This window comes from Scyliorhinus torazame, chromosome 2 (genome assembly GCF_047496885.1).
Source record: "Scyliorhinus torazame isolate Kashiwa2021f chromosome 2, sScyTor2.1, whole genome shotgun sequence".
Lineage (NCBI taxonomy): Eukaryota > Metazoa > Chordata > Chondrichthyes > Carcharhiniformes > Scyliorhinidae > Scyliorhinus > Scyliorhinus torazame.
In genome coordinates this window covers 7,469,127-7,608,047 of record NC_092708.1, presented here as the reverse complement: position 1 = coordinate 7,608,047, position 138,921 = coordinate 7,469,127, and the positions used below count along the sequence as shown (strand labels likewise).

Sequence of the window (138,921 nt, the reverse complement as noted above, 5' to 3'; positions counted from 1 at the left end):
AGATTTAAAAAGAGCGGGAGCTGAGAGTCTGAGCAGAGATTTAAAAAGAGCGGGAGCTGAGAGTCGGAGCGGAGATTTAAAAAGAGCGGGAGCTGAGTGTCAGAGCGGAGATTTAAAAAGAGCAGGAGCTGCGAGCCGGAGCGGAGATTTAAAAAGAGCAGGAGCTGAGAGTCAGAGCGGAGATTTAAAAAGAGCCGGAGCTGGGAGTCGGAGCAGAGATTTAAAAAGAGCCGGAGCTGCGTGTCGTAGCGGAGATTTAAAAAGAGTGGGAGCTTTGAGTTGGAGCAGAGATTTAAAAAGAGCGGGAGGTGGGAGTCGGAGCAGAGATTTAAAAAGAGCGGGAGCTGGGAGTCGGAGCTGAGATTAAAAAAGAGCGGGAGCTGCGAGTCGGAGCAAGATTTAAAAAGCGCGGCAGCTGTGAACCGGAGCGGAGATTTAAAATGCACGCGAGCTGAGAGTCGCGGAGATTTAAAATGCACGCGAGCTGAGAGTCGCGGAGATTTAAAAAGAGCGGGAGCTGAGAGTCAGAGCGGAGATTTAAAAAGAGCAGGAGCTGAGTGTCGGAGCGGAGATTTAAAAAGAGCGGGAGCTGAGTGTCAGAGTGGAGATTTAAAAAGAGCAGGAGCTGCGAGCCGGAGCGGAGATTAAAAAAGAGTAGGAGCTGAGAGTCAGAGCGGAGATATAAAAAGAGCCGGAACTGGGAGTCGGAGCAGAGATTTAAAAAGAGCCGGAGCTGCGAGTCGGAGAGGAGATTTAAAAAGAGCAGGAGCTGAGAGTCAAGGCAGAGATTTAAAAAGAGCGGGAGCTGAGAGTCACAGCGGAGATTTAAAAAGAGCGGGAGCTGAGAGTCAGAGCGGGGATTTAAAAAGAGCAGGAGCTGAGAGACGGAGCGGAGATTTAAAAACAGCAGGAGCTGCGTGTCGGAGCGGGAGATTTAAAAAGAGTGGGAGCTGAGAGTCAGAGCGGGAGATTTAAAAAGAGTGGGAGCTGAGATTCAGAGCGGAGATTTAAAAAGAGCGGGAGCTGAGAGTCAGAGCGGAGATTGAAAAAGAGCGGGAGATGAGAGTCGGAGCGGAGATTTAAAAAGAGCGGGAGCTGAGAGTCAGAGCGGAGATTTAAAAAGAGCGGGAGCTGAGAGACGGAGCGGAGATTTAAAAACAGCAGGAGCTGCGTGTCGGAGCGGGAGATTTAAAAAGAGTGGGAGCTGAGAGTCAGAGCGGGACATTGAAAAAAAGAGTGGGAGCTGAGATTCAGAGCGGAGATTTTAAAAGAGCGGGAGCTTAGAGTCAGAGTGGAGATTTAAAAAGAGCCGGAGCTGGGAGTCGGAGCAGAGATTTAAAAAGCGCGGGAGCTGCGAATCGAAGCGGAGATTTAATAAGAGCAGGAGCTGCGAGCCGGAGCGGAGATTTAAAAAGAGCAGGAGCTGAGAGTCAGAGCGGAGATTTAAAAAGAGCCGGAGCTGGGAGTCGGAGCAGAGATTTAAAAAGAGCCGGAGCTGCGTGTCGTAGCGGAGATTTAAAAAGAGTGGGAGCTTTTTGTCGGAGCAGAGATTTAAAAAGAGCGGGAGGTGGGAGTCCGAGCAGAGATTTAAAAAGAGCGGGAGCTGGGAGCCGGAGCAGAGATTTAAAAAGAGCGGGAGCTGAGAGTCGGAGCAGAGATTTAAAAAGTGAGGGAGCTGCGAGTCGGAGCGGAGATTTAAAAAGAGCGGGAGCTGAGAGTCAGAGCGGAGATTTAATAAGGGCAGGAGCTGAGTGTCAGAGCGGAGATTTAAAAAGAGCAGGAGCTGAGTGTCAGAGTGGCGATTTAAAAAGAGCAGGAGCTGCGAGCCGGAGCGGAGATTTAAAAAGAGCAGGAGCTGAGAGTCGGTGCGGAGATTTAAAAAGAGCGGGAGCTGAGTGTCAGAGCGGAGATTTAAAAAGAGCAGGAGCTGCGAGCCGGAGCGGAGATTTAAAAAGAGCAGGAGCTGAGAGTCCGAGCGGAGATTTAAAAAGAGCCGGAGCTGGGAGTCGGAGCAGAGATTTAAAAAGAGCCAGAGCTGCGTGTCGTAGCGGAGATTTAAAAAGAGTGGGAGCTTTGTGTCGGAGCAGAGATTTAAAAAGAGCGGGAGTTGGGAGTCGGAGCAGAGATTTAAAAAGAGCGGGAGCTGGGAGCCGGAGCAGAGATTTAAAAAGAGCGGGAGCTGAGAGTCGGAGCAGAGATTTAAAAAGCGAGGGAGCTGCGAGTCGGAGCGGAGATTTAAAAAGAGCGGGAGCTGAGAGTCAGAGCGGAGATTTAATAAGGGCAGGAGCTGAGTGTCAGAGCGGAGATTTAAAAAGAGCAGGAGCTGAGTGTCAGAGTGGCGATTTAAAAAGAGCAGGAGCTGCGAGCCGGAGCGGAGATTTAAAAAGAGCAGGAGCTGAGAGTCTGAGCGGAGATTTAAAAAGAGCGGGAGCTGAGTGTCAGAGCGGAGATTTAAAAAGAGCAGGAGCTGCGAGCCGGAGCGGAGATTTAAAAAGAACAGGAGCTGAGAGTCAGAGCGGAGATTTAAAAAGAGCTGGAGCTGGGAGTCGGAGCAGAGATTTAAAAAGAGCCGGAGCTGCGTGTCGTAGCGGAGATTTAAAAAGAGTGGGAGCTGCGAATCGGAGCGGAGATTTAAAAAGAGTGGGAGCTGTGAGTCGGAGCAGAGAATTAAAAAGAGCGGGAGCTGCGAGTCGGAGCGGAGATTTAAAAAGCGCGGGAGATGGGAGTCTGACCAGAGATTTAAAAAGAGCGGGAGCTGAGAGTCGGAGCAGAGATTTAAAAAGAGCGGGAGCTGGGAGTCGGAGCAGAGATTTAAAAAGATCGGGACCTGGGAGTCGGAGCAGAGATTTAAAAAGAGCGGGAGCTGAGAGTCGGATCTGAGATTTAAAAAGATCGGGAGCTGGGAGTCAGAGCAGAGATTTAAAAAGAGCGGGAGCTGGGAGTTGGAGCAGAGATTTAAAAAGAGCAGGAGCTGGGAGTCGGAGCAGAGATTTAAAAAGAGCGGGAGCTGGGAATCGGAGCAGAGATTTAAAAAGCGCGGGAGCTGCGAATCGGAGCGGAGATTAAAATGCGCGTGAGCTGAGAGTCACGGAGATATAAAAAGAGCGGGAGCTGAGAGTCGGAGCGGAGATTTAAAAAGATCGGGAGCTGGGAGTCGGAGCAGAGGTTTACGAAGAGCGGGAGCGGCGAGTCGGAGCGGAGATTTAAAAAGAGCGTGAGCTGAGAGACAGAGCGGAGATTTAAAAAGAGCGGGAGCTGCGAGTCGGAGCGGTGATTTAAAAAGAGCGGGAGCTGAGAGTCAGAGCGGAGATTTAAAAAGAGCAGGAGCTGAGTGTCAGAGCGGAGATTTAAAAAGAGCGGGAGCTGAGTGTCAGAGCGGAGATTTAAAAAGAGCAGGAGCTGCGAGATGGAGCGGAGGTTTAAAAAGAGCAGGAGCTGAGAGTCAGAGCAGAGATTTAAAAAGAGCGGGAGCTGGGAGTCGGAGCAGAGATTTAAAAAGAGCCGGAGCTGGGAGTCGGAGCAGAGGTTTACAAAGAGCGGGAGCGGCGAGTCGGAGCGGAGATTTAAAAAGAGCGGAAGCTGAGAGACAGAGCGGAGATTTGAAAAGAGCGGGAGCTGCGAGTCGGAGCGGTGATTTAAAAACAGCGGGAGCTGAGAGTCAGAGCGGAGATTTAAAAAGAGCAGGAGCTGAGTGTCAGAGCGGAGATTTAAAAAGAGCGGGAGCTGAGTGTCAGAGCGGAGATTTAAAAAGAGCAGGAGGTGCGAGACGGAGCGGAGGTTTAAAAAGAGCAGGAGCTGAGAGTCAGAGCAGAGATTTAAAAAGAGCGGGAGCTGGGAGTCGGAGCAGAGATTTAAAAAGAGCCGGAGCTGCGTGTCGTGGCGGAGATTTAAAAAGAGCGGAACTGTGAGTCGGAGCAGAGATTTTAAAAAAGCGGGAGCTGGGAGTCGGAGCAGAGATTTAAAAAGAGCAGGAGCTGGGAGTCGGAGCAGAGATTTAAAAAGAGCGGGAGCTGGGAGTCGGAGCAGAGATTTAAAATGCGTGGAAGCTGCGAATCGGAGCGGAGGTTTAAAATGCGCGCGAGCTGAGAGTCGCGGAGATTTAAAAAGAGCCGGAGCTGCGAGTCGGAGAGGAGATTTAAAAAGAGCAGGAGCTGGGAGTCAGAGCGGAGATTTAAAAAGAGCGGGACCTGAGAGACAGAGCGGAGATTTAAAAAGAGCGGGAGCTGAGAGTCAGAGCGGAGATTTAAAAAGAGCGGGAGATGAGAGTCGGAGCGGAGATTTAAAAAGAGCGGGAGCTGAGAGTCAGAGCGGAGATTTAAAAAGAGCGGGAGCTGAGAGTCAGAGCAGAGATTTTAAAATAGCGGGAGCTGAGAGTCAGGGCGGAGATTTAAAAAGAGCGGGAGATGGGATCGCAGCAGAGATTTAAAAATAGTGGGAGCTGAGAGTCAGAGCAGAGATATAAAAAGAGCAGGAGCTGAGAGTCAAGGCGGAGATTTAAAAAGAGCGGGAGCTGAGAGTCACAGCGGAGATTTAAAAAGAGCGGGAGCTGAGAGTCAGAGCGTGGCTTTAAAAAGAGCGGGAGCTGAGAGTCGGAGCGGGGATTTAAAAAGAGCGGGAGCTGAGAGTCAGAGCAGAGATTTTAAAATAGCGGGAGCTGAGAGTCAGGGCGGAGATTTAAAAAGAGCGGGAGATGGGAGTCGCAGCAGAGATTTAAAAATAGTGGGAGCTGAGAGTCAGAGCAGAGATATAAAAAGAGCAGGAGCTGAGAGTCAAGGCGGAGATTTAAAAAGAGCGGGAGCTGAGAGTCACAGCGGAGATTTAAAAAGAGCGGGAGCTGAGAGTCAGAGCGGGGATTTAAAAAGAGCGGGAGCTGAGAGTCGGAGCGGAGATTTAAAAACAGCTGGAGCTGCGTGTCGGAGCGTGTGATTTAAAAAGAGTGGGAGCTGAGAGTCAGAGCGGGAGATTTAAAAAGAGTGGGAGCTGAGATTCAGAGCGGAGATTTTAAAAGAGCGGGAGCTTAGAGTCAGAGCGGAGATTTAAAAAGAGCCGGAGATGAGTCGGAGCAGAGATTTAAAAAGCGCGGGAGCTGCGAATCGGAGCGGAGATTTAAAAAGAGTGGGAGCTGTGAGTCGGAGCAGAGAATTAAAAAGAGCGGGAGCTGCGAGTCGGAGCGGAGATTTAAAAAGCGCGGGAGCTGGGAGTCTGAGCAGAGATTTAAAAAGAGCGGGAGCTGAGAGTCGGAGCAGAGATTTAAAAAGAGCGGGAGCTGGGAGTCGGAGCAGAGATTTAAATAGAGCAGGAGCTGGGAGTCGGAGCAGTGGTTTAAAAAGAGCGGGAGCTGGGAATCGAAGCAGAGATTTAAAAAGCGCGGGAGCTGCGAATCGGAGCGGAGATTTAAAATGCGCGTGAGCTGAGAGTCACGGAGATATAAAAAGAGCGGGAGCTGGGAGTCGGAGCAGATATTTAAAAAGAGCGGGAGCTGAGAGTCGGAGCGGAGATTTAAAAAGAGTGGGAGCTGAGAGACAGAGCGGAGATTTAAAAAGAGTGGGAGCTGCGAGTCGGAGCGGTGATTTAAAAAGAGCGGGAGCTGAGAGTAAGAGCGGAGATTTAAAAAGAGCAGGAGCTGAGTGTCAGAGCGGAGATTTAAAAAGAGCGGGAGCTGAGAGTCAGAGCGGAGATTTATTAAGAGCGAGAGCTGCGATTCGAAGCGGAGATTTAAAAAGAGCAGGAGCTGAGAGTCAGAGCGGAGATTTATAAAGAGCGGGAGCGGCGAGTCGGAGCGGAGATTTAAAAAGAGCGGGAGCTGAGAGACAGAGCGGAAATTTAAAAAGAGCGGGAGCTGGGAGTCGGAGCAGAGATTTAAAAAGCGAGGGAGCTGCGAATGGGAGCGGAGATTTAAAATGCACGCGAGCTGAGAGTCGCGGAGATTTAAAAAGAGCGGGAGCTGAGAGTCAGAGCGGAGATTTATAAAGAGCGGGAGCGGCGAGTCGGAGCGGAGGTTTAAAAAGAGCAGGAGCTGAGAGTCAGAGCCTAGATTTAAAAAGAGCGGGAGCTGGGAGTCGGAGCAGAGATTTAAAAAGAGCCGGAGCTGGGAGTCGGAGCAGAGGTTTACAAAGAGCGGGAGCGGCGAGTCGGAGCGGAGATTTAAAAAGAGCGGGAGCTGAGAGACAGAGCGGAGATTTAAAAAGAGCAGGAGCTGAGAGTCAGAGCGGACATTTAAAAAGAGCAGGAGCTGAGTGTCAGAGCGGAGATTTAAAAAGAGCGGGAGCTGAGTGTCAGAGCGGAGATTTAAAAAGAGCAGGAGCTGCGAGACGGAGCGGAGGTTTAAAAAGAGCAGGAGCTGAGAGTCAGAGCAGAGATTTAAAAAGAGCGGGAGCTGGGAGTCGGAGCAGAGATTTAAAAAGAGCCGGAGCTGCGTGTCGTAGCGGAGATTTAAAAAGAGTGGGAACTGTGAGTCGGAGCAGAGATTTAAAAAAAGCGGGAGCTGGGAGTCGGAGCAGAGATTTAAAAAGAGCAGGAGCTGGGAGTCGGAGCAGAGATTTAAAAAGAGCGGGAGCTGGGAGTCGGAGCAGAGATTTAAAAAGCGTGGAAGCTGCGAATCGGAGCGGAGGTTTAAAATGCGCGCGAGCTGAGAGTCGCGGAGATTTAAAAAGAGCCGGAGCTGCGAGTCGGAGAGGAGATTTAAAAAGAGCAGGAGCTGCGAGCCGGAGCGGAGATTTAAAAAGAGCAGGAGCTGAGTGTCAGAGCGGAGATTTAAAAAGAGCCGGAGCTGGGAGTCGGAGCAGAGATTTAAAAAGAGCCGGAGCTGCGTGTCGTAGCGGAGATTTAAAAAGAGTGGGAGCTTTGAGTTGGAGCAGAGATTTAAAAAGAGCGGGAGGTGGGAGTCGGAGCAGAGATTTAAAAAGAGCGGGAGCTGGGAGTCGGAGCAGAGATTAAAAAAGAGCGGGAGATGGGAGTCGGAGCAAGATTTAAAAAGCGCGAGAGCTGCGAACCGGAGCGGAGATTTAAAATGCACGCGAGCTGAGAGCCGCGGAGATTTAAAAAGAGCGGGAGCTGAGAGTTAGAGCGGAGATTTAAAAAGAGCAGGAGCTGAGTGTCGGAGCGGAGATTTAAAAATAGCGGGAGCTGAGAGTCAGGGCGGAGATTTAAAAAGAGCGGGAGATGGGAGTCGCAGCAGAGATTTAAAAATAGTGGGAGCTGCTAGTCAGAGCAGAGATTTAAAAAGAGCAGGAGCTGAGAGTCAAGGCGGAGATTTAAAAAGAGCGGGAGCTGAGAGTCACAGCGGAGATTTAAAAAGAGCGGGAGCTGAGAGTCACAGCGGGGATTTAAAAAGAGCGGGATCTGAGAGTCGGAGCGGAGATTTAAAAACAGCAGGAGCTGCGTGTCGGAGCGGGAGATTTAAAAAGAGTGGGAGCTGAGAGTCAGAGCGGGAGATTTAAAAAGAGTGGGAGCTGAGATTCAGAGCGGAGATTTTAAAAGAGCGGGAGCTTAGAGTCAGAGCGGAGATTTAAAAAGAGCCGGAGCTGGGAGTCGGAGCAGAGATTTAAAAAGAGCCGGAGCTGCGTGTCGTAGCGGAGATTTAAAAAGAGTGGGAGCTTTTAGTCGGAGCAGAGATTTAAAATGAGCGGGAGCTGGGAGTCGGAGCAGAGATTTAAAAAGAGCGGGAGCTGGGAGCCGGAGCAGAGATTTAAAAAGAGCGGGAGCTGGGAGTCGGAGCAGAGATTTTAAAAGCGAGGGAGCTGCGAATGGGAGCGGAGATTTAAAATGCACGCGAGCTGAGAGTCGCGGAGATTTAAAAAGAGCGGGAGCTGAGACTCAGAGCGGAGATTTATAAAGAGCGGGAGCGGCGAGTCGGAGCGGAGATTTAAAAAGAGCGGGCGCTAAGAGACAGAGCGGAGATTTAAAAAGAGAGGGAGCTGCGAGTCGGAGCAGAGATTTCAAAAGAGCGGGAGCTGAGAGTCAGAGCGGAGATTTAATAAGAGCAGGAGCTGCGAGCCGGAGCGGAGATTTAAAAAGAGCAGGAGCTGAGAGTCAGAGCGGAGATTTAAAATGAGCCGGGGCTGAGAGTCGGAGCAGAGATTTAAAAAGAGCCGGAGCTGCGTGTCGTAGCGGAGATTTAAAAAGAGTGGGAGCTTTTTGTCGGAGCAGAGATTTAAAAAGAGCGGGAGGTGGGAGTCGGAGCAGAGATTTAAAAAGAGCGGGAGCTGGGAGCCGGAGCAGAGATTTAAAATGAGCGGGAGCTGGGAGTCGGAGCAGAGATTTAAAAAGCGAGGGAGCTGCGAATGGGAGCGGAGATTTAAAATGCACGCGAGCTGAGAGTCGCGGAGATTTAAAAAGAGCGGGAGCTGAGAGTCAGAGCGGAGATTTATAAAGAGCGGGAGCGGCGAGTCGGAGCGGAGATTTAAAAAGAGCGGGAGTTGAGAGACAGAGCGGAGATTTAAAAAGAGCGGGAGCTGCGAGTCGGAGCGGAGATTTAAAAAGAGCGGGAGCTGAGAGTCAGAGCGGAGATTTAATAAGAGCAGGAGCTGAGTGTCAGAGCGGAGATTTGAAAAGAGCAGGAGCTGAGTGTCAGAGTGGCGATTTAAAAAGAGCAGGAGCTGCGAGCCGGAGAGGAGATTTAAAAAGAGCAGGAGCTGAGAGTCGGAGCGGAGATTTAAAAAGAGCGGGAGCTGAGAGTCTGAGCAGAGATTTAAAAAGAGCGGGAGCTGAGAGTCGGAGCGGAGATTTAAAAAGAGCGGGAGCTGAGTGTCAGAGCGGAGATTTAAAAAGAGCAGGAGCTGCGAGCCGGAGCGGAGATTTAAAAAGAGCAGGAGCTGAGAGTCAGAGCGGAGATTTAAAAAGAGCCGGAGCTGGGAGTCGGAGCAGAGATTTAAAAAGAGCCGGAGCTGCGTGTCGTAGCGGAGATTTAAAAAGAGTGGGAGCTTTGAGTTGGAGCAGAGATTTAAAAAGAGCGGGAGGTGGGAGTCGGAGCAGAGATTTAAAAAGAGCGGGAGCTGGGAGTCGGAGCAGAGATTAAAAAAGAGCGGGAGCTGGGAGTCGGAGCAAGATTTAAAAAGCGCGGCAGCTGTGAACCGGAGCGGAGATTTAAAATGCACGCGAGCTGAGAGTCGCGGAGATTTAAAATGCACGCGAGCTGAGAGTCGCGGAGATTTAAAAAGAGCGGGAGCTGAGAGTCAGAGCGGAGATTTAAAAAGAGCAGGAGCTGAGTGTCGGAGCGGAGATTTAAAAAGAGCGGGAGCTGAGTGTCAGAGTGGAGATTTAAAAAGAGCAGGAGCTGCGAGCCGGAGCGGAGATTAAAAAAGAGTAGGAGCTGAGAGTCAGAGCGGAGATATAAAAAGAGCCGGAACTGTGAGTCGGAGCAGAGATTTAAAAAGAGCCGGAGCTGCGAGTCGGAGAGGAGATTTAAAAAGAGCAGGAGCTGAGAGTCAAGGCAGAGATTTAAAAAGAGCGGGAGCTGAGAGTCACAGCGGAGATTTAAAAAGAGCGGGAGCTGAGAGTCAGAGCGGGGATTTAAAAAGAGCGGGAGCTGAGAGACGGAGCGGAGATTTAAAAACAGCAGGAGCTGCGTGTCGGAGCGGGAGATTTAAAAAGAGTGGGAGCTGAGAGTCAGAGCGGGAGATTTAAAAAGAGTGGGAGCTGAGATTCAGAGCGGAGATTTAAAAAGAGCGGGAGCTGAGAGTCAGAGCGGAGATTTAAAAAGAGCGGGAGATGAGAGTCGGAGCGGAGATTTAAAAAGAGCGGGAGCTGAGAGTCAGGGCGGAGATTTAAAAAGAGCGGGAGCTGAGAGTCAGAGCAGAGATTTAAAAAGAGCAGGAGCTGAGAGTCAAGGCAGAGATTTAAAAAGAGCGGGAGCTGAGAGTCACAGCGGAGATTTAAAAAGAGCGGGAGCTGAGAGTCAGAGCGGGGATTTAAAAAGAGCGGGAGCTGAGAGACGGAGCGGAGATTTAAAAACAGCAGGAGCTGCGTGTCGGAGCGGGAGATTTAAAAAGAGTGGGAGCTGAGAGTCAGAGCGGGAGATTTAAAAAGAGTGGGAGCTGAGATTCAGAGCGGAGATTTTAAAAGAGCGGGAGCTTAGAGTCAGAGTGGAGATTTAAAAAGAGCCGGAGCTGGGAGTCGGAGCAGAGATTTAAAAAGCGCGGGAGCTGCGAATCGAAGCGGAGATTTAATAAGAGCAGGAGCTGCGAGCCGGAGCGGAGATTTAAAAAGAGCAGGAGCTGAGAGTCAGAGTGGCGATTTAAAAAGAGCAGGAGCTGCGAGCCGGAGCGGAGATTTAAAAAGAGCAGGAGCTGAGAGTCGGAGCGGAGATTTAAAAAGAGCGGGAGCTGAGTGTCAGAGCGGAGACTTAAAAAGAGCAGGAGCTGCGAGCCGGAGCGGAGATTTAAAAAGAGCAGGAGCTGAGAGTCAGAGCGGAGATTTAAAAAGAGCTGGAGCTGGGAGTCGGAGCAGAGATTTAAAAAGAGCCGGAGCTGCGTGTCGTAGCGGAGATTTAAAAAGAGTGGGAGCTTTTTGTCGGAGCAGAGATTTAAAAAGAGCGGGAGGTGGGAGTCGGAGCAGAGATTTAAAAAGAGCGGGAGCTGGGAGCCGGAGCAGAGATTTAAAAAGAGCGGGAGCTGAGAGTCGGAGCAGAGATTTAAAAAGCGAGGGAGCTGCGAGTCGGAGCGGAGATTTAAAAAGAGCGGGAGCTGAGAGCCAGAGCGGAGATTTAATAAGAGCAGGAGCTGAGTGTCAGAGCGGAGATTTAAAAAGAGCAGGAGCTGAGTGTCAGAGTGGCGATTTAAAAAGAGCAGGAGCTGCGAGCCGGAGCGGAGATTTAGAAAGAGCAGGAGCTGAGAGTCGGAGCGGAGATTTAAAAAGAGCGGGAGCTGAGTGTCAGAGCGGAGATTTAAAAAGAGCAGGAGCTGCGAGCCGGAGCGGAGATTTAAAAAGAGCAGGAGCTGAGAGTCAGAGCGGAGATTTAAAAAGAGCTGGAACTGGGAGTCGGAGCAGAGATTTAAAAAGAGCCGGAGCTGCGTGTCGTAGCGGAGATTTAAAAAGAGTGGGAGCTGAGAGTCACAGCGGAGATTTAAAAAGAGCGGGAGCTGAGAGTCAAGGCAGAGATTTAAAAAGAGCGGGAGCTGAGAGTCACAGCGGAGATTTAAAAAGAGCGGGAGCTGAGAGTCAGAGCGGGGATTTAAAAAGAGCGGGAGCTGAGAGACGGAGCGGAGATTTAAAAACAGCAGGAGCTGCGTGTCGGAGCGGGAGATTTAAAAAGAGTGGGAGCTGAGAGTCAGAGCGGGAGATTTAAAAAGAGTGGGAGCTGAGATTCAGAGCGGAGATTTTAAAAGAGCGGGAGCTTAGAGTCAGAGCGGAGATTTAAAAAGAGCCGGAGCTGGGAGTCGGAGCAGAGATTTAAAAAGCGCGGGAGCTGCGAATCGAAGCGGAGATTTAATAAGAGCAGGAGCTGCGAGCCGGAGCGGAGATTTAAAAAGAGCAGGAGCTGAGAGTCAGAGCGGAGATTTAAAAAGAGCCGGAGCTGGGAGTCGGAGCAGAGATTTAAAAAGAGCCGGAGCTGCGTGTCGTAGCGGAGATTTAAAAAGAGTGGGAGCTTTGTGTCGGAGCAGAGATTTAAAAAGAGCGGGAGGTGGGAGTCGGAGCAGAGATTTAAAAAGAGCGGGAGCTGGGAGCCGGAGCAGAGATTTAAAAAGAGCGGGAGCTGAGAGTCGGAGCAGAGATTTAAAAAGCGAGGGAGCTGCGAGTCGGAGCGGAGATTTAAAAAGAGCGGGAGCTGAGAGTCAGAGCGGAGATTTAATAAGGGCAGGAGCTGAGTGTCAGAGCGGAGATTTAAAAAGAGCAGGAGCTGGGTGTCAGAGTGGCGATTTAAAAAGAGCAGGAGCTGCGAGCCGGAGCGGAGATTTAAAAAGAGCAGGAGCTGAGAGTCGGAGCGGAGATTTAAAAAGAGCGGGAGCTGAGTGTCAGAGCGGAGATTTAAAAAGAGCAGGAGCTGCGAGCCGGAGCGGAGATTTAAAAAGAACAGGAGCTGAGAGTCAGAGCGGAGATTTAAAAAGAGCTGGAGCTGGGAGTCGGAGCAGGGATTTAAAAAGAGCCGGAGCTGCGTGTCGTAGCGGAGATTTAAAAAGAGTGGGAGCTTTTTGTCGGAGCAGAGATTTAAAAAGAGCGGGAGGTGGGAGTCGGAGCAGAGATTTAAAAAGAGCGGGAGCTGGGAGCCGGAGCAGAGATTTAAAAAGAGCGGGAGCTGAGAGTCGGAGCAGAGATTTAAAAAGCGAGGGAGCTGCGAGTCGGAGCGGAGATTTAAAAAGAGCGGGAGCTGAGAGTCAGAGCGGAGATTTAATAAGAGCAGGAGCTGAGTGTCAGAGCGGAGATTTAAAAAGAGCAGGAGCTGAGTGTCAGAGTGGCGATTTAAAAAGAGCAGGAGCTGCGAGCCGGAGCGGAGATTTAGAAAGAGCAGGAGCTGAGAGTCGGAGCAGAGATTTAAACAGAGCGGGAGCTGAGCGTCAGAGCGGAGATTTAAAAAGAGCAGGAGCTGCGAGCCGGAGCGGAGATTTAAAAAGAGCAGGAGCTGAGAGTCAGAGCGGAGATTTAAAAAGAGCTGGAGCTGGGAGTCGGAGCAGAGATTTAAAAAGAGCCGGAGCTGCGTGTCGTAGCGGAGATTTAAAAAGAGTGGGAGCTTTGAGTTGGAGCAGAGATTTAAAAAGAGCGGGAGGTAGGAGTCAGAGCAGAGATTTAAAAAGAGCGGGAGCTGGGAGTCGGAGCAGAGATTAAAAAAGAGCGGAAGCTGTGAGTCGGAGCAAGATTTAAAAAGCGCGGCAGCTGCGAACCGGAGCGGAGATTTAAAATGCACGCGAGCTGAGAGTCGCGGAGATTTAAAATGCACGCGAGCTGAGAGTCGCGGAGATTTAAAAAGAGCGGGAGCTGAGAGTCAGAGCGGAGATTTAAAAAGAGCAGGAGCTGAGTGTCGGTGCGGAGATTTAAAAAGAGCGGGAGCTGAGTGTCAGAGTGGAGATTTAAAAAGAGCAGGAGCTGCGAGCCGGAGCGGAGATTTAAAAAGAGTAGGAGCTGAGAGTCAGAGCGGAGATATAAAAAGAGCCGGAACTGGGAGTCGGAGCAGAGATTTAAAAAGAGCCGGAGCTGCGAGTCGGAGAGGAGATTTAAAAAGAGCAGGAGCTGAGAGTCAGAGCGGAGATTTAAAAAGAGCGGGAGCTGAGAGACAGAGCGGAGATTTAAAAAGAGCGGGAGCTGAGAGTCAGAGCGGAGATTTAAAAAGAGCGGGAGATGAGAGTCAGAGCGGAGATTTAAAAAGAGCGGGAGCTGAGAGTCAGAGCGGAGATTTAAAAAGAGCGGGAGCTGAGAGTCAGAGCAGAGATTTAAAAATAGCGGGAGCTGAGAGTCAGGGCGGAGATTTAAAAAGAGCGGGAGATGGGAGTCGCAGCAGAGATTTAAAAATAGTGGGAGCTGAGAGTCAGAGCAGAGATTTAAAAAGAGCAGGAGCTGAGAGTCAAGGCAGAGATTTAAAAAGAGCGGGTGCTGAGAGTCACAGCGGAGATTTAAAAAGAGCGGGAACTGAGAGTCAGAGCGGGGATTTAAAAAGAGCGGGAGCTGAGAGACGGAGCGGAGATTTAAAAACAGCAGGAGCTGCGTGTCGGAGCGGGAGATTTAAAAAGAGTGGGAGCTTAGAGTCAGAGCGGGAGATTTAAAAAGAGTGGGAGCTGAGATTCAGAGCGGAGATTTTAAAAGAGCGGGAGCTTAGAGTCAGAGCGGAGATTTAAAAAGAGCCGGAGCTGGGAGTCGGAGCAGAGATTTATAAAGCGCGGGAGCTGCGAATCGAAGCGGAGATTTAATAAGAGCAGGAGCTGCGAGCCGGAGCGGAGATTTAAAAAGAGCAGGAGCTGAGAGTCAGAGCGGAGATTTAAAAAGAGCCGGAGCTGGGAGTCGGAGCAGAGATTTAAAAAGAGCCGGAGCTGCGTGTCGTAGCGGAGATTTAAAAAGAGTGGGAGCTTTTTGTCGGAGCAGAGATTTAAAAAGAGCGGGAGCTGAGAGTCGGAGCAGAGATTTAAAAAGCGAGGGAGCTGCGAGTCGGAGCGGAGATTTAAAAAGAGTGGGAGCTGAGAGTCAGAGCGGAGATTTAATAAGAGCACGTGTAGTGTCTCCCACCCACCCTCCTCCTCTAACCTAATAATAAGACCCATTGGTGAAAGGTAAGTGCCATATTATATTATTAGCATTGTGCAGGCCAAGGATTGGAGGTGGAGGAGCAGTCTCTGTCAGCGAGAGAACCTGAGAACATCTCAGAAGGTAAGCAAGTGATTTTTACTTTTATACCTTTTTTTCAAATTGTGTGTGTCGGGGGGAAACTGAAGTGACATCACAGAAAAGCTGTGACCTGAGTGGCTGGTTGGGATTCTAACCTAAATTTTTTTGAATATTTGGGAACTAATTAAACATAATAACTTAATTATAATTTAGAGGATATCTAAGCCAGAGATCGGAGGATATTATAGTTAGCTATCGCATTTCTATTAGAAATCTAGTGCTAGGAAACAGATAGTTGACAGTAACTTTGTAATTTAAAAAAAAAAGTATTTATAAAAAAAAAAGAAAAATTTTAATTTTAATTAATTGACGCAATGTCAGTTAGAGGGGTGCTGTGCTCTGACTGTGAGATGTGGCAGGTCCGGGAGGCTTCCAGCGTCCCGGATGGCTTCACCTGCAGAAAGTGCACCCAACTGCAGCTCCTCACAGACCGCATGGTTCGGTTGGAGCAGCAATTGGATGCACTTAGGAGCACGCAGGTGGCGGAAAGCGTCATAGATCGCAGTTATGTAAGTGTGGTCACACCCAAGGTGCAGGCAGAGAAATGGGTGACCACCAGAAAGGGCAGGCAGTCAGTGCAGGAATCCCCTGTGGTTGTCCCCCTCTCGAACAGATATACCCCTTTGGATACTGTCGGGGGGGATAGCCTATCAGGGGAAAACAGCAGCAGCCAGAGCAGTGGCACCACGGCTGGCTCTGATGTTCAGAAGGGAGGGTCAAAGCGCAGAAGAGTAATAGTTATAGGGGACTCTATAGTCAGGGGAACAGATAGGCGCTTCTGTGGACGTGAAAGAGACTCCAGGATGGTATGTTGCCTCCCTGGTGCCAGGGTCCAGGATGTCTCCGAACGGGTAGAGGGAATCCTGAAGGTGGAGGGCAAACAGGTAGAGGTCGTTGTACATATTGGTACTAACGACATAGGCAGGAAGGGGCATGAGGTCCTGCAGCAGGAGTTCAGGGAGCTAGGCAGAAAGTTAAAAGACAGGACCTCGAGGGTTGTAATCTCGGGATTACTCCCTGTGCCACGTGCCAGTGAGGCTAGAAATAGGAAGATAGAGCAGACAAACACGTGGCTAAACAGCTGGTGTAGGAGGGAGGGTTTCTGTTATCTGGACCACTGGGAGCTCTTCCGGGGCAGGTGTGACCTGTATAAGATGGACGGGTTGCATCTAAACCGGAGAGGCATAAATACCCTGGCCGCGAGATTTGCTAGTGTCACACGGGAGGGTTTAAACTAGTATGGCAGGGGGGTGGGCACGGGAGCAATAGGTCAGAAGGTGAGAGCGTTGAGGGAGAACTAGGGAATAGGGACAGTGTGGCTCTGAGGCAGAGCAGACGGGGAGAAGTTGCTGAACACAGCGGGTCTGGTGGCCTGAAGTGCATATGTTTTAATGCAAGGAGCATTACGGGTAAGGCAGATGAACTTAGAGCTTGGATTACTACTTGGAACTATGATGTTGTTGCCATTACAGAGACCTGGTTGAGGGAAGGGCAGGATTGGCAGCTAAACGTTCCAGGATTTAGATGTTTCAGGCGGGATAGAGGGGGATGTAAAAGGGGAGGCGGAGTTGCGCTACTTGTTCAGGAGAGTATCACAGCTATACAGCGAGAGGACACCTCAGAGGGCAGTGAGGCTATATGGGTAGAGATCAGGAATAAGAAGGGTGCAGTCACAATGTTGGGGGTATACTACAGGCCTCCCAACAGCCAGCGGGAGATAGAGGAGCAGATAGGTAGACAGATTTTGGAAAAGAGTAAAAACAACAGGGTTGTGGTGATGGGAGACTTCAACTTCCCCAATATTGACTGGGACTCACTTAGTGCCAGGGGCTTAGACGGGGCAGAGTTTGTAAGGAGCATCCAGGAGGGCTTCTTAAAACAATATGTAAACAGTCCAACTAGGGAAGGGGCGGTACTGGACCTGGTATTGGGGAATGAGCCCGGCCAGGTGGTAGATGTTTCAGTAGGGGAGCATTTCGGTAACAGTGACCACAATTCAGTAAGTTTTAATGTACTGGTGGACAAGGATAAGAGTCCGAGGATGAATGTGCTAAATTGGGGGAAGGCTAATTATAACAATATTAGGCGGGAACTGAAGAACATAGATTGGGGGCGGATGTTTGAGGGCAAATCAACATCTGACATGTGGGAGGCTTTCAAGTGTCAGTTGATAGGAATACAGGACAGGCATGTTCCTGTGAGGAAGAAAGATAAATACGGCAATTTTCGGGAACCTTGGATGACGAATGATATTGTAGGCCTCGTCAAAAAGAAAAAGGAGGCATTTGTCAGGGCTAAAAGGCTGGGAACAGACGAAGCCTGTGTGGCATATAAGGAAAGTAGGAAGGAACTTAAGCAGGGAGTCAGGAGGGCTAGAAGGGGTCATGAAAAGTCATTGGCAAATAGGGTTAAGGAAAATCCCAAGGCTTTTTACACTTACATAAAAAGCAAGAGGGTAGCCAGGGAAAGGGTTGGCCCACTGAAGGATAGGCAAGGGAATCTATGTGTGGAGCCAGAGGAAATGGGCGAGGTACTAAATGAATACTTTGCATCAGTATTCACCAAAGAGAAGGAATTGGTAGATGTTGAGTCTGGAGAAGGGGGTGTAGATAGCCTGGGTCACATTGTGATCCAAAAAGACGAGGTGTTGGGTGTCTTAAAAAATATTAAGGTAGATAAGGCCCCAGGGCCGGATGGGATCTACCCCAGAATACTGAAGGAGGCTGGAGAGGAAATTGCTGAGGCCTTGACAGAAATCTTTGGATCCTCGCTGTCTTCAGGGGATGTCCCGGAGGACTGGAGAATAGCCAATGTTGTTCCTCTGTTTAAGAAGGGTGGCAGGGATAATCCCGGGAACTACAGGCCGGTGAGCCTTACTTCAGTGGTAGGGAAATTACTGGAGAGAATTCTTCGAGACAGGATCTACTCCCATTTGGAAGCAAATGGACGTATTAGTGAGAGGCAGCACGGTTTTGTGAAGGGGAGGTCGTGTCTCACTAACTTGATAGAGTTTTTCGAGGAGGTCACTAAGATGATTGATGCAGGTAGGGCAGTAGATGTTGTCTATATGGACTTCAGTAAGGCCTTTGACAAGGTCCCTCATGGTAGACTAGTACAAAAGGTGAAGTCACACGGGATCAGGGGTGAACTGGCAAGGTGGATACAGAACTGGCTAGGCCATAGAAGGCAGAGGGTAGCAATGGAGGGATGCTTTTCTAATTGGAGGGCTGTGACCAGTGGTGTTCCACAGGGATCAGTGCTGGGACCTTTGCTCTTTGTAGTATATATAAATGATTTGGAGGAAAATGTAACTGGTCTGATTAGTAAGTTTGCAGACGACACAAAGGTTGGTGGAATTGCGGATAGCGATGAGGACTGTCTGAGGATACAGCAGGATTTAGATTGTCTGGAGACTTGGGCGGAGAGATGGCAGATGGAGTTTAACCTGGACAAATGTGAGGTAATGCATTTTGGAAGGGCTAATGCAGGTAGGGAATATACAGTGAATGGTAGAACCCTCAAGAGTATTGAAAGTCAAAGAGATCTCGGAGTACAGGTCCACAGATCACTGAAAGGGGCTACACAGGTGGAGAAGGTAGTCAAGAAGGCATACGGCATGCTTGCCTTCATTGGCCGGGGCATTGAGTATAAGAATTGGCAAGTCATGTTGCAGCTGTATAGAACCTTAGTTAGGCCACACTTGGAGTATAGTGTTCAATTCTGGTCGCCACACTACCAGAAGGATGTGGAGGCTTTAGAGAGGGTGCAGAAGAGATTTACCAGAATGTTGCCTGGTATGGAGGGCATAAGCTATGAGGAGCGATTGAATAAACTCGGTTTGTTCTCACTGGAACGAAGGAGGTTGAGGGACGACCTGATAGAGGTATACAAAATTATGAGGGGCATAGACAGAGTGGATAGTCAGAGGCTTTTCCCCAGGGTAGAGGGGTCAATTACTAGGGGGCATAGGTTTAAGGTGAGAGGGGCAAAGTTTAGAGCAGATGTACGAGGCAAGTTTTTTACGCAGAGGGTAGTGGGTGCCTGGAACTCACTACCGGAGGAGGTAGTGGAGGCAGGGACGATAGGGACATTTAAGGGGCATCTTGACAAATATATGAATAGGATGGGAATAGAAGGATACGGACCCAGGAAGTGTAGAAGATTGTAGTTTAGTCGGGCAGTATGGTCGGCACGGGCTTGGAGGGCCGAAGGGCCTGTTCCTGTGCTGTACATTTCTTTGTTCTTTGTTTGTTCTTTGAGCTGAGTGTCAGAGCGGAGATTTAAAAAGAGCAGGAGCTGAGTGTCAGAGTGGCGATTTAAAAAGAGCAGGAGCTGCGAGCCGGAGCGGAGATTTAAAAAGAGCAGGAGCTGAGAGTCGGAGCGGAGATTTAAAAAGAGCGGGAGCTGAGAGTCTGAGCAGAGATTTAAAAAGAGCGGGAGCTGAGAGTCGGAGCAGAGATTTAAAAAGAGCGGGAGCTGAGTGTCAGAGCGGAGATTTAAAAAGAGCAGAAGCTGCGAGCCGGAGCGGAGATTTAAAAAGAGCAGGAGCTGAGAGTCAGAGCGGAGATTTAAAAAGAGCAGGAGCTTTGAGTTGGAGCAGAGATTTAAAAAGAGCGGGAGGTGGGAGTCGGAGCAGAGATTTAAATAGAGCGGGAGCTGGGAGTCGGAGCAGAGATTAAAAAAGAGCGGGAGCTGGGAGTCGGAGCAAGATTTAAAAAGCGCGGCAGCTGCGAACCGGAGCGGAGATTTAAAATGCACGCGAGCTGAGAGTCGCGGAGATTTAAAATGCACGCGAGCTGAGAGTCGCGAGATTTAAAAAGAGCGGGAGCTGAGAGTCAGAGCGGAGATTTAAAAAGAGCAGGAGCTGAGTGTCGGAGCGGAGATTTAAAAAGAGCGGGAGCTGAGTGTCAGAGTGGAGATTTAAAAAGAGCAGGAGCTGAGACTCAGAGCGGAGATTTAAAAAGAGCGGGAGCTGAGAGTCAGAGCGGAGATTTAAAAAGAGCGGGAGATGAGAGTTGGAGCGGAGATTTAAAAAGAGCGGGAGCTGAGACTCAGAGCGGAGATTTAAAAAGAGCGGGAGCTGAGAGTCAGAGCAGAGATTTAAAAATAGCGGGAGCTGAGAGTCAGGGAGGAGATTTAAAAAGAGCGGGAGATGGGAGTCGCAGCAGAGATTTAAAAATAGTGGGAGCTGAGAGTCAGAGCAGAGATTTAAAAAGAGCAGGAGCTGAGAGTCAAGGCGGAGATTTAAAAAGAGCGGGAGCTGAGAGTCACAGCGGAGATTTAATAAGAGCGGGAGCAGAGAGTCAGAGCGGGGATTTAAAAAGAGCGGGAGCTGAGAGTCGGAGCGGAGATTTAAAAACAGCAGGAGCTGCATGTCGGAGCGGGAGATTTAAAAAGAGTGGGAGCTGAGAGTCAGAGCGGGAGATTTAAAAAGAGTGGGAGCTGAGATTCAGAGCGGAGATTTTAAAAGAGCGGAAGCTTAGAGTCAGAGCGGAGATTTAAAAAGAGCCGGAGCTGGGAGTCGGAGCAGAGATTTAAAACGCGCGGGAGCTGAGAGTCGGAGCGGAGATTTAAAAAGAGCCGGAGCTGAGAGTCGGAGCAGAGAATTAAAAAGAGCGGGAGCTGCGAGTCGGAGCGGAGATTTAAAAAGCGCGGGAGCTGGGAGTCTGAGCATAGATTTAAAAAGAGCGGGAGCTGAGAGTCGGAGCAGAGATTTAAAAAGAGCGGGAGCTGGGAGTCGGAGCAGAGATTTAAAAAGATCGGGACCTGGGAGTCGGAGCAGAGATTTAAAAAGAGCGGGAGCTGAGAGTCGGATCTGAGATTTAAAAAGATCGGGAGCTGGGTGTCGGAGCAGAGATTTAAAAAGAGCGGGAGCTGGGAGTCGGAGCAGAGATTTAAAAAGAGCAGGAGCTGAGAGTCAGAGCGGAGATTTAAAAAGAGCTGGAGCTGGGAGTCGGAGCAGAGATTTAAAAAGAGCCGGAGCTGCGTGTCGTAGCGGAGATTTAAAAAGAGTGGGAGCTTTGAGTTGGAGCAGAGATTTAAAAAGAGCGGGAGGTGGGAGTCAGAGCAGAGATTTAAAAAGAGCGGGAGCTGGGAGTCGGAGCAGAGATTAAAAAAGAGCGGAAGCTGGGAGTCGGAGCAAGATTTAAAAAGCGCGGCAGCTGCGAACCGGAGCGGAGATTTAAAATGCACGCGAGCTGAGAGTCGCGGAGATTTAAAATGCACGCGAGCTGAGAGTCGCGGAGATTTAAAAAGAGCGGGAGCTGAGAGTCAGAGCGGAGATTTAAAAAGAGCAGGAGCTGAGTGTCGGTGCGGAGATTTAAAAAGAGCGGGAGCTGAGTGTCAGAGTGGAGATTTAAAAAGAGCAGGAGCTGCGAGCCGGAGCGGAGATTTAAAAAGAGTAGGAGCTGAGAGTCAGAGCGGAGATATAAAAAGAGCCGGAACTGGGAGTCGGAGCAGAGATTTAAAAAGAGCCGGAGCTGCGAGTCGGAGGGGAGATTTAAAAAGAGCAGGAGCTGAGAGTCAGAGCGGAGATTTAAAAAGAGCGGGAGCTGAGAGTCAGAGCGGAGATTTAAAAAGAGCGGGAGATGAGAGTCGGAGCGGAGATTTAAAAAGAGCGGGAGCTGAGAGTCAGAGCGGAGATTTAAAAAGAGCGGGAGCTGAGAGTCAGAGCAGAGATTTAAAAATAGCGGGAGCTGAGAGTCAGGGCGGAGATTTAAAAACAGCGGGAGATGGGAGTCGCAGCAGAGATTTAAAAATAGTGGGAGCTGAGAGTCAGAGCAGAGATTTAAAAAGAGCAGGAGCTGAGAGTCAAGGCAGAGATTTAAAAAGAGTGGGAGCTGAGAGTCAGAGCGGGAGATTTAAAAAGAGTGGGAGCTGAGATTCAGAGCGGAGATTTTAAAAGAGCGGGAGCTTAGAGTCAGAGCGGAGATTTAAAAAGAGCCGGAGCTGGGAGTCGGAGCAGAGATTTATAAAGCGCGGGAGCTGCGAATCGAAGCGGAGATTCAATAAGAGCAGGAGCTGCGAGCCGGAGCGGAGATTTAAAAAGAGCAGGAGCTGAGAGTCAGAGCGGAGATTTAAAAAGAGCCGGAGCTGGGAGTCGGAGTAGAGATTTAAAAAGAGCCGGAGCTGCGTGTCGTAGCGGAGATTTAAAAAGAGTGGGAGCTTTTTGTCGGAGCAGAGATTTAAAAAGAGCGGGAGCTGAGAGTCGGAGCAGAGATTTAAAAAGCGAGTGAGCTGCGAGTCGGAGCGGAGATTTAAAAAGAGTGGGAGCTGAGAGTCAGAGCGGAGATTTAATAAGAGCAGCAGCTGAGTGTCAGAGCGGAGATTTAAAAAGAGCAGGAGCTGAGTGTCAGAGTGGCGATTTAAAAAGAGCAGGAGCTGCGAGCCGGAGCGGAGATTTAAAAAGAGCAGGAGCTGAGAGTCGGAGCGGAGATTTAAAAAGAGCGGGAGCTGAGAGTCTGAGCAGAGATTTAAAAAGAGCGGGAGCTGAGAGTCGGAGCAGAGATTTAAAAAGAGCGGGAGCTGAGTGTCAGAGCGGAGATTTAAAAAGAGCAGAAGCTGCGAGCCGGAGCGGAGATTTAAAAAGTGCAGGAGCTGAGAGTCAGAGCGGAGATTTAAAAAGAGCGGGAGCTTTGAGTTGGAGCAGAGATTTAAAAAGAGCGGGAGGTGGGAGTCGGAGCAGAGATTTAAATAGAGCGGGAGCTGGGAGTCGGAGCAGAGATTAAAAAAGAGCGGGAGCTGGGAGTCGGAGCAAGATTTAAAAAGCGCGGCAGCTGCGAACCGGAGCGGAGATTTAAAATGCACGCGAGCTGAGAGTCGCGGAGATTTAAAATGCACGCGAGCTGAGAGTCGCGAGATTTAAAAAGAGCGGGAGCTGAGAGTCAGAGCGGAGATTTAAAAAGAGCAGGAGCTGAGTGTCGGAGCGGAGATTTAAAAAGAGCGGGAGCTGAGTGTCAGAGTGGAGATTTAAAAAGAGCAGGAGCTGCGAGCCGGAGCGGAGATTTAAAAAGAGTAGGAGCTGAGAGTCAGAGCGGAGATTTAAAAAGAGCCGGAACTGGGAGTCGGAGCAGAGATTTAAAAAGAGCCGGAGCTGCGAGTCGGAGAGGAGATTTAAAAAGAGCAGGAGCTGAGAGTCAGAGCGGAGATTTAAAAAGAGCGGGAGCTGAGAGACAGAGCGGAGATTTAAAAAGAGCGGGAGCTGAGAGTCAGAGCGGAGATTTAAAAAGAGCGGGAGATGAGAGTTGGAGCGGAGATTTAAAAAGAGCGGGAGCTGAGACTCAGAGCGGAGATTTAAAAAGAGCGGGAGCTGAGAGTCAGAGCAGAGATTTAAAAATAGCGGGAGCTGAGAGTCAGGGAGGAGATTTAAAAAGAGCGGGAGATGGGAGTCGCAGCAGAGATTTAAAAATAGTGGGAGCTGAGAGTCAGAGCAGAGATTTAAAAAGAGCAGGAGCTGAGAGTCAAGGCGGAGATTTAAAAAGAGCGGGAGCTGAGAGTCACAGCGGAGATTTAAAAAGAGCGGGAGCTGAGAGTCAGAGCGGGGATTTAAAAAGAGCGGGAGCTGAGAGTCGGAGCGGAGATTTAAAAACAGCAGGAGCTGCATGTCGGAGCGGGAGATTTAAAAAGAGTGGGAGCTGAGAGTCAGAGCGGGAGATTTAAAAAGTGTGGGAGCTGAGATTCAGAGCGGAGATTTTAAAAGAGCGGAAGCTTAGAGTCAGAGCGGAGATTTAAAAAGAGCCGGAGCTGGGAGTCGGAGCAGAGATTTAAAAAGCGCGGGAGCTGAGAGTCGGAGCGGAGATTTAAAAAGAGCCGGAGCTGAGAGTCGGAGCAGAGAATTAAAAAGAGCGGGAGCTGCGAGTCGGAGCGGAGATTTAAAAAGCGCGGGAGCTGGGAGTCTGAGCATAGATTTAAAAAGAGCGGGAGCTGAGAGTCGGAGCAGAGATTTAAAAAGAGCGGGAGCTGGGAGTCGGAGCAGAGATTTAAAAAGATCGGGACCTGGGAGTCGGAGCAGAGATTTAAAAAGAGCGGGAGCTGAGAGTCGGATCTGAGATTTAAAAAGATCGGGAGCTGGGTGTCGGAGCAGAGATTTAAAAAGAGCGGGAGCTGGGAGTTGGAGCAGAGATTTAAAAAGAGCAGGAGCTGGGAGTCGGAGCAGAGATTTAAAAAGAGCGGGAGCTGGGAATCGGAGCAGAGATTTAAAAAGCGCGGGAGCTGCGAATCGGAGCGGAGATTTAAAATGCGCGTGAGCTGAGAGTCACGGAGATATAAAAAGAGCGGGGGCTGTGAGTCGGAGCAGAGATTTAAAAAGAGCGGGAGCTGAGAGTCGGAGCGGAGATTTAAAAAGATCGGGAGCTGGGAGTCGGAGCAGAGGTTTACAAAGAGCAGGAGCGGCGAGTCGGAGCGGAGATTTAAAAAGAGCGGGAGCTGAGAGACAGAGCGGAGATTTAAAAAGAGCGGGAGCTGCGAGTCGGAGCGGTGATTTAAAAAGAGCGGGAGCTGAGAGTCAGAGCGGAGATTTAAAAAGAGCAGGAGCTGAGTGTCAGAGCGGAGATTTAAAAAGAGCGGGAGCTGAGTGTCAGAGCGGAGATTTAAAAAGAGCAGGAGCTGCGAGACGGAGCGGAGGTTTAAAAAGAGCAGGAGCTGAGAGTCAGAGCAGAGATTTAAAAAGAGCGGGAGCTGGGAGTCGGAGCAGAGATTTAAAAAGAGCCGGAGCTGCGTGTCGTAGCGGAGATTTAAAAAGAGTGGGAGCTGTGAGTCGGAGCAGAGATTTTAAAAAAACGGGAGCTGGGAGTCGGAGCAGAGATTTAAAAAGAGCAGGAGCTGGGAGTCGGAGCAGAGATTTAAAAAGAGCGGGAGCTGGGAGTCGGAGCAGAGATTTAAAAAGCGTGGAAGCTGCGAATTGGAGCGGAGGTTTAAAATGCGCGCGAGCTGTGAGTCGCGGAGATTTAAAAAGAGCGGGAGCTGAGAGTCAGAGCGGAGATTTATTAAGAGCGAGTGCTGCGATTCGAAGCGGAGATTTAAAAAGAGCAGGAGCTGCGTGTCGTAGCGGAGATTTAAAAAGAGTGGGAGCTTTTTGTCGGAGCAGAGATTTAAAAAGAGCGGGAGCTGAGAGTCGGAGCAGAGATTTAAAAAGCGAGTGAGCTGCGAGTCGGAGCGGAGATTTAAAAAGAGTGGGAGCTGAGAGTCAGAGCGGAGATTTAATAAGAGCAGCAGCTGAGTGTCAGAGCGGAGATTTAAAAAGAGCAGGAGCTGAGTGTCAGAGTGGCGATTTAAAAAGAGCAGGAGCTGCGAGCCGGAGCGGAGATTTAAAAAGAGCAGGAGCTGAGAGTCGGAGCGGAGATTTAAAAAGAGCGGGAGCTGAGAGTCTGAGCAGAGATTTAAAAAGAGCGGGAGCTGAGAGTCGGAGCAGAGATTTAAAAAGAGCGGGAGCTGAGTGTCAGAGCGGAGATTTAAAAAGAGCAGAAGCTGCGAGCCGGAGCGGAGATTTAAAAAGTGCAGGAGCTGAGAGTCAGAGCGGAGATTTAAAAAGAGCGGGAGCTTTGAGTTGGAGCAGAGATTTAAAAAGAGCGGGAGGTGGGAGTCGGAGCAGAGATTTAAATAGAGCGGGAGCTGGGAGTCGGAGCAGAGATTAAAAAAGAGCGGGAGCTGGGAGTCGGAGCAAGATTTAAAAAGCGCGGCAGCTGCGAACCGGAGCGGAGATTTAAAATGCACGCGAGCTGAGAGTCGCGGAGATTTAAAATGCACGCGAGCTGAGAGTCGCGAGATTTAAAAAGAGCGGGAGCTGAGAGTCAGAGCGGAGATTTAAAAAGAGCAGGAGCTGAGTGTCGGAGCGGAGATTTAAAAAGAGCGGGAGCTGAGTGTCAGAGTGGAGATTTAAAAAGAGCAGGAGCTGCGAGCCGGAGCGGAGATTTAAAAAGAGTAGGAGCTGAGAGTCAGAGCGGAGATTTAAAAAGAGCCGGAACTGGGAGTCGGAGCAGAGATTTAAAAAGAGCCGGAGCTGCGAGTCGGAGAGGAGATTTAAAAAGAGCAGGAGCTGAGAGTCAGAGCGGAGATTTAAAAAGAGCGGGAGCTGAGAGACAGAGCGGAGATTTAAAAAGAGCGGGAGCTGAGAGTCAGAGCGGAGATTTAAAAAGAGCGGGAGATGAGAGTTGGAGCGGAGATTTAAAAAGAGCGGGAGCTGAGACTCAGAGCGGAGATTTAAAAAGAGCGGGAGCTGAGAGTCAGAGCAGAGATTTAAAAATAGCGGGAGCTGAGAGTCAGGGAGGAGATTTAAAAAGAGCGGGAGATGGGAGTCGCAGCAGAGATTTAAAAATAGTGGGAGCTGAGAGTCAGAGCAGAGATTTAAAAAGAGCAGGAGCTGAGAGTCAAGGCGGAGATTTAAAAAGAGCGGGAGCTGAGAGTCACAGCGGAGATTTAAAAAGAGCGGGAGCTGAGAGTCAGAGCGGGGATTTAAAAAGAGCGGGAGCTGAGAGTCGGAGCGGAGATTTAAAAACAGCAGGAGCTGCATGTCGGAGCGGGAGATTTAAAAAGAGTGGGAGCTGAGAGTCAGAGCGGGAGATTTAAAAAGTGTGGGAGCTGAGATTCAGAGCGGAGATTTTAAAAGAGCGGAAGCTTAGAGTCAGAGCGGAGATTTAAAAAGAGCCGGAGCTGGGAGTCGGAGCAGAGATTTAAAAAGCGCGGGAGCTGAGAGTCGGAGCGGAGATTTAAAAAGAGCCGGAGCTGAGAGTCGGAGCAGAGAATTAAAAAGAGCGGGAGCTGCGAGTCGGAGCGGAGATTTAAAAAGCGCGGGAGCTGGGAGTCTGAGCATAGATTTAAAAAGAGCGGGAGCTGAGAGTCGGAGCAGAGATTTAAAAAGAGCGGGAGCTGGGAGTCGGAGCAGAGATTTAAAAAGATCGGGACCTGGGAGTCGGAGCAGAGATTTAAAAAGAGCGGGAGCTGAGAGTCGGATCTGAGATTTAAAAAGATCGGGAGCTGGGTGTCGGAGCAGAGATTTAAAAAGAGCGGGAGCTGGGAGTTGGAGCAGAGATTTAAAAAGAGCAGGAGCTGGGAGTCGGAGCAGAGATTTAAAAAGAGCGGGAGCTGGGAATCGGAGCAGAGATTTAAAAAGCGCGGGAGCTGCGAATCGGAGCGGAGATTTAAAATGCGCGTGAGCTGAGAGTCACGGAGATATAAAAAGAGCGGGGGCTGTGAGTCGGAGCAGAGATTTAAAAAGAGCGGGAGCTGAGAGTCGGAGCGGAGATTTAAAAAGATCGGGAGCTGGGAGTCGGAGCAGAGGTTTACAAAGAGCAGGAGCGGCGAGTCGGAGCGGAGATTTAAAAAGAGCGGGAGCTGAGAGACAGAGCGGAGATTTAAAAAGAGCGGGAGCTGCGAGTCGGAGCGGTGATTTAAAAAGAGCGGGAGCTGAGAGTCAGAGCGGAGATTTAAAAAGAGCAGGAGCTGAGTGTCAGAGCGGAGATTTAAAAAGAGCGGGAGCTGAGTGTCAGAGCGGAGATTTAAAAAGAGCAGGAGCTGCGAGACGGAGCGGAGGTTTAAAAAGAGCAGGAGCTGAGAGTCAGAGCAGAGATTTAAAAAGAGCGGGAGCTGGGAGTCGGAGCAGAGATTTAAAAAGAGCCGGAGCTGCGTGTCGTAGCGGAGATTTAAAAAGAGTGGGAGCTGTGAGTCGGAGCAGAGATTTTAAAAAAACGGGAGCTGGGAGTCGGAGCAGAGATTTAAAAAGAGCAGGAGCTGGGAGTCGGAGCAGAGATTTAAAAAGAGCGGGAGCTGGGAGTCGGAGCAGAGATTTAAAAAGCGTGGAAGCTGCGAATTGGAGCGGAGGTTTAAAATGCGCGCGAGCTGTGAGTCGCGGAGATTTAAAAAGAGCGGGAGCTGAGAGTCAGAGCGGAGATTTATTAAGAGCGAGTGCTGCGATTCGAAGCGGAGATTTAAAAAGAGCAGGAGCTGAGAGTCAGAGCGGAGATTTATAAAGAGCGGGAGCGGCGAGTCGGAGCGGAGATTTAAAAAGAGCGGGAGCTGAGAGACAGAGCGGAAATTTAAAAAGAGCGGGAGCTGCGTGTCCGTGCGGAGATTTAAAATGCACACGAGCTGAGAGTCGCGGAGATTTAAAAAGAGCGGGAGCTGAGAGTCAGAGCGGAGATTTATAAAGAGCGGGAGCGGCGAGTCGGAGAGGAGATTTAAAAAGAGCAGGAGCTGAGAGTCAGAGCGGAGATTTAAAAAGAGCGGGAGCTGAGAGACAGAGCTGAGATTTAAAAAGAGCGGGAGCTGAGAGTCAGAGCAGAGATTTAAAGATAGTGGGAGCTGAGAGTCAAGGCAGAGATTTGAAAAGAGCGGGAGCTGAGAGTCACAGCGGAGATTTAAAAAGAGCGGGAGCTGAGAGTCAGAGCGGGCATTTCAAAAGAGCGGGAGCTGAGAGTCGGAGCGGAGATTTAAAAACAGCAGGAGCTGCGTGTCGGAGCGGGAGATTTAAAAAGAGTGGGAGCTGAGAGTCAGAGCGGGAGATTTAAAAAGAGTGGGAGCTGAGATTCAGAGCGGAGATTTTAAAAGAGCGGGAGCTTAGAGTCAGAGCGGAGATTTAAAAAGAGCCGGAGCTGGGAGTCGGAGCAGAGATTTTAAAAGAGCCGGAGCTGCGTGTCGTAGCGGAGATTTAAAAAGAGTGGGAGCTTTTAGTCGGAGCAGAGATTTAAAATGAGCGGGAGGTGGGAGTCGGAGCAGAGATTTAAAAAGAGCGGGAGCTGGGAGCCGGAGCAGAGATTTAAAAAGAGCGGGAGCTGGGAGTCGGAGCAGAGATTTAAAAAGCGAGGGAGCTGCGAATGGGAGCGGAGATTTAAAATGCACGCGAGCTGAGAGTCGCGGAGATTTAAAAAGAGCGGGAGCTGAGAGTCAGAGCGGAGATTTATAAAGAGCGGGAGCGGCGAGTCGGAGCGGAGATTTAAAAAGAGCGGGCGCTGAGAGACAGAGCGGAGATTTAAAAAGAGCGGGAGCTGCGTGTCGGAGCGGAGATTTAAAAAGAGCGGGAGCTGAAAGTTAGAGCAGAGATTTAAAAGTTGCGGATGCTGTGAGACGGAGCGGAGATTTAAAAAGCGCGGGAGCTGGGATTCGTAGCGGAGATTTAAAAAGAGAGGGAGCTGCGAGTCAGAGCGAAGATTTAAAAAGAACGGGAGCTGAGAGTCGGAGCGTAGATTTAAAAAGAGCGGGAGCTGACAATCAGAGCGGAGATTTAAAAAGAGCGGGAGCTCAGAGTCAGAGCGGAGATTTAAAAAGAGCGGGAGCTGAGAGTCGGAGCGGAGATTTAAAAAAAGCTGGATCTGCGAGTCGCTGCGGAGATTTATAAAGAGGGGGAGCTGCGAGTCGGAGCGGAGATTTAAAAAGAGCGGAAGATGAGTGTCAGAGTGGAGATTTAAAAAGAGCAGGAGCTGAGCGTCAGAGCGGAGATTTAAAAAGAGCGGGAGCTGAGAGTCAGAGCGGAGATTTAAAAAGAGAGGGAGCTGCGAGTCGGAGCGGAGATTTAAAAAGAGCAGGAGCTGTGAGTCGGAGCGGAGATTTAAAAAGAACGGGAGCTGAGAGTCAGGCCGGAGATTTAAAAAGAGCGGGAGCTGGGAGTCGGAGCAGAGATTTAAAAATATCGGGAGATGAGAGTCAGAGCGGAGATTTAAAAAGAGCGGGAGATGGGAGTCGCAGCAAGATTTAAAAATAGTGGGAGCTGAGAGTCAGAGCAGAGATTCAAAAAGAGCAGGAGCTGAGAGTCAAGGCGGAGATTTAAAAAGAGCGGGAGCTGAGAGTCACAGCGGAGATTTAAAAAGAGCGGGAGCTGAGAGTCAGACCGGGGATTTAAAAAGAGCGGGAGCTGAGAGTCGGAGCGGAGATTTAAAAACAGCAGGAGCTGCGTGTCGGAGCGGGAGATTTAAAAAGAGTGGGAGCTGAGAGTCAGAGCGGGAGATTTAAAAAGAGTGGGAGCTGAGATTCAGAGCGGAGATTTTAAAAGAGCGGGAGCTCAGAGTCAGAGCGGAGATTTAAAAAGAGCCGGAGCTGGGAGTCGGAGCAGAGATTTAAAAAGAGCCAGAGCTGCGTGTCGGAGCGGAGATTTAAAAAGAGCGGGAGCTGAAAGTCAGAGCAGAGATTTAAAAGTTTAGGGAGCTGTGAGACGGAGCGGAGATTTAAAAAGCGCGGGAGCTGGGATGCGTAGCGGAGATTTAAAAAGAGAGGGAGCTGCGAGTCAGAGCGAAGATTTAAAAAGAGCGGGAGCTGAGAGTCGAGCGGAGATTTAAAAAGAGCAGGAGCTGCGAGTCGGAAAGGAGATTTAAAAAGAGCGGGAGCTGACAGTCAGAACGGAGATTTAAAAAGAGCGGGAGCTCAGAGTCAGAGTGGAGATTTAAAAGAGCGGGAGCTGAGAGTCGGAGCGGAGATTTAAAAATACTGGATCTGCGAGTCGCTGCGGAGATTTATAAAGAGGGGGAGCTGCGAGTCGGAGTGGAGATTTAAAAAGAGCGGAAGATGAGTGTCAGATTGGAGATTTAAAAAGAGCGGGAGCTGAGCGTCAGAGCGGAGATTTAAAAAGAGCGGTAGCTGAGAGTCAGAGCGGCGATTTAAAAAGCGCGGGAGCTGCGAGTCGGAGCGGAGATTTAAAAAGAGTAGGAGCTGCGAGTCGGAGCGGAGATTTAAAAAGAACGGGAGCTGAGAGTCAGGCCGGAGATTTAAAAAGAGCGGGAGCTGCGAGTCGGAGCGGAGATTTAAAAAGAGCAGGAGCTGCGAGTCGGAGCGGAGATTTAAAAAGAACGGGAGCTGAGAGTCAGGCCGGAGATTTAAAAAGAGCGGGAGCTGGGAGTCGGAGCAGTGATTTAAAAAGAACCAGAGCTGCGTGTCGGAGCGGAGATTTAAAAAGAGCGGGAGCTGAAAGTCAGAGCAGCGATTTAAAAGGTGCGGGAGCTGCGAGACGGAGCGGAGATTTAAAAAGCACGGGAGCTGCGAGTCGCTGCGGAGATTTTAAAAGAGCCGGAGCTGCGAGTCTGAGTGGAGATATAAAAAGAGTGGAAGCTGAGAGTCCGAGCGGAGATTTAAAAAGAGCGGGAGTTGAGAGTCGGAGCGGAGATTTAAAAAAACCTGGATCTTCGAGTCGCTGCGGAGATTTATAAAGAGCCGGAGCTGCGTGTCGTAGTGGAGATTTAAAAAGAGCGGAAGATGAGTGTCAGTGTGGATATTTAAAAAGAGCAGGAGCTGAGCGTCAGAGCGGAGATTTAAAAAGAGCGGGAGCTGAGAGTCAGAGCGGAGATTTAAAAAGAGCGGGAGCTGAGAGTCAGAGCGGAGATTTAAAAAGCGCGTGAGCTGCGAGTCGGAGCGGAGATTTAAAAAGAGCAGGAGCTGCGAGTCGGAGCGGAGATTTGAAAAGAGCGGGAGCTGAGAGTCTGAGCAGAGACTTAAAAAGAGCAGGAGCTGAGAGTCAGAACGGGGATTTAAAAAGTGCAGTCGCTGAGAGTCAGAGCGGAGATTTAAAAAGAGCGGGAGCTGAGAGTCGAAGCGGAGATTTAAAAAGAGCGGGAGCTGAAAGTTAGGGCGGAGATTTAAAAAGAGCAGGAGCTGAGAGTCGGAGCGGAGATTTAAAAAGCACGGGAGCTGAGAGGCAGAGCGGGGATTTAAAAAGAGCGGGAGCTGAGAGTCGGAGCGGAGATTTAAAATGCGCCCGAGCTGAGAGTTGGAACGGAGATTTAAAAAGAGCGGGAGCTGAGAGTCAGAGCGGAGATTTATAAAGAGCGGGAGAGGCGAGTCAGAGTGGAGATTTATGAAGAGCGGGAGCTGAGAGTCAGACTGGATATTTAAAAAGTGCGGGAGCTGAGAGTCAGATCAGAGATTTAAAAAGAGCAGGAGCTGAGAGTCAGAGCGGAGATTTAAAAAGTGCAGCAGCTGAGAGTCAGAGCGGAGATTTAAAAAGAGCGGGAGCTGAGAGTCGGAGCGGAGATTTAAAAAGAGCGGGAGCTGAGAGTAAGAGCGGAGATTTATAAAGAGAGGGAGCGGCGAGTCGGAGCGGAGATTTAAAAAGAGCGGGAGCTGAGAGACAGAGCGGAGATTTAAATAGAGCGGGAGCTGAGAGTCAGAGCGTAGATTTAAAAAGAGAGGGAGCTGAGAGTCGGAGCGGAGATTTAAAAAGAGCGGGAGCTGAGAGTCAGAGCGGAGATTTTAAAAGAGCGGGACCTTAGAGTCAGAGCGGAGATTTAAAAAGAGCCGGAGCTGGGAGTCGGAGCAGAGATTTAAAAAGAGCCAGAGCTGCGTGTTGGAGCGGAGATTTAAAAAGAGCGGGAGCTGAAAGTTAGAGCAGAGATTTAAAAGTTGCGGGTGCTGTGAGACGGAGCGGAGATTTAAAAAGCGCGGGAGCTGGGATTCGTAGCGGAGATTTAAAAAGAGAGGGAGCTGCGAGTCGGAGCGGAGATTTAAAAAGAGCGGGAGCTGAGTGTCAGAGTGGAGATTTAAAAAGAGCAGGAGCTGCGAGCCGGAGCGGAGATTTAAAAAGAGTAGGAGCTGAGAGTCAGAGCGGAGATTTAAAAAGAGCCGGAACTGGGAGTCGGAGCAGAGATTTAAAAAGAGCCGGAGCTGCGAGTCGGAGAGGAGATTTAAAAAGAGCAGGAGCTGAGAGTCAGAGCGGAGATTTAAAAAGAGCGGGAGCTGAGAGACAGAGCGGAGATTTAAAAAGAGCGGGAGCTGAGAGTCAGAGCGGAGATTTAAAAAGAGCGGGAGATGAGAGTTGGAGCGGAGATTTAAAAAGAGCGGGAGCTGAGACTCAGAGCGGAGATTTAAAAAGAGCGGGAGCTGAGAGTCAGAGCAGAGATTTAAAAATAGCGGGAGCTGAGAGTCAGGGAGGAGATTTAAAAAGAGCGGGAGATGGGAGTCGCAGCAGAGATTTAAAAATAGTGGGAGCTGAGAGTCAGAGCAGAGATTTAAAAAGAGCAGGAGCTGAGAGTCAAGGCGGAGATTTAAAAAGAGCGGGAGCTGAGAGTCACAGCGGAGATTTAAAAAGAGCGGGAGCTGAGAGTCAGAGCGGGGATTTAAAAAGAGCGGGAGCTGAGAGTCGGAGCGGAGATTTAAAAACAGCAGGAGCTGCATGTCGGAGCGGGAGATTTAAAAAGAGTGGGAGCTGAGAGTCAGAGCGGGAGATTTAAAAAGTGTGGGAGCTGAGATTCAGAGCGGAGATTTTAAAAGAGCGGAAGCTTAGAGTCAGAGCGGAGATTTAAAAAGAGCCGGAGCTGGGAGTCGGAGCAGAGATTTAAAAAGCGCGGGAGCTGAGAGTCGGAGCGGAGATTTAAAAAGAGCCGGAGCTGAGAGTCGGAGCAGAGAATTAAAAAGAGCGGGAGCTGCGAGTCGGAGCGGAGATTTAAAAAGCGCGGGAGCTGGGAGTCTGAGCATAGATTTAAAAAGAGCGGGAGCTGAGAGTCGGAGCAGAGATTTAAAAAGAGCGGGAGCTGGGAGTCGGAGCAGAGATTTAAAAAGATCGGGACCTGGGAGTCGGAGCAGAGATTTAAAAAGAGCGGGAGCTGAGAGTCGGATCTGAGATTTAAAAAGATCGGGAGCTGGGTGTCGGAGCAGAGATTTAAAAAGAGCGGGAGCTGGGAGTTGGAGCAGAGATTTAAAAAGAGCAGGAGCTGGGAGTCGGAGCAGAGATTTAAAAAGAGCGGGAGCTGGGAATCGGAGCAGAGATTTAAAAAGCGCGGGAGCTGCGAATCGGAGCGGAGATTTAAAATGCGCGTGAGCTGAGAGTCACGGAGATATAAAAAGAGCGGGGGCTGTGAGTCGGAGCAGAGATTTAAAAAGAGCGGGAGCTGAGAGTCGGAGCGGAGATTTAAAAAGATCGGGAGCTGGGAGTCGGAGCAGAGGTTTACAAAGAGCAGGAGCGGCGAGTCGGAGCGGAGATTTAAAAAGAGCGGGAGCTGAGAGACAGAGCGGAGATTTAAAAAGAGCGGGAGCTGCGAGTCGGAGCGGTGATTTAAAAAGAGCGGGAGCTGAGAGTCAGAGCGGAGATTTAAAAAGAGCAGGAGCTGAGTGTCAGAGCGGAGATTTAAAAAGAGCGGGAGCTGAGTGTCAGAGCGGAGATTTAAAAAGAGCAGGAGCTGCGAGACGGAGCGGAGGTTTAAAAAGAGCAGGAGCTGAGAGTCAGAGCAGAGATTTAAAAAGAGCGGGAGCTGGGAGTCGGAGCAGAGATTTAAAAAGAGCCGGAGCTGCGTGTCGTAGCGGAGATTTAAAAAGAGTGGGAGCTGTGAGTCGGAGCAGAGATTTTAAAAAAACGGGAGCTGGGAGTCGGAGCAGAGATTTAAAAAGAGCAGGAGCTGGGAGTCGGAGCAGAGATTTAAAAAGAGCGGGAGCTGGGAGTCGGAGCAGAGATTTAAAAAGCGTGGAAGCTGCGAATTGGAGCGGAGGTTTAAAATGCGCGCGAGCTGTGAGTCGCGGAGATTTAAAAAGAGCGGGAGCTGAGAGTCAGAGCGGAGATTTATTAAGAGCGAGTGCTGCGATTCGAAGCGGAGATTTAAAAAGAGCAGGAGCTGAGAGTCAGAGCGGAGATTTATAAAGAGCGGGAGCGGCGAGTCGGAGCGGAGATTTAAAAAGAGCGGGAGCTGAGAGACAGAGCGGAAATTTAAAAAGAGCGGGAGCTGCGTGTCCGTGCGGAGATTTAAAATGCACACGAGCTGAGAGTCGCGGAGATTTAAAAAGAGCGGGAGCTGAGAGTCAGAGCGGAGATTTATAAAGAGCGGGAGCGGCGAGTCGGAGAGGAGATTTAAAAAGAGCAGGAGCTGAGAGTCAGAGCGGAGATTTAAAAAGAGCGGGAGCTGAGAGACAGAGCTGAGATTTAAAAAGAGCGGGAGCTGAGAGTCAGAGCAGAGATTTAAAGATAGTGGGAGCTGAGAGTCAAGGCAGAGATTTGAAAAGAGCGGGAGCTGAGAGTCACAGCGGAGATTTAAAAAGAGCGGGAGCTGAGAGTCAGAGCGGGCATTTCAAAAGAGCGGGAGCTGAGAGTCGGAGCGGAGATTTAAAAACAGCAGGAGCTGCGTGTCGGAGCGGGAGATTTAAAAAGAGTGGGAGCTGAGAGTCAGAGCGGGAGATTTAAAAAGAGTGGGAGCTGAGATTCAGAGCGGAGATTTTAAAAGAGCGGGAGCTTAGAGTCAGAGCGGAGATTTAAAAAGAGCCGGAGCTGGGAGTCGGAGCAGAGATTTTAAAAGAGCCGGAGCTGCGTGTCGTAGCGGAGATTTAAAAAGAGTGGGAGCTTTTAGTCGGAGCAGAGATTTAAAATGAGCGGGAGGTGGGAGTCGGAGCAGAGATTTAAAAAGAGCGGGAGCTGGGAGCCGGAGCAGAGATTTAAAAAGAGCGGGAGCTGGGAGTCGGAGCAGAGATTTAAAAAGCGAGGGAGCTGCGAATGGGAGCGGAGATTTAAAATGCACGCGAGCTGAGAGTCGCGGAGATTTAAAAAGAGCGGGAGCTGAGAGTCAGAGCGGAGATTTATAAAGAGCGGGAGCGGCGAGTCGGAGCGGAGATTTAAAAAGAGCGGGCGCTGAGAGACAGAGCGGAGATTTAAAAAGAGCGGGAGCTGCGTGTCGGAGCGGAGATTTAAAAAGAGCGGGAGCTGAAAGTTAGAGCAGAGATTTAAAAGTTGCGGATGCTGTGAGACGGAGCGGAGATTTAAAAAGCGCGGGAGCTGGGATTCGTAGCGGAGATTTAAAAAGAGAGGGAGCTGCGAGTCAGAGCGAAGATTTAAAAAGAACGGGAGCTGAGAGTCGGAGCGTAGATTTAAAAAGAGCGGGAGCTGACAATCAGAGCGGAGATTTAAAAAGAGCGGGAGCTCAGAGTCAGAGCGGAGATTTAAAAAGAGCGGGAGCTGAGAGTCGGAGCGGAGATTTAAAAAAAGCTGGATCTGCGAGTCGCTGCGGAGATTTATAAAGAGGGGGAGCTGCGAGTCGGAGCGGAGATTTAAAAAGAGCGGAAGATGAGTGTCAGAGTGGAGATTTAAAAAGAGCAGGAGCTGAGCGTCAGAGCGGAGATTTAAAAAGAGCGGGAGCTGAGAGTCAGAGCGGAGATTTAAAAAGAGAGGGAGCTGCGAGTCGGAGCGGAGATTTAAAAAGAGCAGGAGCTGTGAGTCGGAGCGGAGATTTAAAAAGAACGGGAGCTGAGAGTCAGGCCGGAGATTTAAAAAGAGCGGGAGCTGGGAGTCGGAGCAGAGATTTAAAAATATCGGGAGATGAGAGTCAGAGCGGAGATTTAAAAAGAGCGGGAGATGGGAGTCGCAGCAAGATTTAAAAATAGTGGGAGCTGAGAGTCAGAGCAGAGATTCAAAAAGAGCAGGAGCTGAGAGTCAAGGCGGAGATTTAAAAAGAGCGGGAGCTGAGAGTCACAGCGGAGATTTAAAAAGAGCGGGAGCTGAGAGTCAGACCGGGGATTTAAAAAGAGCGGGAGCTGAGAGTCGGAGCGGAGATTTAAAAACAGCAGGAGCTGCGTGTCGGAGCGGGAGATTTAAAAAGAGTGGGAGCTGAGAGTCAGAGCGGGAGATTTAAAAAGAGTGGGAGCTGAGATTCAGAGCGGAGATTTTAAAAGAGCGGGAGCTCAGAGTCAGAGCGGAGATTTAAAAAGAGCCGGAGCTGGGAGTCGGAGCAGAGATTTAAAAAGAGCCAGAGCTGCGTGTCGGAGCGGAGATTTAAAAAGAGCGGGAGCTGAAAGTCAGAGCAGAGATTTAAAAGTTTAGGGAGCTGTGAGACGGAGCGGAGATTTAAAAAGCGCGGGAGCTGGGATGCGTAGCGGAGATTTAAAAAGAGAGGGAGCTGCGAGTCAGAGCGAAGATTTAAAAAGAGCGGGAGCTGAGAGTCGAGCGGAGATTTAAAAAGAGCAGGAGCTGCGAGTCGGAAAGGAGATTTAAAAAGAGCGGGAGCTGACAGTCAGAACGGAGATTTAAAAAGAGCGGGAGCTCAGAGTCAGAGTGGAGATTTAAAAGAGCGGGAGCTGAGAGTCGGAGCGGAGATTTAAAAATACTGGATCTGCGAGTCGCTGCGGAGATTTATAAAGAGGGGGAGCTGCGAGTCGGAGTGGAGATTTAAAAAGAGCGGAAGATGAGTGTCAGATTGGAGATTTAAAAAGAGCGGGAGCTGAGCGTCAGAGCGGAGATTTAAAAAGAGCGGTAGCTGAGAGTCAGAGCGGCGATTTAAAAAGCGCGGGAGCTGCGAGTCGGAGCGGAGATTTAAAAAGAGTAGGAGCTGCGAGTCGGAGCGGAGATTTAAAAAGAACGGGAGCTGAGAGTCAGGCCGGAGATTTAAAAAGAGCGGGAGCTGCGAGTCGGAGCGGAGATTTAAAAAGAGCAGGAGCTGCGAGTCGGAGCGGAGATTTAAAAAGAACGGGAGCTGAGAGTCAGGCCGGAGATTTAAAAAGAGCGGGAGCTGGGAGTCGGAGCAGTGATTTAAAAAGAACCAGAGCTGCGTGTCGGAGCGGAGATTTAAAAAGAGCGGGAGCTGAAAGTCAGAGCAGCGATTTAAAAGGTGCGGGAGCTGCGAGACGGAGCGGAGATTTAAAAAGCACGGGAGCTGCGAGTCGCTGCGGAGATTTTAAAAGAGCCGGAGCTGCGAGTCTGAGTGGAGATATAAAAAGAGTGGAAGCTGAGAGTCCGAGCGGAGATTTAAAAAGAGCGGGAGTTGAGAGTCGGAGCGGAGATTTAAAAAAACCTGGATCTTCGAGTCGCTGCGGAGATTTATAAAGAGCCGGAGCTGCGTGTCGTAGTGGAGATTTAAAAAGAGCGGAAGATGAGTGTCAGTGTGGATATTTAAAAAGAGCAGGAGCTGAGCGTCAGAGCGGAGATTTAAAAAGAGCGGGAGCTGAGAGTCAGAGCGGAGATTTAAAAAGAGCGGGAGCTGAGAGTCAGAGCGGAGATTTAAAAAGCGCGTGAGCTGCGAGTCGGAGCGGAGATTTAAAAAGAGCAGGAGCTGCGAGTCGGAGCGGAGATTTGAAAAGAGCGGGAGCTGAGAGTCTGAGCAGAGACTTAAAAAGAGCAGGAGCTGAGAGTCAGAACGGGGATTTAAAAAGTGCAGTCGCTGAGAGTCAGAGCGGAGATTTAAAAAGAGCGGGAGCTGAGAGTCGAAGCGGAGATTTAAAAAGAGCGGGAGCTGAAAGTTAGGGCGGAGATTTAAAAAGAGCAGGAGCTGAGAGTCGGAGCGGAGATTTAAAAAGCACGGGAGCTGAGAGGCAGAGCGGGGATTTAAAAAGAGCGGGAGCTGAGAGTCGGAGCGGAGATTTAAAATGCGCCCGAGCTGAGAGTTGGAACGGAGATTTAAAAAGAGCGGGAGCTGAGAGTCAGAGCGGAGATTTATAAAGAGCGGGAGAGGCGAGTCAGAGTGGAGATTTATGAAGAGCGGGAGCTGAGAGTCAGACTGGATATTTAAAAAGTGCGGGAGCTGAGAGTCAGATCAGAGATTTAAAAAGAGCAGGAGCTGAGAGTCAGAGCGGAGATTTAAAAAGTGCAGCAGCTGAGAGTCAGAGCGGAGATTTAAAAAGAGCGGGAGCTGAGAGTCGGAGCGGAGATTTAAAAAGAGCGGGAGCTGAGAGTAAGAGCGGAGATTTATAAAGAGAGGGAGCGGCGAGTCGGAGCGGAGATTTAAAAAGAGCGGGAGCTGAGAGACAGAGCGGAGATTTAAATAGAGCGGGAGCTGAGAGTCAGAGCGTAGATTTAAAAAGAGAGGGAGCTGAGAGTCGGAGCGGAGATTTAAAAAGAGCGGGAGCTGAGAGTCAGAGCGGAGATTTTAAAAGAGCGGGACCTTAGAGTCAGAGCGGAGATTTAAAAAGAGCCGGAGCTGGGAGTCGGAGCAGAGATTTAAAAAGAGCCAGAGCTGCGTGTTGGAGCGGAGATTTAAAAAGAGCGGGAGCTGAAAGTTAGAGCAGAGATTTAAAAGTTGCGGGTGCTGTGAGACGGAGCGGAGATTTAAAAAGCGCGGGAGCTGGGATTCGTAGCGGAGATTTAAAAAGAGAGGGAGCTGCGAGTCGGAGCGGAGATTTAAAAAGAGCAGGAGCTGTGAGTCGGAGCGGAGATTTAAAAATATCGGGAGCTGAGAGTCAGGCCGGAGATTTAAAAAGAGCGGGAGATGGGAGTCGCAGCAAGATTTAAAAATAGTGGGAGCTGAGAGTCAGAGCAGAGATTCAAAAAGAGCAGGAGCTGAGAGTCAAGGCGGAGATTTAAAAAGAGCGGGAGCTGAGAGTCACAGCGGAGATTTAAAAAGAGCGGGAGCTGAGAGTCAGACCGGGGATTTAAAATGAGCGGGAGCTGAGAGTCGGAGCGGAGATTTAAAAACAGCAGGAGCTGCGTGTCGGAGCGGGAGATTTAAAAAGAGTGGGAGCTGAGAGTCAGAGCGGGAGATTTAAAAAGAGTGGGAGCTGAGATTCAGAGCGGAGATTTTAAAAGAGCGGGAGCTTAGAGTCAGAGCGGAGATTTTAAAAGAGCCGGAGCTGGGAGTCGGAGCAGAGATTTAAAAAGAGCAGGAGCTGCGAGTCGTAGCGGGAGATTTAAAAAGAGTGGGAGCTGCGAGTCGGAGCGGAGATTTAAAAAGAGCGGGACCTTAGAGTCAGGCCGGAGATTTAAAAAGAGCCGGAGCTGGGAGTCGGAGCAGAGATTTAAAAAGAGCAGGAGCTGAGAGTCAGAGCGGGAGATTTAAAAAGAGTGGGAGCTGCGAGTCGGAGCGGAGATTTAAAAAGAGCGGGACCTTAGAGTCAGGCCGGAGATTTAAAAAGAGCCGGAGCTGGGAGTCGGAGCAGAGATTTAAAAAGAGCCAGATCTGCGTGTCGGAGCGGAGATTTAAAAAGAGCGGGAGCTGAAAGTTAGAGCAGAGATTTAAAAGTTGCGGGTGCTGTGAGACGGAGCGGAGATTTAAAAAGCGCGGGAGCTGGGATTCGTAGCGGAGATTTAAAAAGAGAGGGAGCTGCGAGTCAGAGCGAAGATTTAAAAAGAGCGGGAGCTGAGAGTCGGAGCGGAGATTTAAAAAAAGCTGGATCTGCAAGTCGCTGCGGAGATTTATAAAGAGGGGGAGCTGCTAGTCGTAGCGGAGATTTAAAAAGAGCGGAAGATGAGTGTCAGAGTGGAGATTTAAAAAGAGCAGGAGCTGAGCGTCAGAGCGGAGATTTAAAAAGCGCGGGAGCTGCGAGTCGGAGCGGAGATATAAAAAGAGCAGGAGCTGCGAGTCGGAGCGGAGATTTAAAAAGAACGGGAGCTGAGAGTCAGGCCGGAGATTTAAAAAGAGCGGGAGTTGAGAGTCGGAGCGGAGATTTAAAAAAAGCTGGATCTGCGAGTCGCTGCGGAGATTTATAAAGAGCGGGAGCTGCTAGTTGTAGCGGAGATTTAAAAAGAGCCGGAGCTGCGTGTCGTAGCGGAGATTTAAAAAGAGCGGAAGATGAGTGTCAGTGTGGAGATTTAAAAAGAGCAGGAGCTGTGCGTCAGAGCGTAGATTTAAAAAGAGCGGGAGCTGAGAGTCAGAGCGGAGATTTAAAAAGATGGGAGCTGAGAGTCAGAGCGGAGATTTAAAAAGCGCGTGAGCTGCGAGTCGGAGCGGAGATTTAAAAAGAGCAGGAGCTGCGAGTCGGAGCGGAGATTTGAAAAGAGCGGGAGCTGAGAGTCAGAGCAGAGATTTAAAAAGAGCAGGAGCTGAGAGTCAGCGGAGATTTAAAAAGCACGGGAGCTGAGAGGCAGAGCGGGGATTTAAAAAGTGCGGGAGCTGAGAGTCGGAGCGGAGATTTAAAAACAGCAGGAGCTGCGTGTCGGAGCGGGAGAGTTAAAAAGAGTGGGAGCTGAGAGTCAGAGCGGGAGATTTAAAAAGAGCGGGAGCTGAGAGTCAGAGCGGAGATTTTAAAAGAGCGGGACCTTAGAGTCAGAGCGGAGATTTAAAAAGAGCCGGAGCTGGGAGTCGGAGCAGAGATTTAAAAAGAGCCAGAGCTGCGTGTCGGAGCGGAGATTTAAAAAGAGCGGGAGCTGAAAGTTAGAGCAGAGATTTAAAAGTTGCGGGTGCTGTGAGACGGAACGGAGATTTAAAAAGCGCGGGAGCTGGGATTCGTAGCGGAGATTTAAAAAGAGAAGGAGCTGCGAGTCAGAGCGAAGATTTAAAAAGAACGGGAGCTGAGAGTCGGAGCGTAGATTTAAAAAGAGCGGGAGCTGACAATCAGAGCGGAGATTTAAAAAGAGCGGGAGCTCAGAGTCAGAGCGGAGATTTAAAAAGAGCGGGAGCTGAGAGTCGGAGCGGAGATTTAAAAAAAGCTGGATCTGCGAGTCGCTGCGGAGATTTATAAAGAGGGGGAGCTGCGAGTCGGAGCGGAGATTTAAAAAGAGCGGAAGATGAGTGTCAGAGTGGAGATTTAAAAACAGCAGGAGCTGAGCGTCAGAGCGGAGATTTAAAAAGAGCGGGAGCTGAGAGTCAGAGCGGAGATTTAAAAAGAGAGGGAGCTGCGAGTCGGAGCGGAGATTTAAAAAGAGCAGGAGCTGTGAGTCGGAGCGGAGATTTAAAAATATCGGGAGCTGAGAGTCAGGCCGGAGATTTAAAAAGAGCGGGAGATGGGAGTCGCAGCAAGATTTAAAAATAGTGGGAGCTGAGAGTCAGAGCAGAGATTCAAAAAGAGCAGGAGCTGAGAGTCAAGGCGGAGATTTAAAAAGAGCGGGAGCTGAGAGTCACAGCGGAGATTTAAAAAGAGCGGGAGCTGAGAGTCAGACCGGGGATTTAAAAAGAGCGGGAGCTGAGAGTCGGAGCGGAGATTTAAAAACAGCAGGAGCTGCGTGTCGGAGCGGGAGATTTAAAAAGAGTGGGAGCTGAGAGTCAGAGCGGGAGATTTAAAAAGAGTGGGAGCTGAGATTCAGAGCGGAGATTTTAAAAGAGCGGGAGCTTAGAGTCAGAGCGGAGATTTTAAAAGTGCCGGAGCTGGGAGTCGGAGCAGAGATTTAAAAAGAGCCAGAGCTGCGTGTCGGAGCGGAGATTTAAAAAGAGCGGGAGCTGAAAGTCAGAGCAGAGATTTAAAAGTTTAGGGAGCTGTGAGACGGAGCGGAGATTTAAAAAGCGCGGAAGCTGGGATGCGTAGCGGAGATTTAAAAAGAGAGGGAGCTGCGAGTCAGAGCGAAGATTTAAAAAGAGCGGGAGCTGAGAGTCGAGCGGAGATTTAAAAAGAGCAGGAGCTGCGAGTCGGAAAGGAGATTTAAAAAGAGCGGGAGCTGACAGTCAGAACGGAGATTTAAAAAGAGCGGGAGCTCAGAGTCAGAGCGGAGATTTAAAAGAGCGGGAGCTGAGAGGCGGAGCGGAGATTTAAAAATACTGGATCTGCGAGTCGCTGCGGAGATTTATAAAGAGGGGGAGCTGCGAGTCGGAGTGGAGATTTAAAAAGAGTGGAAGATGAGTGTCAGATTGGAGATTTAAAAAGAGCAGGAGCTGAGCGTCAGAGCGGAGATTTAAAAAGAGCGGGAGCTGAGAGTCAGAGCGGCGATTAAAAAGCGCGGGAGCTGCGAGTCGGAGCGGAGATTTAAAAAGAGCAGGAGCTGCGAGTCGGAGCGGAGATTTAAAAAGAACGGGAGCTGAGAGTCAGGCCGGAGATTTAAAAAGAGCGGGAGCTGCGAGTCGGAGCGGAGATTTAAAAAGAGCAGGAGCTGCGAGTCGGAGCGGAGATTTAAAAAGAACGGGAGCTGAGAGTCAGGCCGAAGATTTAAAAAGAGCGGGAGCTGGGAGTCGGAGCAGTGATTTAAAAAGAACCAGAGCTGCGTGTCGGAGCGGAGATTTAAAAAGAGCGGGAGCTGAAAGTCAGAGCAGCGATTTAAAAGGTGCGGGAGCTGCGAGACGGAGCGGAGATTTAAAAAGCACGGGAGCTGCGAGTCGCTGCGGAGATTTTAAAAGAGCCGGAGCTGCGAGTCGGAGTGGAGATACAAAAAGAGTGGTAGCTGAGAGTCCGAGCGGAGATTTAAAAAGAGCGGGAGTTGAGAGTCGGAGCGGAGATTTTAAAAAAGCTGGATCTGCGAGTCGCTGCGGAGATTTATAAAGAGCCGGAGCTGCGTGTCGTAGTGGAGATTTAAAAAGAGCGGAAGATGAGTGTCAGTGTGAAGATTTAAAATGAGCAGGAGCTGAGCGTCAGAGCGGAGATTTAAAAAGAGCGGGAGCTGAGAGTCAGAGCGGAGATTTAAAAAGCGCGTGAGCTGCGAGTCGGAGCGGAGATTTAAAAAGAGCAGGAGCTGCGAGTCGGAGCGGAGATTTGAAAAGAGCGGGAGCTGAGAGTCTGAGCAGAGACTTAAAAAGAGCAGGAGCTGAGAGTCAGAACGGGGATTTAAAAAGTGCAGTCGCTGAGAGTCAGAGCGGAGATTTAAAAAGAGCGGGAGCTGAGAGTCGGAGCGGAGATTTAAAAAGAGCGGGAGCTGAAAGTTAGAGCGGAGATTTAAAAAGAGCAGGAGCTGAGAGTCGGAGCGGAGATTTAAAAAGCACGGGAGCTGAGAGGCAGAGCGGGGATTTAAAAAGAGCGGGAGCTGAGAGTCGGAGCGGAGATTTAAAATGCGCGCAAGCTGAGAGTTGGAACGGAGATTTAAAAAGTGCGGGAGCTGAGAGTCAGAGCGGAGATTTATAAAGAGCAGGAGAGGCGAGTCAGAGTGGAGATTTATGAAGAGCGGGAGCTGAGAGTCAGACTGGAAATTTAAAAAGAGCGGGAGCTGAGAGTCAGATCAGAGATTTAAAAAGAGCAGGAGCTGAGAGTCAGAGCGGAGATTTAAAAAGTGCAGCAGCTGAGAGTCAGAGCGGAGATTTAAAAAGAGCGGGAGCTGAGAGTCGGAGCGGAGATTTAAAAAGAGCGGGAGCTGAGAGTAAGAGCGGAGATATATAAAGAGAGGGAGCGGCGAGTCGGAGCGGAGATTTAAAAAGAGCGGGAGCTGAGAGACAGAGCGGAGATTTAAATAGAGCGGGAGCTGAGAGTCAGAGCGTAGATTTAAAAAGAGAGGGAGCTGAGAGTCGGAGCGGAGATTTAAAAAGAGCGGGAGCTGAGAGTCAGAGCGGAGATTTTAAAAGAGCGGGACCTTAGAGTCAGAGCGGAGATTTAAAAAGAGCCGGAGCTGGGAGTCGGAGCAGAGATTTAAAAAGAGCCAGAGCTGCGTGTCGGAGTGGAGATTTAAAAAGAGCGGGAGCTGAAAGTTAGAGCAGAGATTTAAAAGTTGCGGGTGCTGTGAGACGGAGCGGAGATTTAAAAAGCGCGGGAGCTGGGATTCGTAGCGGAGATTTAAAAAGAGAGGGAGCTGCGAGTCAGAGCGAAGATTTAAAAAGAGCGGGAGCTGCGAGTTGGAGCGGAGATTTAGAAAGAGCGGGAGCTGACAGTCAGAGCGGAGATTTAAAAAGAGCGGGAGCTCAGAGTCAGAGCGGAGATTTAAAAAGAGCGGGAGCTGAGAGTCGGAGCGGAGATTTAAAAAAAGCTGGATCTGCAAGTCGCTGCGGAGATTTATAAAGAGGGGGAGCTGCTAGTCGTAGCGGAGATTTAAAAAGAGCGGAAGATGAGTGTCAGAGTGGAGATTTAAAAAGAGCAGGAGCTGAGCGTCAGAGCGGAGATTTAAAAAGCGCGGGAGCTGCGAGTCGGAGCGGAGATATAAAAAGAGCAGGAGCTGCGAGTCGGAGCGGAGATTTAAAACGAACGGGAGCTGAGAGTCAGGCCGGAGATTTAAAAAGAGCTGGAGCTGGGAGTCGGAGCAGAGATTTAAAAAGAACCAGAGCTGCGTGTCGGAGCGGAGATTTAAAAAGAGCGGGAGCTGAAAGTCAGAGCAGCGGTTTAAAAGGTGCGGGAGCTGCGAGTCGCTGCGGAGATTTACAAAGAGCGGGAGCTGCTAGTCGTAGCGGAGATTTAAAAAGAGCCGGAGCTGCGAGTCGGAGCGGAGATATAAAAAGAGTGGGAGCTGAGAGTCCGAGCGGAGATTTAAAAAGAGCGGGAGTTGAGAGTCGGAGCGGAGATTTAAAAAAAACTGGATCTGCGAGTCGCTGCGGAGATTTATAAAGAGCGGGAGCTGCTAGTTGTAGCGGAGATTTAAAAAGAGCCGGAGCTGCGTGTCGTAGCGGAGATTTAAAAAGAGCGGAAGATGAGTGTCAGTGTGGAGATTTAAAAAGAGCAGGAGCTGTGCGTCAGAGCGGAGATTTAAAAAGAGCGGGAGCTGAGAGTCAGAGCGGAGATTTAAAAAGATGGGAGCTGAGAGTCAGAGCGGAGATTTAAAAAGCGCGTGAGCTGCGAGTCGGAGCGGAGATTTAAAAAGAGCAGGAGCTGCGAGTCGGAGCGGAGATTTGAAAAGAGCGGGAGCTGAGAGTCTGAGCAGAGACTTAAAAAGAGCAGGAGCTGAGAGTCAGAACGGGGATTTAAAAAGTGCAGTCGCTGAGAGTCAGAGCGGAGATTTAAAAAGAGCGGGAGCTGAGAGTCGGAGCGGAGATTTAAAAAGAGCTGGAGCTGGGAGTCGGAGCAGAGATTTAAAAAGAACCAGAGCTGCGTGTCGGAGCGGAGATTTAAAAAGAGCGGGAGCTGAAAGTCAGAGCAGCGGTTTAAAAGGTGCGGGAGCTGCGAGTCGCTGCGGAGATTTACAAAGAGCGGGAGCTGCTAGTCGTAGCGGAGATTTAAAAAGAGCCGGAGCTGCGAGTCGGAGCGGAGATATAAAAAGAGTGGGAGCTGAGAGTCCGAGCGGAGATTTAAAAAGAGCGGGAGTTGAGAGTCGGAGCGGAGATTTAAAAAAAACTGGATCTGCGAGTCGCTGCGGAGATTTATAAAGAGCGGGAGCTGCTAGTTGTAGCGGAGATTTAAAAAGAGCCGGAGCTGCGTGTCGTAGCGGAGATTTAAAAAGAGCGGAAGATGAGTGTCAGTGTGGAGATTTAAAAAGAGCAGGAGCTGTGCGTCAGAGCGGAGATTTAAAAAGAGCGGGAGCTGAGAGTCAGAGCGGAGATTTAAAAAGATGGGAGCTGAGAGTCAGAGCGGAGATTTAAAAAGCGCGTGAGCTGCGAGTCGGAGCGGAGATTTAAAAAGAGCAGGAGCTGCGAGTCGGAGCGGAGATTTGAAAAGAGCGGGAGCTGAGAGTCAGAGCAGAGATTTAAAAAGAGCAGGAGCTGAGAGTCAGCGGAGATTTAAAAAGCACGGGAGCTGAGAGGCAGAGCGGGGATTTAAAAAGAGCGGGAGCTGAGAGTCGGAGCGGAGATTTAAAAACAGCAGGAGCTGCGTGTCGGAGCGGGAGATTTAAAAAGAGTGGGAGCTGAGAGTCAGAGCGGAGATTTAAAAAGAGCGGGAGATGGGAGTCGGAGCTGAGATTTAAAAAGAGCGGGAGCTGAGAGTCAGAACAGAGATTTAAAAAGATCAGGAGCTGCGAAGCGGAGAGGAGATTTAAAAAGATAGGGAGCTGCGAGTCGGAGCGGAGATTTAAAAAGAGCGGGAGCTGCGAGTCAGAGCGGAGATTTAAAAAGAGCGGGAGCTGAGAGTCAGAGCGGAGATTTAATAAGAGCAGGAGCTGAGAGTCAGAGCGGTAATTTATAAAGAGCGGGAGATGCGAGTCGGAGCGGAAATTTATGAAGAGCGGGAGCTGCGAGTCGGAGCGGAGATTTAAAAAGAGATGGAGCAGCGAGTCGGAGCGGAGATTTAAAAAGATCAGGTGCTGCGAGTCGGAGAGGAGATTTATAAAGATAGGGAGCTGCGAGTAGGAGCGGAGATTTAAAAAGAGCAGGAGCTGCGAGTCACAGCGGAGATTTTAAAAAAGCGGCAGTTGCCAGTCGGAGCGGAGATTTAAAAAGAGCGGTAGGTGAGAGTCAGTGCGGAGATTTAAAAAGAGCGGGAGCTGCGAGTCGGAGCTGAGATTTATAAAGAGCCGGAGCTGCGAGTCGGAGACGAGATTTAAAAAGCGCGGGAGCTGCGAGTCGGAGCGGAGATTTAAAAAGATTAGGAGCTGTGAATCGGAGAGGAGATTTAAAAAGATAGGGAGCTGCGAGTCGGAGCGGAGATTTAAAAAGAGCGGGAGCTGCGAGTAAGAGCGGAGATTTTAAAAAAGCGGCAGCTGCGTGTCGGAGCGGAGATTTAAAACGATCGGGAGCTGCGAGTCGGAGCGGCGATTTAAAAAATGCGGGAGCTGACAGTCAGAACGGAGATTTAAAAAGAGCGGGAGCTGAGAGTCGGAGCAGAGATTTAAAAGGAGGGGGAGCTGCGAGTCGGAGCGGAGATTTAAAAAGAGCGGGAGCTGAGAGTCAGCACGGAGATTTAAACAGAGCGGTAGCTGAGAGTCGCGGAGATTTAAAAAGAGATGGGGGCTGCGAGTCGGAGCGGAGATTTAAAAAGAGAGGGAGCTGAGAGTCGGAGCGGAGATTTAAAAAGAGCGGGAGCTGAGAGTCAGAGCGGAGATTTTAAAAGAGCGGGACCTTAGAGTCAGAGCGGAGATTTAAAAAGAGCCGGAGCTGGGAGTCGGAGCAGAGATTTAAAAAGAGCCAGAGCTGCGTGTCGGAGCGGAGATTTAAAAAGAGCGGGAGCTGAAAGTTAGAGCAGAGATTTAAAAGTTGCGGGTGCTGTGAGACGGAGCGGAGATTTAAAAAGCGCGGGAGCTGGGATTCGTAGCGGAGATTTAAAAAGAGAGGGAGCTGCGAGTCAGAGCGAAGATTTAAAAAGAGCGGGAGCTGCGAGTTGGAGCGGAGATTTAAAAAGAGCGTGAGCTGACAGTCAGAGCGGAGATTTAAAAAGAGCGGGAGCTCAGAGTCAGAGCGGAGATTTAAAAAGAGCGGGAGCTGAGAGTCGGAGCGGAGATTTTAAAAAAGCTGGATCTGCAAGTCGCTGCGGAGATTTATAAAGAGGGGGAGCTGCTAGTCATAGCGGAGATTTAAAAAGAGCGGAAGATGAGTGTCAGAGTGGAGATTTAAAAAGAGCAGGAGCTGAGCGTCAGAGCGGAGATTTAAAAAGCGCGGGAGCTGCGAGTCGGAGCGGAGATATAAAAAGAGCAGGAGCTGCGAGTCGGAGCGGAGATTTAAAAAGAACGGGAGCTGAGAGTCAGGCCGGAGATTTAAAAAGAGCTGGAGCTGGGAGTCGGAGCAGAGATTTAAAAAGAACCAGAGCTGCGTGTCGGAGCGGAGATTTAAAAAGAGCGGGAGCTGAAAGTCAGAGCAGCGGTTTAAAAGGTGCGGGAGCTGCGAGTCGCTGCGGAGATTTACAAAGAGCGGGAGCTGCTAGTCGTAGCGGAGATTTAAAAAGAGCCGGAGCTGCGAGTCGGAGCGGAGATATAAAAAGAGTGGGAGCTGAGAGTCCGAGCGGAGATTTAAAAAGAGCGGGAGTTGAGAGTCGGAGCGGAGATTTAAAAAAAACTGGATCTGCGAGTCGCTGCGGAGATTTATAAAGAGCGGGAGCTGCTAGTTGTAGCGGAGATTTAAAAAGAGCCGGAGCTGCGTGTCGTAGCGGAGATTTAAAAAGAGCGGAAGATGAGTGTCAGTGTGGAGATTTAAAAAGAGCAGGAGCTGTGCGTCAGAGCGGAGATTTAAAAAGAGCGGGAGCTGAGAGTCAGAGCGGAGATTTAAAAAGATGGGAGCTGAGAGTCAGAGCGGAGATTTAAAAAGCGCGTGAGCTGCGAGTCGGAGCGGAGATTTAAAAAGAGCAGGAGCTGCGAGTCGGAGCGGAGATTTGAAAAGAGCGGGAGCTGAGAGTCAGAGCAGAGATTTAAAAAGAGCAGGAGCTGAGAGTCAGCGGAGATTTAAAAAGCACGGGAGCTGAGAGGCAGAGCGGGGATTTAAAAAGAGCGGGAGCTGAGAGTCGGAGCGGAGATTTAAAAACAGCAGGAGCTGCGTGTCGGAGCGGGAGATTTAAAAAGAGTGGGAGCTGAGAGTCAGAGCGGAGATTTAAAAAGAGCGGGAGATGGGAGTCGGAGCTGAGATTTAAAAAGAGCGGGAGCTGAGAGTCAGAACAGAGATTTAAAAAGATCAGGAGCTGCGAAGCGGAGAGGAGATTTAAAAAGATAGGGAGCTGCGAGTCGGAGCGGAGATTTAAAAAGAGCGGGAGCTGCGAGTCAGAGCGGAGATTTAAAAAGAGCGGGAGCTGAGAGTCAGAGCGGAGATTTAATAAGAGCAGGAGCTGAGAGTCAGAGCGGTAATTTATAAAGAGCGGGAGATGCGAGTCGGAGCGGAAATTTATGAAGAGCGGGAGCTGCGAGTCGGAGCGGAGATTTAAAAAGAGACGGAGCAGCGAGTCGGAGCGGAGATTTAAAAAGATCAGGTGCTGCGAGTCGGAGAGGAGATTTATAAAGATAGGGAGCTGCGAGTAGGAGCGGAGATTTAAAAAGAGCAGGAGCTGCGAGTCACAGCGGAGATTTTAAAAAAGCGGCAGTTGCCAGTCGGAGCGGAGATTTAAAAAGAGCGGTAGGTGAGAGTCAGTGCGGAGATTTAAAAAGAGCGGGAGCTGCGAGTCGGAGCTGAGATTTATAAAGAGCCGGAGCTGCGAGTCGGAGACGAGATTTAAAAAGCGCGGGAGCTGCGAGTCGGAGCGGAGATTTAAAAAGATTAGGAGCTGTGAATCGGAGAGGAGATTTAAAAAGATAGGGAGCTGCGAGTCGGAGCGGAGATTTAAAAAGAGCGGGAGCTGCGAGTAAGAGCGGAGATTTTAAAAAAGCGGCAGCTGCGTGTCGGAGCGGAGATTTAAAACGATCGGGAGCTGCGAGTCGGAGCGGCGATTTAAAAAATGCGGGAGCTGACAGTCAGAACGGAGATTTAAAAAGAGCGGGAGCTGAGAGTCGGAGCAGAGATTTAAAAGGAGGGGGAGCTGCGAGTCGGAGCGGAGATTTAAAAAGAGCGGGAGCTGAGAGTCAGCACGGAGATTTAAACAGAGCGGTAGCTGAGAGTCGCGGAGATTTAAAAAGAGACGGGGGCTGCGAGTCGGAGCGGAGATTTAAAAAGAGAGGGAGCTGAGAGTCGGAGCGGAGATTTAAAAAGAGCGGGAGCTGAGAGTCAGAGCGGAGATTTTAAAAGAGCGGGACCTTCGAGTCAGAGCGGAGATTTAAAAAGAGCCGGAGCTGGGAGTCGGAGCAGAGATTTAAAAAGAGCCAGAGCTGCGTGTCGGAGCGGAGATTTAAAAAGAGCAGGAGCTGAAAGTTAGAGCAGAGATTTAAAAGTTGCGGGTGCTGTGAGACGGAGCGGAGATTTAAAAAGCGCGGGAGCTGGGATTCGTAGCGGAGATTTAAAAAGAGAGGGAGCTGCGAGTCAGAGCGAAGATTTAAAAAGAGCGGGAGCTGCGAGTTGGAGCGGAGATTTAAAAAGAGCGTGAGCTGACAGTCAGAGCGGAGATTTAAAAAGAGCGGGAGCTCAGAGTCAGAGCGGAGATTTAAAAAGAGCGGGAGCTGAGAGTCGGAGCGGAGATTTAAAAAAAGCTGGATCTTCAAGTCGCTGCGGAGATTTATAAAGAGGGGGAGCTGCTAGTCATAGCGGAGATTTAAAAAGAGCGGAAGATGAGTGTCAGAGTGGAGATTTAAAAAGAGCAGGAGCTGAGCGTCAGAGCGGAGATTTAAAAAGCGCGGGAGCTGCGAGTCACAGCGGAGATTTTAAAAAAGCGGCAGTTGCCAGTCGGAGCGGAGATTTAAAAAGAGCGGTAGGTGAGAGTCAGTGCGGAGATTTAAAAAGAGCGGGAGCTGCGAGTCGGAGCTGAGATTTATAAAGAGCCGGAGCTGCGAGTCGGAGACGAGATTTAAAAAGCGCGGGAGCTGCAAGTCGGAGCGGAGATTAAAAAAGATTAGGAGCTGTGAATCGGAGAGGAGATTTAAAAGGATAGGGAGCTGCGAGTCGGAGCGGAGATTTAAAAAGAGCGGGAGCTGCGAGTAAGAGCGGAGATTTTAAAAAAGCGGCAGCTGCGTGTCGGAGCGGAGATTTAAAACGATCGGGAGCTGCGAGTCGGAGCGGCGATTTAAAAAAAGCGGGAGCTGACAGTCAGAACGGAGATTTAAAAAGAGCGGGAGCTGAGAGTCGGAGCAGAGATTTAAAAGGAGGGGGAGCTGCGAGTCGGAGCGGAGATTTAAAAAGAGCGGGAGCTGAGAGTCAGCACGGAGATTTAAACAGAGCGGTAGCTGAGAGTCGCGGAGATTTAAAAAGAGACGGGGGCTGCGAGTCGGAGCGGAGATTTAAAAAGAGAGGGAGCTGAGAGTCGGAGCGGAGATTTAAAAAGAGCGGGAGCTGAGAGTCAGAGCGGAGATTTTAAAAGAGCGGGACCTTCGAGTCGCTGCGGAGATTTATAAAGAGGGGGAGCTGCTAGTCATAGCGGAGATTTAAAAAGAGCGGAAGATGAGTGTCAGAGTGGAGATTTAAAAAGAGCAGGAGCTGAGCGTCAGAGCGGAGATTTAAAAAGCGCGGGAGCTGCGAGTCGGAGCGGAGATATAAAAAGAGCAGGAACTGCGAGTCGGAGCGGAGATTTAAAAAGAACGGGAGCTGAGAGTCAGGCCGGAGATTTAAAAAGAGCTGGAGCTGGGAGTCGGAGCAGAGATTTAAAAAGAACCAGAGCTGCGTGTCGGAGCGGAGATTTAAAAAGAGCGGGAGCTGAAAGTCAGAGCAGCGGTTTAAAAGGTGCGGGAGCTGCGAGTCGCTGCGGAGATTTACAAAGAGCGGGAGCTGCTAGTCGTAGCGGAGATTTAAAAAGAGCCGGAGCTGCGAGTCGGAGCGGAGATATAAAAAGAGTGGGAGCTGAGAGTCCGAGCGGAGATTTAAAAAGAGCGGGAGTTGAGAGTCGGAGCGGAGATTTAAAAAAAGCTGGATCTGCGAGTCGCTGCGGAGATTTATAAAGAGCGGGAGCTGCTAGTTGTAGCGGAGATTTAAAAAGAGCCGGAGCTGCGTGTCGTAGCGGAGATTTAAAAAGAGCGGAAGATGAGTGTCAGTGTGGAGATTTAAAAAGAGCAGGAGCTGTGCGTCAGAGCGGAGATTTAAAAAGAGCGGGAGCTGAGAGTCAGAGCGGAGATTTAAAAAGATGGGAGCTGAGAGTCAGAGCGGAGATTTAAAAAGCGCGTGAGCTGCGAGTCGGAGCGGAGATTTAAAAAGAGCAGGAGCTGCGAGTCGGAGCGGAGATTTGAAAAGAGCGGGTGCTGAGAGTCAGAGCAGAGATTTAAAAAGAGCAGGAGCTGAGAGTCAGCGGAGATTTAAAAAGCACGGGAGCTGAGAGGCAGAGCGGGGATTTAAAAAGAGCGGGAGCTGAGAGTCGGAGCGGAGATTTAAAAACAGCAGGAGCTGCGTGTCGGAGCGGGAGATTTAAAAAGAGTGGGAGCTGAGAGTCAGAGCGGGAGATTTAAAAAGAGTGGGAGCTGAGATTCAGAGCGGAGATTTTAAAAGAGCGGGAGCTTAGAGTCAGAGCGGAGATTTAAAAAGAGCCGGAGCTGGGAGTCGGAGCAGAGATTTAAAAAGAGCCAGAGCTGCGTGTCGGAGCGGAGATTTAAAAAGAGCGGGAGCTGAAAGTTAGAGCAGAGATTTAAAAGTTGCGGGTGCTGTGAGACGGAGCGGAGATTTAAAAAAAGCTGGATCTGCGAGTCTCTGCGGAGATTTATAAAGAGGGGGAGCTGCGAGTTGTAGCGGAGATTTAAAAAGAGCCGGAGCTGCGTGTCGTAGCGGAGATTTAAAAAGAGCGGAAGATGAGTGTCAGAGCGGAGATTTAAAAAGAACGGGAGCTGAGAGTCGGAGCGTAGATTTAAAAAGAACGGGAGCTGAGAGTCGGAGCGTAGATTTAAAAAGAGCGGGAGCTGACAATCAGAGCGGAGATTTAAAAAGAGCGGGAGCTCAGAGTCAGATCGGAGATTTAAAAAGAGCGGGAGCTGAGAGTCGGAGCGGAGATTTTAAAAAAGCTGGATCTGCGAGTCTCTGCGGAGATTTATAAAGAGGGGGAGCTGCGAGTTGTAGCGGAGATTTAAAAAGAGCCGGAGCTGCGTGTCATAGCGGAGATTTAAAAAGAGCGGAAGATGAGTGTCAGAGCGGAGATTTAAAAAGATGGGAGCTGAGAGTCAGAGCGGAGATTTAAAAAGTGCGTGAGCTGCGAGTCGGAGCGGAGATTTAAAAAGAGCAGGAGCTGCGAGTCGGAGCGGAGATTTGAAAAGAGCGGGAGCTGAGAGTCAGAGCAGAGATTTAAAAAGAGCAGGAGCTGAGAGTCAGCGGAGATTTAAAAAGCACGGGAGCTGAGAGGCAGAGCGGGGATTTAAAAAGAGCGGGAGCTGAGAGTCGGAGCGGAGATTTAAAATGCGCGCGAGCTGAGAGTTGGAACGGAGATTTAAAAAGAGCGGGAGCTGAGAGTCAGAGCGGAGATTTGTAAAGAGCGGGAGAGGCGAGTCGGAGCGGAGATTTATAAAGAGCGGGAGCTGAGAGCCAGAGAAGAGATTTATGAAGAGCGGGAGCTGAGAGTCAGACAGGATATTTAAAAAGAGCGGGAGCTGAGAGTCAGAGCAGAGATTTAAAAAGAGCAGGAGCTGAGAGTCAGAACGGAGATTGAAAAGAGCAGTAGCTGAGAGTCAGAGCGGAGATTTAAAAAGAGCGGGAGCTGAGAGTCAGAGCGTAGATTTAAAAAGAGCGGGAGCTGAGAGTCAGAGCAGAGATTTAAAAAGCACGGGAGCTGAGAGTCAGAGCGGGGATTTAAAAAGAGCGGGAGCTGAGAGTCGGAGCGGAGATTTAAAAAGCGCGCGAGCTGAGAGTTGGAGCGGAGACTTAAAAAGAGCGGGAGCTGAGAGTCAGAGCGGAGATTAATAAAGAGCGGGAGAGGCGAGTCGGAGCAGAGATTTATAAAGAGCGGGAGCTGCGAGTCCGAGCGGAGATTTAAAAAGAGCGGGAGATGGGAGTCGGAGCTGAGATTTAAAAAGAGCGGGAGCTGAGAGTCAGAACAGAGATTTTAAAAGATCAGGAGCTGCGAAGCGGAGAGGAGATTTAAAAAGGTAGGGAGCTGCGAGTCGGAGCGGAGATTTAAAAAGAGCGGGAGCTGCGAGTCAGAGCGGAGATTTAAAAAGAGCGGGAGCTGAGAGTCAGAGCGGAGATTTAATAAGAGCAGGAACTGAGAGTCAGAGCGGTAATTTATAAAGAGCGGGAGATGCGAGTCGGAGCGGAAATTTATGAAGAGCGGGAGCTGCGAGTCGGAGCGGAGATTTAAAAAGAGACGGAGCAGCGAGTCGGAGCGGAGATTTAAAAAGATCAGGTGCTGCGAGTCGGAGAGGAGATTTATAAAGATAGGGAGCTGCGAGTAGGAGCGGAGATTTAAAAAGAGCAGGAGCTGCGAGTCACAGCGGAGATTTTAAAAAAGCGGCAGTTGCCAGTCGGAGCGGAGATTTAAAAAGAGCGGTAGGTGAGAGTCGGAGCGGAGATTTAAAAAGAGCAGGAGTTGCGAGTCGGAGCGGAGATTTAAAAAGAGCGGGAGCTGCGAGTCGGAGCTGAGATTTATAAAGAGCCGGAGCTGCGAGTCGGAGACGAGATTTAAAAAGCGCGGGAGCTGCGAGTCGGAGCGGAGATTTAAAAAGATTAGGAGCTGTGAATCGGAGAGGAGATTTAAAAAGATAGGGAGCTGCGAGTCGGAGCGGAGATTTAAAAAGAGCGGGAGCTGCGAGTAAGAGCGGAGATTTTAAAAAAGCGGCAGCTGCGTGTCGGAGCGGAGATTTAAAACGATCGGGAGCTGCGAGTCGGAGCGGCGATTTAAAAAAAGCGGGAGCTGACAGTCAGAACGGAGATTTAAAAAGAGCGGGAGCTGAGAGTCAGAGCGGAGATTTTAAAAAAGCGGGAGCTGACAGTCAGAACGGAGATTTAAAAAGATCGGGAGCTGAGCGTCAGAGCGGAGATTTTAATAAAGCGGGAGCTAACATTCAGAACGGAGATTTAAAAAGAGCGGGAGCTGAGAGTCAGAGCGGAGATTTTAATAAAGCGGGAGCTAACATTCAGAACGGAGATTTAAAAAGAGCGGGAGCTGAGAGTCAGAGCGGAGATTTAAAAAAATCAGGAGCTGCGAGTCGGAGAGGAGATTTAAAAAGAGCAGGAGCTGCGAGTCGGAGCGGCGATTTAAAAAGAGCCAGAGCTGCGAGTCGGAGCGGAGATTTTAAAAGCGCAGGAGCTGCGAGTAGGAGCGGAGATTTAAAAAGATCAGGAGCTGCGAGTCGGGGAGGAGATTTAAAACGATAGGGAGCTGAGAGTCGCAGCAGAAATTTAAAAAGATCGGGAGCTGCGAGTCAGAGCGGAGATTTAAAAAAGCGGCAGCTGCGAGTCGGAGCGGAAATTTAACAAGATCGGGAGCTGCGAGTCGGAGCGGAGATTTAAAAAAGCGGGAGCTGACAGTCAGAACGGAGATTTAAAAAGAGCGGGAGCTGAGAGTCAGAGCGGAGATTTTAAAAAAGCGGGAGCTGACAGTCAGAACGGAGATTTAAAAACAGCGGGAGCTGAGTGTCAGAGCGGAGATTTTTAAAAAGCGGGAGCTTACAGTCAGAACGGAGATTTAAAAAGAGCGGGAGCTGAGAGTCAGAGCGGAGATTTAAAAACAGCAGGAGCTGAGTGTTGGAGCGGAGATTTAAAAAGAGCGGGAGCTGAGAGTCAGAGCGGTGATTTAAAAAGCGCGGGCGCTGCGAGTCGGAGCGGAGATTTAAAAAGATCAGGAGCTGCGAATCGGAGAGGAGATTTAAAAAGATAGGGAGCTGCGAGTCGGAGCGGAGATTTAAAATGAGCGGGAGCTGGGAGTCAGAGCGGAGATTTTTAAAAAGCGGCAGCTGCGAGTCGGAGCGGAGATTTAAAACGATCGGGAGCTGCGAGTCGGAGCGGAGATTTTAAAAAAGCGGGAGCTGACAGTCAGAACGGAGATTTAAAAAGAGCGGGAGCTGAGAGTCAGAGCGGAGATTTAAAAAAAGCGGGAGCTGACAGTCAGAACGGAGATTTAAAAGAGCGGGAGCTGAGCGTCAGAGCGGAGATTTTGAAAAAGCCGGAGCTGACATTCAGAACGGAGATTTAAAAAAAGCGGGAGCTGACAGTCAGAACGGAGATTTAAAAAGAGCGGGAGCTGCGAGTCGGAGCGGAGATTTAAAAAGAGCGGGAGCTGAGAGTCAGAGCGGAGATTTAAAAAGAGCGGGAGCTGAGAGTCAGAGCGGTGATTTATAAAGAGCGGGAGATGCTAGTCGGAGCGGAAATTTATAAAGAGCGGGAGCTGAGAGTCAGAGAGGAGATTTAGAAAGAGCGGGAGCTGAGAGTCAGAGCGGAGATTTTAAAAAAGCGCGGGAGCTGACAGTCAGAACGGAGATTTATAAAGAGCGGGAGAGGCGAGTCGGAGCGGAGATTTATAAAGAGCGGGAGCTGAGAGTCGGAGCGGAGATTTAAAAAGAGCGGGAGCTGAGAGTCAGAGCGGAGATTTATAAAGGCGAGTCGGAGCGGAGATTTATAAAGAGCGGGAGCTGAGAGTCTGTGTGTGTCTCTATCTGTGTGTGTCTCTATCTGTCTGGGTCTCTACCTGTCTGGGTCTCTATCTGTGTGTGTCTCCATCTGTCTGTGTCTCTACCTGTGTGTGTCTCTATCTGTGTGTGTCTCTATCTGTCTGTGTCTCTATCTGTGTGTGTCCCTATCTGTGTGTGTCTCTATCTGTGTGTGTCCCTATCTGTGTGTGTCTCTATCTGTCTGGGTCCCTATCTGTGTGTGTCTCTATCTGTGTGTGTCCCTATCTGTCTGGGTCTCTACCTGTCTGGGTCTCTATCTGTGTGTGTCTCAATCTGTCTGGGTCTCTACCTGTCTGGGTCTCTATCTGTGTGTGTCACTATCTGTGTGTGTCTCTATCTGTGTGTGTCTCTATCTGTGTGTGTCTCTGTGTGCGTCGCTATCTGTGTGTGTCCCTATCTGTCTGGGTCTCTATCTGTGTGTGTCTCTATCTGTGTGTGTCTCTATCTGTGTGTGTCTCTGTGTGTGTCGCTATCTGTGTGTGTCCCTATCTGTCTGGGTCTCTATCTGTGTGTGTCTCGATCTGTGTGTGTCGCTATCTGTGTGTGTCTCTATCTGTCTGGGTCTCTATCTGTGTGTGTCTCTATCTGTGTGTGTCCCTATCTGTCTGGGTCTCTACCTGTCTGGGTCTCTATTTGTGTGTGTCGCTATCTGTGTGTGTCTCTATCTGTGTGTGTCTCTATCTGTGTGTGTCTCTATCTGTCTGGGTCTCTATCTGTGCGTGTCTCTATCTGTGTTTGTCCCTATCTGTGTGTGTGTCTCTATCTGTGTGTGTCTCTGTGTGTGTCGCTATCTGTGTGTGTCTCTATCTGTGTGTGTCTCTGTCTGTGTGTGTCCCTATCTGTGTGTGTCTCTGTCTGTCTGGGTCTCTACCTGTCTGGGTCTCTATCTGTGTGTGTCGCTATCTGTGTGTGTCTCTATCTGTGTGTTATTCTATCTGTCTGTGTCCCTATCTGTGTGTGTCTCTTTCTGTGTGTGTCTCTATCTGTCTGTGTCTCTATCTGTCTGTGTCGCTATCTGTCTGTGTCTCTATCTGTGTGTGTCTCTATCTGTGTGTGTCTCTATCTGTGAGTGTCTCTATCTGTCTGTGTCTCTATCTGTCTGGGCCTCTATCTTTGTGTGTCCCTATCTCTCTGTGTCTCTATCTGTCTGTGTCTCTATCTGTCTGTGTCACTATCTGCGTGTGTCTCTGTCTGTCTGGGTCTCTATCTGTGTGTGTCTCTATCTGTGAGTGTCTCTATCTGTGTGTGTCTCTATCTGTCTGGGTCTCTATCTGTGTGTGTCTGTCTCTATCTGTGTGTGTCCCTATCTGTGTGTGTCGCTATCTGTGTGTGTCTCTATCTGTGTGTGTCGCTATCTGTGTGTGTCTTTATCTGTCTGGGTCTCTATCTGTGTGTGTCTCTATCTGTCTGTGTCTCTATCTGTGTGTGTCTCTATCTGTCTGGGTCTCTGTCTGTGTGTGTCCCTATCTGTCTAGGTCTCTTCGTTACACTTTATCTTTTTCTGTATCTCTCGCAGCCTCTCACACTCTTTGTGTCTGTCTGTGTGTGTGTGTGTGTGTGTGTATATGTCTGTCTCTCCTATTGTGTGTGTGTCTCTCTCTGTCTCTCCTATTGTGTGTCACTCTGTCCCTCCTGTTGTGTGTTTCTCTGTCTCTCCTATTGTGTGTCTCTCTCTGTCTCTCCTATCGTGTGTCTCTCTCTGTCTCTCCTATTGTGTGTCTCTCTGTCTCTCCTGTTATGTGTTTCTCTGTCTCTCCTATTGTGTGTGTCTCTGTCTCACCTATTGTGTGTGTCTCTCTGTCTCTCCTATTGTGTGTCTCTCTCTGTCTCTCCTATTGTCTGTCTCTCTGTCTCTCCTGGTGTGTGTTTCTCTGTCTCTCCTATTGTAAGTCTCTCTGTCTCTCCTATTGTGTGTCTCTCTGTCTCTCCTATTGTGTGTGTCTCTCTGTCTCTCCTGTTGTGTGTCTCTCTGTCTCTCCTATTGTGTTTCACTCTCTGTCTCTCCTGGTGTGTGTTTCTCTGTCTCTCCTATTGTGTGTCTCTCTGTCTCTCCTATTGTGTGTCTCTCTCTGTCTCTCCTATCGTCTGTCTCTCTGTCTCTCCTGGTGTGTGTTTCTCTGTCTCTCCTATTGTAAGTCTCTCTGTCTCTCCTATTGTGTGTCTCTCTGTCTCTCCTATTGTGTGTGTCTCTCTGTCTCTCCTGTTGTGTGTCTCTCTGTCTCTCCTATTGTGTTTCACTCTCTGTCTCTCCTGGTGTGTGTTTCTCTGTCTCTCCTATTGTAAGTCTCTCTGTCTCTCCTATTGTGTGTCTCTCCATCTCTCCTATTGTGTGTGTGTCCCTGTCTCTCCTGTTGTGTGTCTCTCTGTCTCTCCTGTTGTGTGTTTCTCTGTCTCTCCTATTGTGTGTCTCTCTGTCTCTCCAATTGTGTGTCTCTCTCTGTCTCTCCAATTGTGTGCCTCTCTGTCTCTCCTGTTGTGTGTCCCTCTGTCTCTCCTATTGTGTGTCTCTCTCTGTCTCTCCTACTGTGTGTCTCTCTCTGTCTCTCCTATTGTGTTTGTCTCTGTCTGTGTGTGTCCCTATCTGTGTGTGTCTCTGTCTGTCTGGGTCTCTACCTGTCTGGGTCTCTATCTGTGTGTGTCTCTATCTATCTGGGTCTCTATCTGTCTGGGTCTTTATCTGTGTGTGTCCCTATCTGTCTGGGTCTCTACCAGTCTGGGTCTCTATCTGTGTGTGTCGCTATCTGTGTGTGTCGCTATCTGTCTGTGTCCCTATCTGTGTGTTATTCTATCTGTCTGTGTCCCTATCTGTGTGTGTCTCTATCAGTCTGCGTCCCTATCTGTGTGTGTCTCTATCTTTCTGTGTCTCTATCTGTCTGTGTCTCTATCTGTCAGGGTCTCTATCTGTCTGTGTCTCTATCTGTGTGTGTCCCTATCTCTGTGTGTCGCTATCTGTGTGCGTCTCTATCTGTCTGTGTCTCTATCTGTGTGTGTCTCTATCTGCCTGGGTCTCAATCTGTGTGTGTCTCTGTCTGTGTCTCTATCTGTCTGGGTCTCTATCTGTGTGTGTCTCTATCTGTCTGGGTCTCTATCTGTGTGTGTCTCTGTCTGTGTCTCTATCTGTCTGGGTCTCTATCTGTGTGTGTCCCTATCTGTGTGTGTCGCTATCTGTGTGTGTCTCTATCTGTGTGTGTCGCTATCTGTGTGTGTCTCTATCTGTCTGGGTCTCTATCTGTCTGTGTCTCTATCTGTGTGTGTCTCTATCTGTCTGGGACTCTGTCTGTGTGTGTCCCTATCTGTGTGTGTCTCTATCTGTCTGTGTCTCTATCTGTGTGTGTCTCTATCTGTCTGGGACTCTGTCTGTGTGTGTCCCTATCTGTCTAGGTCATATCGTTTCACTTTATCTTTTTCTGTTTCTCTCGCAGCCTCTCACACTCTTTGTGTCTGTCTGTGTGTGTGTGTGTGTGGGTGTGTATATGTCTGTCTCCCCTATTGTGTGTGTCTCTCTCTGTCTCTCCTATTGTGTGTCTCTCTGTCTCTCCTGTTGTGTGTTTCTCTGTCTCTCCTATTGTGTGTCTCTCTGTCTCTCCAATTGTGTGTCTCTCTGTCTCTCCTGTTGTGTGTTTCTCTGTCTCTCCTATTGTGTGTGTCTCTCTGTCTGTGTCTCTATCTGTCTGGGTCTCTATCTGTGTGTGTCCCTATCTGTGTGTGTCGCTATCTGTGTGTGTCTCTATCTGTGTGTGTCGCTATCTGTGTGTGTCTCTATCTGTCTGGGTCTCTATCTGTCTGTGTCTCTATCTGTGTGTGTCTCTATCTGTCTGGGACTCTGTCTGTGTGTGTCCCTATCTGTCTAGGTCATATTGTTTCACTTTATCTTTTTCTGTTTCTCTCGCAGCCTCTCACACTCTTTGTGTCTGTCTGTGTGTGTGTGTGTGTGTGTGTATATGTCTGTCTCTCCTATTGTGTGTGTCTCTCTCTGTCTCTCCTATTGTGTGTCTCTCTGTCTCTCCTGTTGTGTGTGTCTCTCTGTTTCTCCTATTGTGTGTCTCTCTCTGTCTCTACTATTGTGTCTCTCTCTGTTCCTTCTCTTGTGTGTCTCTCTGTCTCTTCTATTGTGTCTCTCTCTGTCTCTCCTGTTGTGCCTCTCTCTGTTCCTCGTATTGTGTCTCTCTCTGTCTTTCCTATTCTGTCTCTCTGTCTCTCCTATTGTGTCTCTCTCTTTTTCTCCTATTGGGTGCCTCTCTGTCTCTCCTATTGTGTCTATCTCTGTCTCTCCTATTATGTGTCTCTCTGTCTCTCCTATTGTGTCTCTCTCTGTCTCTCCTATTGTGTGTCTCTCTGTCTCTCCTATTGTGTGTGTCTCTCTCTGTCTCTCCTATTGTGTGTCTCTCTGTCTCTCCTGTTGTGTGTTTCTCTGTCTCTCCTATTATGTGTCTCTCTCTGTCTCTCCTATTGTGTGTGTGTCTCTCTCTGTCTCTCCTATTGTGTGTCTCTCTCTGTCTCTCCTATTGTGTGTGTGTCTCTGTCTCTCCAATTGTGTGTCTCTCTGTCTCTCCTGGTGTGTGTTTCTCTGTCTCTCCTATTGTAAGTCTCTCTGTCTCTCCTATTGTGTATCTCTCTGTCTCTCCTATTGTGTGTCTCTCACTGTCTCTCCTGTTGTGTGTCTCTCTGTCTCTCCTGTTGTGTGTTTCTCTGTCTCTCCTATTGTGTGTCTCTCTGTCTCTCCTATTGTGTTTTTCTCTCTCTGACTCTCCTGGTGTGTGTTTCTCTGTGTCTCCTATTGTAAGTCTCTATGTCTCTCCTATTGTGTGCCTCTCTATCTCTCCTATTGTGTGTGTCTCTCTCTGTCACTCCTATTGTGTGAGTCTCTGACTCTCCTATTGTGTGTGTACCTCTCTGTCTCTCCTATTGTGTGTGTCTCTCTGTCTCTCCTGTTGTGTGTCTCTCTGTCTCTCCTGTTGTGTGTTTCTCTGTCTCTCCTATTGTAAGTCTCTATGTCTCTCCTATTGTGTGCCTCTCTATCTCTCCTATTGTGTGAGTGTCTCTGTCTCTCCTGTTGTGTGTCTCTCTGTCTCTCCTGTTGTGTGTTTCTCTGTCTCTCCTATTGTGTGTCTCTCTGTCTCTCCAATTGTTTCTCTCTCTCTGCCTCTCCTATTGTGTGCATCTCTGTCTCTCCTGTTGTGTGTCTCTCTCTGTCTCTCCTATTGTGTGTGTCTCTCTCTGTCTCTCCTATTGTGTGTCCCTCACTGACTCTCCTATTGTGTGCGTCTCTCTCTGTCTCTCCTATTGTGTGTCTCTCTCTGTCACTCCTATTGTGTCTCTATCTTCTATCGTGTGTGTCTCCCTCTGTCTATCCTATTGTGTGTCTCCCTCTCTGTCTCCCCTATTGCATGTGTCTCTCTGTCTCCTACTGTGTGTGTCTCTCTGTCTCCTATTGTGTGTGTCTCTCTGTCTCCTATTGTGTGTGTCTGTCTGTCTCTCCTATTGTGTGTCTCTCTCTGTCGCTCCTATTGTGCGTGCCTCTCTCTGTCTCTCCTATTGTGTGTCTCTCTGTCTCTCCAATTGTGTCTCTCTCTGTCTCTCCTATTGTGTGTCTCTCTCTGTTTCTCCTATTGTGTGTCTCTCTCTGTCACTCCTGTTGTGTGTGTCTCTCTCTCTCTCTCCTATTGTTTGTGTCTCTCTGTCTCTCCTATTGTGTGTGTCTCTGTCTCACCTATTGTGTGTCTCTCTGTCTCTCCTATTGTGTGTGTCTCTGTCTCACCTATTGTGTGTCTCTCTCTGTCTCTCCTATTGTGTGTGTCTCTGTCTCACCTATTGTGTGTCTCTCTCTGTCTCTCCTATTCAGTGACTCTCTCTGTTTCTCCTATTGTGTGTCTCTCTCTGTTTCTCCTATTGTGTGTCTCTCTCTGTCACTCCTGTTGTGTGTGTCTCTCTCTCTCTCTCCTATTGTTTGTGTCTCTCTGTCTCTCCTATTGTGTGTGTCTCTGTCTCACCTATTGTGTGTCTCTCTGTCTCTCCTATTGTGTGTGTCTCTGTCTCACCTATTGTGTGTCTCTCTCTGTCTCTCCTATTCAGTGACTCTCTCTGTCTCTCCTATTGTGTGTCTCTCTCTGTCTCTCCTATTGTGTGTGTCTCTCTCTGTCTCTCCTATTGTGTCTCTCTCTCCTATCGTGTGTGTCTCTCTCTGTCTCTCCTATCGTGTGTGTCTCTCTCTCTGTCTCTCCTACTGTGTGTCTGTCTGTCTCTCCTATTGTGTGTCTCTATCTGTCTCTCCTATTGTGTGTGTCTCTCTGTCTCTCCTATCGTGTGTGTCTCTCTCTGTCTCTCCTATTGTGTGTGTCTCTCTCTGTCTCTCCTACTGTGTGTCTGTCTGTCTCTCCTATTGTGTGTCTCTATCTGTCTCTCCTATTGTGTGTGTCTCTCTGTCTCTCCTATAGTGTGTCTCTCTCTGTCTCGCCTATTGTGTGTGTCTCTCTGTCTCGCCTATTGTGTGTCCCTCTCTGTCTCTCCTATTGTGTGTCTCTCTCTGTCTCGCCTATTGTGTGTCCCTCTCTGTCTCTCCTATTGTGTGTCTCTCTCTGTCTCGCCTATTGTGTGTCCCTCTCTGTCTCTCCTATTGTGTGTGTCTCTGTCTCTCCTGTTGTGTGTCTCTATCTGTCTCTCCTATTGTGTGTCGCTCTCTGTTTCTCCTATTATGTGCCTCTCTGTCTCTCCTATTGTGTCTCTCTCTGTCTCTCCTATTGTGTGTCTCTCTGTCTCCTATTGTGTGTCTCTCTCTCTCTCCTACTGTGTATGTCTCTCTCTGTCTCTCCTATTGTGTGTGTCTCTCTCTGTCTCCCCTATTGTGTCTCTCTCTGTCTCTCCTATTGTGTGTCTCTCTCTGTCTCTCCTATTGTGTGTCTCTCTCTGTTTCTCCTATTGTGTGTCTCTCTATCTCTCCTATTGTGTGTGTCTCTCAGTCGCTCCTATTGTGTCTCTCTCTGTCTCTACAATTCTGTGTCTCTCTCTCTGTCTATCCAATTGTGTGTCTCTCTGTTTCTCCTATTGTGTGTCTCTCTGTTTCTCCTATTGTGTGTCTCTCTCTATCTCTCCTATTGTGTGTCCCTCTCTGTCTCTCCGATTGTGTGTCTCTCTGTCTCTCCTATTGTGTCTCTCTGTTTCTCCTATTGTGTGTCTCTCTCTGTCTCTCCTATTGTGTGTGTGCCTCTCTCTGTCTCTCCTATCGTGTGTCTCTCTCTGTCTCTCCAATTGTGTGTCTCTCTGTCTCTCCTGTTGTGTGTTTCTCTGTCTCTCCTATTGTGTGTGTCTCTCTGTCTGTGTCTCTATCTGTCTGGGTCTCTATCTGTGTGTGTCCCTATCTGTGTGTGTCGCTATCTGTGTGTGTCTCTATCTGTGTGTGTCGCTATCTGTGTGTGTCTCTATCTGTCTGGGTCTCTATCTGTCTGTGTCTCTATCTGTGTGTGTCTCTATCTGTCTGGGACTCTGTCTGTGTGTGTCCCTATCTGTCTAGGTCATATCGTTTCACTTTATCTTTTTCTGTTTCTCTCGCAGCCTCTCACACTCTTTGTGTCTGTCTGTGTGTGTGTGTGTGTGTGTGTATATGTCTGTCTCTCCTATTGTGTGTGTCTCTCTCTGTCTCTCCTATTGTGTGTCTCTCTGTCTCTCCTGTTGTGTGTGTCTCTCTGTTTCTCCTATTGTGTGTCTCTCTCTGTCTCTACTATTGTGTCTCTCTCTGTTCCTTCTCTTGTGTGTCTCTCTGTCTCTTCTATTGTGTCTCTCTCTGTCTCTCCTGTTGTGCCTCTCTCTGTTCCTCGTATTGTGTCTCTCTCTGTCTTTCCTATTCTGTCTCTCTGTCTCTCCTATTGTGTCTCTCTCTTTTTCTCCTATTGGGTGCCTCTCTGTCTCTCCTATTGTGTCTCTCTCTGTCTCTCCTATTATGTGTCTCTCTGTCTCTCCTATTGTGTCTCTCTCTGTCTCTCCTATTGTGTGTCTCTCTGTCTCTCCTGGTGTGTGTTTCTCTGTCTCTCCTATTGTAAGTCTCTCTGTCTCTCCTATTGTGTGTCTCTCTGTCTCTCCTATTGTGTGTCTCTCACTGTCTCTCCTGTTGTGTGTCTCTCTGTCTCTCCTGTTGTGTGTTTCTCTGTCTCTCCTATTGTGTGTCTCTCTGTCTCTCCTATTGTGTTTTTCTCTCTCTGACTCTCCTGGTGTGTGTTTCTCTGTGTCTCCTATTGTAAGTCTCTATGTCTCTCCTATTGTGTGCCTCTCTATCTCTCCTATTGTGTGTGTCTCTCTCTGTCACTCCTATTGTGTGAGTCTCTGACTCTCCTATTGTGTGTGTACCTCTCTGTCTCTCCTATTGTGTGTGTCTCTCTGTCTCTCCTGTTGTGTGTCTCTCTGTCTCTCCTGTTGTGTGTTTCTCTGTCTCTCCTATTGTAAGTCTCTATGTCTCTCCTATTGTGTGCCTCTCTATCTCTCCTATTGTGTGAGTGTCTCTGTCTCTCCTGTTGTGTGTCTCTCTGTCTCTCCTGTTGTGTGTTTCTCTGTCTCTCCTATTGTGTGTCTCTCTGTCTCTCCAATTGTGTCTCTCTCTCTGCCTCTCCTATTGTGTGCATCTCTGTCTCTCCTGTTGTGTGTCTCTCTCTGTCTCTCCTATTGTGTGTGTCTCTCTCTGTCACTCCTATTGTGTGAGTCTCTGACTCTCCTATTGTGTGTGTCTCTCTCTGTCTCTCCTATTGTGTGTCCCTCACTGACTCTCCTATTGTGTGCGTCTCTCTCTGTCTCTCCTATTGTGTGTCTCTCTCTGTCACTCCTATTGTGTCTCTATCTTCTATCGTGTGTGTCTCCCTCTGTCTATCCTATTGTGTGTCTCCCTCTCTGTCTCCCCTATTGCATGTGTCTCTCTGTCTCCTACTGTGTGTGTCTCTCTGTCTCCTATTGTGTGTGTCTCTCTGTCTCCTATTGTGTGTGTCTGTCTGTCTCTCCTATTGTGTGTCTCTCTCTGTCGCTCCTATTGTGCGTGCCTCTCTCTGTCTCTCCTATTGTGTGTCTCTCTGTCTCTCCAATTGTGTCTCTCTCTGTCTCTCCTATTGTGTGTCTCTCTCTGTTTCTCCTATTGTGTGTCTCTCTCTGTCACTCCTGTTGTGTGTCTCTCTCTCTCTCTCTCCTATTGTTTGTGTCTCTCTGTCTCTCCTATTGTGTGTGTCTCTGTCTCACCTATTGTGTGTCTCTCTCTGTCTCTCCTATTCAGTGACTCTCTCTGTTTCTCCTATTGTGTGTCTCTCTCTGTTTCTCCTATTGTGTGTCTCTCTCTGTCTCTCCTATTGTGTGTCTCTCTCTGTCACTCCTGTTGTGTGTGTCTCTCTCTCTCTCTCCTATTGTTTGTGTCTCTCTGTCTCTCCTATTGTGTGTGTCTCTGTCTCACCTATTGTGTGTCTCTCTCTGTCTCTCCTATTCAGTGACTCTCTCTGTCTCTCCTATTGTGTGTCTCTCTCTGTCTCTCCTATTGTGTGTGTCTCTCTCTGTCTCTCCTATTGTGTCTCTCTCTCCTATCGTGTGTGTCTCTCTCTGTCTCTCCTATCGTGTGTGTCTCTCTCTGTCTCTCCTACTGTGTGTCTGTCTGTCTCTCCTATTGTGTGTCTCTATCTGTCTCTCCTATTGTGTGTGTCTCTCTGTCTCGCCTATTGTGTGTCCCTCTCTGTCTCTCCTATTGTGTGTCTCTCTGTCTCTCCTATTGTGTGTCTCTCTCTGTCTCGCCTATTGTGTGTGTCTCTCTGTCTCGCCTATTGTGTGTCCCTCTCTGTCTCTCCTATTGTGTGTCTCTCTCTGTCTCGCCTATTGTGTGTCCCTCTCTGTCTCTCCTATTGTGTGTCTCTCTCTGTCTCGCCTATTGTGTGTCCCTCTCTGTCTCTCCTATTGTGTGTGTCTCTGTCTGTCCTGTTGTGTGTCTCTATCTGTCTCTCCTTATTGTGTGTCGCTCTCTGTTTCTCCTATTATGTGCCTCTCTGTCTCTCCTATTGTGTCTCTCTCTGTCTCTCCTATTGTGTGTCTCTCTGTCTCCTATTGTGTGTCTCTCTCTCTCTCCTACTGTGTATGTCTCTCTCTGTCTCTCCTATTGTGTGTGTCTCTCTCTGTCTCCCCTATTGTGTCTCTCTCTGTCTCTCCTATTGTGTGTCTCTCTCTGTCTCTCCTATTGTGTGTCTCTCTCTGTTTCTCCTATTGTGTGTCTCTCTATCTCTCCTATTGTGTCTCTCTCTGTCTCTACAATTCTGTGTCTCTCTCTCTGTCTATCGAATTGTGTGTCTCTCTCTGTCTCTCCTATTGTGTGTCTCTCTGTTTCTCCTATTGTGTGTCTCTCTCTCTATCTCTCCTATTGTGTGTCCCTCTCTGTCTCTCCGATTGTGTGTCTCTCTGTCTCTCCTATTGTGTCTCTCTGTTTCTCCTATTGTGTGTCTCTCTCTGTCTCTCCTATTGTGTGTGTGCCTCTCTCTGTCTCTCCTATCGTGTGTCTCTCTCTGTCTCTCCAATTGTGTGTCTCTCTGTCTCTCCTGTTGTGTGTTTCTCTGTCTCTCCTATTGTGTGTGTCTCTCTGTCTGTGTCTCTATCTGTCTGGGTCTCTATCTGTGTGTGTCCCTATCTGTGTGTGTCGCTATCTGTGTGTGTCTCTATCTGTGTGTGTCGCTATCTGTGTGTGTCTCTATCTGTCTGGGTCTCTATCTGTCTGTGTCTCTATCTGTGTGTGTCTCTATCTGTCTGGGACTCTGTCTGTGTGTGTCCCTATCTGTCTAGGTCATATCGTTTCACTTTATCTTTTTCTGTTTCTCTCGCAGCCTCTCACACTCTTTGTGTCTGTCTGTGTGTGTGTGTGTGTGTGTGTATATGTCTGTCTCTCCTATTGTGTGTGTCTCTCTCTGTCTCTCCTATTGTGTGTCTCTCTGTCTCTCCTGTTGTGTGTGTCTCTCTGTTTCTCCTATTGTGTGTCTCTCTCTGTCTCTACTATTGTGTCTCTCTCTGTTCCTTCTCTTGTGTGTCTCTCTGTCTCTTCTATTGTGTCTCTCTCTGTCTCTCCTGTTGTGCCTCTCTCTGTTCCTCGTATTGTGTCTCTCTCTGTCTTTCCTATTCTGTCTCTCTGTCTCTCCTATTGTGTCTCTCTCTTTTTCTCCTATTGGGTGCCTCTCTGTCTCTCCTATTGTGTCTCTCTCTGTCTCTCCTATTATGTGTCTCTCTGTCTCTCCTATTGTGTCTCTCTCTGTCTCTCCTATTGTGTGTCTCTCTGTCTCTCCTATTGTGTCTCTCTCTGTCTCTCCTATTGTGTGTGTCTCTCTGTCTCTCCTATTGTGTGTCTCTCTCTGTCACTCCTATTGTGTGTGTCTCTCTGTCTCTCCTATTGTGTCTGTCTCTCTCTTTCTCTCCTATTGTTTATGTCTCTCTTTCTCTCCTATTGTGTCTTTCTCTGTCTCTCCTATTGTGTGTGTCTCTCTCTGTCTCTCCTATTGTGTGTCTCTCTCTGTCTCTCCAATTGTGATCCCTCTCTGTCTCTCCTATTGTTTGTGTCTCTCTGTCTCTCCTATTCTGTGTGACTCTGTCTCTCCTATTGTGTGTCTCTCTGTCTCTCCTGTTGTGTGTGTCTCTCTGTCTCTCCTATTGTGCGTATCTCTCGCTGTCTCTCCTATTGTGTGTCTCTCTCTGTCTCTCCTATTGTGTGTCTCTCTGTCTCTCCTATTGTGTCTGTCTCTCTCTTTCTCTCCTATTGTGTGTCTCTCTCTGTCTCTCCTATTGTGTTTCTCTCTCTGTTTCTCCTGTTGTGTGTGTCTCTCTGCCTCTCCTATTGTGTGTGCCTCTCTCTGTTTCTCCTATTGTGTGTGTCTCTCTGTCTCTCCTGTTGTGTGTCTCTCTGTCTCTCCTATTGTGTGTGTCTCTCTCTGTCACTCCTATTGTGTGTGACTCTCTCTGTCTCTCCTATTGTGTGTCTCTCTCTGTCTCTCCTATTGTGTGTGACACTCTCTGTCTCTCCGATTGTGTGTCTCTCTGTCTCTCCTATTGTGTCTTTCTCTGTCTCTCCTATTGTGTCTCTATCTTTTTCTCCGACTGTGTGTCTCTCGGTCTCTCCTATTGTGTCTCTCTCTGTCTCTCCTATTATGTGTCTCTCTGTCTCTCCTATTGTGTCTCTCTCTGTCTCTCCAATTGTGTGTCTCTCTGTCTCTCCTATTGTGTTTGTCTCTCTGTCCCTCCTATTGTGTGTGTCTCTCTCTTTCTCTCCTATGGTGTGTGTCTCTCTGTCTCTCCTATTGTGTGTCTCTCTCTGTCTCTCCTATTGTGTGTGTCTCTCTGTCTCTCCTATTGTGTTTCTCTCTGTCTCTCCTATTGTGTGTCTCTCTCTGTCTCTCCTATTGTGTGTGTGCCTCTCTCTGTCTCTCCTATTGTGTGTCTCTCTCTGTCTCTCCTCTTGTCTGTCTCTCTCTTTCTCTCCTATTGTGTGTGTCTCTCTTTCTCTCCTATTGTGTGTGACTCTCTCTGTCTCTCCTATTGTGTGTCTCTCTCTGTCTCTCCTATTGTGTGTCTCTCTCTGTTTCTCCTATTGTGTCTCTCACTGTCTCTCCTATTATGTGTTTCTCTGTCTCTCCTATTGTGTCTCTCTCTGTCTCTCCTATTGTGTGTCTCTCTGTCACTCCTATTGTGTCTCTCTCTGTCTCTCCTATTGTGTGTGTCTCTCTGTCTCTCCTATCGTGTGTGTCCCTCTCTGTCACCCCTATTGTGTGTGCCTCTCTCTGTCTCTCCTATTGTGTGTCTCTCTCTGTCTCTCCTCTTGTCTGTCTCTCTTTCTCTCCTATTTTGTGTGTCTCTCTTTCTCTCCTATTGTGTGTGACTCTCTCTGTCTCTCCTATTGTGTGTCTCTCTCTGTCTCTCCTATTGTGTGTCTCTCTCTGTTTCTCCTATTGTGTCTCTCACTGTCTCTCCTATTATGTGTTTCTCTGTCTCTCCTATTGTGTCTCTCTCTGTCTCTCCTATTGTGTGTCTCTCTGTCACTCCTATTGTGTCTCTCTCTGTCTCTCCTATTGTGTGTGTCTCTCTGTCTCTCCTATCGTGTGTGTCCCTCTCTGTCACCCCTATTGTGTGTGTATCTCTGTCTCTCCTATTGTGTGACTCTCTGTCTCTCCTATTGTGTCCCTCTCTGTCTCTCCTATTGTGTGTCTCTCTCTGTCTCTCCTATTCTGTGTGACTCTGTCTCTCCTATTGTGTCTCTCTCGCTGTCTCTCCTATTGTGTGTCCCTCTCTGTCTCTCCTATTGTTTGTGTCTCTCTCTGTCTCTCCTATTCTGTGTGACTCTGTCTCTCCTATTGTGTGTCTCTCTCTGTCTCTCCTGCTGTGTGTGCCTCTCTGTCTCTCCTATTCTGTGTGACTCTGTCTCTCCTATTGTGTCCCTCTCTGTCTCTCCTATTGTGTGTCTCTCTCTGTCTCTCCTATTCTGTGTGACTCTGTCTCTCCTATTGTGTGTCTCTCTCTGTCTCTCCTGCTGTGTGTGCCTCTCTGTCTCTCCTATCGCTCTCTGTCTCTCCTATTGTGACTTTCTCTGTCTCTCCTATTGTGTCTCTCTCTTTTTCTCCTATTGTTTGTCTCTCTGTCTCTCCTATTGTGTCTCTCTCTGTCTCTCCTATTATGTGCCTCTCTGTCTCTCCTATTGTGTCTCTCTCTGTCTCTCCTATTGTGTGTCTCTCTGTCTCTCCTATTGTGTCTCTCTCTGTCTCTCCTATTGTGTGTGTCTCTCTGTCTCTCCTACTGTGTGTGTCTCTCTCTTTCTCTCCTATTGTGTGTCTCTCTCTGTCTCTCCTATTGTGTCTGTCTCTCTCTTTCTCTCCTATTGTGTGTGTCTCTCTTTCTCTCCTATTGTGTGTGACTCTCTCTGTCTCTCCTATTGTGTGTCTCTCTGTCTCTCCTATTGTGTCTTTCTCTGTCTCTCCTATTGTGTCTCTCTCTTTTTCTCCGATTGTGTCTCTCTCTGTCTCTCCTATTATCTGTCTCTCTGTCTCTCCTATTGTGTCTCTCTCTGTCTCTCCTATTGTGTGTCTCTCTGTCTCTCCTATTGTGTCTCTCTCTGTCTCTCCTATTGTGTGTGTCTCTCTGTCTCTCCTATTGTGTCTGTCTCTCTCTCTGTCTCTCCTATTGTGTCTCTCTCTGTCTCTCCTATTGTGTGTGTCTCTCTTTCTCTCCTATTGTGTTTCTCTCTCTGTTTCTCCTGTTGTGTGTGTCTCTCTGCCTCTCCTATTGTGTGTCTCTCTCTGTCTCTCCTATTGTGTGTCTCTCTCTGTCTCTCCTATTGTGTGCCTCTCTGTCTCTCCTATTGTGTCTGTCTCTCTCTTTCTCTCCTATTGTGTGTCTCTCTCTGTCTCTCCTATTGTGTGTGCCTCTCTCTGTTTCTCCTATTGTGTGTGTCTCTCTGTCTCTCCTGTTGTGTGTCTGACTGTCTCTCCTATTGTGTGTGTCTCTCTGTCTCTCCTATTGTGTGTGTCTCTCTCTGTCTCTCCTATTGTGTGTCTCTCTCTGCCTCTCCTATTGTGTGTGTCTCTCTCTGGCACTCCTATTGTGTGTGTCTCTCTGTCTCTCCTATTGTGTGACTCTCTGTCTCTCCTATTGTGTCCCTCTCTGTCTCTCCTATTGTGTGTGTCTCTCTGTCTCTCCTGTTGTGTGTCTGACTGTCTCTCCTATTGTGTGTGTCTCTCTCTGCCACTCCTATTGTGTGTGACTCTCTGTCTCTCCTGTTGTGTGTCTCTCTCTGCCTCTCCTATTGTGTGTGTCTCTCTCTGGCACTCCTATTGTGTGTGTCTCTCTGTCTCTCCTATTGTGTGACTCTCTGTCTCTCCTATTGTGTGTGTCTCTCTCTGCCTCTCCTATTGTGTGTGTCTCTCTCTGGCACTCCTATTGTGTGTGTCTCTCTGTCTCTCCTATTGTGTGACTCTCTCTGTCTCTCCTATTGTGTGTGTCTCTCTCTGCCTCTCCTATTGTGTGTGTCTCTCTCTGGCACTCCTATTGTGTGTGTCTGACTGTCTCTCCTATTGTGTGTGTCTCTCTCTGCCACTCCTATTGTGTGTGACTCTCTGTCTCTCCTATTGTGTGTGTCTCTCTCTGTCTCTCCTATTGTGTGTCTCTCTCTGTCTCTCCTATTGTGTGTGTCTCTCTCTGTCTCTCCTATTGTGTGTCTCTCTCTGCCTCTCCTATTGTGTGTGTCTCTCTCTGGCACTCCTATTGTGTGTGTCTCTCTGTCTCTCCTATTGTGTGACTCTCTGTCTCTCCTATTGTGTCCCTCTCTGTCTCTCCTATTGTGTGTGTCTCTCTCTGTCTCTCCTATTGTGTGTCTCTCTCTGTCTCTCCAATTGTGATCCCTCTCTGTCTCTCCTATTGTTTGTGTCTCTCTGTCTCTCCTATTCTTTGTGACTCTGTCTCTCCTATTGTGTGTCTCTCTGTCTCTCCTGTTGTGTGTGTCTCTCTGTCTCTCCTATTGTGCGTATCTCTCGCTGTCTCTCCTATTGTGTGTCTCTCTCTGTCTCTCCTATTGTGTGTCTCTCTGTCTCTCCTATTGTGTCTGTCTCTCTCTTTCTCTCCTATTGTGTGTCTCTCTCTGTCTCTCCTATTGTGTTTCTCTCTCTGTTTCTCCTGTTGTGTGTGTCTCTCTGCCTCTCCTATTGTGTGTGCCTCTCTCTGTTTCTCCTATTGTGTGTGTCTCTCTGTCTCTCCTGTTGTGTGTCTCTCTGTCTCTCCTATTGTGTGTGTCTCTCTCTGTCACTCCTATTGTGTGTGACTCTCTCTGTCTCTCCTATTGTGTGTCTCTCTCTGTCTCTCCTATTGTGTGTGTCTCTCTCTGTCTCTCCTATTGTGTGTCTCTCTCTGCCTCTCCTATTGTGTGTGTCTCTCTCTGTCACTCCTATTGTCTGTGTCTCTCTGTCTCTCCTATTGTGTGACTGTCTCTCCTATTGTGTCCGTCTCTGTCTCTCCTATTGTGTGTGTCTCTCTCTGGTTTCTCCTATTGTGTGTGTCTCTCTCTGTTTCTCCTATTGTGTGTCTCTCTCTCTCTCCTGTTGTGTGTCTCTCTGTCTCTCCTATTGTGTGCGTCTCTCTCTGTCTCTCCTATTGTGTGTCTCTCTGTCTCTCCTATTGTGTCCCCAGGGTAGAGGGGTCAATTACTAGGGGGCATAGGTTTAAGGTGAGAGGGGCAAAGTTTAGAGTAGATGTACGAGGCAAGTTTTTTACGCAGAGGGTAGTGGGTGCCTGGAACTCACTACCGGAGGAGGTAGTGGAGGCAGGGACGATAGGGACATTTAAGGGGCATCTTGACAAATATATGAATAGGATGGGAATAGAAGGATACGGACCCAGGAAGTGTAGAAGATTGTAGTTTAGTCGGGCAGTATGGTCGGCGCGGGCTTGGAGGGCCGAAGGGCCTGTTCCTGTGCTGTACATTTCTTTGTTCTTTGTTGTTCTTTGTTTGATCCCTCTCTGTCTCTCCTATTGTTTGTGTCTCTCTGTCTCTCCTATTCTGTGTGATTCTGTCTCTCCTATTGTGTGTCTCTCTCTGTCTCTCCTGTTGTGTGTGTCTCTCTGTCTCTCCTATTGTGTGTGTCTCTCTCTGTCTCTCCTATTTTGTCTCTCTCTCTCCTGTTGTGTTACTCTCTCTGTCTCTATTGTGTGACTCTCTCTGTCTCTCCTATTGTGTCCTACTCTGTCTCTCCTATTGTGTGTGTCTCTCTCTCTCTCTCCAATTGTGTGTCTCTGTCTCTCCTATTGTGTGTCTCTCTCTGTCTCTCCTATTGTGTGTCTCTCTGTCTCTCCTATTGTGTGTGTCTCCCTGTCTCTCCTGTTGTGTGTGTGTCTCTCTCTCTCCTATTGTGTGTGTCTCTCTCTCCCTCTCCCCCTCTCTCTCCCTCCCTCTCCCCCTCTCTCACCCTCCCTCCCTCCCTCCCTTCCTCTGTCTCACACTCTTTTTCTCCCTCCCTCTCCTCTCTCTCTCTTTGTAGGTCAGTGTCCCTCGGTCTTTGCATCTATTGGTCTCTCCCTCCTGCACTTTTGTTTGTTCTCCATTTCTGTCTGTCTCTCTGTCCCTCTCTCTCTCCCCCCTCTGCCACACACTCTTTCTCTCTCTTTCCTCTGCACTGCACAGACTGGGAGGATGAGAGTGGATTGAAATCGCCTCTCCCTCATTACAGTAATAGGGTTGCTTCAAGTTTTCAAATGGGTGTCGCCTTTCAAAGTGCGGCTGAGTGAATATTGGCCTGCCTCACAGCTGGGAGTTACATTTCCAAATGCTCTTCCTTCGCTCTGGTGCTGGGAGGAGTGATTTATTCAGGCAGTGGAGGGAGATCTATTTAAAAGGGCAGTCGGGAAGCGAGCTGGAGCAGATAGTCGAGTGGGACAGAGGCGCCTGCTCTCAGACTGCACAGTCTGCAGACTTTACAAGTTTTCTGCAAGGAAAGTTTGATAACTGTGTTTTATTAAGTGCAATTTTGCAAATAATTTACAAAAGGGACAATTTGACAACTTTTGTTTTCGAAAGTTTTGGAAAACTTTTTCAAAGTTTGGAACAACTTTTTGTTTCTTGCCCAGCCTCTCGTGCCCCCCGGACAGTGCTGGCATGTTGGGGTTCTGGCAGGTTTTGATGCTTTTCTGGGTGAGTTACTGCAGCCGCTCGCAAGCTTTGGGTCCGATGGTTCATTGCCAACCCTGTGATGAGAAATCTTCCTCGCTGTGCCAGGCTCACCCTGTGGGCTGTGAGCTGGTCAAGGAGCCAGGCTGTGGCTGTTGTCTGACCTGTGCCCTCCCAGAGGGGCACAGTTGTGGCGTTTACACTGAGCTCTGCGGAGTGGATCTAAAGTGTCTCCCCAAACCAGACGAGGAGAAACCCCTTCACGCTCTGCTCCACGGCCGCGGAATCTGCAAATCCCACAGGAGCTCCCGGCAGAGCCAGCAGGCAGGTGAGAGAGTGTGAGAGAGGGAGTGTGAGAGGGGGAGAGAGAGAGGGAGTGTGAGAGGGGGAGAGAGAGAGGGAGTGTGAGAGGGGGAGAGAGAGAGGGAGGGAGGGAGAGAGAGAGGGAGTGTGAGAGGGGGAGAGAGAGAGGGAGGGAGAGAGAAAGGGAGTGTGCGAGGGAGAGAGAGGGAGTGTGAGAGGGGGAGAGAGAGAGGGAGGGAGAGAGAAAGGGAGTGTGAGAGGGAGAGAGAGAGAGGGAGTGTGAGAGAGGGAGTGTGAGAGGGGGAGAGAGAGAGGGAGGGAGGGAGAGAGAGAGGGAGTGTGAGAGGGGGAGAGAGAGAGGGAGGGAGAGAGAAAGGGAGTGTGAGAGGGAGAGAGAGGGAGTGTGAGAGGGGGAGAGAGAGAGGGAGGGAGAGAGAAAGGGAGTGTGAGAGGGAGAGAGAGGGAGTGTGAGAGGGGGAGAGAGAGAGGGAGGGAGAGAGAGAGGGAGTGTGAGAGGGAGGGAGGGGAGAGAGAGAGGGAGTGTGAGAGGGAGGGAGGGGGAGAGAGAGAGATGAAGGGAGGGAAAGAGAGAGGGAGGGAGGGGGAGAGAGAGAGGGAGTGTGAGAGGGAGAGAGAGAGGGAGTGTGAGAGAGAATGAGAGAGAGGAGTGTGAGAGGGGAGAGAGGGAGGGAGAGAGAAGGGAGTGTGAGAGGGAGAGAGAGAGGGAGTGTGAGAGGGGGAGAGAGAGAGGGAGGAGAGAGAGGGAGGGAGGGAGAGAGAGAGAGAGAGAGGGAGAGAGAGAGAGAGAGGGAGGGAGAGAGAGGGGGAGTGTGAGAGGGAGGGAGGGAGAGTGTGAGAGGCAGGGACAGAGAGAGAGGGAGGGGCGGAGAGAGAGGGGAGAGGAGGAGAGAGAGAGAGGGAGTGTGAGAGGGGGAGAGAGAGAGAGATAAAGGGAGGGAGGGAGAGAGAGAGGGAGTGTGAGAGGGGGAGAGAGAGAGGGAGGGAGAGAGAAAGGGAGTGTGCGAGGGAGAGAGAGGGAGTGTGAGAGGGGGAGAGAGAGAGGGAGGGAGAGAGAAAGGGAGTGTGAGAGGGAGAGAGAGAGAGGGAGTGTGAGAGAGGGAGTGTGAGAGGGGGAGAGAGAGAGGGAGGGAGGGAGAGAGAGAGGGAGTGTGAGAGGGGGAGAGAGAGAGGGAGGGAGAGAGAAAGGGAGTGTGAGAGGGAGAGAGAGGGAGTGTGAGAGGGGGAGAGAGAGAGGGAGGGAGAGAGAAAGGGAGTGTGAGAGGGAGAGAGAGGGAGTGTGAGAGGGGGAGAGAGAGAGGAGGGAGAGAGAGAGGGAGTGTGAGAGGGAGGAGGGAGAGAGAGAGGGAGTGTGAGAGGGAGGGAGGGGAGAGAGAGAGATGGAGGGAGGGAAAGAGAGAGGGAGGGAGGGGGAGAGAGAGAGGGAGTGTGAGAGGAGAGAGAGAGGGAGTGTGAGAGAGAATGAGAGAGAGGGAGTGTGAGAGGGGGAGAGAGGGAGGGAGAGAGAAAGGGAGTGTGAGAGGGAGAGAGAGAGGGAGTGTGAGAGGGGAGAGAGAGAGGGAGGGAGAGAGAGGGAGGGAGGGAGAGAGAGAGAGAGAGAGAGGGAGAGAGAGAGAGAGAGGGAGGGAGAGAGAGGGGAGTGTGAGAGGGAGGGAGGGAGAGTGTGAGAGGCAGGGACAGAGAGAGAGGGAGGGGCGGAGAGAGAGGGGGAGAGGGAGGGAGAGAGAGAGGGAGTGTGAGAGGGGGAGAGAGAGAGAGATAAAGGGAGGGAGGGAGAGAGAGAGGGAGTGTGAGAGGGAGAGAGGGGGAGTGTGAGAGGGGGAGAGAGAGAGGGAGGGAGAGAGAGAGGGAGGGAGAGAGAGAGGGAGTGTGAGAGGGAGGGAGGGAGAGAGAGTGTGAAAGGGAGGGACAGAGAGAGAGGGAGGGGCGGAGAGAGGGGGAGAGGGAGCGAGAGAGAGAGGGAGTGTGAGAGGAGAGAGAGAGGCAGTGTGAGAGGGAGAGAGAGAGAGGGAGGGAGAGAGAGGGAGAGAGAGAGAGAGGGAGGGAGGGAGAGAGAGAGGGAGTGTGAGAGGGAGGGAGAGTGTGAGAGTGAGGGAGAGAGAGAGGGAGGGGCGGAGGGAGAGGGAGGGAGAGAGAGAGGGAGTGTGAGAGGGAGAGAGAGAGGGAGGGAGAGAGAGAGGGAGGAGGGAGAGATAGTGTGTGAGAGAGGGAGGGAGTGTGAGAGGGAGGGGGAGGGAGAGAGAGAGAGGGAGTGTGAAAAGGAGGGAGGGAGGGAGAGTGTGAGAGGGAGGTAGAGAGAGGGGGAGGGAGGGAGAGAGAGGGGGAGAGGGAGGGAGGGAGAGGGGGAGAGGGAGGGAGGGAGAGAGGGGGAGGGAGAGAGAGAGATGTATGAGAGAGGGAGAGAGTGTGTGAGAGAGGGAGGAAGAGAGGGAGGGAGTGTGAGAGGGAGGGGGAGAGAGAGAGGGAGGGGGAGAGAGGGAGAGGGGGGAGAGAGTGTGTGAGAGAGGGAGAGAGCGAGGGAGGCTGGGGGGAGGGAGAGAGTCTGTGAGAGAGGGAGGGGGGCAAGAGGGAGTGGGAGAGGGAGGGGAGGAGGGGGGAATGAGTGTGAGAGGGAGGGAGAGAGAGAGAGGGAGTGTGAGAGGGAGGGAGAGGGAAGGAGAGAGTGGGGAGGGAGAGAGGTTGGAGAGAGAAAGTGTGAGAGGGACGGGGAAGGGAGGGAGAGAGGGAGTGTGCGAGGAAGGGAGGGAGGAGAGAGGGAGGGGGAGGGAGAGAGAGGGAGGGAGAGTGTGTGAGGGAGGGAGGGAGAGAGGAAGGGAGGGAGAGAGAAAGTGCGAGAGAGGGAGGGAGGGAAGGAGAGAGATGTAGTGTGAGAGGGAGGGAGGGAAAGTGTGGGAGGGAGAGAGAGAGTGTGGGAGGGAGAGAGAGAGGGGAGGGAGAGAGAGAGGGGGAGGGAGGGAGAGAGTGTGTGAGAGAGGGAGGGAGAGGAGAGGGAGCGAGAGTGTGAGAGGGAGGGAGGGAGGGAGATGGGGAGGAAGGGAGAGAGAGAGTGTGTGAGTGACAGAGGGCGGGAGGAAGAGAGAGAGAGGAAGGGAGGGAGAGATAAAGTGTGTGAGAGAGGGAGGGATTTAGGGAGAGAGGACGGATAGAGAGAGTGTGAGAGGGAGGGAGGGAGCAAATGTATGAGAGAGAGAGAGAGTGTGAGAGGGAGGGAGAGTGTGAGAGGAAATGAGGGAAAGAGGGAGGGTGGGAGAGAGAGGGGGAGTGTGAGAGGGAGGGATGGAGAGAGGGAGGGAGAGAGAGAGTGAGAGGGAGGAAGAGAGAGGGGGTGAGAGAAAGTGTGAGAGGGAGTGGGAAGGAGGGAGAGAGAGAGTGTTTGAGAGAGGAGGGAGGGAGAGAGAGGGAGGGAGGGAGAGAGAAAGTGTGTGAGAGAGGGAGGGAGAGAGGGAGGAGAGAGAGTGTGAGAGAGAGGGAGGGAGGGAGAGAGTGTATGAGAGAGAGAGAGAGTGTGTGAGAGGGAGGAGAGTGAACATAGAACATTACAGCACAGTACAGGCCCTTCGCCCTCGATGTTGCGCCGACCTGTGAAACCACTCTAAAGTCCATCATTCCCTTATCATCCATATGTATAGAACATAGAGTGTGAGAGGGAGGGTGGGAGAGAGAGGGGGCGAGGGAGGGATGGAGAGAGAATGTGTGAGAGAGGGAGGGAGGGGGAGAGAGGGGGAGAGAGAGTGTGTGTAAGAGAGGGAGGGAGAGGGTGAGGGTGGGAGAGAGAGAGGGAGAAAGGGAGAGTATGAGAGGGAGGGAGAGAGTGTGAGAGGGAGAGAGAGGGGGATGGAGGAAGAGGGAGGGAGAGAGAGGGGGAGGGACGGAGAGGGAGGGAGAGAGAGATGGAGGGAGGGAGAGAGAGAGAGAGAGTGTGTGAGAGAAGGAGGGAGAGAGAGAGGGAGGGAGAGAGAGGAGGGAGGGAGAGAGAAAGGGACGGAGGGAGAGAGTGTGAGAGTGTGAGAGGGAGGGAGAGTGTGAGAGGGAGGGAGAGAGGGGGGGAGGGAGGGAGAGAGAAAGTGTGTGAGAGTGGGGGGAGGGAGGGAGAGAGAGTGTGAGAGGAAGGAAGGTGAGAGGGAGGTAGGGAGAGAGAGGGGGAGGGAGAGAGAGGGGGAGGGAGGAGAGAGGGGGAGAGGGAGGAGAGAGAGAGCGTGTGAGAGAGGGAGGGAGAGGGGGAGGGAGGGAGTGTGAGAGAGTCAGTGAGTGTGTGTGAGAGAGAGAGAAAGAGAATGGGAAAGAGAGAGAGAGAAACTGCGAGAGAGACAGTGAGTGATAGAGGGTGAGACAGTGAGAGGGAGGGAGAGGGAGTGAGTGAGTGAGTGAGAGAGTCAGAGAGTGAGAATGAGAGAGTGAGAAAGAAAGAGAGAGAGAGAGTGAGAAAGAGAAAACAGAGTGAGTGAGAGTGAGTGAGTGAGGGAGTGTGAGTGAGTGAGGGAGTGAGAGTGAGTGAGTGAGTGAGAGTGAGTGTGAGTGAATGAGGGAGTGAGAGTGAGTGAGGGAGTGAGAGTGAGTGTGAGTGAGTGAGTGAGTGAGGGAGTGAGAGTGAGTGTGAGTGAGTGAGTGAGGCAGTGTGAGTGAGAGTGAGTGTGAGTGAATGAGTGAGGGAGTGTGAGTGAGGGAGTGAGAGTGAGAGTGAGTGAGGGAGTGAGTGTGAGTGAGTGAGTGAGGGAGTGTGAGTGAGGGAGTGAGAGTGAGAGTGAGTGAGTGAGTGAGGGAGTGAGTGTGAGTGAGTGAGTGAGGGAGTGTGAGTGAGGGAGTGTGAGTGAGGGAGTGAGAGTGAGTGAGTGAGTGTGAATGAGTGTGAGTGAGAGTGAGTGTGAGTGAGAGTGAGTGAGGGAGTGAGTGAGTGAGTGAGGGAGTGAGTGTGAGTGAGTGAGGGAGTGTGAGTGAGGGAGTGAGTGAGGGAGTGAGAGTGAGTGTGAGTGAGGGAGTGTGAGTGAGGGAGTGTGAGTGAGGGAGTGAGGGAGTGTGAGTGAGTGAGGGAGTGAGTGAGTGAGTGAGAGTGAGTGTGAGGGAGTGAGGGAGTGAGTGAGGGAGTGAGTGAGGGAGTGAGAGTGAGTGTGAGTGAGGGAGTGAGTGAGTGAGGGAGTGAGGGAGGGAGTGAGTGAGTGAGTGAGGGAGTGAGAGTGAGTGAGAGTGAGTGTGAGTGAGGGAGTGTGGGAATGAGGGAGTGAGAGTGAGTGAGGGAGTGAGTGAGGGAGTTAGAGTGAGTGTGAGTGAGTGAGGGAGTGAGAGTGAGTGTGAGTGTGTGAGGGAGTGTGACTGAGTGAGTGTGAGTGAGGGAGTGAGAGTAAGAGTGAGTGTGAATGAGGGAGTGAGGGAGTGAGAGTGAGTGTGAGTGAGTGAGGGAGTGAGTGAGTGAGGGAGTGAGGGAGGGAGGGAGGGAGTGAGGGAGTGAGAGTGAGTGTGAGTGAGTGAGGGAGTGAGTGAGTGAGGGAGGGAGTCAGTGAGGGAGTGAGGGAGGGAGGGAGGGAGTGAGGGAGTGAGTGAGTGAGGGAGTGGGGGAGTGAGAGTGAGTGTGAGTGAGTGAGGGAGTGAGGGAGGGAGGGAGTGAGGGAGGGAGTGAGGGAGTGAGTGAGGGAGGGAGGGAGTGAGAGAGTGAGTGAGGGAGGGAGTGAGGGAGTGAGTGAGGGAGGGAGGGAGTGAGTGAGGGAGGGAGGGAGTGTGGGAGTGAGTGAGGGAGTGAGTGAGGGAGGGAGAGAGTGAGTGAGTGTGGGAGTGAGGGAGGGAGGGAGTGAGGCAGGGAGTGTGGGAGGGAGTGAGGGAGTGAGTGAGGGAGTGTGGGAGCTGCTCAGGGAGACTTTGTCACATTCTCTCCGCCACACACTGGCCAACAGGCTGATGTGGAATTCAGTTTGATAACGAGGTGAGACGGGAGAGAAACACAGAGGACAAAGCAGCAGAAAGACAGGGAGACAGGCAGTGAGAGAGGGATAAACAAAGTTAGAGAGTGAAGAACAGAGAGAGACAGAAAACGCAAATAGGGATAGGGACAGACAGGAAGAGATAGACAGACACACACGCACACAGACAACTCCAGACAGAGAGAGGCAGGGAAGCAGAGATGCAGGTGAGAGAGACAGAGACACACAGAAAGAGCATCTCATTGTTCATATCTGAAGATGCATTCACAGCAATAGAGAGAGAGAGAGGCGCATATAGAGACACAGAGAGGGAGAGACACACAGACACAGAGAGAGAGGGAGAGACAGAGAGAGACACACACACGCAGACACTGTGATAGACACACAGAGAGACAGATACACACACACACAGACAGAGAGGCACAGAGAGAGAGAGAGACAGCGAGGAATAGCGAGAGAGACAGAGACAGAGAGGGAGAGGCAGAGAGAGAGACACACACACAGACAGAGGGAGAGAGAGCGACACAAACACACAGAGAGAGACAGACAGACATAAGATAAAGAGACAGAAAGAGGACAGAGAGAAAAGAAACAGAGAGAAAGAGAGGGATGGAGAGGCGTACAGAGATAGAGCCACACACAGAGACAGACAGAGAGAGACAGACATACACAAAGGGAGTGATCCAAACACAATCAGTGTGCCTGTAATACTTCAATTCTGTTTGTGTCTCTGATTGGGTTAAATCCTCTCCATGCCAGCAACACAATTCCTGAGGGCTCAGGGGTTCTCTGTTTCACTCTCTCTCTGTCTCTGTCTCTCCCTCTCTGTCTCTCTCTCTGTGTGTGTCTCTCTCTCTCTCTGTCTCTCTCTCTCTGTCTCTCTCTCCGTCTCTCTCTCCGTCTCTCTCTCTGTCTCTCTCTCCGTCTCTCTGTCTCTCTCTCTGTCTCTGTCTCTCTCTCTGTCTCTCTCTCCATCTCTCTCTCTGTCTGTCTCTCTCTCTCTCTGTCTCTCTCTCTCTCTCCGTCTCTCTCTCCGTCTCTCTCTCTGTCTCTGTCTCTCTCTCTGCCTCTGTCTCTCTCTCTGTCTCTCTCTCTGTCTCTGTCTCTCTCTCTGTCTCTCTCTCCGTCTCTCTCTCTCTCTCTGTCTCTCTCTCTCTCTCTCTCTGTCTCTCTCTCTCTCTCTCTGTCTCTCTCTCTCTGTCTCTCTCTCTCTCTCTGTCTCTCTCTGTGTGTCTCTCTCTCTGTCTCTCTCTCTCTCTCTGTCTCTCTCTCTCTCTCTGTCTCTGGAGAACTGGATTTTAGGCAGGGCAATGAGCGACTGAATCCTTAACTGCAACCCAGGCTGAGTGAGGGGGAGAGGGGTACAGATAGTGATGTGGAAAATAAGTCACAAAAACATTTGTCACGGGAGGTTTTCACACAGGGAACATCTCCATGCTGCAGAGTAAATTTAAAGTGGCCAGGGTTCAGACCCAGACTGTGATTTTACCCATGCGCGGGTCCGAGTGAATCAGTCAGGAGATTTGTTGTGTACTGGCGATCCTAGCTGTGCCTGTACAGCTGTTCCAGTTGTGGTTCTCCACTCAGCTGTCCCATCCCTCTGCAGCTGTTGATCAAGCCCTGACAGATGTTACTGTCTTATCTCCAGCTGTTGGAGGGAGTTGGTACAACTGATTTAATAAGGGCCACACACGGAATTCCCAGAAATGCTCCTAAATACTGGGATCAGCTGTCCGGCACAATTGAAGATTTGAACCCACGGAGCAGGGGCTCAGGAGGGCTTTAGGGCGCAGGTACCTGATAGGACGCTCGAGGCAGGGCACCAAGCTAGGGTGACACGGTGGTCAGCACCGCTGCCCCACTCCGCCAGGGGCCCCGGTTCGATTCCCGGCTTGGGTCACTGTCTGTGCGGGGGTCTGCACGTTCTCCCCGCGTCTGCGTGGGTTTCCTCCGGGTGCCCCGGTTTCCCCCCACAGACCAAAGGCGGGCAGGTTAGGTTAGGGTTACAGGGATTGGGCAAAAATGTGGGCCTAAGTACGGTGCTTTCAGAGGCTGCCTCCTTCCACACTGGAAACATTCTGTGATTCTCAACCTTGCTAAAAGGCAGGATGCTGGTGCAGAGCAGGGGCACACCTGTGCCCAGGGCAAGGAGCAGGTCTTGCAATTGTTCAACAACTCGGATAGAGTAACAGTTTGTGCAGTCTGATAATCCCTTTACTGCACTATGGACAGGAGCAGACGCGTGCAGGCTTTGGGGAGAAAGACATCAGCACTAAAATTGGCCCTCCACCTGTTCAATGCAATACTCCAGGAGGTTAGAGCAGAACAACTTAATAACAATAATAATAATCGCTTATTGTCACAAGTAGGCTTCAATGAAGTTCCTGTGAAAAGCCCCTAGTCGCCACATTGCGGCGCCTGTTCGGGGAGGCCGGTACGGGAATTGAACCCGCGCTGCTGGCCTTGTGCTGCATTACAGGCCAGCTGTTTAGCCCACTGTGCTAAACCAGCCCCACTTAGACTGACGCTGCCCATGCCAAACTGGGGGAGCACTGTAGTGTGCGAGGGTCAGTACTGAGGGAGTGCTGCACTGTCAGAGGGTCAGTGCTGAGGGAGTGCTGCACTGTCAGAGGGTCAGTACTGAGGCAGTGCTGCACTGTCAGAGGGTCAGTACTGAGGGAGTGCCACACTGTCAGAGGGTCAGTACTGAGGGAGTGCCGCACTGTCAGAGGGTCAGTACTGAGGAAGTGCTGCACTGTCAGAGGGTCAGTACTGAGGGTGTGCTGCACTGTCAGAGGGTCAGTACTGAGGGAGTGCCGCACTGTCAGAGGGTCAGTACTGAGGGACACTGCACTGTCAGAGGGTCAGTACTGAGGGTGTGCTGCACTGTCAGAGGGTCAGTACTGAGGGAGTGCCGCAGTGTCAGAGGATCAGCACTGAGGTAGTGCTGCACTGTCAGAGGGTCAGGACTGAGTGAGTGCTGCACTGTCAGAGGGTCAGTACTGAGGGAGTGCTGCACTGTCAGAGGGTCAGTACTGAGGGAGTGCTGCACTGTCAGAGGGTCAGTACTGAGGGTGTGCTGCACTGTCAGAGGGTCAGTACTGAGGGTGTGCTGCACTGTCAGAGGGTCAGTACTGAGGGTGTGCTGCACTGTCAGAGGGTCAGTACTGAGGGAGTGCTGCACTGTCAGAGGGTCAGGACTGAGTGAGTGCTGCACTGTCAGAAGGTCAGTACTGAGGCAGTGCTGCACTGTCAGAGGGTCAGTACTGAGGCAGTGCCACACTGTCAGAGGGTCAGTACTGAGGGAGTGCTGCACTGTCAGAGGGTCAGTACTGAGGCAGTGCCACACTGTCAGAGGGTCAGTACTGAGGGAGTGCTGCAATGTCAGGGGGCCAGTACAGAGGGAGTGCTGCACTGTCAGAGGGTCAGTACTGAGGGTGTGCTGCACTGTCAGAGGGTCAGTACTGAGGGAGTGCCGCAGTGTCAGAGGATCAGCACTGAGGTAGTGCTGCACTGTCAGAGGGTCAGGACTGAGTGAGTGCTGCACTGTCAGAGGGTCAGTACTGAGGGAGTGCTGCACTGTCAGAGGGTCAGTACTGAGGGAGTGCTGCACTGTCAGAGGGTCAGTACTGAGGGTGTGCTGCACTGTCAGAGGGTCAGTACTGAGGGTGTGCTGCACTGTCAGAGGGTCAGTACTGAGGGTGTGCTGCACTGTCAGAGGGTCAGTACTGAGGGTGTGCTGCACTGTCAGAGGGTCAGTACTGAGGGAGTGCTGCACTGTCAGAGGGTCAGTACTGAGGGAGTGCTGCACTGTCAGAGGGTCAGTACTGAGGCAGTGCTGCACTGTCAGAGGGTCAGTACTGAGGCAGTGCCACACTGTCAGAGGGTCAGTACTGAGGGAGTGCCGCACTGTCAGAGGGTCAGTACTGAGGAAGTGCTGCACTGTCAGAGGGTCAGTACTGTGGGTGTGCTGCACTGTCAGAGGGTCAGTACTGAGGGAGTGCCGCACTGTCAGAGGGTCAGTACTGAGGGACACTGCACTGTCAGAGGGTCAGTACTGAGGGTGTGCTGCACTGTCAGAGGGTCAGTACTGAGGGAGTGCCGCAGTGTCAGAGGATCAGCACTGAGGTAGTGCTGCACTGTCAGAGGGTCAGTACTGAGGGTGTGCTGCACTGTCAGAGGGTCAGTACTGAGGGAGTGCTGCACTGTCAGAGAGTCAGTACTGAGGGAGTGCTGCACTGTCAGAGGGTCAGGACTGAGTGAGTGCTGCACTGTCAGAGGGTCAGTACTGAGTGAGTGCTGCACTGTCAGAGGGTCAGTACTGAGGGAGTGCTGCACTGTCAGAGGGTCAGTACTGAGGGTGTGCTGCACTGTCAGAGGGTCAGTACTGAGGGTGTGCTGCACTGTCAGAGGGTCAGTACTGAGGGTGTGCTGCACTGTCAGAGGGTCAGTACTGAGGGTGTGCTGCACTGTCAGAGGGTCAGTACTGAGGGAGTGCTGCACTGTCAGAGAGTCAGTACTGAGGGAGTGCTGCACTGTCAGAGGGTCAGTACTGAGGGAGTGCCGCACTGTCAGAGGGTCAGTACTGAGGGAGTGCTGCACTGTCAGAGGGTCAGTACTGAGGGTGTGCTGCACTGTCAGAGGGTCAGTACTGAGGGAGACCTGCACTATCAGAGAATCAGTACTCAGGGAGTGCCGCACTGTCAGAGGGTCAGTACTGAGGGAGTGCTGCACTGTCAGAGGGTCAGTACTGAGGGAGTGCCGCACTGTCAGAGGGTCAGTATTCTCTCCTGCCCTGGCCCAAACTGATCTCTGTTGCGTTTATCTTCATGGGTTCACGCTGTGAATAAATAAACTGCCACATCCCCTTCTTTACAACAGCGACACCATGTCAAGGATGCTTTAACTGTAAATCACTTTGTGTAATCTTGTAGTTGTGGAAGGTTCTATGTAAATACAGCTCTTTTCAGCTGTGTGGGTGTTTGCGAATTATGATGGGTGAGGGTGGAGTCGCTTGGCAGACAAGAGCGTCAACTGAGATGCTTAAAACTTGGCATCCCACAGGTCAGGACCCCATCCCCCAACCTGCATGTTGATTGTCCTTCACAGACAGACTGTGTAAATTCCAGCTCCGAAACATGCTGTGGGTTGCACGGGAAGATTCTACTGAATCCAATCACGCAATGAGTTTGTTGATTTGGTTAATGTGCGAGATTAATCTCATTATTCCTGATGTATAAAAGGAGCAAACCTATCAGAGTTCAGCCTCCATGGGCTCCTCCGGTGATCTCTGCACTGTAGGATCTCCCCGGCAGCGATTCCACCCATGGATAATAGTCTCTAATTTTCTCTGCCCAAGTCACAAGTGCAGAACGGCGACTTGCTCGTACGAAAGGGTAACCCCTGACTTTCAATCAAACAATCATTGCATTGTACAGGTCATGTTGCTGTTCCCTCAGTCTTAATTTGCCCAGCCCCATGTCGGGGGAAAATAGTCTTCACCAGCAAAATCCAGGGTGCAGAAGACAAGAGGATTGCAAGAATTATGTGCAATATTTGCAAAATAAGTGACCATAGGCATCACTTCAGAAATCCAGAGTGGGGAAGATCATTAAGTGTCACTCTCTGTGTAACTGTAGAGTCACTGTTTATTCAGAGTGAGGATCACTCTCTGTGTAACTGTAGAGTCACTGTTTATTCAGCAGTGTGAGAGTCACTCTCAGTGTAACTGTACAGAGTCACTGTTTATTCAGGGTGAGCATCACTCACTGTGTAACTGTACAGAGTCACTGTTTATTCAGGGTGAGGATCACTCACTGTGTAACTGTACAGAGTCACTGTTTATTCAGGGTGAGCATCACTCACTGTGTAACTGTACAGAGTCAGTGTTTATTCAGGGTGAGGGTCACTCACTCTGTAACTGTACAGTCACTGTTTATTCAGGGTGAGCACCACTCACTGTGTAACTGTACAGAGTCACTGTTTATTCAGAGTCAGTGTTTATTCAGGGTGAGGATCACTCACTGTGTAACTGTACAGAGTCACTGTTTATTCAGGGTGAGGATCACTCACTGTGTAACTGCAGAGTCAGTGTTTATTCAGGGTGAGGATCACTCACTGTGTAACTGCACAGAGTCAGTGTTTATTCAGGGTGAGGATCACTCACTGTGTAACTGTACAGAGTCACTGTTTATTCAGGGTGAGGATCACTCACTGTGTAACTGCACAGAGTCAGTGTTTATTCAGGGTGAGGATCACTCACTGTGTAACTGTACAGAGTCACTGTTTATTCAGGGTGAGGATCACTCACTCTGTAACTGTACAGAGTCACTGTTTATTCAGGGTGAGGATCACTCACTGTGTAACTGTACAGAGTCACTGTTTATTCAGGGTGAGGATCACTCACTGTGTAACTGTACAGAGTCACTGTTTATTCAGGGTGAGGATCACTCACTCTGTAACTGTACAGAGTCACTGATTATTCAGCAGGGTGAGGATCACATACCTCTTCATTCACCTCAGGAAGGAGCAGCGCTCCGAAAGCTAGTGACATCGAAACAAACCTGTTGGACTTTAACCTGGTGTTGTAAGACTTCGTAACTGTACAGAGCCACTCACTGTGTAACTGTACAGAGTCACTGTTTATTCAGCAGGGTGAGGATCACTCACTGTGTAACTGTACAGAGTCACTGTTTATTCAGCAGGGTGAGGGTCACTCACTGTGTAACTGTACAGAGTCACTGTTTATTCATGGTGAGGATCACTCACTGTGTAACTGTACAGGGTCACTGTTTATTCAGTGTGAGGATCACTCACTGTGTAACTGTACAGAGTCACTGTTTATTCAGCAGGGTGAGGGTCACTCACTGTGTAACTGTACAGAGTCACTGTTTATTCAGCAGGGTGAGGATCACTCACTGTGTAACTGTACAGAATCACTGTTTATTCAGGGTGAGGATCACTCACTGTGTAACTGTACAGAGTCACTGTTTATTCAGGGTAAGGATCACACACTGTGTAACTGTACAGAGTCAATGTTTATTGAGAGTGAGGATCACTCACTGTGCAACTGTACAGATTCACTGTTTATTCAGGGTGAGGATCACTCACTGTGTAACTGTACAAATTCACTGTTTATTCAGGGTGAGGATCACTCACTGTGTAACTGTACAGAGTCACTGTTTATTCAGCAGGGTGAGGATCACTCACTGTGTAACTGTACAGAGTCACTGTTTATTCAGCATGGTGAGGATCACTCACTGTGTAACTGTACAGAGTCACTGTTTATTCAGGGTGAGGATCACTCATTGTGTAACTGTACAGAGTCACTGTTTATTCAGGGTAAGGATCACTCACTGTGTAACTGTACAGAGTCAATGTTTATTGAGGGTGAGGATCACTCACTGTGTAACTGTACAGATTCATTGTTTATTCAGGGTGAGGATCACTCACTGTGTAACTGTACAAATTCACTCTTTATTCAGGGTGACGATCACTCACTGTGTAACTGTACAGAGTCACTGTTTATTCAGGGTGAGGATCACTCACTGTGTAACTGTACAGAGTCACTGTTTATTCAGGGTGAGGGTCACTCACTGTGTAACTGTACAGAGTCGCTGTTTATTCAGCAGGGTGAGGATCACTCACTGTGTAACTGCACAGAGTCACTGTTTATTCAGGGTGAGGATCACTCACTGTGTAACTGTACAGAGTCACTGTTTATTCAGGGTGAGGTTCACTCACTGTGTAACTGTACAGAGTCACTGTTTATTCAGCAGCGTGAGGATCACTCACTGTGTAACTGTACAGAGTCACTGTTTATTCAGGGTGAGGGTCACTCACTGTGTAACTGTACAGAGTCACTGTTTATTCAGCAGGGTGAGGATCAATCACTGTCAGGCAGGGAAGAGATGGTCGAGTGAGGGAACCATGGTTGACAAGAGAGGTTGAATGTCTTGTTAAGAGGAAAAAGGTGACTTATGTAAGGCTGAGGAAACAAGGTTCAGACAGGGCGTTGGAGGGATACAAGATAGCCAGGAGGGAACTGAAGAAAGGGATTAGGAGAGCTAAGAGAGGGCATAAACAATCTTTGGCGGGTAGGATCAAGGAAAACCCCAAGGCCTTTTACACATATGTGAGAAATATGAGAATGACTAGAGCGAGGGTAGGTCCGATCAAGGACAGTAGCGGGAGATTGTGTATTGAGTCTGAAGAGATAGGAGAGGTCTTGAACGAGTACTTTTCTTCTGTATTTACAAATGAGAGGGGCGATATTGTTGGAGAGGACAGTGTGAAACAGATTGGTAAGCTCGAGGAAATACTTGTGAGGAAGGAAGATGTGTTGGGCATTTTGAAAAACTTGAGGATAGACAAGTCCCCCGGGCCTGACGGGATATATCCAAGGATTCTATGGGAAGCAAGAGATGAAATTGCAGAGCCGTTGGCAATGATCATTTCGTCCTCACTGTCAACAGGGGTGGTACCAGGGGATTGGAGAGTGGCGAATGTCGTGCCCCTGTTCAAAAAAGGGAATAGGGATACCCCTGGGAATTACAGGCCAGTTAGTCTTACTTCGGTGGTAGGCAAAGTCATGGAAAGGGTACTGAAGGATAGGATTTCTGAGCATCTGGAAAGACACTGCTTGATTAGGGATAGTCAGCACGGATTTGTGAGGGGTAGTTCTTGCCTTACAAGACTTATTGAATTCTTTGAGGAGGTGACCAAGCATGTGGATGCAGGTAAAGCAGTGGATATAGTGTACATGGATTTTAGTAAGGCATTTGATAAGGTTCCCCATGGTAGGCTTCTGCAGAAAGTAAGGAGGCATGGGATAGTGGGAAATTTGGCCAGTTGGAGAACGAACTGGCTAACCGATAGAAGTCAGAGAGTGGTGGTAGATGGCAAATATTCAGCCTGGATCCCAGTTACCAGTGGCGTACCGCAGGGATCAGTTCTGAGTCCTCTGCTGTTTGCGGTTTTCATTAATGACTTGGATGAGGGAATTGAAGGGTGGGTCAGTAAATTTGCAGACGATACGAAGATTGCTGGAGTTGTGGATAGTGAGGAGGGCTGTTGTTGGCTGCAAAGAGACATAGATAGGATGCAGAGCTGGGCTGAGAAGTGGCAGATGGAGTTTAACCCTGAAAAGTGTGAGGTTGTCCATTTTGGAAGGACAAATATGAATGCGGAATACAGGGTTAACGGTAGAGTTCTTGGCAATGTGGAGGAGCAGAGAGATCTTGGGGTCTATGTTCATACATCTTTGAAAGTTACCACTCAAGTGAATAGAGCTGTGAAAAAGGCCTCTGGTGTGCTCGCGTTCATTAACAGAGGGATTGAATTTAAGAGCCGTGAGGTGATGATGCAGCTGTACAAAACCTTGGTAAGGCCACATTTGGAGTACTGTGTACAGTTCTGGTCGCCTCATTTTAGGAAGGATGTGGAAGCTTTGGAAAAGGTGCAAAGAAGATTTACCAGGATGTTGCCTGGAATGGAGAGTAGGTCTTACGAGGAAAGGTTGAGGGTGCTAGGCCTTTTCTCATTAGAACGGAGAAGGATGGGGGGCGACTTGACAGAGGTTTATATGATGATCAGGGGAATAGATAGAGTAGACAGTCAGAGACTTTTTCCCAGGGTGGAACAAACCATTACAAAGGGACATAAATTTAAGGTGAATGGTGGAAGATATAGGGGGGATGTCAGAGGTAGATTCTTTACCCAGAGAGTAGTGGGGGCATGGAATGCACTGCCTGTGGAAGTAGTTGAGTCGGAAACATTAGGGACCTTTAAGCAGCTATTGGATAGGTACATGGATTATGGTAAAATGATATAGTGTAGATTTATTTGTTCTTCAGGGCAGCACGGTAGCATTGTGGATAGCACAATTGGTTCACAGCTCCAGAGTCCCAGGTTCGATTCCGGCTTGGGTCACTGTCTGTGCGGAGACTGCACATCCTCCCCGTGTGTGCGTGGGTTTCCACCGGGTGCTCCGGTTTCCTCCCACAGTCCAAAGATGTGCAGGTTAGGTGGATTGGCCATGATAAATTGCCCGTAGTGTCCAAAATTGCCCTGAGTGTTGGGTGGAGGTGTTGACTTTGAGTAGGGTGCTCTTTCCAAGAGCCGGTGCAGACTCAATGGGCCGAATGGTTTACTTCTGCACTGTAAATTCAATGATAATCTATGATTAATCTAGGACAAAGGTTCGGCACAACATCGTGGGCCGAAGGGCCTGTTCTGTGCTGTATTTTTCTATGTTTTCTATGTTCTATGTAACTGTACAGAGTCACTGGTTATTCAGGGTGAGGATCACTCACTGTGTAACTGTACAGAGTCACTGTTTATTCAGGGTGAGGGTCACTCACTGTGTAACTGTACAGAGTCACTGTTTATTCAGGGTGAGGATCGCTCACTGGGTAACTGTACAGAGTCACTGTTTATTCAGGGTGAGGGTCACTCACTGTGTAACTGTACAGAGTCACTGTTTATTCAGGGTGAGGGTCACTCACTGTGTAACTGTACAGAGTCACTGTTTATTCAGCAGGGAGAGGATCACTCACTGTGTAACTGTACAGAGTCACTGTTTATTCAGGGTGAGGAACACTCACTGTGTAACCGTAAAGAGTCACTGTTTATTCAGGGTGAGGATCACTCACTGTGTCACTGTACAGGTTCACTGTTTATTCATCAGGGTAAGGATCACTCACTGTGTAACTGTACAGATTCACTGTTTATTCAGCAGGGTGAGGATCACTCACTGTGTAACTGTACTGAGTCACTGTTAATTCAGCAGGGTGAGGATCACTCACTGTGTAACTGTACAGATTCACTGTTTATTCAGCAGGGTGAGGATCACTCACTGTGTAACTGTACAGAGTCACTGTTTATTCAGGGTGAGGATCACTCACTGTGTAACTGTATAGAGTCACTGTTTATTCAGGGTGAGGATCACTCACTGTGTAACTGTACAGAGTCACTGTTTATTCGGGGTGAGGATCACTCACTGTGTAACTGTACAGAGTCACTGTTTATTCAGCAGGGTGAGGATCACTCACTGTGTAACTGTACAGAGTCACTGTTTATTCAGGGTGAGGATCACTCACTGTGTAACTGTACAGAGTCACTGTTTATTCAGCAGGGTGAGGATCACTCACTGTGTAACTGTACAGAGTCACTGTTTATTCAGGGTGACGATCACTCACTGTGTAACTGTACAGAGTCACTGTTTATTCAGCAGGGTGAGGATCACTCACTGTGTAACTGTACAGAGTCAGTGTTTATACAGGGTGAGGGTCACTCACTGTGTAACTGTACAGAGTCACTGTTTATTCAGGGTGAGGATCACTCTCTTTGTAACTGTACAGAGTCACTGTTTATTCAGCAGGGTGAGGATCACTCACTGTGTAACTGTACAGAATCACTGTTTATTCAGGGTGAGGATCACTCACTGTGTAACTGTACAGAGTCACTGTTTATTCAGGGTGAGGATCACTCACTGTGTAACTGTACAGAGTCACTGTTTATTCAGGGTGAGGATCACTCACTGTGTAACTGTACAGAGTCAGTGTTTATACAGGGTGAGGGTTACGCACTGTGTAACTGTACAGAGTCACTGTTTATTCAGCAGGTTACGGGTTAATGCCCTGGTTTTCAAAGCATGTTCACGCGCATTTTCTGGATCTGTTTAATGTAATCTTTGACGGAAGGCCAAAGCTTTTAAAAATATATATATATTATTTTTAAACTTCTCTAAGCAGGTTTATTTTTACTGCTGTGTTCTGTGTTCCCTCTCTCCCCCCCAAATTACTTTGGATGTATTGTGTAAGAGATGGAAAGCTCCTCCGCTGGTACAGGGCTTGAGGAGCGTGTGTGTGCGATAGGCCGGTGAGCAGTGTCTGCAGTGTGATCCAGTGAGGACGCAGTGGCGGCATTTGAGTAACTGCTTCCTGATCAAGTCCACGGGGAGAATAGAATACGAGGGTTCTATCATCCACTGTGAAAACCCAATGAGAAATTGAGCTGAAAGTGCATTTTGAAATTGCTGACACACTGACTCTCACTGGGATACAGTTCCACACACACTGACTCTCACTGGGACACAGTTCCACACACTGACTCTCACTGGGATACAGTTCCACACACTGACTATCACTGGGGTACAGTTGCACACACTGACTCTCACTGGGATACTGTTCCACACACACTGACTCTCACTGGGATACAGTTCCACACACACTGACTCTCACTGGGATACAGTCCCACACACACTGACTCTCACTGGGGTACAGTTCCACACACACACTGACTCTCACTGGGGTACGGGTCCCACACACTGACTCTCACTGGGATACAGTTCCACACACACTGACTCTCACTGGGATACAGTTCCACACACACTGACTCTCACTGGGATACAGTTCCACACACACTGACTCTCACTGGGATACAGTTCCACACATACTGGCTCTCACTGGGGTACAGTTCCACACACACTGACTCTCACTGGGATACAGTTCCACACACACTGACTCTCACTGGGATGCAGTTCCACACACACTGACTCTCTCTGGGATACAGTTCCACACACACTGACTCTCACTGGGATACAGTTCCACACACACTGACTCTCACTGGGATACAGTTCCACACACACTGACTCTCACTGGGATACAGTTCCACACACACTGACTCTCACTGGGGTACAGTTCCACACACACTGACACTCACTGGGGTACTGTTCCACACACACTGACTCTCACTGGGGTACAGTTCTACTCACACTGACTCTCACTGGGATACAGTTGCACACACACTGACTCTCACTGGGGTACGGGATCCACACACTGACTCTCACTGGGATACAGTTCCACACACACTGATTCTCACTGGGGGACAGTTCCACACACACTGACTCTCACTGGGATACAGTTCCACACACACTGACTCTCACTGGGATACAGTTCCACACACACTGACACTCACTGGGATACAGTTCCACACACACTGACTCTCACTGGGATACAGTTCCACACACACTGACTCTCACTGGGATTCAGTTCCACACACACTGACTCTTACTGGGGGACAGTTCCACACACACTGACTCTCACTGGGATACAGTTCCACACACACTGACTCTCACTGGGATACAGTTCCACACACACTGACTCTCACTGTGATACAGTTCCACACACACTGACTCTCACTGGGGTACAGTTCCACACACACTGACTCTCACTGGGATACAGTTCCACACACACTGACTCTCACTGGGATACAGTTCCACACACACTGACTCTCACTGGGATACAGTTCCACACACACTGACTCTCACTGAGATACAGTTCCACACGCACTGACTCTCACTGGGGTACAGTTCCACACACGCTGACTCTCACTGGGATACAGTTCCACACACACTGACTCTCACTGGGGGACAGTTCCACACACACTGACTCTCACTGGGATACAGTTCCACACACTCTGACTCTCACTGGGACACAGTTCCACACACACTGACTCTCACTGGGATACAGTTCCACACACACTGACTCTCACTGGGAGACAGTTCCACACACACTGACTCTCACTGGGATACAGTTCCACACACACTGACTCTCACTGGGATACAGTTCCACACACACTGACTCTCACTGGGGTACAGTTCCACACACTGACTCTCACTGGGATACAGTTCCACACACTGACTCTCACTGGGGTACAGTTCCACACACTGACTCTCACTGGGATACAGTTCCACACACACTGACTCTCACTGGGATACAGTTCCACACACACTGACTCTCACTGGGATACAGTTCCACACACACTGACTCTCACTGTGGTACAGTTCCACACACTGACTCTCATTGGGATACAGTTCCACACACACTGACTCTCACTGGGATACAGTTCCACACACACTGACTCTCACTGGGGTACAGTTCCACACACACTGACTCTCACTGGGATACAGTTCCACACACACTGACTCTCACTGGGATACAGTTCCACACACACTGACTCTCACTGGGATACAGTTCCACACACACTGACTCTCACTGGGGTACAGTTCCACACACACTGACTCTCACTGGGGTACAGGTCCACACACACTGACTCTCACTGGGGTACGGGTCCCACACACTGACTCTCACTGGGATACAGTTCCACACACACTGACTCTCACTGGGATACAGTTCCACACACTGACTCTCACTGGGATACAGTTCCACACACACTGACTCTCACTGGGATACAGTTCCACACACACTGACTCTCACTGGGGTACAGTTCCACACACACTGACTCTCACTGGGGTACAGGTCCACACACACTGACTCTCACTGGGGTACGGGTCCCACACACTGACTCTCACTGGGATACAGTTCCACACACACTGACTCTCACTGGGGGACAGTTCCACACACACTGACTCTCACTGGGATCCAGTTCCACACACACTGACTCTCACTGGGAAACAGTTCCACACACACTGACTCTCACTGGGATACAGTTCCACACACTGACTCTCACTGGGCTGTTACAGCAAGATGATTTCTGTGTGTAAGCTGACACCGAACGCTGTGATATATTTTAAGTGTGGAAGGCAGTTGTTGGCCGGCCAGGTCTCTCACTTTTACAGTCTGACATTTAGCTGCTGCCTCCGCCTGTCGCTGGATGCAGGGAACGCAGGAAAAATCATTTTCCCTTTCCTCCCCCTCAAGATTCTCTGCCTTCCTCCTGCTCACGCCTTCCCCCCCCCCCCCCCCCCACACCCCTCCACTCCTCACTCTGTACACAGTTTGCCTCTCAGCCTTCCACCTCCCTCAGCTCCGATCTCCATCCACCTCATTACTCCAACGTTCGCAAGACTCTGACATCACACCGCCTTCCCCACACAGACGTTTCCCCTCCTCCGAACTGTGACATCTTCAATCTGTGTGCGTCGGGTGACTAACCCTCTTATTACTGGGAACAATTCTCCTTATTTACTCCATCAAAATCTCTTCCTGATTTTAAACGCCTCGATTGAATCGCCCTAACCTTCTGTGCTCCGAGGAGAACCTTCCCCGTCTCCAGCCTCTGCACATTCACTCATCCCGGGGGAACATTCCAGTAAATCTCCCTCCGCCGCCCCCTCTCCTGACATTCTTCCTGTAGTGTGGAGCCCAGAACTGGACCCAATCCCCCAGCTGGAGTCTCTCCCGAGGCTTTTAAAGGGTTTGCTCGAACCTCCTGCTCTTTGTATTTATTCGCTGCCAATAAATCCAGAGGAACCTGTGTTTCCTCCTGTCCCTTCTCCATTTCACACACACTGGGAGCTAAATGATGCAGCTTCCATTCCCCAATCCAGGGTTTGTTTAATTTCAATAAACCTGCTGTAAAGACAGATTCCAGACTCCTCCCTCGGCCCTGACAGGATTTAAGTGACAGCTTTATTGCTTTACATATTCCAGGAGATTGATAAAGCCTTTTTAAAATACTAGTTGCTGACATGTGGGTGTCGCTGGTTAGGGACCAGCGTTTATTGCCCGTCCCGAGTTGCCCTTCAGAAGGTGGGGGTGAGCTGCCTTCTTAAACCGCAGCAGTCCCTGAAGTGTAGGTATACCCACTGTGCTGTTAGGGAGGGAGTTCCATGATGTTGTCCCAGCGACAGTAACTTGAAGTTGTGGAGGCTAAGTCCTCGAACATTTTCCAGGCCGAGATCGATTGGTTTTTAATCAGTTGGGTGATTAAGGGTGACGGAGCGAAGGCAGGAAAGTGGATTATTGAGTGTTCGATCAGCCAAGATCTTAGTAAATGGTGGAGCAGGCTCGAAGGGCCGAATAATGAAATGAAATGAAATGAAAATCGTTAATTGTCACAAGTAGGCTTCAATGACGTTACTGTGAAAAGCCCCTAGTCACCACTGACAGCTTCCCAGGGAGTCTCTTCCACCTCCGCCATGGTGGAGGCCGTGGCGGAGGCGGAAGGAAAAGAGTGCCCCCACGGCACAGGCCCGCCCGCGGATCGGTGGGCCCTGATCGCGGGACAGGCCACCGTGGGGGCACCCCCCGGGGCCAGATCGCCCCGCGCCCCCCCCCAGGACCCCGGAGCCCGCCCGCGCCGCCTTGTCCCGCCGGTAAGGTAGGTGGTTTCATTTACGCCGGCAGGACAGGCATTTTAGCGGCGGGACTTCGGCCCATCCGGGCCGGAGAATCGCGGGGGGGGGCCCGCCAACCGGCGCGGCGCGATTCCCGCCCCTGCCGAATCTCTGGTGCCGGAGACTTCGACAACTGGCGGGGGCGGGATTCAAGCCAGCCCCCGGCGATTCTCCCACCCGGCGGGGGGTCGGTGAATCTCGCCCCTGACTTGTGGTCAGGTTTCAGGGAGTCAAAGGAGAGTTACTCATCTCAGGTTTCCCAGCCTCTGAACCCAACACTATTAACGTGGCTGGGTCCAATTCAGTTTCTGGTCAATGGTAACCCCAGGATGTTGATTGTGGGGGATTCAGCGATGGTAACGCTATTGAATGCCGCGGATCGATGGTTAGATTCTCTCCTGTAGGAGATGGTCATTGCCGGCACTTGTGTGGCACGAATGTAATTCTCACTTGTCAGCCCCGAGCCTGGATATTGTCCGGGTCTTGCTGCATTTGGACAGGGACTGCTTCATTATCTGAGGAGTGGTGAATGGTGCTGAACATTGTGCAGTCATCAGTGAACATCCCCACTTCTGACCTTCTGACGGAAGGGAGGTCATTGATGAAGCAGCTGAAGATGGTTGGGGCCGAGGACACGACCCTGAGGAACTCCTGCAGTGATGTCCTGGAGCTGAGATGATTGACCTCCAACCACCACAACCAGCTTCCTTTGTGCCGGGTATGACACCCCCCCCCCCCCCCCCCCCCCAACAACGGAGAGTTTTCCCCGATTCCCATTGGCTCCAGTTTAGTTTGGGCTCCTTGATGCCACACTCGGTCAAATGCTGCCTTGATGTCGAGGGCAGTCACTCTCTCCTCACTTGCTCTGTAATGTTTTCCATTATTTTATTATTTAATGTCTGAAGTTTTGAATTTCCAGAGTGCTTGTTTACAAAGTGAACAGTAGAGTGTGTAGTTACCACAGCCCCTCCTGCTCAAACCCACGTGTGCAATGTGGGTGCTGGTGTGGCTGGATGGCAGAGCGAGGCTAGCAGCACGGGCTCAATTCCCGTACCTACCAAGGTTATTCATGAAGGCCCCCACCTTCTCAACCTTGCCCCTCGGCGCAGTGATCCTCAGGTTAAATCAGCTCTCCTCGGTAACCTATGGCCATCTGGGACCATGGAGTCTTTACTAATCCCCTTCATCTGCTCCACTCCATTGATGGTCCTCATTCTCCGATCCCAATTCTGTTCATTATGCCTTCAGCTGCCTGGGTCCCGTCTCCACAATTCACTCCCTAAACCGTGTGGTATCCTGCACGGGGCAGGGTTGCTGATCATAGAATCATAGAATTTACAGTGCGGAAGGAGGCCATTCGGCCCATCGCGTCTGCACCAGCCCTTGGAAAGAGCATCTTACTTACACCCACACCTCCATCCTAACCCCGTAACCCAGTAACCCCACTTAACCTTTTTGGACACTGAGGGCAATTTATCACGGCCAATCCACCTAACCTGCACATCTCTGGACTGTGGGAGGAAACCGGAGCACCCGGAGGAAACCCACGCACACACGGGGAGAACGTGCAGACTCCGCACAGACTGTGACCCAGCCGGGAATCGAACCTGGGACCCTGGAGCTGTGAGGAAACTGCTACTGTGCTGCCCATAAGTTGTCCCCGGATAGTCCCCGTGTGACTCAGGGAGTACGCCCTCCCCCATTAACTACGGGACGGAGACTGCTGTGTATAAGGTTGGCCTGGAGAGAACAGGCCTCCAGAGAGAACGCCCGAGTGAAGATTAACCGGGTCCTGTGTGGGTGTACACGTTTCTGTTGTGAATAAACCAGTTCTTTATTCCTTCTCCGAATGACTCTGTCGCCGTTACTGCCGGCGAGGATTGAGTGGAAGCTGTCGAGGTGCCCCCCTGCCAACCCTGCCATCTGTTGCTGCTTTCCCTCACTTGGGGCTGAGGTACCTCTTGCTCGCTCACTGTGCAGAGGAGGCGGAGGCATGGCGTTATTGTCACTGGATGAGTAAACCAGAGACCCAGAGTAAAGCTCTGGGGACCCAGGATCGAATCCCGCCACTGCCGATGGTGAAATTTGAATTCAAGAAAAATCTGGAATTAAAAACCTAATGGTGACCATGAAACCAGTGGCGATTGTGGTAAAAACCCATCTGGGTCATTAATGTCCTTTAGGGAGGGAAATCTGCCGTCCTTGCCCGGTCTGGCCGACATGTGACTCCAGACCCACAGCAATGTGGGTGACCCTCAAATGCCCTCAGGGTTGGGCAATAAGTGCCGCCCAGCCACGCCACAGCCCATGGAGAGATCTTTTAAAAAGCCAGTATTTGGATGGTTGGGCTGTTTTGAGCCTGCGATACACTACTGGCCCCAAGACGCAGAACGTCTTCGCTGCGTCTTCAGGACGAATAGTATTACCGAGAATAAACACCAGACGGTAATTCTGCTGATGGCCTGCGGCGCACAAACCTTCGGGTTTATTCGGGGCCTTACCTTGCCAGCGGTGCCAGTTTGACCAATTAATTGCACTGGTGGGGAACCACTTCAACCTGATGCCCTCTATCATCTTACAGAGGTAATATGGTGGTGCGAGTGGAAGGGGATTCGGTCGCTGAATATCGCTCCCGGCTACGTTAAACTGCTGAGTACTGTGATTATGGAACAGTGTTAGCTGACATGCTGAGAGACCGTTTCGTCTGCGGCATTAAGCACGATGATATCCAGAAACATCTGCTTGGTGAAGGTTATAAATTGCTCTCTCGAAGGAAAGCTCAGCCTGGGGAGTACAGAAGCTGCAGGTAATGGACGTCAATGTCCCCAAGTGCCTCCACCTCCACGCAGACCATCGTGAGACTGAGGAACGGCTACGTTGCGATGAGAACTCTGACCTAGCTGAGAGCGCCCCCTATGCCCTGGTCTTGGGGCACAGCACAAGACTCTGTTTTCCAATTGTTGAAGCGAGCGTTGGCCTCTCCCAAAGTTCTCACACATTACGATTCCACCTGGCCCTCTACTTGGCACGCGAGGCCCTGCCTTATGGGATTGGTGCAGTGCTCTCACATTGTGTGGGTGACGGCCTCGATCGGCTCATCATTTATGCTTCTGGGATGCTGACGGCTGCTGAGCACAACTCTGCTCATATTGAAAAAGACGGCTTGCTGGTCACCGCCAGGGTCAGGCAGTTTCACCGGTATGTGTGTGGTCGGTGCTGTTTTATTATATCGGACCAGAGACCATTGCTGGGAAGTTTAGTGAAGGTTTTCCCGGCCTGCACACATCAGAACATAAGAACTAGGAGCAGGAGTCGGCCATCTGGCCCCTCGAGCCTGCTCCGCTATTCAATGAGATCATGGCTGATCTTTTGTGGACTCAGCTCCACTTTCCGGCCCGAACACCATAACCCTTAATCCCTTTATTCTTCAATAAGGGAAGAGGTGGGCCCTTTGACCATTATTTAAATGATAAAATATTAAAACATGCTGCTGTGCAGAGAGACCTGGGTGTGCTAGTGCATGAGTCGCAAAAAGTTGGTTTACAGGTGCAACAGGTGATTAAGAAGGCAAATGGAATTTTGTCCTTCATTGCTAGAGGGATGGAGTTTAAGACTAGGGAGGTTCTGCTGCAATTGTATAAGGTGTTAGTGAGGCCACACCTGGAGTATTGTGTTCAGTTTTGGTCTCCTTACTTGAGAAAGCACATATTGGCACTGGAGGGTGTGCAGAGGAGATTCACTAGGTTAATCCCAGAGCTGAAGGGGTTGGATTACGAGGAGAGGTTGAGTATACTGGGACTGTACTCGTTGGAATTGAGAAGGATGAGGGGGGATCTTATAGAAACATATAAGATTATGAAGGGAATAGATAGGATAGATGCGGGCAGGTTGTTTCCACTGGCGGGTGAAAGCAGAACTAGGGGGCATAGCCTCAAAATAAGGGGAAGTAGATTTAGGACTGAGTTTAGGAGGAACTTCTTCACCCAAAGGGTTGTGAATCTATGGAATTGCTTGCCCAGTGAAGCAGTAGAGGCTCCTTCATTAAATGTTTTTAAGATAAAGATAGATAGTTTTTTGAAGAATAAAGGGATTAAGGGTTATGGTGTTCGGGCCGGAAAGTGGAGCTGAGTCCACAAAAGATCAGCCATGATCTCATTAAATGGCGGAGCAGGCTCGAGGGGCCAGATGGCCTACTCCTGCTCCTAGTTCTTATGTTCTTATAGAACATAGAACATAGAACAATACAGCGCAGTACAGGCTCTTCGGCCCACGATGTTGCACCGAAACAAAAGCCATCTAACCTACACTATGCCATTATCATCCATATGTTTATCCAATAAACTTTTAAATACCCTCAATGTTGGCGAGTTCACTACTGCAGCAGGTAGGGCATTCCACGGCCTCACTACTCTTTGCGTAAAGAACCTACCTCTGACCTCTGTCCTATATCTATTACCCCTCAGTTTAAAGTTATGTCCCCTCGTGCCAGCCATATCCATCCGCGGGAGAAGGCTCTCACTGTCCACCCTATCCAACCCCCTGATCATTTTGTATGCCTCTATTAAGTCTCCTCTTAACCTTCTTCTCTCCAACGAAAACAACCTCAAGTCCGTCAGCCTTTCCTCATAAGATTTTCCCTCCATACCAGGCAACATCCTGGTAAATCTCCTCTGCACCCGCTCCAAAGCCTCCACGTCCTTCCTATAATGCGGTGACCAGAACTGTACGCAATACTCCAAATGCGGCCGGACCAGAGTTCTGTACAGCTGCAACATGACCTCCCGACTCCGGAACTCAATCCCTCTACCAATAAAGGCCAACACTCCATAGGCCTTCTTCACAACCCTATCAACCTGGGTGGCAACTTTCAGGGATCTATGTACATGGACACCTAGATCCCTCTGCTCAGCCACACTTTCAAGAACTTTACCATTAGCCAAATATTCCGCATTCCTGTTATTCCTTCCAAAGTGAATCACCTCACACTTCTCTACATTAAACTCCATTTGCCACTTCTCAGCCCAGCTCTGCAGCTTATCTATATCCCTCTGTAACCTGCTACATCCTTCCACACTATCGACAACACCACCGACTTTAGTATCGTCTGCAAATTTACTCACCCACCCTTCTGCGCCTTCCTCTAGGTCATTGATAAAAATGACAAACAGCAACGGCCCCAGAACAGATCCTTGTGGTACTCCACTTGTGACTGTACTCCATTCTGAACATTTCCCATCAACCACCACCCTCTGTCTTCTTTCAGCTAGCCAATTTCTGATCCACATCTCTAAATCACCCTCAATCCCCAGCCTCCGTATTTTTTGCAATAGCCTACCGTGGGGAACCTTATCAAACGCTTTGCTGAAATCCATATACACCACATCAACTGCTCTACCCTCGTCTACCTGTTCAGTCACCTTCTCAAAGAACTCAATAAGGTTTGTGAGGCATGACCTACCCTTCACAAAGCCATGCTGACTATCCCTGATCATATTATTCCTATCTAGATGATTATAAATCTTGTCCCTTATAATCCCCTCCAAGACTTTACCCACTACAGACGTGAGGCTCACCGGTCTATAGTTGCCGGGGTTGTCTCTGCTCCCCTTTTTGAACAAAGGGACCACATTTGCTGTCCTCCAGTCCTCTGGCACTATTCCTGTAGCCAATGATGACATAAAAATCAAAGCCAAAGGTCCAGCAATCTCTTCCCTGGCCTCCCATAGAATCCTAGGATAAATCCCATCAGGTCCCGGGGACTTATCTATTTTCAGCCTGTCCAGAATTGCCAACACCTCTTCCCTACGTAACTCAATGCCATCTATTCTATTAGCCTGGGGCTCAGCATTCTCCTCCACAACATTATCTTTTTCCTGAGTGAATACTGACGAAAAATATTCATTTAGTATCTCGCCTAAATCTTCAGACTCCACACACAATTTCCCATCCCTGTCCTTGACTGGTCCTACTCTTTCCCTCGTCATTCGCTTATTCCTGACATACCTATAGAAAGCTTTTGGGTTTTCCTTGATCCTTCCTGCCAAATACTTCTCATGTCCCCTCCTTGCTCGTCTTAGCTCTCTCTTTAGATCCTTCCTCGCTACCTTGTAACTATCCATCGCCCCAACCGAAACTTCACACTTCATCTTCACATAGGCCTTCTTCTTCCTCTTAACAAGAGATTCCACTTCCTTGGTAAACCACGGTTCCCTCGCTCGACGCCTTCCTCCCTGTCTGACCGGTACATACTTATCAAGAACATGCAGTAGCTGATCCTTGAACAAGCCCCACTTATCCAGTGTGCCCAACACTTGCAGCCTACTTCTCCACCTTATCCCCCCCAAGTCACGTCTAATGGCATCATAATTGCCCTTCCCCCAGCTATAACTCTTGCCCTGCGGTGTATACTTATCCCTTTCCATCATTAACGTAAACGTCACCGAATTGTGGTCACTGTCCCCAAAGTGCTCTCCTACCTCCAAATCCAACACCTGGCCTGGTTCATTACCCAAAACCAAATCCAACGTGGCCTCGCCTCTTGTTGGCCTGTCAACATATTGTTTCAGGAAACCCTCCTGCACACACTGTACAAAAAACGACCCATCTATTGTACTCGAACTATATATTTTCCAGTCAATATTTGGAAAGTTAAAGTCTCCCATAATAACTACCCTGTTACTTTCGCTCATATCCAGAATCATCTTCGCCATCCTTTCCTCTACATCCCTAGAACTATTAGGAGGCCTATAAAAAACTCCCAACAGGGTGACCTCTCCTTTCCTGTTTCTAACTTCAGCCCATACTACCTCGGAAGAAGAGTCCCCATCTAGCATCCTCTCCGCCACCGTAATACTGCTCTTGACTAGCAGCGCCACACCTCCCCCTCTTTTGCCTCCTTCTCTGAGCTTACTAAAACACCTAAATCCCGGAACCTGCAACATCCATTCCTGTCCCTGCTCTATCCATGTCTCCGAAATGGCCACAACATCGAAGTCCCAGGTACCAACCCACGCTGCCAGTTCCCCTACCTTGTTTCGTATACTCCTGGCATTGAAGTAGACACACTTCAAACCACCTACCTGAACACTGGCCCCCTCCTGCGATGTCAAATCTGTGCTCCTGACCTCTATACTCTCATTCTCCCTTTCCCTAAAACTACAATCCAGGTTCCCATGCCCCTGCTGCATTAGTTTAAACCCCCCCAAAGAGCACTAACAAATCTCCCCCCCAGGATATTTGTGCCCCTCAGGTTCAGATGTAGACCATCCTGTCTGTAGAGGTCCCACCTTCCCCAGAAAGAGCCCCAGTTATCCAAAAATCTGAATCCCTCCCGCCTGCACCATCCCTGTAACCACGTGTTTAAATGCTCTCTCTCCTTATTCCTCATCTCACTATCACGTGGCACGGGCAACAACCCAGAGATAACAACTCTGTTTGTTCTAGTTCTGAGCTTCCATCCTAGCTCCCTGAAAGCCTGCCTGACATCCTTGTCCCCTTTCCTACCTATGTCGTTGGTGCCAATGTGGACCACGACTTGGGGCTGCTCCCCCTCCCCCCTAAGGACCCGGAAAACACGATCCGAGACATCACGTACCCTTGCACCTGGGAGGCAACATACCAAACGTAAGTCTCTCACGCTCTCACAAAATCTCCTATCTGTGCCCCTGACTATAGAGTCCCCAATTACTAATGCTCTGCTCCTCTCCCCCCTTCCCTTCTGAGCAACAGGGACAGACTCCGTGCCAGAGGCCCGTACCCCATGGCTTACCCCTGGTAAGTCGTCCCCACCACAAGTATCCAAAGCGGTATACTTGTTTCTCAGGGGTACGACCGCAGGGGATCCCTGCACTGACTGTTTTTTCCCAGTCCCTCTTACAGTTACCCACCTATCTCCAATCTTTGGTGTAACTAATTCCCTGAAGCTGCTATCTATGACCCCTTCTGCCTCCTGAATGATCCGAAGTTCTTCCAACTCCAGCTCCAGTTCCCTAACTCGGTCTTGGAGGAGCTGGAGATGGCAGCACTTCCCGCAGGCAAAATCAGCAGGGACACTAACTGCATCCCTCACCTCAAACATCCTGCAGGATCCTTAATTTCATGGACCCCCTGCCAGCGATGGCTACATGCATCCCCGACTGGATGCGTACGATCCCATTTTATCCAAAGTTTGACATTTGTTTTTGACCGGTCGCCCACGTCAACAACGCCCAGCGGAGCTGACCGCTGAGGTCGGTGACCTCCTCTGGGGTACCAGGGTCGTCGCTCCCAAGAAAGGTCGGTTGCTGATCCTGAAGGACCTTTCACGCTGCGTATCCGGGGGTTACCAAGATGAAAATGTCGGCCCGGAGTTATGCCTGGTGGCCTCGCAGAGATACAGACATCGAGTTGCTCGCTCAGCGCTCCCTGTCAGGCCCACCAGAAACTCCCAGTGGTGGCTCCCCTACGCCCGTGAGGGTGCCCTGGGCACCCCAAGCTCCCTGTTCACGCAGGTCCTGCGGAGCCGAGGGAGTTGAGGACAGGAAGTGACAGACAGAGAAAGGGAGGGAGGGAGCATTCCGATGGGAGCATTACCATTTCACTATCACTATTGGTGTGATCTTCCCACAAATGTGCAGGAAATATGAGGCAGGGTTAAGGAGGTGGTTTCATCTGTTGGGTTACACCACCCTCTGGTGGAAATCTACGGAATGACTTGGACGTAACAGCCTTTAACATTGACTGGGCCCAGGGTCCAAACTATTTATTTTCCCAAAAAAGTTTTTCTTTTGAGATTATCTCAAGAGATATTTTTTGATTTTTGGGAACTACTATTCCCTGGGGCTGATTGAAGGTGAACGTTTCAGAGACAGAGCCTGTGATTGGTGGGGGGCTCATAGATTGTCTCCCCCACATTCGCTGATCCTTTATTCAATCTCCTCATGTCCACCCACCCCCCACATGGCAGCTGACTTGTGATTGCTCGGCCTGGACAATGCAGGGGCCGTGAAATAAGATCGTCCGAGATCGAGCCACCTTGGAGTTCCCACAGGGTAGGTTCTGAGTGTGAGTTTCTCTGCTGCCTCTGTGTGAACCTGGGCCATGATCTCTGCTTTGATGGGGCTGACAGCAGAGGCGACAAGGGAAGGAGGAGAGTGGGTTAGGGGAGAACTGGGGACTTTCATTCGGAAGTTTTTGCAAAGCGGAGTAATTTTACAACAGACTCTGAATAACATTGAGGCCACTTGAGAGGAAGTTATTTTCAGAAGAGCATATTCCACTATTGTGACGAATGCTTGTACTCTGAGATTTGCTCTTATAACAATTGTGGCTGTAGAATATTCACTGAGTGGATTCAGCTGGTTTCATCAAGCAACCCTCTCTGTCCCGTCTCCGAGGACATGTCACAGGACCTGAGCTAAACATTGAAAGCACAATGCCTCCCCTCTCCATGTCCCTCCCCCTCCCCTCTCCATGTCCCTCCCCCTCCCCTCTCCATGTCCCTCCCCCTCCCCTCTCCATGTCCCTCCCCCTCCCCTCTCCATGTCCCTCCCCTCCCCATTACGCTCCCCCTCCCCTCTCCATGTCCCTCCCCCCACCCCTCTCCATGTCCCTCCCACTCCCCCTCCCCATTACGCTCCCCCTCCCCTCTCCATGTCCCTCCCCCCACCCCTCTCCATGTCCCTCCCACTCCCCCTCCCCATGTCCCTCCCCCTCCCCTCTCCATGTCCCTCCCCCCACCCCTCTCCATGTCCCTCCCCCCACCCCTCTCCATGTCCCTCCCCCTCCCCTCTCCACGCCCCTCCCCCTCCCCCTCCCGCTCCCCCTCCCCTCCCTCCCCATTACCCTCACCCTCCCCTCTCCACGCCCCTCCCCCCTCCCCCTCCCCTCTCCATGTCCCTCCCCCTCCCCCTCCCCCCTCCCCTGTCCCTCCCCTCCCCCCTCCCCTCTCCATGTCCCTCCCACTCCCCTCTCCATTACCCTCCCCCTCCCCTCTCCATGTCCACTCCCCCCTCCCCTCTCCACGCCCCTCCCCCTCCCCTCTCCACGCCCCTCCCCCTCCCCTCTCCATGTCCCTCCCCCTCCCCATTACCCTCCCCCTCCCCATTACCCTCCCCCTCCCCTCTCGATTACCCTCCCCCTCCCCTCTCCATGTCCCTCCCCCTCCCCTCTCCATGTCCCTCCTCCCTCCCCTCCCCATTACCCTCCCCCTCCCCTCTCCACGCCCCATCCCCTCCCCTCTCCACGCCCCTCCCCCCTCCCCTCTCCATGTCCCTCCCCCTCCCCATTACCCTCCCCCTCCCCATTACCCTCCCCCTCCCCTCTCGATTACCCTCCCCCTCCCCTCTCCATGTCCCTCCCCCTCCCCTCTCCATGTCCCTCCTCCCTCCCCTCCCCATTACCCTCCCCCTCCCCTCTCCACGCCCCATCCCCTCCCCTCTCCACGCCCCTCCCCCCTCCCCTCTCCATGTCCCTCCCCCTCCCCATGTCCCTCCCCTCTCCATGTCCCTCCCCTCTCCACGCCCCTCCCCTCCCCTCTCCATGCCCCTCCTCCCCCCTCCATGCCCCTCCCCCTCCCCTCTCCATGTCCCTCCCCATGTCCCTCCCCACTCCCCCCTCCCCTCTCCATGTCCCTCCCCTCTCCACGCCCCTCCCCCTCCCCTCTCCACGCCCCTCCCCCTCCCCTCTCCATGTCCCTCCCCCTCCCCATTACCCTCCCCCTCCCCATTACCCTCCCCCTCCCCTCTCGATTACCCTCCCCTCCCCTCTCCATGTCCCTCCCCCTCCCCTCTCCATGTCCCTCCTCCCTCCCCTCCCCATTACCCTCCCCCTCCCCTCTCCACGCCCCATCCCCTCCCCTCTCCACGCCCCTCCCCCCTCCCCTCTCCATGTCCCTCCCCCTCCCCTCCCCATTACCCTCCCCCTCCCCATTACCCTCCCCCTCCCCTCTCGATTACCCTCCCCCTCCCCTCTCCATGTCCCTCCCCCTCCCCTCTCCATTACCCTCCCCCTCCCCTCTCCATGCCCCCCCCCTCCCCTCTCCATTATCCTCCCCCTCCCCTCTCCATGTCCCTCCCCCTCCCCTCTCCATGTCCCTCCCCTCTCCATGCCCCCCCTCCCCTCTCCATTACCCTCCCCCTCCCCTCTCCATGCCCCTCCCCCTCCCCTCTCCATGCCCCCCCCTCTCCATTACCCTCCCCCTCCCCTCTCCATGCCCCCCCTCCCCTCTCCATGCCCCCCCCTCCCCTCTCCATTACCCTCCCCCTCCCCTCTCCATGCCCCTCCCCCTCCCCTCTCCATTACCCTCCCCCTCCCCTCTCCATGCCCCTCCCCCTCCCCTCTCCATGCCCCCCCCTCCCCTCTCCATTACCCTCCCCCTCCCCTCTCCATGTCCCTCCCCCTCCCCTCTCCATGTCCCTCCCCCTCCCCTCCCCATTACCCTCCCCCCTCCCCTCTCCATGCCCCCCCCCCCCTCCCCTCTCCATTACCCTCCCATCCAGCTTGTAAGATCTGGCAGTTCAGACAACAACTGAGATTGAGACAGGCCCATTTCACATTCTGAAACATCCCAACTGCTTGCCACCATCAGCACACACTCAGCCTCGTAAAGCAACATTGGGTCAGGTGGATCAAGACATGGGTTAAAGGTGAAGGTTTGTAAACAGAGGAGAGGGTGGTGGATAATGAGCTTTGGGGAAGGAATCCTGGAGCTCAGGGGCCGCAAGCACATCGGCCAACAGTGTAGCGGTTCAAATCATCGAGGAAGAGCTGGAGCCGCAGACGGTCAAAGTGTTGTGAAGCCTCCTTCTGCACTGTGTGTTCTATATTGTGGGGCGAGGGAGGGGATGAATATACGTCGAGATTCGAAGTCCAGCATGATGGCCTCAATCAGCCAGTTGGACGGGTTTGGGGGGGGGTCAGAGTGCAGGAAGACCTGTTTGTTTAACTCAATGAGTGGTTTACATTTCACCAGTCTGCAGGTGACAAGGACGGCTGAATGTTGGTCTGATGGTCGAGCTTCGCACTGGGGGACAGGGCTGGGGATGGTGGGGGACGGACAGATGTGGGGGGAGAGCAGGAATAAAGTGACCTCCAGACTCCCCTCATACAATCTCACAAACTACGCAACACAGACGGTCCACTCATCAACGGGGGAGGGGGTAGATTAAAATCAGGAACAGGCAGACATCGCCGTAATGATGTACAGATTGTAGAAAACGGAAATTTGCGGCATCACCGGTGCCGCAGTGGTTAGCACTGCTGCCTCACAGCTCCAGGGACCAGGGCGGCAGGGTGACACAGTGGTTAGCACTGCTGCCTCACAGCTCCAGGGACCAGGGCGGCACAATGGTTAGCACTGCTGCCTCACAGCTCCAGGGTCCCGACTTCAATTCCGGCCTGGGGTCACTGTCTGTGCGGAGTCTGCACGTTCTCCCCGTGTCTGCGTGGGTTTCCTCCGGGTGCTCCGGTTTCCTCCCACAGTCCAAAGATGTGCAGGTTAGGTGGATTGACCAGGATAAATTGCCCCTTAGTCTCCAAAAATGTTAGGTGGGGTTACTGGGATGGGCTGGAGGTATGGGCGTAAGTAGGGTGCTCTTTCAAAGGGCCAGCGCCGACTTGATGGGCCGAATGGCCTCCTGCACTGTAAATTCTATAATTCCCTAAAATGTACATTGACAATATCGACTTAATTTGTTCTTAACTTGGGAGTGTTTGATGGGGACAGTGTAGAGGGAGCTTTACTCTGTATCTAACCCCGTGCTGTACCTGTCCTGGGAGTGTTTGATGGGGGCAGTGTAGAGGGAGCTTTACTCTGTATCTAACCCCGTGCTGTACCTGTCCTGGAAGTGTTTGATGGGGGCAGTGTAGAGGGAGCTTTACACTGTATCTAACCCCGTGCCGTACCTGTCCTGGGAGTGTTTGATGGGGGCAGTGTAGAGGGAACTTTACTCTGTATCTAACCCCGTGCTGTACCTGTCCTGGGAGTGTTTGATGGGGGCAGTGTAGAGGGAGCTTTACTCTGTATCTAACCCCGTGCTGTACCTGTCCTGGAAGTGTTTGATGGGGGCAGTGTAGAGGGAGCTTTACTCTGTATCTAACCCCGTGCTGTACCTGTCCTGGGAGTGTTTGATGGGGACAGTGTAGAGGGAGCTTTACTCTGTATCTAACCCCGTGCTGTACCTGTCCTGGGAGTGTTTGATGGGGTTAGTGTAGCACTCCCTCAATACTGACCCTGTGACAGTACAATGGATAATTTCAATTTTGTTTTTTCTGTTGTGTTTCAGAGAGGGAATCTCCGGAGGCTGAGAAATCGATCTCTATGGATACGGCTGAGGAAGGTTACAGTTCCAAACCACTGCCCAAAAAGCATAGTCGCCTGTCCAACCACAAGGTGGAGGCATTGAAGAAGGATCGGCAGAACAGGCTGCGTATCTCCAAGATTATCCCATCCTCTGGGAACACATCACATGACCGACGGCTGCCTGGCCACAAACAGGAATCGGAATTGGTAAGTCAGTGTGGTGAGTGGTATCTCTGCCCAACCACACCCCACACAGAGCAGTCACTGCCCAACCAAACCCCACACAGAGCAGTCACTGTCCAACCAAACCCCACACAGAGCAGTCACTGTCCGACCCAACCCCACACAGAGCAGTCACTGTCCGACCAAACCCCACACAGAGCAGTCACTGTCCGACCAAACCCCACACAGAGCAGTCACTGTCCGACCAAACCCCACACAGAGCAGTCACTGTCCGACCAAACCCCACACAGAGCAGTCACTGTCCAACCACACCCCACACAGAGCAGTCACTGTCCGACCCAACCCCACACAGAGCAGTCACTGTCCAACCAAACCCCACACAGAGCAGTCACTGCCCAACCACACCCCACACAGAGCAGTCACTGTCCGACCAAACCCCACACAGAGCAGTCACTGTCCGACCAAACCCCACACAGAGCAGTCACTGTCCGACCCAACCCCACACAGAGCAGTCACTGTCCGACCCAACCCCACACAGAGCAGTCACTGTCCGACCAAACCCCACACAGAGCAGTCACTGTCCGACCAAACCCCACACAGAGCAGTCACTGTCCGACCAAACCCCACACAGAGCAGTCACTGTCCGACCAAACCCCACACAGAGCAGTCACTGTCCGACCAAACCCCACACAGAGCAGTCACTGTCCGACCAAACCCCACACAGAGCAGTCACTGTCCGACCAAACCCCACACAGAGCAGTCACTGTCCGACCAAACCCCACACAGAGCAGTCACTGTCCAACCAAACCCCACACAGAGCAGTCACTGTCCAACCAAACCCCACACAGAGCAGACACTGTCCAACCAAACCCCACACAGAGCAGTCACTGTCCGACCAAACCCCACACAGAGCAGTCACTGTCCGACCCAACCCCACACAGAGCAGTCACTGTCCGACCAAACCCCACACAGAGCAGTCACTGTCCAACCAAACCCCACACAGAGCAGTCACTGTCCGACCCAACCCCACACAGAGCAGTCACTGTCCGACCAAACCCCACACAGAGCAGTCACTGTCCAACCAAACCCCACACAGAGCAGTCACTGTCCAACCAAACCCCACACAGAACAGTCACTGTCCGACCAAACCCCACACAGAGCAGTCACTGTCCAACCAAACCCCACACAGAGCAGTCACTGTCCAACCAAACCCCACACAGAGCAGTCACTGTCCAACCAAACCCCACACAGAGCAGTCACTGTCCAACCACACCCCACACAGAGCAGTCACTGTCCGACCAAACCCCACACAGAGCAGTCACTGTCCAACCAAACCCCACACAGAGCAGTCACTGTCCAACCACACCCCACACAGAGCAGTCACTGTCCGACCAAACCCCACACAGAGCAGTCACTGTCCAACCAAACCCCACACAGAGCAGTCACTGTCCGACCCAACCCCACACAGAGCAGTCACTGTCCGACCAAACCCCACACAGAGCAGTCACTGCCCAACCACACCCCACACAGAGCAGTCACTGTCCGACCAAACCCCACACAGAGCAGTCACTGTCGACCAAACCCCACACAGAGCAGTCACTGTCCGACCAAACCCCACACAGAGCAGTCACTGTCCGACCAAACCCCACACAGAGCAGTCACTGTCCGACCAAACCCCACACAGAGCAGTCACTGTCGACCAAACCCCACACAGAGCAGTCACTGTCCGACCAAACCCCACACAGAGCAGTCACTGTCCGACCAAACCCCACACAGAGCAGTCACTGTCCGACCAAACCCCACACAGAGCAGTCACTGCCCAACCACACCCCACACAGAGCAGTCACTGTCCAACCAAACCCCACACAGAGCAGTCACTGTCCAACCAAACCCCACACAGAGCAGTCACTGTCCGACCCAACCCCACACAGAGCAGTCACTGTCCGACCCAACCCCACACAGAGCAGTCACTGTCCGACCAAACCCCACACAGAGCAGTCACTGTCCAACCAAACCCCACACAGAGCAGTCACTGTCCGACCCAACCCCACACAGAGCAGTCACTGTCCGACCAAACCCCACACAGAGCAGTCACTGTCCAACCAAACCCCACACAGAGCAGTCACTGTCCAACCAAACCCCACACAGAACAGTCACTGTCCGACCAAACCCCACACAGAGCAGTCACTGTCCAACCAAACCCCACACAGAGCAGTCACTGTCCAACCAAACCCCACACAGAGCAGTCACTGTCCAACCAAACCCCACACAGAGCAGTCACTGTCCAACCACACCCCACACAGAGCAGTCACTGTCCGACCAAACCCCACACAGAGCAGTCACTGTCCAACCAAACCCCACACAGAGCAGTCACTGTCCAACCACACCCCACACAGAGCAGTCACTGTCCGACCAAACCCCACACAGAGCAGTCACTGTCCGACCAAACCCCACACAGAGCAGTCACTGTCCGACCAAACCCCACACAGAGCAGTCACTGTCCAACCAAACCCCACACAGAGCAGTCACTGTCCAACCAAACCCCACACAGAGCAGTCACTGTCCGACCCAACCCCACACAGAGCAGTCACTGTCCGACCAAACCCCACACAGAGCAGTCACTGTCCAACCACACCCCACACAGAGCAGTCACTGTCCGACCCAACCCCACACAGAGCAGTCACTGTCCAACCAAACCCCACACAGAGCAGTCACTGTCCAACCAAACCCCACACAGAGCAGTCACTGTCCGACCAAACCCCACACAGAGCAGTCACTGTCCGACCCAACCCCACACAGAGCAGTCACTGTCCGACCAAACCCCACACAGAGCAGTCACTGTCCAACCAAACCCCACACAGAGCAGTCACTGTCCGACCAAACCCCACACAGAGCAGTCACTGTCCGACCAAACCCCACACAGAGCAGTCACTGTCCGACCAAACCCCACACAGAGCAGTCACTGTCCGACCCAACCCCACACAGAGCAGTCTCTGCCCAACCCAACCCCACACAGAGCAGTCACTGTCCAACCAAACCCCACACAGAGCAGTCACTGTCCAACCAAACCCCACACAGAGCAGTCACTGTCCGACCAAACCCCACACAGAGCAGTCACTGTCCAACCAAACCCCACACAGAGCAGTCACTGTCCGACCAAACCCCACACAGAGCAGTCACTGTCCGACCAAACCCCACACAGAGCAGTCTCTGCCCAACCAAACCCCACACAGAGCAGTCACTGTCCGACCAAACCCCACACAGAGCAGTCACTGTCCGACCAAACCCTCCTTCCCTTCTTCATTGTCTCATCCAGCCATTCGGCCCATTGTCTCTGTGCTAGCTCTGTGATGCAGCTAATCAATTAGTCCCCACCCCCCCTCTCCCCAGAGCCTGGCTCGGATTCCCCTTTGGAAAGTTCCTGCTTCCTCCGCCGTTTCAGGCGGCACCTTCCCCATCACAACAACTGGCTGGGGGGAAACGTTCTCCTCTCCCACACTGGTTCCTTTACTGAGTCTCTTTAATCTGTGTCCCTCTGGCTGACCCCCTCCTGTTACTGCAAACAGATTCTCCTTATTAACTCTATCAAAACCCTTCCTGAATTTAAATCCCAATTAACTCTCATCTGTGAAGCTCAGGATTGGACAGACCCCGACAGCTGGTGTCTAACCAGAGATTTATAAAGTATAAATATAAACTAGTATGATATTGTCAAGTATAACTTCCTGACTTTGTGTACTGTAGCCCTCTAATAACGAAGCAGTGAATTCCATATCAGTTTTAAACAGACTCCCATTTATTCCCCTATCTTTGATGATTTGGATACATTCACCCCCAGCTCCCCCTGTTCCCCAGCCCACTTTTAGATTATTCCATTAAGTCTATGGGCGAGATTCTCCGACCCCCCGCCGGGTGGGAGAATCGCCGGGGGCTGGCGTGAATCCCGCCCCCGCCGGTTGCCGAAGTCTCCGGCACCGGATATTCGGCGGGGGCGGGAATCGCGCCGCGCCGGTTGGCGGGCCCCCCCGCGATTCTCCGGCCCGGATGGGCCGAAGTCCCGCCGCTAAAATGCCTGTCCTGCCAGCGTAAATTAAACCACCTACCTTACCGGCGGGACAAGGCAGCGCGGGCGGGATCCGGGGTCCTGGGGGGGACGCGGGGCGATCTGGCCCCAGGGGGTGCCCCCACGTTGGCCTGGCCCGCGATCGGGGCCCACCGATCCGCGGGCAGGCCTGTGCCGTGGGGGCACTCTTTCCCTTCTACCTTCGTCACGGTCTCCACCATGGCGGAGGCGGAAGAGACTCCCTCCACTGCGCATGCGCGGGAATGCCGTCAGCGGCCGTTAACGCTCCCGCGCATGCCATGCCCGGAGATGACATTTCCGCGCCAGCTGGCGGGGCACCAAAGGCCTTTTCCGCCAGCTGGCGGGGCGGAAATTCGTCCGGCGCCGACCTAGCCCCTTAAGGTTGGGGCTCGGCCCCCAAAGATGCGGAGCATTCCGCATCTTTGGGGCGGCACGATGCCCGTCTGATTTGCGCCGTTTTGGGCGCCAGTCGGCGGACATTGCGCCGTTTCCAGAGAATTTCGCCCTATATTGCTACTCCTCAAAATGTATCACTCACATTTCTTATCATAGAATTTACAGTGCAGAAGGAGGCCATTCGGCCCATCGAGTCTGCACCGGCTCTTGGAAAGAGCACCCTACCCAAGGTCAACACCTCCACCCTATCCCCATAACCCAGTAACCCCACCCAACACTAAGGGCAATTTTGGACACTGAGGGCAATTTATCACGGCCGACCCACCTAACCTGCACATCTTTGGACTGTGGGAGGAAACCGGAGCACCCGGAGGAACCCACGCACACACGGGGAGGATGTGCAGACTCCGCACAGACAGTGACCCAAGCCGGAATCGAACCCAATGACTTTGATACTTTCAAGGGGAAGGTGGATAAAGACATCTGGGAGGAAGGACGGGAAAGATAAGGGGCAGGATTCTCTTTTCCTTCCGCCTTTGCCACGGTCTGCACCATGACGGAGGCGGAAGAGACCCCCTTCACTGCGCATGCGCGGGGATGCCGTGAGCGACCGCTGACGCCCCCGCGCATGCGCCGCCCGGCAATGCCATTTCCGCGCCAGCTGGCGGGGCGGAAATCAGTCCGGCGCGGGCCTAGCCCCTCAAGGTGAGGGCTCGGCCGCTCAAGATGTGGAGGATTCCGCACCTTTGGGGCGGCGCGATGCCGGACTAATTTGGGCTGTTTTTGGCGCCGGTCGGCGGACATCGCGCCGATATCGGAGAATTTCGCCCCAGATTTTGCTTTGAAGAGGGTTAGGGAGCTCCGCGTGGAACAGAATCTCACACAGATCAGTTGAGGCTGCCTGGAAATCAGGTGATAGGCGATGGAATATTCTGGAACGGTTATGTCTCCGCTGAGGAGGTCACTGATTTACGGTTTGATGTACAGGGTCCATGTCGCAGGCAGATGGAGGTTGTGATGCAGAATCTGAAAAAAGCTGCTTACCTGAGTCCACAAGAGGTTTACATCCCAAATTGTGATCGCAAGGGCTTGTACAAGAGGAAACAGGTACGTGCAAACCTCTACAGCTCCCAAAAACGGTTTCATTGAATGGGGCACAGAGAAGGCTATATAGCCCATCATTGTCCTGATCTACCCCACAATCCCAGATTAATCCCACTGTCCCGTTCTCTCCCCATAGCCCTGTATCAATCCCCAGACTAATTCCACTGTCCCACTCTCTCCCCATAGCCCTGTATCAATCCCCAAACTAATCCCACTGCCCCACTCTCTCCCCATAGCCCTGTATCAATCCCAAACTAATCCCACTGCCCCGCTCTCTCCCCATAGCCCTGTATCAATCCCAAACTAATCCCACTGCCCCACACTCTCCCCATAGCCTTGTATCAATCCCAACCTAATCCCACTGCCCCACACTCTCCCCATAGCCCTGTATCAATCCCAAACTAATCCCACTGCCCCGCTCTCTCCCCATAGCCCTGTATCAATCCCAAACTAATCCCACTGCCCCACACTCTCCCCATAGCCCTGTATCAAACCCAAACTAATCCCACTGCCCCGCTCTCTCCCCATAGGCCTGTATCAATCCCAAACTAATCCCACTGCCCCGCTCTCTCCCCATAGCCCTGTATCAATCCCAAACTAATCCCACTGCCCCACACTCTCCACATAGCCCTGTATCAATCCCAAACGAATCCCACTGTCCCACTCTCTCCCCATAGCCCTGTATCAATCCCCAGATTAATCCCACTGTCCCGCTCTCTCCCCATAGCCCTGTATCAATCCCCAGACTAAACCCACTGTTCCACTCTGGCCCCATAGCCCTGTATCAATCCCAAACTAATCCCACTGCCCCGCTCTCTCCCCATAGCCCTGTATCAATCCCCAAACTAATCCCACTGCCCCCACTCTCCCACCATAGCCCTGTGTCAATCCCCAGACTAATCCCACTGTTCCATTCTCTCCCCATAGCCCTGTATCAATCCCCAGACTAATCCCACTGCCCCACTCTCTCCCCATAGCCCTGTATCAATCCCCAAACTAATCCGACTGCCCCACCCTCTCCCCATAGCCCTGTATCAATCCCAAACTAATCCCACTGCCCCACTCTCTCCCCATAGCCCTGTATCAATCCCAAACAAATCCCACTGTCCCACTCTTTCCCCATAGCCCTGTATCAATCCCCAAACTAATCCCACTGCCCCTCTCTCTCTCCATGGCCCTGTATCAATCACCAAACTAATCCCACTGCCCCACTCTCTCCCCATAGCCCTGTATCAATCCCCAGACTAATCTCACTGCCCCGCTCTCTCCCCATAGACCTGTATCAATCCCAGACTAATCTCACTGCCCCACTCTCTCCCCATAGCCCTGTATCAATCCCAGACTAATCTCACTGCCCCACTCTCTCCCCATAGCCCTATATCAATCCCCAGACTAATCTCACTGCCCCACTATCTCCCCATAGCCCTGTGTCAATCCCCAGACTAACCCCACTGCCCAACTCTGTCCCCATAGCACTGTATCAATCCCCAAACTAATCCCACAGCTCCACTCTCTCCCCATAGCCCTGTATCAATCCCAAACTAACCCCACTACCCCGCTCTCTCCCCATAGCCCTGTATCCATCCCCAAACTAATCCCACTGCCCCACTCTCTCCCCATAGCCCTGTATCAATCCCCAGACTAATCCCACTGCCCCACTCTCTCCTCATAGCCCTGTATCAATCCCTAAACTAATACCACTGCCCCACTATCTCCCCATAGCCCTGTATCCATCCCCAAACTAATCCCACTGCCCCACTCTCTCCCCATAGCCCTGTATCAATCCCCAGACTAATCCCACTGCCCCACTCTCTCCCCTTAGCCCTGTAACAATCCCCAAACTAATCCCACTGCCCCACTCTCTCCCCTTAGCCCTGTATCAATCCCCAAACTAATCCCACTGCGCCACTCTCTCCCCATAGCCCTGTATCCACCCCCAAACTAATCCCGCTGCCCCACTCTCTCCCCATAGCCCTGTATCAATCCCCATACTAATCCCACTGCCTCACTCTCTACCCATAGCCCTGTATCCATCCCCAAACTAATCCCACTGTCCCACTCTCTCCCCATATCCCTGTATCAATCCCAAATAATCCCACTGTTCCACTCTCGCCCCATAGCCCTGGATCAAACCCAAACTAATCCCACAGCCCCACTCTCTCCCCATAGCCCTGTATCCATCCCCAAACTAATCCCACTGCATCGCTCTCTCCCCATAGCCCTGTATCAATCCCTAGGCTAATCCCACTGCATCGCTCTCTCCCCATAGCCCTGTATCAATCCCAAACTAATCCCACTGCCCCACTCCCTCCCCATAGCCCTGTATCAATCCCCAGACTAATCCCACTGCCCCACTCTCTCCCCATAATCCTGTATCCATCCCCAAACTAATCCCACTGTTCCCCTCTCTCCCCATAGCCCTGTATCAATCCCAAACTAATCCCACTGTCCCACTCTCTCACAATAGACCTGTATCAATCCCAGACTAATCTCACTGCCCCACTCTCTCCCCATAGCCCTGTATCAATCCCAGACTAATCTCACTGCCCCACTCTCTCCCCATAGCCCTACATCAATCCCCAGACTAATCTCACTGCCCCACTATCTCCCCATAGCCCTGTGTCAATCCCCAGACTAACCCCACTGCCCCACTCTCTCCCCATAGCACTGTATCAATCCCCAAACTAATCCCACTGCTCCACTCTCTCCCCATAGCCCTGTATCAATCCTAAACTAACCCCACTACCCCGCTCTCTCCCCATAGCCCTGTATCCATCCCCAAACTAATCCCACTGCCCCACTCTCTCCCCATAGCCCTGTATCAATCCCCAGACTAATCCCACTGCCCCACTCTCTCCTCATAGCCCTGTATCAATCCCTAAACTAATACCACTGCCCCACTCTCTCCCCATAGCCCTGTATCCATCCCCAAACTAATCCCACTGCCCCACTCTCTCCCCATAGCCCTGTATCAATCCCCAGACTAATCCCACTGCCCCACTCTCTCCCCTTAGCCCTGTAACAATCCCCAAACTAATCCCACTGCCCCATTCTCTCCCCATAGCCCTGTATCAATCCCCAAACTAATCCCACTGCCCCACTCTCTCCCCATAGCCCTGTATCCACCCCCAAACTAATCCCACTGCCCCACTCTCTCCCCATAGCCCTGTATCAATCCCCAGACTAATCCCACTGCAACGCTCTCTCCCCATAGCCCTGTATCCACCCCCAAACTAATCCCACTGCCCCACTCTCTACCCATAGCCCTGTATCCATCCCCAAACTAATCCCACTGTCCCACTCTCTCCCCATATCCCTGTATCAATCCCAAATAATCCCACTGTTCCACTCTCGCCCCATAGCCCTGGATCAAACCCAAACTGATCCCACAGCCCCACTCTCTCCCCATAGCCCTGTATCCATCCCCAAACTAATCCCACTGCATCGCTCTCTCCCCATAGCCCTGTATCAATCCCTAGGCTAATCCCACTGCATCGCTCTCTCCCCATAGCCCTGTATCAATCCCAAACTAATCCCACTGCCCCACTCCCTCCCCATAGCCCTGTATCAATCCCCAGACTAATCCCACTGACTCACTCTCTCCCCATAATCCTGTATCCATCCCCAAACTAATCCCACTGTTCCCCTCTCTCCCCATAGCCCTGTATCAATCCCAAACTAATCCCACTGTCCCACTCTCTCCCCATAGCCCTGTATCAATCCCAAACTAATCCCACTGTCCCACTCTCTCCCCATAGCCCTGTATCAATCCCCAGACTAATCCCACTGCCCCACTCTCTCTCCATAGCCCTGTATCAATCCCTAAACTAATCCCACTGCCCCACTCTCTCCCCATAGCCCTGTATCCATCCCCAAACTAATCCCACTGCCCCACTCTCTCCCCATAGCCCTGGATCAATCCCCAGACTAATCCCACTGCCCCACTCTCTCCCCATAGCCCTGTATCAATCCCCAAACTAATCCCACTGTCCCATTCTCTCCCCATAGCCCTGTATCAATCCCCAAACTAATCCCACTGCCCCACTCTCTCCCCATAGCCCTGTATCAATCCCCAGACTAATCCCACTGCCTCACTCTCTCCCCATAGCCCTGTATCCATCCCCAAACTAATCCCACTGTCCCACTCTCTCCCCATAGCCCTGTATCAATCCCAAATAATCCCACTGTTCCACTCTCGCCCCATAGCCCTGGATCAAACCCAAACTAATCCCACTGCCCCACTCTCTCCCCATAGCCCTGTATCCTTCCACAAACTAATCGCACTGCATCGCTCTCTCCCCATAGCCCTGTATCATTCCACAGGCTAATCCCACTGCCCCACTCTCTCCCCATAGCCCTGTATCAATCCCCAGACTAATCCCACTGCTCCACTCTCTCCCCATAGCCCTGTATCAATCCCCAGACTAATCCCACTGCTCCACTCTCTCCCCATAGCCCTGTGTCCATCCCCAAACTAATCCCACTGTCCCACTCTCTCCCCATAGCCCTGTATCAATCCCAAATAATCCCACTGTTCCACTCTCTCCCCATAGCCCTGTATCAATCCCCAACTATTCCCTCTGCCCCACTCTCTCCCCATAGCCCTGTATCAATCCCCAGACTAATCTCACTGCCCCGATCTCTCCACATAGACCTGTATCAATCCCAGACTAATCTCACTGCCCCACTCTCTCCCCATAGCCCTGTATCAATCCCAGACTAATCTCACTGCCCCACTCTCTCCCCATAGCCCTGTAACAATCCCCAGACTAATCTCACTGCCCCACTCTCTCCCCATAGCCCTGTGTCAATCCCCAGACTAATCTCACTGCCCCACTCTCTCCACATAGCCCTGTATCAATCCCCAAACTAATCCCACTGCTCCACTCTCTCCCCATAGCCCTGTATCAATCCCAAACTAATCACACTGACCCGCTCTCTCCCCATAGCCCTGTATCCATCCCCAAACTAATCCCACTGCCCCACTCTCTCCCCATAGCCCTGTATCAATCCCCAGACTAATCCCACTGCCCCACTGTCTCCCCATAGCCCTGTATCAATCCCCAAACTAATCCCACTGCCCCATTCTCTCCCCATAGCCCTGTATCCATCCCCAAACTAATCCCACTGCCCCACTCTCTCCCCATAGCCCTGTATCCATCCCCAAACTAATCCCACTGTCCCACTCTCTCCCCATAGCCCTGTATCAATCCCAAATAATCCCACTGTTCCACTCTCGCCCCATAGACCTGGATCAAACCCAAACTAATCCCACTGCCCCACTCTCTCCCCGTAGCCCTGTATCCATCCCCAAACTAATCCCACTGCATCGCTGTCTCCCCATAGCCCTGTATCAATCCCCAGGCTAATCCCACTGCATCGCTCTCTCCCCATAGCCCTGTATCAATCCCAAACTAATCCCACTGCCCCACTCCCTCCCCATAGCCCTGTATCAATCCCCAGACTTATCCCACTGACTCACTCCCTCCCCATAATCCTGTATCCATCCCCAAACTAATCCCACTGTTCCACTCTCTCCCGATAGCCCTGTATCAATCCCAAACTAATCCCACAGTCCCACTCTCTCCCCATAGCCCTGTATCAATCCCAAACTAATCCCACTGTCCCACTCTCTCCCCATAGCCCTGTATCCATCCCCAACCTAATCCCACTGTCCCACTCTCTCCCCATAGCCCTGTATCAATCCCAAATAATCCCACTGTTCCACTCTCTCCCCATAGCCCTGTATCAATCCCCAACTATTCCCTCTGCCCCACTCTCTCCCCATAGCCCTGTATCAATCCCCAAACTAATCCCACTGTCCCGCTCACTCCCCATAGCCCTGTGTCCATCCCCAAACTAACCCCACTGCCCCACTCTCTCCCCATAGCCTTGTATCAATCCCCAGACTATTCCCACTGTCCCACTCTCTGCCCCATAGCCCTGTATCAATCCCCAAACTAATCCCACTGCCCCGCTCTATCCCCATAGCCCTGTATCAATCCCAAACTAATCCCACTGCCCCACTCTCTCCCGATAGCCCTGTATCAACCCCAAACTAATTCCACTGCCCCACTCTCTCCCCATAGCCCTGTATCAATCCCAAACTAATCCCACTGCCCCACTCTCTCCCCATAGCCCTGTATCAATCCCCAAACTCATCCCACTGCATCGCTCTCTCCCCATAGCCCTGTATCCATCCCCAATCTAATCCCACTGCCCCACTCTCTCCCCATAGCCCTGTATGAATCCCCAAACTTATCCCACTGCCCCACTCTCTCCCCATAGCCCTGTATCAATCCCCCGACTAATCTCACTGCCCCGCTCTCTCCCCATAGACCTGTATCAATCCCAGACTAATCTCACTGCCCCACTCTCTTCCCCATAGCCCTGTATCAATCCCAGACTAATCTCACTGCCCCACTCTCTCCCCATAGACCTGTATCAATCCCCAGACTAATCTCACTGCCTCACTCTCTCCCCATAGCCCTGTGTCAATCCCCAGACTAATCCCACTGCCCCACTCTCTCCTCATAGCCCTGTATCAATCACAAACTAATCCCACTGACCCACTCTCTCCCCATGGCCCTGTATCAATCCCAAAATAATCCCACTGCATCGCTCTCTCCCCATAGCCCTGGATCCATCCCCAAACTAATCCCACTGTCCCGCTCTCTCCCCATAGCCCCGTATCAATCCCTAAACTAATCCCACTGCCGCGTTCTCTCCCCATAGCCCTGTATGAATCCCAAACTAATCCCACTGCCCCACTCTCTCCCCATAGCCCTGTATCAATCCCAAAATAATCCCACTGTCCCACTCTCTCCCCATAGCCCTGTATCAATCCCAAACTAATCCCACTGCTCCGCTCCCGTCACATAGCCCTGTCTCAATCCCAAACTAATCCCACTGCCCCACTCTCTCTCCATAGCCCTGTATCAATCCCAAACTAATCTCACTGCCCCACTCTCTCCCCAAAGCCCTGTATCAATCCCTAATTAATCTCACTGCCCCACTCTCTCCCCATAGCCCTGTATCAATCCCAAACTAATCCCACTGCCCCGTTCTCTACCCATAGCCCTGTGTCAATCCCCAAACTAATCCCACTGCCCCCCTCTCTCCCCATAGCCCTGTATCAATCCCAAACTAATCCCACTGCCCCCCTCTCTCCCCATAGCCCTGTATCAATCCCCAAACTAATCCCACTGCCCCCACTCTCCCACCATAGCCCTGTGTCAATCCCCAGACTAATCCCACTGTTCCACTCTCTCCCCATAGCCCTGTATCAATCCCAAACTATTCCCACTGTCCCATTCTCTCCCCATAGCCCTGTATCAATCCCCAGACTAATCCCACTGCCCCACTCTCTCCCCATAGCCCTGTATCAATCCCCAAACTAATCCCACTGCCCCGGCCTCTCCCCATAGCCCTGTATCAATCCCAAACTAATCCCACTGCCCTACTCTCTCCCCATAGCCCTGTATCAATCCCCAAACTAATCCCACTGCCCCATTCTCTCCCCATAGCCCTGTATCAATCCCCAAACTAATCCCACTGCCCCACTCTCTCCCCATAGCCCTGTATCCATCCCCAAACTAAGCCCACTGCCCCACTCTCTCCCCATAGCCCCGTATCAATCCCAAACTAATCTCACTGTCCCACTCTCTCCCCATAGCCCTGTATCAATCCCAAACTAATCCCACTGCCCCGCTCTCTCCCCATAGCCCTGTATCAATCCCAAACTAATCCAACTGCCCCACTCTCTCCCCATAGCCCTGTATCAATCCCAAACTAATCTCACTGCCCCACCCTCTCCCCATTGCCCTATATCAATCCCCAAACTAATCCCACTGCCCCGCTCTCTCCCCATAGCCCTGTGTCAATCCCAAACTAATCCCACTGCCCCGCTCTCTCCCCATAGCCCTGTGTCAATCCCAAACTAATCCCACTGCCCCACTCTCTCCCCGTAGCCCTGTGTCAATCCCAAACTAATCTCACTGCCCCACTCTCTCCCCATAGCCCTGTATCAATCCCCAAACTAATCCCATTTTCCAACTCTCTCCCCATAGCCCTGTATCAATACCAGACTAATCCCACTGCCCCACTCTCTCCCCATAGCTCTGTATCAATCCCAGACTAATCTCACTGCCCCACTCTCTCCCCATAGCCATGTGTCAATCCCCAGACTAACCCCACTGCCCCACTCTCTCCCCATAGCCCTGTATCAATCCCCAGACTAACCCCACTGCCCCACTCTCTCCCCATAGCCCTGTATCAATCACAAACTAATCCCACTGACCCACTCTCTCCCCATGGCCCTGTATCAATCCCTAAACTAATCCCACTGCATCGCTCTCTCCCCATAGCCCTGTATCAATCCTCAAACTAATCCCACTGTCCCGCTCTCTCTCCATAGCCCTGTATCAATCCATAAACTAATCCCACTGCCGCGTTCTCTCCCCATAGCCCTGTATCAATCCCAAACTAATCCAACTGCCCCACTCTCTCCCCATAGCCCTGTATCAATCCCAAATTAATCCCACTGTCCCACTCTCTCCCCATAGCCCTATATCAATCCCAAACTAATCCCAGTGCCCCACTCTCTCCACTTAGCCCTGTATCAAACCTCAAACCAATCCCACTGTCCCGCTCTCTCCCCATAGCCCTGTATCAATCCCAAACTAATCCCACTGCTCCACTCTCTCCCCATAGCCCTGTATCAATCCCAAACTAATCCCACTGCCCCGCTCCCTTCACATAGCCCTGTATCAATCCCCACACTAATCCCACTGCCCCACTCTCTCCCAAAGCCCTGTATCAATCCCCACACTAATCCCACTGCCCCACTCTCTCCCCATAGTCCTGTCTCAATCCCAAACTAATCCCACTGCCCCACTCTCTCCCCATAGCCCTGTATCAATCCCAAACTAATCTCACTGCCCCACTCTCTCCCCAGAGCCCTGTATCAATCCCAAATTAATCTCACTGCCCCACTCTCTCCCCATAGACCTGTATCAATCCCAAACTAATCCCACTGCCCCGTTCTCTACCCATAGCCCTGTATCAATCCCCAAACTAATCCCACTGCCCCGCTCTCTCCCCATAGCCCTGTATCAATCCCTAACTAATCCCACTGCGCCACTCTCTCCCCGTAGCCCTGTATCAATCCCAAACTAATCCCCAAACTAATCCCACTGTCCCGCTCTCTCCCCATAGCCCTGTATCAATCCCAAACTAATCCCACTGCCCCGCTCCCTCCCCATAGCCTTGTATCAATCCCTAAACTAATCTCACTGCCCCGCTCTCTCCCCATAGACCTGTATCAATCCCCAAACTAATCCCACTGCCCCACTCTCTCCCCATAGCCCTGTATCAATCCCAAACTAATCACACTGCCCCAATCTCTCCCCATCGCCCTGTATCAATCCCAAACTAATCCCACTGCCCCACGCTCTCCCCATAAACCCTGTATCAATCCCAAAATACTCCCAGTGCCCCACTCTCCCCCCAAAGCCCTGTATCAATCCCAAACTAATCTCACTGCCCCACTCTCTCCCCATAGCCCTGTATCAATCCCAAACTAATCCCACTGCCCCACTCTCTCCCCTAGCCCTGTATCAATCCCAAACTAATCCCACTGCCCCCCTCTCTCCCCATAGCCCTGTATCAATCCCAAACTAATCCCACTGCCCCACTCTCTCCCATAGCCCTGTATCAATCCCCACACTAATCCCACTGCCCCACTCTCTCCCCATAGCCCTGTCTCAATCCCAAACTAATCCCACTGCCCCACTCTCTCCCCATAGCCCTGTATCAATCCCAAACTAATCTCACTGCCCCACTCTCTCCCCATAGCCCTGTATCAATCCCAAATTAATCTCACTGCCCCACTCTCTCCCCATAGCCCTGTATCAATCCCAAACTAATCCCACTGCCCCGCTCTCTCCCCATAGCCCTGTATCAATCTCCAAACTAATCCCACTGCCCCACTCTCTCCCCATAGCCCTGTATCAATCCCAAACTAATCACACTGCCCCAATCTCTCCCCATAGCCCTGTATCAATCCCAAACTAATCCCACTGCCCCACGCTCTCCCCATAAACCCTGTATCAATCCCAAAATACTCCCAGTGCCCCACTCTCCCCCCAAAGCCCTGTATCAATCCCAAACTAATCTCACTGCCCCACTCTCTCCCCATAGCCCTGTATCAATCCCAAACTAATCCCACTGCCCCACTCTCTCCCCTAGCCCTGTATCAATCCCAAACTAATCCCACTGCCCCCCTCTCTCCCCATAGCCCTGTATCAATCCCAAACTAATCCCACTGCCCCACTCTCTCCCATAGCCCTGTATCAATCCCCACACAAATCCCACTGCCCCACTCTCTCCCCATAGCCCTGTCTCAATCCCAAACTAATCCCACTGCCCCACTCTCTCCCCATAGCCCTGTATCAATCCCAAACTAATCTCACTGCCCCACTCTCTCCCCATAGCCCTGTATCAATCCCAAATTAATCTCACTGCCCCACTCTCTCCCCATAGCCCTGTATCAATCCCAAACTAATCCCACTGCCCCGTTCTCTACCCATAGCCCTGTATCAATCCCCAAACTAATCCCACTGCCCCCCGCTCTCCCCATAGCACTGTATCAATCCCAAACTAATCCCACTGCGCCACTCTCTCCCCGTAGCCCTGTATCAATCCCAAACTAATCCCCAAACTAATCCCACTGCCCCGCTCTCTCCCCATAGCCCTGTATCAATCCCAAACTAATCCCACTGCCCCGCTCCCTCCCCATAGCCTTGTATCAATCCCAAACTAATCCCACTGCCCCGCTCCCTCCCCATAGCCTTGTATCAATCCCCAAACTAATCTCACTGCCCCGCTCTCTCCCCATAGCCCTGTATCAATCCCCAAACTAATCCCACTGCCCCACTCTCTCCCCATAGCCCTGTATCAATCCCAAACTAATCACACTGCCCCAATCTCTCCCCATAGCCCTGTATCAATCCCAAACTAATCCCACTGCCCCACGCTCTCCCCATAAACCCTGTATCAATCCCAAAATACTCCCAGTGCCCCACTCTCCCCCCAAAGCCCTGTATCAATCCCAAACTAATCTCACTGCCCCACTCTCTCCCATAGCCCTGTATCAATCCCAAACTAATCCCACTGCCCCACTCTCTCCCCTAGCCCTGTATCAATCCCAAACTAATCCCACTGCCCCCCTCTCTCCCCATAGCCCTGTATCAATCCCAAACTAATCCCACTGCCCCACTCTCTCCCATAGCCCTGTATCAATCCCCACACTAATCCCACTGCCCCACTCTCTCCCCATAGCCCTGTCTCAATCCCAAACTAATCCCACTGCCCCACTCTCTCCCCATAGCCCTGTATCAATCCCAAACTAATCTCACTGCCCCACTCTCTCCCCATAGCCCTGTATCAATCCCAAATTAATCTCACTGCCCCACTCTCTCCCCATAGCCCTGTATCAATCCCAAACTAATCCCACTGCCCCGCTCTCTCCCCATAGCCCTGTATCAATCCCCAAACTAATCCCACTGCCCCACTCTCTCCCCATAGCCCTGTATCAATCCCAAACTAATCACACTGCCCCAATCTCTCCCCATAGCCCTGTATCAATCCCAAACTAATCCCACTGTCCCACGCTCTCCCCATAAACCCTGTATCAATCCCAAAATACTCCCAGTGCCCCACTCTCCCCCCAAAGCCCTGTATCATTCCCAAACTAATCTCACTGCCCCACTCTCTCCCCATAGCCCTGTATCAATCCCAAACTAATCCCACTGCCCCACTCTCTCCCCTAGCCCTGTATCAATCCCAAACTAATCCCACTGACCCCCTCTCTCCCCATAGCCCTGTATCAATCCCAAACTAATCTCACTGCCCCACTCTCTCCCCATAGCCCTGTATCAATCCCAAATTAATCTCACTGCCCCACTCTCTCCCCATAGCCCTGTATCAATCCCAAACTAATCCCACTGCCCCGTTCTCTACCCATAGCCCTGTATCAATCCCCAAACTAATCCCACTGCCCCCCTCTCTCCCCATAGCCCTGTATCAATCCCAAACTAATCCCACTGCGCCACTCTCTCCCCGTAGCCCTGTATCAATCCCAAACTAATCCCCAAACTAATCCCACTGCCCCGCTCTCTCCCCATAGCCCTGTATCAATCCCAAACTAATCCCACTGCCCCGCTCTCTCCCCATAGCCCTGTATCAAACCCCAAACTAATCCCACTGCCCCGCTCTCTCCCCATAGCCCTGTATCAATCCCCAAACTAATCCCACTGCCCCGCTCTCTCCCCATAGCCCTGTATCAATCCCAAACTAATCACACTGCCCCACTCTCTCCCCATAGCCCTGTATCAATCCCAAACTAATCCCACTGCCCCACGCTCTCCCCATAAACCCTGTATCAATCCCAAAATACTCCCAGTGCCCCACTCTCTCTCCAAAGCCCTGTATCAATCCCAAACTCATCTCACTGCCCCACTCTCTCCCCATAGCCCTGTATCAATCCCAAACTAATCCCACTGCCCCACTCTCTCCCCATAGCCCTGTATCAATCCCAAACTAATCTCACTGCCCCACTCTCTCCCCATAGCCCTGTATCAATCCCAAACTAATCCCACTGCCCCGCTCTCTCCCCATAGCCCTGTATCAATCCCAAACTAATCCCACTGCCCCGCTCTCTCCCCATAGCCCTGTATCAATCCCAAACTAATCCCACTGCCCCACTCTCTCCCCATAGCCCTGTATCAATCCCAAAATAATCCCACTGCCCCGCTCTCTCCCCATAGCCCTGTATCAATCCCAAACTAATCTCACTGCCCCACTCTCTCCCCATAGCCCTGTATCAATCCGAAACTAATACCACTGCCCCACTCTCTCCCCATAGCCCTGTATCAATCCCAAACTAATCCCACTGCCCCACTCTCTCCCCATAGCCCTGTATCAATCCCAAACTAATCTCACTGTCCCACTCTCTCCCCATAGCCCTGTATCAATCCCAAACTAATCCCACTGCCCCGCTCTCTTCCCATAGCCCTGTATCAATCCCAAACTAATCCCACTGCCCCACTCTCTCCCCATAGGCCTGCATCAATCCCAAACTAATCCCACTGATCCACTCTCTCCCCATAGCCCTGTATCAATCCCAGACTAATCCCACTGTCCCACTCTCTCCCCATAGCCCTGTATCAATCCCAAACTAATCTCACTGCCCCACCCTCTCCCCATTGCCCTGTATCAATCCCCAAACTAATCCCACTGCCCCGCTCTCTGCCCATAGCCCTGTGTCAATCCCAAACTAATCCCACTGCCCCACTCTCTCCCCGTAGCCCTGTGTCAATCCCAAACTAATCTCACTGCCCCACTCTCTCCCCATAGCCCTGTATCAATCCCCAAACTAATCCCATTGTCCAACTCTCTCCCCATTGCCCTGTATCAATCCCAGACTAATCCCACTGCCCCACTCTCTCCCCATAGCCCTGTATCAATCCCAAACTAATGTCACTGCCCCACTCTCTCCCCACAGCCCAGTATCAATCCCCAAACTAATCCCACTGCCCCACTCCCTCCCCATACCCCTGTATCAATCCCAAACTATTCTCACTGCCCCACTGTCTCCCCATAGCCCTGTATCAATCCCCAAACTAAACCCACTGCCCCGCTCTCTCCCCATAGCCCTGTGTCAATCCCAAACTAATCCCACTGCCCTGCTCTCTCCCCATCGCCCGGTATCAATCCCAAACTAATCTCACTGCCCCACTCTCTCCCCATAGCTCTGTATCAATCCCCAAACTAATCCCACTGTCCCACTCTCTCCCCATAGCCCTGTATCAATCCCCAAACTAATCCCCCTGACCCGCTCACTCCCCTTAGCCCTGTATCAATCCCAAACTAATCTCACTGCCCCGCTCACTCCCCATAGCCCTGTATCAATCCCAAACTAATCTCACTGCCCCACTCTCTCCCCATAGCCCTGTATGAATCCCCAAACTAATCCCACTGTCCCACTCTCTCCCCATAGCCCTGTATCAATCCCAAACTAAACCCACTGCCCCGCTCTCTCCCCATAGCCCTGTGTCAATCCCAAACTAATCCCACTGCCCTGCTCTCTCCCCATAGCCCTGTATCAATCCCCAAACTAATCCCACTGTCCCTCTCTCTCCCCATCGCCCTGTATCAATCCCAAACTAATCCCACTGTCCCACTCTCTCCCCATAGCCCTGTATCAATCCCAAACCAATCCCACTGCCCCTCTCTCTCCCCATAGCCCTGTATCAATCCCCAAACTAATCCCCCTGCCCCGCTCACTCCCCTTAGCCCTGTATCAATCCCAAACTAATCTCACTGCCCCACTCTCTCCCCATAGCCCTGAATCAATCCCAAACTAAGCTCACTGCCCCACTCACTCCCCATAGCGCTGTATCAATCCCCAAACTAATCCCCCTGCCCCGCTCTCTCCCCATAGCCCTGTATCAATCCCCAGACTAATCCCACTGCCTCACTCTCTCCCCATAGCCCTGTATCCATCCCCAAACTAATCCCACTGTCCCACTCTCTCCCCATAGCCCTGTATCAATCCCAAACTAATCTCACTGCCCCACTCACTCCCCATAGCCCTGTATCAATCCCCAAACTAATCCCCCTGCCCCGCTCTCTCCCCATAGCCCTGTATCAATCCCCAGACTAATCCCACTGCCCAACTCTCTCCCCATAGCCCTGTATCAATCCCAAACTAATCTCACTGCCCCGCTCACTCCCCTTAGCCCTGTATCAATCCCCAGACTAATCCCACTGTCCCACTCTCTCCCCATAGCCCTGTGTCAATCCCAAGAACTATCTTAAAATGTTTCATTGATTAAAAGTGATGCGAAGTCTGCCATCCTCTTCTTCCAAGGCTTAAAGCTTAAAGTGGACAGCACTGTAGCACAGTGGATAGCACAGTTGCTTCACAGCTCCATGGTCCCAGGTTCGATTCCCGGCCTGGATCACTGTCTGTGCGGAGTCTGCACGTCCTCTCCGTGTCTGCGTGAGTTTCCTCCGGGTGCTCCGGTTTCCTCCCACAGTCCAAAGACAAGCGGGATAGGTGGATTGGCCATGATAAATTGCCCTTAGTGTCCAAAAAGATTAGGTCATGTTACTGGGTTACGGGGATCGGGTGGAGGTGATGACTTGGGTAGGGTGCTCTTTCTAAGGGCAGGCGCAGACTCGATGGGCCGAATGGCCTCCTTCTGCACTGTAAATTCTATGGTAATTCTCCCCCTGGAATCACAGAATGATTGTAGTTTCTAAGGAGGCCATTCAACCCTCCATGCCTGTACCAGCTCTGTGCACGGGAAATGTAGTTAATGTCACTAAGAACAAAGAAATGTACAGCACAGGAACAGGCCCTTCGGCCCTCCAAGCCCGTGCTGACCATGCTGCCCGTCTAAACTAAAATCTTCTACACTTCCTGGGTCCGTATCCCTCTATTCCCATCCTATTCATGTATTTGTCAAGATGCCCCTTAAATGTCACTATCGTCCCTGCTTCCACCACCTCCTCCGGTAGCGAGTTCCAGGCACCCACTGCCCTCTGTGTAAAATACTTGCCTCGTAAATCTACTCTAAACCTTGCCCCTCTCACCTTAAACCTATGCCCCCTAGTAATTGACCCCTCTACCCTGGGAAAAAGTCTCTGACTATCCACTCTGTCTATGCCCCTCATAATTTTGTAGACCTCTATCAGGTCGCCCCTTAACCTCCGTCGTTCCAGTGAGAACAAACCAAGTTTATTTAACCGCTCCTCATAGCTTATGCCCTCCATACCAGGCAACATTCTGGTAAATCTCTTCTGCACCCTCTCTAAAGCCTCCACATCCTTCTGGTAGTGTGGCGACCAGAATTGAACACTATACTCCAAGTGTGGCCTAACTAAGGTTCTATACAGCTGCAACATGACTTGCCAATTCTTATACTCAATGCCCCGGCCAATGAAGGCAAGCATGCCGTATGCCTTCTTGACGACCTTCTCCACCTGTGTTGCCCCTTTCAGTGACCTGTGGACCTGTACTCTCTGACTGTCAATACAGTCCCCTGTCCTTTCCCCCTAACACTATATTGATTCTCCTGGAGGTGTTAATTCAATCCCCCTTTGAAATTTTATGCATCCAGCACTCTGAGGCCATGCTTTCCAAACTAAACCCCTCGTTGTGAAAAAGCTCCTCTTGCACACTTTCACTTCTTTTGCCGAATACCTTAAATCAGTGTCCTCGGATTCGCGATCCGCCCACCAATGGGAACAGTTTCTCTCTCTCTACTCTGCCCAGGCCCGTCATGATGTTGAACACCTCGATCAACCTTCTCATCCTCAAGGAGAACAATCCCAGACTTTCCGATCTGTCCACATGACTGAGGATTCTCCTGCCCGGAATCTGTCTCCAATCTGTCTCCATTCATTGAATGGATCAGTCACTCCCTGCAGGGACCATTCGCGTGGGCCTTTCCTGCACTCTCTCCAATGCTTTCACACCTTTCCTCGTGCCTCATGGGTGGGTGCAGTGCTGCAGCTGAGAAAGGTTTATCCGAATGCCCTTGTTATTGTACTCTGTGCCTCTATTTACAAAGCCATGGGTCCCGTATACTGCTTCAATCACTTTCTCCAGCTGCCCTACCACCCTCAGGCCCCTGTGTTTTAGAACTTGTTCAACCTGATCCCTCTTCTGAAAAATGTTTCCGTTCGCACTTCTCTGTCCGCTCAACCGCACCACCTACCCGCGAATCTACCGCTGTCCTCTGGGCATGCATGCTGTGTACAAAGCTCGAGGAGTTCACTGGCCTCCTCCCCCCCGTGCTCTGACCCTCCTGGGCTCACTGTGGCTCACTGGGACACCTGAGGGAAGGAGCTACGCTCCGAAAGCTAGTGATTCGAAACAAACCTGTTGGACTTTCACCTGGGGGTGCAGGCCTCCGCACTGGGACAATGCTCGCCACCTAGCTTGACGTTCCCTCGGGGATTAACGATGAGTTTTAAATTGATCTCTATTTACAGTGCAAGCCATCGAAAGGGAAACGACGGGGTCTGTGCTGGTGTGTGAACAAGAACGGGCTCAAGTTGCCTGGCTCGGATTTCCTGCATCGGGATTTTCAATGTCACAGCTTTGAAAGTGATTGACGCTCCTTCGCCACCTGGCCGTCCTCCTCCAATCTACTGTGGGGCTCTTTTCCAACCGGCTGCCCATCTCCAAAGGTTCACCTGGCGTGTGGGCGGTTAGCTGACTAAAGATTATAACCCTTTGACTGCAAGTGCATCAAAAACTTACAAGTGTAAAAACAATAGTATGTTATTATTTTCGGCGATATCAGATTGGTTGAACCTGCGTGAGCTTTTGTTTTTTTTTTGGCTTTTCAATCAATTATGGGGCTGGTTTAGCACAGTGGGCTAAACCGCTGGCTGCAATGCAGATCAAGGCCAGCAGCACGGTTCGATTCCCGTACCGGCCTCCCCGAACAGGCGCCGGAATGTGGCGACGAGGGGCTTTTCACAGTAACTTCATTTGAAGCCTACTTGTGACAATAAGCGATTGTTATTATTATCAGCAGAAAAGAATCCTCCTGTGATTGGGATGTGCTGTAACGGAGGAATGCTACGGGATTGGGTGTTGGTAACAACTCGCAATGTCCTCTTCCGATCACGCACTTCAAAACAAACCTGATCCCTCGACCAGCGATTGGATGAGAGGTCTGCTATCCAACACCTGGATCCCACCAAGCTGACAGCATCCTGATTGGACGAGGGAATGGGTGATCTCGGTCTTGCTTCTCTTCTGATGGTCTGGGTGGGGAGTAGTGGGGGGGGGGGGGGTTTATTGTGTGTGTGGGGGGTGAGGGGGAAGGGTGTTGGTGATTTGGATGCATTTGGCATTTGAGACGTTAACCCCTCCCCCCCCCCCCCCCCCCCCCCCCTCGGGATCTTGCCATAACACAAAGCTGAATCTCTCCCCTGTCTGAGTGTTGTGCTGCACTACCTGATCCCCACCCATAGGGAGCGATAGCACTGAGGCCTGTTGCTGCCCCCTGGTGGTCGAAGGCCGGTACTGCAGGGGTCCACCAGTTGCCTGATTTTCAGTGGCAAAGGCTGCTTCTGATCGCGTCTGCTTGGTGACCATCCCAACCCCCACACAGGAAAGCTAACTCGTGGCTGGTGTATTCCATTCAATGGGAGCGGTTTCTGGAACTTACCCTGCATCCCCGACACAAGCCCACCCTGTGTCCATACCTTTGCTCCCTGGGGTGTGGAAGCACTCGCCTTCGGAGGACTGGCTGGCGTTTTCTGTGTTTTCACCTTTTGCCCTGGGGTGGAGGGTGCCGGGTGGCAGGGTAGCACAGCGGTTAGCACTGTGGCTTCACAGCGCCAGGGTCCCGGGTTCGATTCCCAGCTGGGTCGCTGTCTGCGCGGAGTCTGCACGTTCTCCCCGTGTCTGCGCGGGTTTCCTCCGGGTGCTCCGGTTTCCTCCCACAAGTCCCGAGAGACGTGCTGTTAGGTGAATTGGACATTCTGAATTCTCCCTCTGTGACCCGAACAGGCGGCGGAATGTGGCGACTAGGGGCTTTTCACAGTAACCTCATTGCAGTGTTAATGTAAACCTACTTGTGACACTAATGGGGTTGGTTTAGCACAGTGGGCTAAACAGCTGGCTTGTAATGCAGAACAATGCCAGCAGCGCGGTTCAATTCCCGTACCGGCCTCCCCGAACAGGCACCGGAATGTGGCAACTAGGGGCTTGTCACAGTAACTTCATTGAAGCCTCCTTGTGACAATAAGCGATTATAATTATTATAATGAAGATTAATATCATTATCTGTGTGCACCAGATGCCACATCAGTCCTTTGCCCTGCTGGCCACCCGCTCAGCCATTGCCGAGCTATTTGGCATTGGGTGGCATCATAACCCAGTCCAAAGCTGCTGTCTCTTCCAGCAGAGGTTACTGAACTCCGATTCGGGCCCGGGGTGCGGGCGGGACAGGAGTGCTGACTGCCACGTGCCCACCGCAGTGACACCCTCTCCACCTCCCGCTCCCCCTCTACCACCAGCTCTAATCCTGGGCGGTGAATTCAATCCCCCAATCGCACACAGGGAAATTTACAAGAAAGGATTAGACCGGGCGAAACCAGAATCCTTCCGCCCAGGAGCCACACAAATAAACGGGGAAAATTGTCTAATCCAAATGCATCCAGCAGGGTGGGGTCGCAATCACGAAACACAACTCGTAGAGAAATCCCTCCTCACCGACTCTGTGTGCAATTAAAGACGGGAATATTATGAATATTTTACTGTGTTTTGATTTATTGTTACACTGTCTGCTGCTTTATGTTTTCCCAGAGCATCAGACTATAATAATTTACTCTGACCCCCCACCCCCGGGTCCCCTGTTCCTCCCTGCTGGGATGTCCTATCTCCACGTTTACTTCAGCTGATTTGGGGAAAGGCAGAGGTCGGCTCCACCCATCTCCGGGAATTGAGGGCGATGAGGCGAGAGTGGGAAAATGGGATGGAAATATAAGGCCAAACCTGGATCGTAGTGAATGCGGAGCGGAGTTGAGGGGCTGAATGGTCCACTCCTGCTCCCATGTCTCACACCCGGAGTTACTGGGAGAGTTTTGCAGTCGAGTGAGTCTCCCAGAATGTGTGGGTGCTCCTGCTGGGATCTGACGGAGGAGGTTGTGGCAATGCTGCAGGAGGTTCTCAGGAACAGTGCCATTCCTGTTGGCATTGTGGACAGCCGCTGTTAGTTGGTGCATCGGGACACCTGTTGGCAGCGTCGGTTTAGTGTGTACCTGTTGCAGTGTCGGTTTAGTGTGTACCTGTTGGCAGTGTCGGTTTAGTGTGTACCTGTTGGCAGTGTCGGTTTAGTGTGTACCTGTTGGCAGTGTCGGTTTAGTGTGTACCTGTTGCAGTGTCGGTTTAGTGTGTACCTGTTGGCAGTGTCGGTTTAGTGTGTACCTGTTGGCAGTGTCGGTTTAGTGTGTGACTGTTGCAGTGTCGGTTTCGTGTGTACATGTTGGCAGTGTCGGTTTAGTGTGTACCTGTTGCAGTGTCGGTTTCGTGTGTACCTGTTGCAGTGTCGGTTTAGTGTGTGCCTGTTGCAGTGTCGGTTTAGTGTGTACCTGTTGGCAGTGTCGGTTTAGTGTGTGCCTGTTGGCAGTGTCGGTTTAGTGTGTACCTGTTGGCAGTGTCGGTTTAGTGTGTGACTGTTGCAGTGTCGGTTTAGTGTGTACCTGTTGGCAGTGTCGGTTTAGTGTGTACCTGTTGGCAGTGTCGGTTTTGTGTGTACCTGTTGGCAGTGTCGGTTTTGTGTGTACCTGTTGGCAGCGTCGGTTTAGTGTGTACCTGTTGCAGTGTCGGTTTAGTGTGTACCTGTTGGCAGTGACGGTTTAGTGTGTACCTGTTGGCAGTGTCGGTTTTGTGTGTACCTGTTGGCAGTGTCGGTTTATGTGTACATGTTGGCAGTGTCGGTTTAGTGTGTACATGTTGGCAGTGTCGGTTTAGTGTGTACCTGTTGGCAGTGTCGGTTTAGTGTGTACCTGTTGGCAGTGACGGTTTAGTGTGTACCTGTTGGCAGTGTCGGTTTAGTGTGTACCTGTTGCAGTGTCGGTATAGTGTGTAACTGTTGGCAGTGTCGGTTTAGTGTGTGCCTGTTGCAGTGTCGGTTTAGTGTGTGCCTGTTGGCAGTGTCCGTTTAGTGTGTACCTGTTGGCAGTGTCGGTTTAGTGTGTACCTGTTGGCAGTGTCGGTTTAGTGTGTACCGGTTGGCAGTGTCGGTTTAGTGTGTACCTGTTGGCAGTGTCGGTTTAGTGTGTACCTTTTGGCAGTTTCGGTTTAGTGTGTACTTGTTGCGGTGTCGGTTTAATGTGTACCTGTTGGCAGTGTCGGTTTAGTGTGTACCTGTTGGCAGTGTCGGTTTAGTGTGTACCTGTTGGCAGTGTCGGTTTAGTGTGTACCTGTTGGATGTGTCGGTTTCGTGTGTACCTGTTGGCAGTGTCGGTTTAGTGTGTACCTGTTGGCAGTGTCGGTTTAGTGTGTACCTGTTGGCAGTGTCGGTTTAGTGTGTACCTGTTGGCAGTGTCGGTTTAGTGTGTACCTGTTGCAGTGTCGGTATAGTGTGTAACTGTTGGCAGTGTCGGCTTAGTGTGTGCCTGTTGCAGTGTCGGTTTAGTGTGTGCCTGTTGGCAGTGTCCGTTTAGTGTGTACCTGTAGGCAGTGTCGGTTTAGTGTGTACCGGTTGGCAGTGTCGGTTTAGTGTGTACCTGTTGGCAGTGTCGGTTTAGTGTGTACCTGTTGGCAGTGTCGGTTTAGTGTGTACCTTTTGGCAGTGTCGGTTTAGTGTGTACTTGTTGCAGTGTCGGTTTAATGTGTACCTGTTGGCAGTGTCGGTTTAGTGTGTACCTGTTGGCAGTGTCAGTTTAGTGTGTACCTGTTGGCAGTGTCGGTTTAGTGTGTACCTGTTGGATGTGTCGGTTTCGTGTGTACCTGTTGGCAGTGTCGGTTTAGTGTGTACCTGTTGCAGTGTCGGTTTAGTGTGTGCCTGTTGGCAGTGTAGGTTTAGTGTGTACCTGTTGGCAGTGTCGGTTTAGTGTGTACCTGTTGGCAGTGTCGGTTTAGTGTGTACCTGTTGCAGTGTCGGTTTAGTGTGTACCTGTTGGCAGTGTCGGTTTAGTGTGTACCTGTTGGCAGTGTCGGTTTAGTGTGTACCTGTTGCAGTGTCGGTTTAGTGTGTGCCTGTTGGCAGTGTAGGTTTAGTGTGTACCTGTTGCAGTGTCGGTTTAGTGTGTACCTGTTGCAGTGTCGGTTTAGTGTGTGCCTGTTGGCAGTGTCGGTTTAGTGTGTACCTGTTGCAGTGTCGGTTTAGTGTGTGCCTGTTGCAGTGTCGGTTTAGTGTGTGCCTGTTGGCAGTGTCGGTTTAGTGTGTACCTGTTGCAGTGTCGGTTTAGTGTGTACCTGTTGCACTGTCGGTTTAGTGTGTACCTGTTGCAGTGTCGGTTTAGTGTGTACCGTTTGCAGTGTCGGTTTAGTGTGTACCTGTTGCAGTGTCAGTTTAGTGTGTGCCTGTTGCAGTGTCGGTTTAGTGTGTGACTGTTGCAGTGTCGGTTTAGTGTGTACCTGTTGCAGTGTCGGTTTAGTGTGTGCCTGTTGGCAGTGTCGGTTTAGTGTGTACCTGTTGGCAGTGTCGGTTTAGTGTGTACCTGTTGGCAGTGTAGGTTTAGTGTGTACCTGTTGCAGTGTCGGTTTAGTGTGTGCCTGTTGGCAGTGTCGGTTTAGTGTGTACCTGTTGCAGTGTCGGTTTAGTGTGTACCTGTTGCAGTGTCGGTATAGTGTGTGCCTGTTGGCAGTGTCGGTTTAGTGTGTGCCTGTTGGCAGTGTCGGTTTAGTGTGTACCTGTTGCAGTGTCGGTTTAGTGTGTACCTGTTGCAGTGTCGGTTTAGTGTGTGCCTGTTGGCAGTGTCGGTTTAGTGTGTACCTGTTGCAGTGTCGGTATAGTGTGTAACTGTTGGCAGTGTCGGTTTAGTGTGTGCCTGTTGCAGTGTCGGTTTAGTGTGTGCCTGTTGGCAGTGTCCGTTTAGTGTGTACCTGTTGGCAGTGTCGGTTTAGTGTGTACCTGTTGGCAGTGTCGGTTTAGTGTGTACCGGTTGGCAGTGTCGGTTTAGTGTGTACCTGTTGGCAGTGTCGGTTTAGTGTGTACCTTTTGGCAGTGTCGGTTTAGTGTGTACTTGTTGCGGTGTCGGTTTAATGTGTACCTGTTGGCAGTGTCGGTTTAGTGTGTACCTGTTGGCAGTGTCGGTTTAGTGTGTACCTGTTGGCAGTGTCGGTTTAGTGTGTACCTGTTGGATGTGTCGGTTTCGTGTGTACCTGTTGGCAGTGTCGGTTTAGTGTGTACCTGTTGGCAGTGTCGGTTTAGTGTGTACCTGTTGGCAGTGTCGGTTTAGTGTGTACCTGTTGGCAGTGTCGGTTTAGTGTGTACCTGTTGCAGTGTCGGTATAGTGTGTAACTGTTGGCAGTGTCGGCTTAGTGTGTGCCTGTTGCAGTGTCGGTTTAGTGTGTGCCTGTTGGCAGTGTCCGTTTAGTGTGTACCTGTAGGCAGTGTCGGTTTAGTGTGTACCGGTTGGCAGTGTCGGTTTAGTGTGTACCTGTTGGCAGTGTCGGTTTAGTGTGTACCTGTTGGCAGTGTCGGTTTAGTGTGTACCTTTTGGCAGTGTCGGTTTAGTGTGTACTTGTTGCAGTGTCGGTTTAATGTGTACCTGTTGGCAGTGTCGGTTTAGTGTGTACCTGTTGGCAGTGTCAGTTTAGTGTGTACCTGTTGGCAGTGTCGGTTTAGTGTGTACCTGTTGGATGTGTCGGTTTCGTGTGTACCTGTTGGCAGTGTCGGTTTAGTGTGTACCTGTTGCAGTGTCGGTTTAGTGTGTGCCTGTTGGCAGTGTAGGTTTAGTGTGTACCTGTTGGCAGTGTCGGTTTAGTGTGTACCTGTTGGCAGTGTCGGTTTAGTGTGTACCTGTTGCAGTGTCGGTTTCGTGTGTACCTGTTGGCAGTGTCGGTTTAGTGTGTACCTGTTGCAGTGTCGGTTTAGTGTGTGCCTGTTGGCAGTGTAGGTTTAGTGTGTACCTGTTGGCAGTGTCGGTTTAGTGTGTACCTGTTGGCAGTGTCGGTTTAGTGTGTACCTGTTGCAGTGTCGGTTTAGTGTGTACCTGTTGGCAGTGTCGGTTTAGTGTGTACCTGTTGGCAGTGTCGGTTTAGTGTGTACCTGTTGCAGTGTCGGTTTAGTGTGTGCCTGTTGGCAGTGTAGGTTTAGTGTGTACCTGTTGCAGTGTCGGTTTAGTGTGTACCTGTTGCAGTGTCGGTTTAGTGTGTGCCTGTTGGCAGTGTCGGTTTAGTGTGTACCTGTTGCAGTGTCGGTTTAGTGTGTGCCTGTTGCAGTGTCGGTTTAGTGTGTGCCTGTTGGCAGTGTCGGTTTAGTGTGTACCTGTTGCAGTGTCGGTTTAGTGTGTACCTGTTGCACTGTCGGTTTAGTGTGTACCTGTTGCAGTGTCGGTTTAGTGTGTACCGTTTGCAGTGTCGGTTTAGTGTGTACCTGTTGCAGTGTCAGTTTAGTGTGTGCCTGTTGCAGTGTCGGTTTAGTGTGTGACTGTTGCAG

General features: G+C 51.0%; 1 protein-coding gene across 1 annotated transcript; it reads left to right on the top strand.

The window, feature by feature from the left end:
• Positions 1-72,859: 72,859 nt before the first annotated feature.
• On the top strand, positions 72,860-132,574 carry igfbp5b (insulin-like growth factor binding protein 5b). Its single transcript, XM_072468519.1, has 4 exons — positions 72,860-73,632; positions 108,938-109,161; positions 114,605-114,724; positions 131,786-132,574. The coding sequence occupies exons 1-4, from the start codon at positions 73,293-73,295 to the stop codon at positions 131,906-131,908; spliced, it is 807 nt and encodes a 268-aa protein (XP_072324620.1). The 5' UTR covers positions 72,860-73,292; the 3' UTR covers positions 131,909-132,574.
• The last annotated feature ends 6,347 nt before the right edge of the window (positions 132,575-138,921 follow it).

What these genes read in the sequence shown, in the direction of transcription:
- igfbp5b (XM_072468519.1), top strand. Translation starts at nt 73,293, where the DNA reads ATGTTGGGGTTCTGGCAGGTTTTGATGCTTTTCTGGGTGAGTTACTGC. An exon ending in CCGGCAGAGCCAGCAGGCAG is followed by an intron (nt 73,633 to 108,937) that starts GTGAGAGAGTGT and finishes GTTGTGTTTCAG; the next exon opens with AGAGGGAATCTCCGGAGGCT. An exon ending in ACAAACAGGAATCGGAATTG is followed by an intron (nt 109,162 to 114,604) that starts GTAAGTCAGTGT and finishes TTTGATGTACAG; the next exon opens with GGTCCATGTCGCAGGCAGAT.